Raw genomic sequence first — 144,179 nt, 5'->3', positions numbered from 1 at the left:
TCTATAGATAAAGAAGAGTACAATGATAATGCCGACAACAAGTCTCGGCTATATCTCAAACCGAATACACAAAGTACAAAAGATACATGACCCCGGGATGAAGTGGGGCTCACCAAGTCAGTTGGGAAGAAGGTGTACTGCTATCACTGATCAGTATCTCCTGTTGTGGAACCACCTGATATTATCATAATATCAATGAAAGCCTTAATCAACATCAAACCTCAATTTAGGATCAAGACAGTGTTCAAATTAATTTCCATATCTCATATTTGGAGATTTTTAGTATCGATATACCATTGTCCACAATACCATTATTCACAATACCATTATTCACAAAACCAGTATCACCGTACTCTTACACTCTAAATGTTCCGGAATTCTTAGCAACTTCAATCTATTTTAGAAATATAACAAATTGAACCAAAATTAGGAAGATGATCATGGTTCTAGCTCACTTGAGCATTTTATCAAACACTAGGTGTGCATAAGGCTTCAAAGTCCTTTTTATGAAGGATTCCATCATCCCACAACCCAATCTTTACCATTTTTAGCTCAACAATCTTCCTACACCCTTTGATAACACATGCATGTAAAATAAATAACTCGTATGCCCAAATATTATCTTGCTAATTATCCATTTCTACACAAAATTCGGAATTGAGGGTTAGGATGTAGAATCTTACCTCTAGGATGAAGACCTAGTGAGTTTCCATCCTTAATCTTCCAAAACTTGAGCAAGAATTGAAGAATACCTTCTCACTCTAGGGCACTCTTTTTCACTCTAAAGTGTCAGATTATTGCTCAAAAATGGCCCAAAGAGTGTATTTAACGAAATAGAGTTGGATTTTAAAAACCCAAAAATGGAGCTCCGGAACGGTTCTGCGGTCGCATATATGGATATACGGACCGCATATCGGTCGCATAATTGCTGACAAAAATGATCAAAAATCTGTCTGTGTATGCGGTCACTATGCGGTCCGCATAACTGTTATGCGGTCGCATAATGCACCGCATAATAGTTATACGGTCGCATAGTCAACTGCATAGCTGCTGCCAGATTTGGCGTACACCTGCTCACTTCTGCGGCCATTATGTGGCCCGCAGAGTGATTATGCGGTCGCATAATGGACCGCATAAATTTGCTTTTTTGCCAAAATGTTTTCTTTACTTTCCGGTTCATTGTTCATCCTAAAAGGTCCGAGCCGCGGCACGTAAGCCTAGTCCGGTACCATGAAATATTATTTTCTTTGCAATTTTTACCGGGCTTTACACTGAAGTACTTCAAAATTTTACGGGGTGTTACATTCTCCCCCGCTTAGGATCATTCGTCCTTGAATGAGGGTAAAAATCTGTCATTAGCATCTTATGCAACTTAGTTTGTTTTATACCACAAACTAGCAGCCCCAAATTTGACTAACTCCCTAAATTTTCAAACAATTTCGCCAGAGTTTCTTTTGTAATTAGGCCTATCCACCTTTCAGAGAGTGCCAGAAACACATCCTAATAGCATATACATAATCCAACGACGTAACATAATATGAAACAACACCAACTGTGGCCTCATAAGCAATATATATCCAGAAAGGAACACCCTTAATGCCAATTGTTCATATGATATAAAATTCATAAAAAGTAAGTTTTATAATTTTCCTAGATCACAACTTTAAATACATGGTCATTCAAACAAATAAGGATACTTTTTCTTCATTTCTTCCTCGGCCTCCCAAGTAGTCTCTTCAACCTGCTGGTTTCGCCACAACACTTTCACAGAGGTAATTTCTTTATTTCTCAATTTTCAGACGTGGCGATCAATAATAGAGACCGAAATCTCTTCGTAAGTCAATTTCACATTTACCTCAATAGTCTCAACCGGAACAATGAGTGTCGGATCTCCAACTACTTTCTTCGACATAGACACATGAAATACCAGGTGTACTAATGACATCTCAGGTGGTAGCTCTAGCTTGTACACCACCTCACCGATCCTCTAAATGATTTTTTACGGTCCGACATACCTCGTACCCAGTTTCCCTTTCTTACCAAATCCTATTACACCCATCATGGGGGAAACTTTCAAGAATGCCCAATCATCTTCTTTGAACTCCAAATCCCTACGACGAACATCCGAATAGGATTTCTGATGACTCTGAGCAGTCTTCAACCGCTCCTTAATGATTTTAACTTTTTCCATAGCCCGATGAACGAGGTCTGGCCCTATCAACTCAGTTTCCCCGATTTCGAACCACCCAATGGGAGATCTACATCTCCTACCATATAAAGCCTCGAACGGTGCCATCTGAATACTAGCATGATAGATGTTGTTGTATGCAAATTCTATGAGTGGTAAATGATCATCCCAGCTACCTTTGAAGTCTTGAACACAAGCACGCAACATATCCTCAAGAGTCTGAATAGTCCGTTGTGCCTGCCCATCAGTCTGCGGGTGAAAGGCTGTACTAAGATTCACCTGAGTACCCAAACCTTGCTGAAATTTCTTCTAAAAGTTAGCAGTGAATTGTGCTCCCCGATCAGAAATGATGGAAACTGGGGTGCCATGCAACCTGACTATTTCTTTGATATACAACTGAGCATACTGCTCCACTATGTCGGTAGACTTAACCGGCAAAAAGTGTGCTGATTTCATGAGTCGATCCACAATCACCCAAATCGAGTCAAACTTACGTGGGGTGCGTGGTAATCCAACCACAAAATCCATATCATTTCCCACTTCCACATTGGAATTTCTATGTTCTGTGCCAACCCACTAGGCCTTTGGTGTTCGGCCTTCACTTGCTGACAATTCAGACATCTTGGCACAAAGTCCGCCACATTCCTCTTCATATTATTCCACCAATAGACTTCCTAAAGATCATGATACATTTTTTTAGAACCTGGGTGCACAGAATATCTAGAAGTGTGAGCTTCAGTCAAAATTCTTTCACGGAGACTATCGACATTTAGAACACATAGTCGCCCTTGGTACCTTAGTGTACCATCATCCATGCCAAGAGAAAAGGCCATGGTCTTATGTTTATGAATTCCCTCTTTCAATTGCACCAACAATGGATCGTTGTATTGCTTCTCTTTGACTTCCACTAGAAGGGATGATTCAGCCCTATTTTGCACAATTACCCCTCCTTCACTAGAGTCCGCAAGACGAACTCCCAAACTAGCCAATCGGTGAACTTCCTTGGCCAATGGCCTTTGATATGCCTCCAAGTGTGCTAAGCTACCCATAGATTTTCGGCTAAGAGCATCTGCCATAACATTAGCCTTCCCCGGATGGTATAAAATATCAATGTCATAATCCTTGAGTAATTCAAGCCATCTTCTCTGCCTTAGATTCAATTTCTTATGTTTGAAAATATATTGAAGGCTCTTATGGTCCGTGAATATATCCACATGGACCCCATATAAATAATGATGCCAAATTTTTAAAGCAAATACCATTGCTGCAAGTTCTAAATCATGTGTTGGATAGTTCTTTTCATGATTCTTTAGTTGCCTAGAAGCATAAGCTATCACTTTCCCCTGTTGCATTAATACACACCCAAGCCCGATTCTTGAAGCATCATAATATACCACAAATCCATCTATACCCTCTGGTAGAGTCAACACCGGTGCCGTAGTCAATCTTGCTTTCAATTCCTGGTAACTCTTTTCACAAGCATCTGACCATTGGAACTTAATTGCCTTTTGCGTTAATTTAGTCAATGGAGAGGCAAGAGTAGAAAACCCCTCCACGAACTTTCTGTAATACCCAGCTAAGCCTAAGAAACTGCGAATCTCTGTTGGAGTTGTAGGCCTCGACCAATTCTTCACAGCTGCAATTTTCTGAGGATCAACCTTAATTCCCTCACTAGAGACTACCTGACCCAAGAATATAATCGATTCAAGCCAAAATTCACGCTTTGAAAACTTTGCATATAACTGGTGCTACTGCAGGGTTTGCAAAACTACCCTGAGATGATCGGCATGGTCTTCTCGACTTTGTGAATATACAAGTATATCATTAATAAACAATATCACAAAAGAGTCGAGGAATGGCTTAAAAACTCAATTCATAAGATCCATGAAGGCTGCTGGGGCATTTGTTAGCCCAAAAGACATCACCAGAAATTCAAAATGCCCATACCCGATCCTAAAAGCTATTTTCGGAATATCCCGCTCCCTGATCTTCAATTGGTGATACCCGGATCGTAAATCAATTTTAGAGAAGTACCTAGCACCTTGCAATTGGTCAAACAAGTCATCTATCCTTGGCAGTGGGTACTTATTTTTGACTATTACCTTATTAAGCTGCCGATAGTTAATACACATTCTCAGTGACCCATTTTTCTTTCTTACAAAAAGGATCGGTGTGCCCCAAGGCGACACACTCGGCCGGATGAAACCCTTTTCTAACAAATCTCTCAATTGTTCCTTTAGCTCTTTCAATTCTGCAGGTGCCATTCTGTAGGGTGGAATAGATATAGGATGCGTGTCTGGCATCACATCAGTCCCAAAATCAATCTCCCTGTCTGGTGGGATCCCAGGGAGTTCATCCGGAAAGACTCCCGGAAATTCATTCACAACAGGCACGGACTCAAGTGTAGGTGCCTCAGCATCGGTGTCCGTAACCCGGACCAAATGGTAAATACATCCCTTGTTGATCATCTTTGAGGCCTTAAGGTAAGAAATAAACCTACCCTTCGGCACTACATCATCACCCTTCCACTCAATAACTGGCTCATTTGGAAATTCGAACCTAACAGTTCTGGTTCGGTAATCAAGCTTGGCAAAACATGAATAAAGCCAATCTATCCCTATTATTACATCAAAATCGGCCATTCTCAATTCAATAAGATCGGCCGCGGTATCCCTATAAACCTGCGCGGCCAAAATAGACTCACCAACCGGAGTAGATACAGAGAACGGCTCATAAAGCTGTTCTGGTTCTATCCCAAATTCCATAGCAACATAAGGTGTGACATATGACAAAGTGGAACCGGGATCAATAAGAGCATATACATCATGAGATTGGACAGTCAATATACCTGTGACAACATCTGGAGAAGCCTCTGAATTCTGGCAACCCCTCATAGCATAAAAACGGTCGGGATCCTCCCAAACTCTGTGCTCCACCCCTAGCTGCACCATGCCCTGCGGGTGTTGGAGTGCTTCGAGCTGGAGGAGGTGCTACGGATGTAGTAGCTGCAGAATTGGCTGGTTGTGCCATGCCCCTGCCCGCACCCTGGCGGGACGAACGACAATCCCTCGGAATGTGACCCCTCAATCTGCATCCGTAGCATATGGGTAAGTCTATGTAGTATATTCCTAGGTGCATCTTTCCACACCTAGGGCATGGGGGCTTCCTCTGCTGCTGGAATCTACCACCATGATGACCCTGCTGATTGGATCCCCTGTTGCCCTGACTGGGCCTGAAATGGCTCCATTGCTGCTGCTGACTAGGCCCTGATGGCGGTGCACTAGCCGAAGACTGAGTAAAGGATTGTGATGGCCCTGGCGACCCTCCTCTGAATGTTGACTTGCCACCACCTGAAGAATCACTTACTACCCTCTCCTTAATTTGCTAGTCTCTGTGGCTTGAGCGAATGCCACCATCTTTCCATAGTTCATATCATAATTCAAGGCTAATGTAGCGGCCTCATTAATTACCAAGGTACTAAGTCCCTGTACAAATCGGCGAACTCTAGCCTCCATAGTGGGTAGCATATAAATAGCATATTTAGACAGGTACGCGAATCTCATATGGTAATCCCACACACTCAGGCTACCTTGCCTCAAGTTCTCAAACTCAGTAGCACGGGCTACCTTAGTCTCAGCAGGCAAGAAATGATCAATGAAGGCATCGACAACTCACCCCACCTCGCCGGAGAGCTCCCTTCTTCATGGGACTCCTCCCATAGTTCAAACCAAGAATATGCCACCTCTTTGAGGCGGTAGGAGGCCAATTCCACTGCCTCTGTTTCAGTAGCACGCATAACTCTGAGAGTCTTGTGCATCTCATCAATGAAATCCTGGGGATCTTCCTCTGGGTTAGTATCTGTGAACACTGGAGGATCTAACTGGAGAAACCTGTTCACCCTGAAACTAGTAGAATCTCCTGGCTGACTGGAAGAAGTGGGTGCAATATCAGAAACACCATAATCAGAAGCTGGAACTGGAGGTGGAATTGGTATATTAGTTGGAGGGACTGTTTCCCCCTTAGTAGGTGTAGGGACAGGTGCGGTCTGATCAGTTGTAGTAGAGTCAGGCAGTGTAGTAACTGGAGGAATATTCTCACTCCTCGGGTGCTCACCCGCATCGTCAATTATAGGATCAACTGTCACTCCTGGGGTGACATTGGCTCTTTGGCCAGTTCTTGCCTTCTTCTTAGGTGCCATGTACTGAATATTAGAGCAACGTAGGAGTTAAAGGAGGAACAATCTTACAACCAATTTTATCACAGGATCAAGAACATGAAAGAAGGGTATTATTCCTAAATTCCCATGTAGCATCCTAATTATAGATGTGGTCGACAACATACCGATAATAAGGACTCTACTAGACACGGCTCCGAGACATCCTAGGACACTTTAAAACCTTAGGCTCTGATACTAAGTTTGTCACGCCCCAAAATCGAGGAGCGCGACTGGCGCTCAACCGAGTGAACCCGACCGAGCAAGCCTGTTAGATTTCATTCTATCCAAACTCATCCACAAATAGAGATAATCCATATTTTCATTAATTAGACAAAAATGTGTTCATGTCTACAATACCAATTCATTTCCAATAGTTTCATCATTTTTAAAGTCTCAAATGGACTAGTAATACAACCACAACATAACATAGTTTGTCTTTCCCCAGCACCAATACACAACCCACACTATGTCTACGGAGCCTCTATAGACAAAGAAGAGTACAATGATAATGCTGGCAACAAGGCCCCAGCTATACCTCAAATCGAATACACATAGTACAAAAGATACATGACCCCGGGATGAAGTGGGGCTCACCAAGTTAGCTGGGAAGAAGGTGTACTGCTATCACTGATCAGTATCTCCTGCTATGGAACTACCTGCATCTATTTAAAGATGCAGCGCCCCAGAAAAATGGACGTTAGTACTGTCGAATAGCACTAGTATGTATAACTAAACACCCTCTCAATAGAATGACAAATAATACAAATAAGATTATCATAATATCAATGAAAGCCTTAATCAACATCAAACCTCAATTTAGGATAAAGACAATGTTCAAATTAATTTCCATATCTCACATTGGGAGATTTTTAGTATCGATATACCATTGTCCACAATACCATTATTCACAAAACCAGTACCACCGTACTCTTAGCACGGAGTTTGATCATGACCCAATCGGTTAGGCTATCTCATCAGAGACATTAATCGCAATTTCTCTCAATATCAATACCACCGTCTTTAACACGGAGTCCGATCACGACCCGATCGGCTAGGCTATCCATTAGGGACATCGACCACAATCACAATTTCAATTATAATTTCCAGCACAATCACTACCATGTGTGCGGCATGGTGTCCAATCACGACCCGACTAGCTAGACTGTCTTATTTGAGACATCAACCTTTTTATATCAATCATCACATTTCATATTACTTTCACATCTTTTCATTTCATTGGCACTAATGGCCATAATTATAAGATCATTCTTGGCACGTTGGCCATATTTAGTATTTCATGCTCATCTTATCAATTTCAAATATCATTATCATCATCAACAACAAATACAATTCAAATCAGGGTGTGTAGTACACATGTGAGCAATTTAGAGTCTAAGGCGCATAGAGATATTTCACAAAATTTGGCATAATAGCCTTCATTTGAACTTGACTTAAAGTAGAAACATTATTAATGCACACAACCCATATTTTAACACATCCTCAATTGGTAACATAACATGAATAAAGCATTTGGGATGCTTGTTGAACATATATCTTTCAATCCAATCTTACTCGGAATAGCCAGTTTCATAATGAATCACTCGGGACTTACATAATTTACATGAATACCGTGGGATTCAATTCTAAGAGAAGAGTTTATCCAACATACCTCACTTGAGCGTCCTTGCACTCTAAATGTTCCAGAATTCTTAGCAACTTCAATCTATTTTAGAAATATAACAAATTGAACCAAAATTAGGAAGATGATCATGGTTCTAGCTCACTTGATCATTTTATCAAACACTAGGTGTGCATAAGGTTTCAAGGTCCTTTTTATGAAGGATTCAATCATCCCACAACCCAATCTTTACCATTTTTAGCTCAACAATCTTCCTACACCCTTTGATAACACATACATGTAAAATAAACAACCCGCATGCCCAAATATTATCTTGCTAATTATCCATTCCTACACAAAATTCGGAATTGAGGGTTAGGATGTAGAATCTTACCTCTAGGATGAAGACCTAGTGAGTTTCCCTCCTTAATCTTCCAAAACTTGAGCAAGAATTGAAGAACAATTATTAAAGAACGCCTTCTCACTATAGGGCACTCTCTCTTACTCTAAAGTGTCACATTATTGCTCAAAAATGGCCCAAAGAGTGTATTTAGCGAAATAGGGTCGGATTTTAAAAACCCAAAAATGGAGCTCCGGAACGGTTCTGCGGTCGCATATGCGACTGCATAATGGATATGCGGACAACATATCGATCGCATAACTGTTATGCAGTCACTATACGGTCCGCATAACTGTTATGCAGTCGCATAATGCACCGCATAACAGTTATGCGGTCGCATAGTCGACCGCATAGCTGCTGCCAGATTTGGTGCACTCCTGCTCACTTCTGCGGCCATTATGCGGCCCGCAGAGTGATTATGCATTCGCATAATGGACCGTATAAATGTGCTTTTCCGCCAAAAATTTTCCTTTACTTTCCGGTACATTGTTCAACCCAAAAAGTCCGAGCCGCGGCACGCAAACCAAGTCCGGCACCATGAAATATTATTTTCTTTGCAAATTTTACCAGGCTTTACACTTAAGTACTTCAAAACTTTCTGGGGTGTTATATGCACGGACACCTCACATGCCAATAATATCAGTATATGGATACGCACGGATAACTCACATGCCAATAACATAAATCGGCTGGCATGGTCACAGGCCTCCAGTCCCAACATATCATACAGGAGCAATTAAACAAGTACACATGTATATGATAATGAAATAAGATTCTCATGCTCCTGGACTGGTATAAATAACACGCCATAGCGTAAGAATGTGCAAAGTCTGCTATCACACTTCAACTCGGCAAGTTAACACAGAAATAGTAACTACCCCATTTATTTAGGGGAATTAGCCTCTTTGTAACCTCAAATGTATCCTAGGTAGTTCTCAACAAAGGTACGAACACGAGAAATGTTATAACTTTACGCTTAATAGTCAACTCTAGGCATATCATAGCCTAAGCATTCTTTTGAGTATGAATACTTGCCCCGATGCTCGCACATTGGCTCAAACCTCACATATATGCACACTTATAGCGCATAACCATCACAAATAATTAGCGCAACTAGTGCCTCCATTGAATTAAAATAAAATACCCACCTCAAATAGGCTGCAACCCGAAACAATATACTTCTGAGAACTCCCAGTCTCCAAATTCATCAAACACATGAATCACTGTAACTGATCCCAACTCCAGCACTAGAATGACTAACACATCTTCCATTCACGATCTTCCCATAAGGAATACTTTCATAATTCTTCCATGCCACATAGCAATAATTTGAATATCAGCAGTCTATCAACCAGGTGAGTACTGCAATACCAATGAACATCCGTAAGTCAAAACACAATGTGCCTTTTGAAATGCGCACTCTTCTCAGGGATTATCGAGCAATTATAACATTCATCTAAATATCTAAAACTGATCATTCTGTCCAATATTCATGATCTTCCTTTCAAGAATGAACTGCCACCTTGTACATGTAAATCTAAATCCGGCACAACATATCACATCTATCATGTGAAAGGCATGAGAATCTCATTATAAACTCTGCGTCACCGGTAATTGCAATAAGAAAGGAAAACAACAACTATCAGCGGAACACCATAATAATGATATAGAAGAGTGAACAGAAACACAACCTAAGTCCGATAATCACAGATAAAGAAAGGACAACTAGCAAATCAACAATACGATAACTTTCACACCGGGTTTTTGTCAATAAACTTCACGAGATACCAAACCTCGGATAAATCACAACTCACGGGCCTCAATACCTGACCCCTATCACTTGGCATCCTATGCCCTCATTACACCTCCTAACCACATTGCACTTCTGCCAGAGCAGAATCACGTATGTACTTCGTGTATAACCTCAGCAGTATCTTCCATCAGAACACCAAATCGGCAATGAATATGTCCTTTAGACTTTGTTAGAAATGGTCGAACACTAAAAAATAGGTGGAAAACCAGCTTAAGCTGGTTGTATTTTTAAGTTCGTTCAATTCACACAGGTAGGGTGATTGACGTGCGTGCTTCGCAAGTTTTTTACTTTCTTCACATAACAAAACAAAGGCATGATAGTATTGTACTCAACTGCTCCTGCCGCATGGATCTTATACATCCTATAATCTATAATATGTTCATTCATATCAATATACCTGCTAAAAAAACCAATAAATTTTAAACCCCTCTCACAATCATCAAACTTGCAACACCAAATTCCTCTCCGCCCTCTGCTCGACAACGCAATTCCCATGCTCACAACGAGTTAGAGAAACACCCCCGTCTTTCTCTTAAAACTCACCTCAGTCTCGTAAATGTCCTTCCCAAATCCTAGCATAAGGTGTATGTTCTGTCAAATCCATTTCTGACTTCACCACGATCGAATAGGTGAAAGGGTTCTACAAAGTTTGTTTTTTCATACAGGCAGCGTGGTTATAGTACTCATATTGTGCCAGCCATGCAATTTATACTGCATTGGTAGAATTGCTATACACTCTATCAAAAGAGGCTCGATAAGCCTTTGTACTCTACAAAAATAAAACAAAAAACAGAAATTTTCTACCCGTGTATATCGAGAAGCCATGGACCACCCTGCTCAAATTTTCGACATTCCCCAGCGACTTGCTGAAATTAACGTTGAAATACAAAATATATAAAATTTTCTTTGAAAGACTCGAATAATGTTAAATGGTTTCTTGAGGCATCTTCGCTCCTTGAACCCGGCTGCTATTGAAGTCTGAATAGAAGCAAGCCATCAAAGACTCCGGGAACTAGAAGAAAGACTCCAGGGACTACGCCAGGAGTAGCAAGCACTAATCGTGGAGGCAATCTTCATTGGTGCCTGAGAAAACTAAAAGAGTCTGTCGACTCTTTTTAGTTTTAGAAGGTTTCAATAAGTGACTTGAGACATTTGTTTTCATGTCCGGTGTTCTTTTTTTTCTCGTGTAGATCTACTCTGGTGCCTACTAGAGATAGACTCCTATCTATGCTAACTATCTTTGTTTGGTTTTATTTGTTATGTTTGCATGTATAGTATGGTAAAACCTAAAGTGTAAAATGTTTACCGCATAATGCTATGCTAATAGAATAATTAAAAAAGACTTATTCCCTAAATGACTACTCTAACTTTGTCCAAACTATTGGAAAACGAATGGGATCCACAATGCCATCATTGTATGGCTGATAGTTATACAGTAAATGATGCCTTCCTCTTCAGCGCCACGCATAACTGGCTCGCGTAAAGGCAGACGAAAGAAAGCCTGAACGAAAGAAAGATGACTAGGAGTGCCAAACCACTCTAGTATCTTCACCCTTGCACCCCCTATGCTACTATACTTGGACTAGGGCCCTCCTTCCCTTATGCTTTTATACACATGGAAGTACCTTTTCTTATCAATTCTCCATCATAAAAAAATAGTCAAATTTGGTGACTACTATTTTAGTGTTCACCCTCTCATCCCAAACTAACCCTTTTTCCACGGAAGCCCTCCCCTCACTTTATTGTTCTTCATGAGTGGGAAGAAAGCAAAATCTTTATCATCCAATACCAATCCGGGAATACTAGGCTAAGCATGTAGCCTAGCCGTTTCACTCGTCAAAACCTGTCTTAGTTGAATGGTACTAACTAAGAATGCTATTGGATGAGGAAATTATTAATCTGGAAGACCTGGAAAGAAGAAACTACTTTAGGCGGGTCCTTCTATTATCTCCTTCACGCTACCGAATCTGAACTAATGAGTGTCTATAGCAGCATTGAGTGATCCCCTTCTCCGACACTGATACCCTAGGGATTGTATATTGTACCAACTCCCCTCTGCTACCTCGCTCTACAACCAGATACTTTTCTTGGCACTTGTTAAATTACTCGGAACCCTAAGAAAGGATCGGTTGTCTCTCGCTTTACTTTACTGGTAAAGCATTTCTTGCTAGATCGGATTGAGAGTGACATCTTCCGCTGACTAAGGTGTTCCATTTATACGTTTGCAACATCTGAAAGGAAAGTCGTCTCTCTTCCATTCGGAGCAAGCGTCGTAATCGTACCGCTATAAAACAATCCATAGGAAGCAGAGCAACCTCTACATATTGCCCATTTGCCATCCTTGGTGAGTCCGTTTTTCTGTGCTACGTTATTCTTAGATCCAGCAAAATCATTGGTATTGGTTTTAGAGTCCACTGGCTATCTAGAAAGTCGATTGTCCACTTGAATGTTTACACAAGAATCTCCAATCCAATCCTCTTTTGTGAATCCGGGGCAATACAAGTGGCATACGCTATTTCTTATAAGCAGGCTTTCTAGAATAAATTGGAGGACTACCGATTGATTGACCCCGGAAGTAAAAAATGACGGTTCAACGAGGTCTTATTCGCCCTTGGCTGACCTGTATACTTTTGTCATATTGGGTATAAAGGACACTGGGAGCTGCATTGGGTATCTCAGAGGACTTGAGCTAAGGGATTGTTTCCTGAACGTCCCATACTTTACCTATCATTCGGTAAAGTGCCCTCTTCCATTTCGTAGGTAAGAGGAATCTACCCAGAATGCATGAACCAATGCCCTTTTCTTTTGTACTAATCAACTATATGAAATATAGAAAAAAAGGTCTTCAATCTTCACACTTATGCGTGTTTGGAATATTTTGAGGTCAGCTTTGAGTGGTTGATTTTTTCCAACTTCCATATAAATTTCGGAGAGAGAGAGATCGAAGGTCTTGTCGTGCATCTTGGAGCGAATAATTGCTTAAAATAAAGGCCGTTAAGTTCACATTGACATATAATAATACGGATTAGCTAGCCCAGTGAGAAAGGCCCAGACCCTGCCAACCAAGTATCAAAAAGAAAGAGAGAAAAATCGGATATGAATAAGGGATAGGCAAGTCCCATTCAATAGATTCCTAATTCAACAGGGGAATCAAACATTTAACTATTTACGATGTCTCCCACGGGGACGGAAATCAAAATTTGGCAGGATTCGCTCTATTAAAGACAGTTCCATTTGATCTTATCCGATCTAAGGTTTACCGTCTCTCCGGCCCCGTTTTGGTGTACTATTGGAGAGCTCACTGGGCCCGCCGCTTTCTCAATCAAAAATGGAAACTAGCCTACTGAACGATTACATCAATCACTTACATCATTTCTCAAGTTCAGAAATCTCACATTTAGAATATAAGCATGAAGTCATCGTTCCGTCATCCAACATGCTTCTATATATGTGATTTCATACCTTACTACTCCCCTCCATCACCCTTCTAAGCTCATTTCCCTATGCCTTTAGTCTGCTTTGAATTATCCTTTCACTCTTTGAAGGTGAGCAAAGTACTTCGAGGGATTATATGGAAGGAACCTCTGCTAAGAATGGAATGCATTGACTTGGGGCACTTCTTCTCCTTATTTAGCTTTCAGGTGGGAGAGGACTTCCATAAAGTCATTTATGTTAACCCCTGCTTTGTGGTACTATCTCAGTCTAAGGCTTTGGGAGCCTACATTTGTGGGAGTTGAGGCCACATTCACTACCATCGCAGTCTGGGTTCAACTAGGAGGTCTTCCCATTTAATTATATTACATACATGATCACATTGAATAGTCTAGGAAATGAAAGGAATGGAATCTTCGTGTGGACAAAGAGAGAAAAGAGAGGGCTAGGCCAACATTATGGATAGTGTAGCGTAAGGACGGGATAGAAAAGAGAAATGCTCAATTAAGCGCTCAAGAGAAGGTTGTAGAGCGTTGAGCAGGGCAAGTCAGTGCCCCGAAGTACACAAAATACCGGTTGGTATTGATAATGCAGTGCTTGTAATGCTGAGATTGGTGTTATTCATATATATCTTGAGGTATTTTATTGGGTTGTGGATGAGTTATTAGGAGTTGTTTTGGTGTTACTCTGGCAGGTGGATATGCTCGTTTACAGAGGAGACTTTGCCGAAATTTCTGAAAAATTTAGGAGTTAGTAAAATTTGGAGGATTGAGATTTGCAAAGGAAGAGATAAGTTATGTTACGTGTCTGAGGGCGAATGAACCTAAGCCAGGGGAGAAAGTAACACCCCAGGAAAAAAAAATTTGAAGTACTTCAACACTATCAAGAAAATTGATGTGTGCATAGGCAGGAGTTGCTATAGCCAGTTGAGACTAATACTGCATTGTTGTGAAAATCATGCTATAGCCAGTTGAGACTAATACCGTGCGTTGTTGTGAAAATCAGACCTTTTGAAATGTTTGGAGTGTAAGGAATTGATCTTAAAGTTTTCAAGTATGGATAAAAGAAATAATCTCAATTGAGATGGTGTTTGTTAAATTGCGGGAATGTAGAATCACCCACAAGTATGTGTGCAAGAATATACTCAGTAATTTAAAGTCCTCAGAAAGATTCTTAGCACGTTCGAGGTTGAACGTTTGTTTAAGAGGTGGAAAATGTAACGATCTCACTTGTCGTTTTAAGAAATTACGCCTCGTTCAGTGACTTAAGGTCTCGAGAAGCTTCACAATATGTATTGTGACCCACGTGTATGGTCGAGTTTGGTTTTCGGAAGATTCGGAATTTAATTTAAAGAAAAATTCTCATTTCGAAGCTTAAATGGAAAGAGTTGACTGGGGAGTTGACTTTTGAGCAAACGACCCCGGAATAGAATTTCGATGATGGCAATAGCTTCGTATGATGATTTCAAACTTAGGCATATGTTCGGGTTTGGATTTGAATGTGCGCATATGTTCGGGTTTGGATTTGAAAGTCCGTAGGACAATTCGACACATTTTGGCGAAAGTTGAAAAAAAAAAGATTTTGGAAAAAGTCCGACCGAAGGGTGAATTTTTGATAACGAGGTTGGATTTTGATTTCGAAAATGGGAATAGCTCCATTATATCAATTATGACTTGTGTGCAAAATATGAAGTCATTCCGGATTGATTTGATACATTTCGGCGCAAAATATAGAAGTTGGAGGATTTGAAAAACTTATAATTCGATTCGATGCACGATTCATAATTTCGTTGTTGTTTGATATGGTTTGAAGTCTCGACTAAGTTCGTATTGTATTTTGGGACATGTTGGTATAATTGGTTGAGGTCCCGGGGGCCTCGGGTGGATTTCAGAAGGTTAACGGAGCAATTCGGACTTGGAAGAAGCTGCTGGAAAATGGCAGAAGCTGTTGGAATCGCACCCGTGGAATTTGGGCGCAGGTGCGACCATCGCAGAAGCGAGAAGAAGCTCGCAGAAGCGAAATTGGCTGGGCTGTACTGAGGCCGCAGGTGCAAAGAATTTCCCGCACCTGCGTGAGCGCAGAAGCGGAAGCTCTTCCGCAGGTGCAAGGGCAGCGCTAGTAGACGTCGCAGAAGCGAGAATTGGCTCGCGAAAGCGAGCTAGGTGCGAAAATATGTCCGCAGGTGCGGAATCTGGGCAGAACATTTAGGGCCAAAAATGGTCATTTCGCCATTTTTCATTTTGGAATTTTTGGAACTCGGATTTGGGCGATTTTGGAGGGTTGTTTCACAAGCTTGGTTGGGGTAAGTGTTCTATATCCTAAAGTGTTTATATTTCATGAATCCATGATTATATTCATCATTTAATTCGGATTTAAATGGAAGAAATCAAGATTTTTGTAAAATATTCCAAAAACGAAAATTTAACATTTGGAAGTCGAGTTTTTATTGGAATTCAATAAAATTGGTATGGTTGAACTCGTATCGGAATGAGTGTTGGGATTTCATAAAAATTATGTCGGTTTCCGAGAGGCGAGTCCCCCGTTGACTTTTGTTGAATTTTTGGAATAAATTTTTAAGTCGACATATTATTATCCGGAATTATTTCCGATGAATTCTAATGAAGTTATACAGTTAATTTGGATAGATTTGAGCTGTCCGGAGGCCAATTCAAGCAAGAAGGCTATTTTGGAATATCGGCCTAACTTCAAAAAGGTAAGTGTCTTGCTTAACCTTGAGTGGGGGAATTACCCCTTAGGCATTGAGTCTTATGTGCCATTTGTGAAATGTGAAAAGCCGTGTGCGCTAGGTGACGAGTATGTACTCAGGCTTGTACGTGCAAAATTCATTGAATTAAAGTCTTAGGCATTATTGCGTAGTAAATTGGGAAATTGTGGAAATATTTTAAATCATCTGTTTGCCATGCCTAAATCCTTATTGTTGAATTTGTTTTTATATGATAATTTGATGTGATTGTTACTTGAAATATTTATGAAATTTCGTGAGTATTGTTGGTTTAATATTTCTTGGAAATAAATTCCAATATGAATCTTCTTATGTAAATAATTAATTTAAGCAAGCTTAAGAATAAGTGTTAATATAATTATCTAAATTTGCATTAATGAAGTTTTTGCTTTATGCTGAGTAATTTCTATCTCTATTGATTGTTTTTGGGTGTTATATACATTGTGTGGAGCCTTGGGCTATTTGTTGTGAAATTAATTGATTTTGTTATATCTTTGGATTTTGGTTGTGGCCATTGGGCAAATTGTGATATGAATTGATTTTATTATATTGTCGTGTTAATTTTCCGTATAAATTGTTGTGTTGTGTGAGTTACTATATTGGAGAGATAAGGGTGGCATTTCACTTTTGATATTATGTGGGTATAAGGGTGGCATTTCACTGTTGTTGTATTTGTTGGAATATTGTCTGGGCGGAGCGATAAGGGTGGCAATAGAAGCGATAAGGGTGGCTATTGATATTGTCTGGGCAGAGCGATAAGGGTGACTATAGGAGTGATAAGGGCGGCAATAGGAGCGATAAGGGTGGCTATTGTCAGGGGCGATATGTGTTGATGTGGGGTTGTGGTGTTGATAATTTTTAGGTGATGTTGTGATTTTATTGTGTTTATTTATATACCTTGTGCAACTTGTCTTATTATTGGTAAATTGATAGCAATCTGATGCATGTTGAAATTGAGAGCCTGTGGCTATTGCCGGGCGGATTAAAAAAGGAAATGTGGGCACGGCACGCCGTGACTAAATAATGATAATTGGCACGTGAATTGTCCGTGCAGTTGTGATATGAAATGAGGGCATGAGGTGCCCGGAAAATATGATGATTTAATTATGGGTACGAGGTGTCGTGAAAATATGAAAATGGGATGAGACCCGTGTTTACGAAAATTATGAAAATGGCCTGAGACCCGTATTTTTATGATTATGAAATGAGGTGTCACATGGTGACTTTTTAATTGAAAGAATTATATTCAAAATATTTATTTGGAAGGATTTTTACTTAGAAAGTATTATATGAAAGAATTTTATTTGAAAGATATTTATTTGAGGAAATTATATTTGAAAAGATTTATTGAAAGAATTATATTTGAAAAATAATTATTTGAGAAAATTATATTTGAAAGAGAGTTATCTGGAAGAATTATATGTGAAAGACATTTATTTGAAGGACTTGATTTAATTGGGTGTACTTGTGTTTATTAATTGTTGAATGATATTAGTGGTATTCTAGTTGTCTGTTGTACATATCACTGGTTGTTCCATGTTGTCCTATTATTATTTGTTTCCTATTATTTTATATATTATATTGCATAGGTTATTAGACTAGTGAATGTCTTGACTGTACCTCGTCTCTACTCCATTGAGGTTAGTCTTGATACTTAATGGGTACCGACCGTGGCGTACTCATACTACACTTCTGTACATTTTTGTGCAAAGCCAGGTATTGAAGATAACGGACTTGAGCAGAGTTAAAGAGGGATCGTAAGGATTCAAGGTGGAGCTGCTTGGTCGTCGCAGTCCCTTGGAGTCTTTTCATTTCATTGTACTGTTAACTTGTAATCAAACAATATTGTATATTCATTCCTCGTGATCATTCTATGTATTCAGTTAGAGTTCGTGACTCAGTACTACCAGTCTTGAGAGGTTGTACATTCATATATTGTAATTATTTCCGTTGTTAGGTTTTTTTTTTTTAAAAAAAATGGCTCCAAATATGTAATGGAAATCGGCTTACCTTGTCTTAGAGACTAGGTGCCATCACGACTCCTGTGGTGAGATTTTGGGTCGTGACAGTAAAGGATGTTCCTGATGTATTTCCAGTGGATCTTCTGGGTATGCCACCCGACATGGATATTGATTTTGGCATTGATTTGTTACCAAGCACTCAGGCCATTTCTATTCCACCATATCGTATGGCCCCACAGAATTGAAAGAATTAAAAGAGCAATTACAAGAGCTGCTTGATAAGGGTTTTGTTCGGCCCAGTGTATCGCCTTGGGGTGCTCCCGTCTTATTTGTGAAGAAGAAGGATGGTTCTATGCGGATGTATATTGATTACCGCCAGTTGAACAAGGTTGCAGTGAAGAACAAGTATCCATTGCCACATATTGATGACCTATTTGATCAGTTTTAGGGTGCCAGAGTGTTCTGTAAGATCGACTTGCGTTCAGGCTATCATCTGTTGAAGATTCGGGAGCCATATATCCCGAAGACTACTTCCAGGACTTGGTATGATCATTATGAGTTCCTTGTAATGTCATTTGGGCTGACCAACACCCCAGCAACATTTATGCACTTAATGAATAATGTCAGCCCTATCTTGATTCTTTCGTCATTGTGTTTATTGATGATATTCTGGTGTATTCCCGGAGTCAGGAAGATCATGAGCAACACCTGAGGACTGTGCTTCAGACTTTGAGAGAAAAGAAGTTGTATGCAAAATTTTCAAAGTGTGAATTCTGGCTTGATTCAGTGGGATTTTTGGGTCATATAGTTTCATGCGAAGGAATCGAGGTAGATCCGAAGAATATTGAAGCAGTGCAGAGTTGGTCCAGACCGACCTCAGCTATGGAGATCCAGAGTTTCCTTGGTTTGGTGGGGTATTATCGCCGATTTGTAGAGGGTTTCTCTTCTATTGCCACAACTATGACCAAATTGACTCAGAAGGGTGCTCCATTCAGGTGGACCGAGGAATGTGAGGAGAGCTTTCAAAAGCTCAAGACAGCTTTGACTACAGCCCCAGTATTGGTGTTGCTCACAGCTTCAGGGTCTTATACTGTGTATTGTGATGCGTCGTGTATTGGTCTCGGCGCAGTGTTGATGCAAGACGGTAGGGTGATTGCCTATGCGTCCAGACAGTTAAAGGTAAATGAGAAGAATTATCCGGTCTACGACCTCGAGTTAGCAGCTATTGTTCATGCCTTGAAGATCTGGCGGCATTATTTGTACGATGTCCATTGTGAGGTTTATACCGATCACCAGAGTCTACAACATCTGTTTAAATAGAAGGATCTTAATTTGCGGCATCGGAGGTGGTTGGAGTTGCTTAAGGATTATAACATCACCATTCTTTATCACCCCGGGAAGGCCAATGTGGTGGCCGATGCCTTAAGTCGTAAGGCGGAGAGTTTGGGCAGCTTATTATATTTAGCGGTAGCAGAGAGGCCTTTAGCCTTGGATGTTCAGGCCTTGGCCAACCAGTTTGTTAGATTGGATGTTTCCGAGCCGAGTCGAGTTTTGGCTTGTGTGATTTCTCAGTCTTCTCTGTATGATCGTATCAGGGAGCGTCAGTATGATGACCCCCATATGTTTGTCCTTAGGGACACAGTTCAACACAGTGATGCCAAAGAAGTCACTATTGGAGATGACATTGTATTATGGATGTAGGGCAGGCTATGTGTGCCCAATATAGATGGTTTGTGGGAGTTGATTCTCCAGGACGCTCACAATTTGCGCTACTTCATTCATCTAGGTGCCGCGAAGATGTATTAGGACTTGAGATAGCACTATTGGTGGAGGCGAATGAAAAACGACATAATGGAGTATGTCGCTCGGTGCCTAAATTGTCAGCAGGTGAAGTATGAGCATCAGCAATCGGGTGGATGCTTCAGAAGTTAGAGATTCTAGAATGGAAATGGGAGTGGATTACTATGGATTTTGTTGTTGGGCTCCCACGGACTCAGAGGAAGTTCGATGCAGTTTGAGTGATTGTGGATAGATTGACCAAGTCAGCTCATTTCATTCCTGTTGTTACTACTTACTCTTTAGAGCAACTGGCTCAGGTTTACATTCGTAAGATTGTCAGGCTTCATGGCATATCGGTATCTATCATCTCTGACCGGGGTACGCAGTTTACATCATGGTTCTGGAGAGCCGTACAGAGAGAGTTGGGTACTCGGGTAGAGTTGAGTACAACATTTCACCCTCAGACGGATGGACAGTCTGAGTGCACTATTTAGATATTAGAGTCTATGATTCGTGTGTGTGTGTGATAGATTTTGGGGGTGCTTGGGATCAGTTATTACCACATGCGGAGTTTGCTTACAATAACAGTTACTAGTCGAGCATTCAAATGGTGCAGTATGAGGCCTTATATGGTAGGCGGTGCCGGTCTCCAGTGGGTTGGGTCGAACCGGGCGAGGCTAGACTATTGGGTACAGACCTGGTTCGGGATGCTTTGGAAAAGGTTAAGTTGATTCAGGATCGACTTCGTACAACCCAATCTAGACAGAAGAGTTATGCAGATCGGAAGGTTCGTGATGTTACATTCATGGTTTGTGAGCGGTTTTTGCTCCGGGTTTCACCTATGAAGGGTGTTATGAGGTTCGGAAAGAAGGGTAAGTTGAGCCGGAGGTATATTGGACCTTTTGAGATTCTTGAGAGAGTTGGAGAGGTGGCTTATAGACTTGCACTACCAGTGAAGGGGTTATCCGGCCGAGGAGGCGACTTGGGAGACCGAGCATGATATGCGCAGCTGTTATCCTCATCTTTTCACCACTCCAGGTATAATTCTAAACCCGTTCGAGGATGAACATTTGTTTAAGAGGGGGAGGATGTAACGATCCGGCCAGTCCTTTTAAAAGTTGTAGCCCCGTTTCCCTATTTACTGCTCATTCTGTACTTTATAACTGTTATGTGACTTGCCGGGGTAGTCAGTTCGGGTCCGGAGAGATTTCGGAATGAATTGAGATACTTAGTCTTAAGGTTGAAAGCTTAAGTTGAAAAAGGTTGACTGGATGTTGACTTTTGTGAAAACGACCCCAGAATAGAATTTTGATGATTCCAATAGCTCCGTATGGTGATTTTGGGCTAAGGAACTTATTCGGAAAATTATTTGGAGGTCCGTAGTTAAATTTGGCTTGAAATGGCTAAAATAGAAATTTAAGTTTGGAAGTTTGACCGGGGAGTAGACATTTGATATCGGGGTCGAAATCCAATTCTGGAAATTTAAATAGGTCTGTTATGTCATTTATGACTTGTGTGCAAAATTTGAGGTCAATCGGACTTGATTTAATACGTTTCGGCACGAGTTTTGTAAATTTGAAAATTGAAAACTCATAAGTGTGATTCGAAGTGCAATTTGTAATTTCGATATTGTTTGATGTAATTTGAAACTCCGAGTAGCTCCATGTTATATTACTGGACTTGTTCGTATATTCTGACGGGGTCCCAAGTACCCCGAGTGCAATCCGAATCGAAATCGGATCAATTTTTGGACTTAGGAAAATTCTAAAATTTGCAGCTTATGGTGCCATCGCATCTGCGGAGGAACTAACCGCATATGCAGACTCGTACAAGAGAGATGTGGCTCACAGAAGTGGACAAAGGGAAGCCCAGTTGGAGTCGCAGAAGCAGAAAGAGCTCCGCAGAAGCGAAGCCGCTTCTGCTATGGAACAAACCGCAGAAGTGAAGGTTGCGCAAAAGCGGGAGGCGAGGTCACACCTGCGGTTGCGCAGAAGTGAACCATTGTCCGCAGGTGCGAAGGAAGCTGTCCAGTGCCGCTTCGAAGAAGCGGAAATATAGTGGCAAATGCGACTCCGCAGAAGCGATCTACGGACACGCTCCCTAACTGTAGCAACCAAAGAAGGTGCATGTCTGGCCAAATCACTGAATCTAACGGCATACTCTGACGCTGAGATAGTGCCCTGGCACAGCTGCTTAAACTCCGTGCGCCATGCATCTCGAAGGGATTGAGTTACAAACTCTCTCAAGAACATCTTTGAAAACTGAACCCATGTAAGTGAAGCTGACTCGGCCGGGCTACCCAACTCACATGCCCGCCACCATTGATAAGCTGCTCCCCTGAGCTGGAACGTAGTAAAAGAAACCCCGCTCGTCTCCACAATACCCATAGTATGGAGAATGCGGTGACACTATTCCAAAAAACTCTGGGCATCATTTGTTGCCAATCCATTGAAGGTAGGAGGGTGGTACTTCTTGTACCTCTCAAGTCTAAGTTACTCTTCCGTTGATGTTGCTTCCCTAACCATGGGCTGAACTGGGACCACAGGCTGTGTCGCCATGACACCTGGAACCTGACCAACATGAACTCACTGCTCTAGAGTGTGGGCGGCGGGAGTCTGAGCTCCTCCCCCGATCTGTGAAATAGATGGTGCAACCGGAATCAACCCCGCCTGAGCCAATGTACCAAACATGCCCAGGTACTGTGCTAAGGTCTCCTGAAGTCCGGGGGTAACAACAGGAGCCTCCAGTACCTGCCCCTCAACTGGAACTACTGGCGGCTCCTCAACTGCTACTCTGGTAGGTGCCCTAGCTGTGGTACGTGCTCCTCGTCGGCCTCTGCCTTTGCCCCTAGTGACATCTGCTCCGGGGGTAACGTCATCAGCAACTGCAACTCATGTCCTCACCATCTGTGAGAGAATGGAATGATAAAAGTTCAACTTCGAGACCAATGAACTCGCACGATAGGAATGAAGGATGTGAAACAGTCCTAATAGTTTTGTAGCCTCTAGAAGATAAGTACAGACGTCTCCGTACCAATCCTCAAGACTCTACTAAACTCGCTTATGACTCATAGCACCTATGAACATAGAGCTCTGATACCACTTGTCACGACCCAATTTTCCCTCTGTTGGGTATCGTGATGGCACCTAGTCTTAGGGACTAGGTAAGCCTAACATTTACTGAATAACAATAATAATAAATAACATTTAACAACTTTTGAAATAAAAATCTCTATAAAATTTCAATTCCCAAAACCGGTAGTACAAGTCATAAGCTCTACAGAGATTGCTACAAATTTCTAAATACAACTGTTCGAAAATAGGTAAAACAGTGTGAATACAAAATAGGAAGGTGACTCCGAAGCCTGCAAACGCAGCAACAGATTTACCTTTTGTCTCCACGGCAACAATCCGCACAGCTAGCTAATGATCAACTAACTTCGAAATACCTGGATCTGCACAAAAATGTGCAGAAGTGTAGTATGAGTATACCATGGCGATACCCAGCAAGTATCAAGACTAACCTCAGTGGAGTAGTGACGAGGAACTGTCAAGACACCTACTGGACTAAATGACCTGAACAAGTATAAGTATAGAAACAACATAGTATGATATCTACATAAAGACTACACGAAGTGGCAATTAATATGGTAATTGCAATAAAGAAGGAAAACAACAACTATCAGGGGAACACCATAATAATGTCATAGAAGAAAGAACGGAAACACAGCCTAAGTCCGATAATCACAGATAAAGAAAGGACAAGTAACAACTCAACAATACGACAACTTTCACACCGGTTTTAGTCAATAAACTCCATGAGGCACCGAACCACGGACAAATCACAACTCACGGGTCTCAATACCTGAACCCTAACACATGGCATCCTGTGCCCTCTTTATACCTCATAACCGCACTGACAACTCGCGTGCCAAATAGAGCCATTCTCACATAGAAGGAAAGTAAGCAAGGGTATGCATTTATACTCAACAATATCAAGAAAACCTCTTATCCGATAAGAGTGCTTAACTACCTGTATGTTTGTGCAAGTGTTCTAACATAGTTCATACTAGCTAGTGAGCATAAGGAAAAGAACGGACATCACGTAGAATGTTTTCTCAAACCTTTCACAAGATAAAGCTCACACAGGTAAGTGTACCACTACACAAATATCATCAACAAGAATGACCCCAGGCCATCACAAATCATCACAAATCAATCCCTCATATAGCCCACCTTGTCTCGCCACGTGTGCAATAGTAAAGTAAATGCCCGCCTTGTCTTGCCACACGTGCATAATAATGTTTCCACATTATCTCGCCACATGAGCAACCCACATATATATATATATCCCGCCTTGTCACACTGCATGTGCAAATATCAATAGTAACAATAGCACGGCAGAAACCTCGTGCAACCCCATAACAAAGAGATGTCAACAAAGGGCACTCCCAAGATACCGTCTCGTAGTCCTAAAAGTAAATGCTCAACAGGGGATCTCCCGAGGTACCGCCTTGTAGTCCCAAAAGTAAATATGCAAGACAGGAGGATCTCCCGAGGTACCACCTCGTAGTCCCAAAGTAAATATGCAAGACCAACAAGTACAACCGCAACAATAACACAATACAAAGGTACGACAAATAAATCAACTCAGAAATTCCAGAACTCAAATGAACGGAGGAATTAATTCACGAGGAGTGGCCACAATAGAGAATGCTAGTCATAATAAGAACATCTCAACAAGAAAGGAAATATTATGTAACAACGGTCCACAATGTACAGTTCGACAACGAGGGAGCTAACACAAGACGAATAATTCCAAATAAGGACAAGTCAACTAAAATATAGGATATCTAACTTCTTTTAAGGTTGGCAATTAAGAAAGAGATACAACAAATTCAATTAGGGATAGTCAGCAAAAAGATAATCATAGCCTCAATTAAGGATGAACAATTACAAAAGAGATAATTATAACTTCAAATAAAGATAAGCAGTTAGGGGAAAGATAATATGGAAATAGAAGAGATAGCAATTTCAGTTAAGGCACAAATGACTCAAATAAGCATCAAGGGCGGATCATGAAGCATTTATTTCTAATTAAAGCAGATAGAGGTGAAACTAGTAATTAAGAGACATATTTATAACATAACAACAGCATAATCAGTGAATACAAGGACCTAAGAACCCTAAAAGACCAACTTTCCATAAATAAGTCCGAGCACGTACTCGTCACCTCGCGTACACAGACTACAATTAGCATAGAAGACTCAAATCCTAAGGGGTAGTTCCCCCACATGAAGTTAGGCAAGATACTTACCTCAAAGATGATAGATTGATACTCTAAAATGAACTTCTCGGGTGAAATGACCTTCGGGCAGCTCAAATCTAACCAAAATAACTTCAAAGCACAAATAAAACTCATAAGAAACTATTCCGGATCATAAAGCTCAATCTTTATCAAAATTTAAAAATTGACCCCCGGGCCCGCACATCGGAACCATACAAATTTCACAAAACTCGAACACCCATTCCGATACGAGTTCTACCATACTAAAATTATCAAATTCCGATACCATTTCGTCTCTCAAATCATGATTTATCATTTTTGGAATTTTTCTTCACAAACCTCCATTTTCCTCAACTCAAAACACAATCTAAATGATAAAAATAAAGATAAAATCATTGAATATATTAAATTCTAGGTGAAGAACACTTATCCAATCGTTTTTCTTGAAAAACCCACAAGGAAGCTCCCAAAATCGAAGTCTAAAACTCAGAATATGAAGAAAATGGCCAAACCCTCGACTTAAATGATTCTGCCAGGATTTCTGCATCTGTGGACAAGGAGGCGCACCTACGCACACGCATTTGCGAGAAAGTGTACAAATTTGTGAACTTAGCTAGTAAGGCCTGGAACCACATCTGCGGATTTACAGCCGCACCAGCGGCACCGCAGAAGCGCAAAGGGGGAAACGCAAAAGCGAACTTCTTCGCAGGTGCGACCGCTGGACCACAAAAGCAACTTTGCACCTGCGTGCCGGCCTCCACAGAAGAGAGCGAGCCTCCAGGCCACCATGACCGCAGAAGTGACCAGGCTCACACAGAAGCGGAGCCGCACCTCCGCTCCAAAGCGTCGTAGGTGCAAAAACACCAGAACTAGACCTATTCAAAACCATGAAAAACATCTGAAACTCGTCCGAAACACACTCGGGCCCCCGGGACCCCGTCCAAGCATACCAACAAGTTCCATACCCTAATACGGACTCGCTCGAGGTCTCAAATCACATCAAATAATGTTGAAACTATGAATCACCCTCCAATCCAAACTTAATGAACTTGAAACATTAAATTTCTACAACCGATGCCGAAACCTATCAAATCGCGTCCGATTGACTCCATATTTTACACACAAGTCATATTCAACATTACGAACCTACTCCAACTTCCGGAATCATATTCCGACCCCGATATCAAAAATTCCACTGCCGATCAAAATCTCCAAAAATTTAACTTTCGCCATTTCAAGCCTAAATGAGCTACAGACCTCCAAAACACAATACGGACATGCTCCTAAGTCCAAAATCACCCAACGGAGCTAACGGAACCGACGAAACTCCACTCCGGAGTCATCTTCAAACAGTTCCAACCACGGTCAAAATCTTAAGGCTTAAGCTTCCGTTTTAGGGACTAAGTGTCCCAAATCACACCGAATCATTCGGTAATTGAATTCAACCACGCACGTAAGTCAATACACATAATACGAAGCTTCTCGGGGCCTTATGTTGTCGAATGAGACTTAAAATGTCAAAACGACTGGCCGGGTCATTACACACAACCCAAAATCCAACTAGCCGTGATGACACCTAACCTCACCCTCTAGGTAAGCCAAATAACAACAATCTGATTCAATTAATATTTAACTGACTCTAATACACTCCCCAAGGACTAGTAGTAGAAATCATGAGCTTCGAAGATTAGAATTTATAAAACTGGTGTGAAATAAAAAAATATGTCATTTGTTTGAAATATACATGAACAGATGTTAAAATTCTAAAGCTACCTAGAACAAGAGGTAGTTGTGACTGGATCACAGGTACATCTTCAATGCTAGCTCCCGCCATGTACAGCAACATCAACATCCAAAATCTGCACGCAAGGTGCAGAAGTGTAGTATGAGTACAACCGACCACATGTACTCGATAAGTAACAAACCTAACCTTAGGTTGACAGTAGTGACTAGCTTATACTAAGGTCAGAGTCCACAGCAATATCCAATAACATCTCATAACAATATAATTTTAAGCAGCACTAATAATAACTCAACGATAAAATGCTCAGCTCGTATACTGTTGATACCTAATTTTGCCCTCATAGTTTTGCAAATAAACGCATATGCTTTCAAAAAATTAACTTGCATCATTATTTAATTTACAAGATTTATGCAAGCGTCTTCTATAATTTTCCATAATTTTTAGAGCTTTTAAATTGATTTTTGTATTTAAATTGCTTGAATAATTATTAATTATTCCTTCAAATTATTTTGTGACGACTCAATTACCTAAATCCTTATTTTGCATCTATAATATTTGCTTCAGGTATTTTACTCTATTTTTTATAATTACATTAGTATTTTCAGGCTATTTGCACAATCTCGCAATAATAACCTATATTTTACAATTGTATTGCATTTTCATTTTATTCAGGGTAAAAATAATATCTTACATTTTTATAATCTTATACTATTGTTTTAAGGTATTAATTTGCATAAACAATATTTTTATAATTTATTTAACTATTTTATTAAAATATTTTTTTCCTTAATTTCTTATTTAAAGGCTGGCCCAAATTTTGAGCCAATTTTCAGACCAAACAATCCCAAAATATCTGGCCCAACCCCCCAAAGCCCAATCCAAATGACCCCTGTAATTAACCCGGTCGATACCCGTTCCAAACGACCCGTGCCGCTTATACCTTAATCTCGACCGTTGATCTTTCAAGATCAACGGTCTACAATCACCCCCACCCTTTTAATTAACCTAGACCTGAAACCCTAACCCATTCCCCTCTAACCCACTGCCCCTAAACGCTCTTAACCTCCTCTTCTTTCTTCTGAAGAACCCTAGCCGCTTCCCCTTAATTTTGTCTCCTAATCCCACTGATAATGGGATTCGACCATTATTTTCTTACCATGTTTGAAGCCCTTTGGTACTGGTCGTTCGTTTGTGGTGTTACTTAGGTGCTTGCCTAAGTTTGGCAAGCAAGATCTCCTGAGATCGAACCAAAGTGGTTTGAACCTTTGCTTCTGATCATTATTTCGTCTATATACATTCAATACCACGCTATGTGAGTCCAATTTCAGTGAGATCTCTGTTGATTTGTGCTTTCCCTCTTGAACTAAGGTTTACTCATTTTCTCTCCTAAATTGATCTGAATCGATTTTGCATGCTTTCTTTCCTTATTTTAGGTTTTATTTACTTTGTTTTCTTGTTTATTCGTCTAATTTTTCTACTATATAAACCCCTCCCCATTCCCCTTTGAGACAGACTTGAATCGATATACTTTCACTAAAAATTGGAGCTTGTTCTGTGATTCCCTCATTCTCTTATTCTGTACTTCATTTTGGCCGGCTGAAAGCCAAGGCCACTGAGATTCTGTTATTCGAACTTTCTTTTGGTGCGAGCATTGCCCGGAGTTCTTTTGAAGCTCTTGGGAACTTTGACGCAATGAGATTCTGGGTTCTTGTGGAATTTTTGCTCTTTACTGTTGTTTGTTTAACTGGTAAGTTACTTGACTTTTGCAATTTCATCCCTATGTGTCTCTCATTTGCATGTGTTCTTACTTCTAAAATCCATGGCTTAATGTTTTTCTGAGTTACTTTTATACACCACTCTCTTAACTTTACATGCGTTTTAAGTCTCTTTAGCATTTAACTACTCCTAATGCTGCTACTTCTAAGATTATCTATGTCCAAATTGGATAATCTGAACCTTCCTAAGCTCGTTTAGCTAGTGTATTGAAGCCTGGATGTTCATGAATATGCTTACCTGCTTTGTCCTGAATCTCTGTAATGAATGTTTCACACTTGCGCTACAACTTCCCGTGTTAATTATGACATGTTCCCCTGCTATTGTGTCACTCAACATGCTCACTCGATCCCATACCCCTTTAGTGATTGCTTGTGAATTTAGAACAGTTACCTCCGCCTGTTATCCCTACCATGTTTGAATTGTTGTTTCATGATATTAGGATGAATCCTTGGCATAACTTAGATCTTCTTTAGTTAATTAGTCTATTGTGTCTATCCCAAAATCCCTACATGTGCTATTTCGTATGAACTTGCTATCTCACACTGCTCTGAATCTCTGCAATATTTGTCTTGCATGTGTAATGTGTTTCAATTTGTATTAAGACCATTCTCTATGATCTTGCTTCTGTGTTAATATGTTTCCAAGCATGTCTATGGTTCATCTGATATCCTGTTCTTTCAGTGATTATTTGGCTTGTCACAATGTGCATCCCCCATCATGTCTAAATACTAATTAGCATGACACTAGGATGTATGTTTAGCATAATCTCTTAGGTTTTAACTTGTTTGTATTATGCATCTGTGACTGCAAACTTGTTTCTCCCCTAACCCTTCCCACATGTGGTTTTGTCATAATGTGTTCTCCCTATCATGTCTCAATGCAATCCTGTTTCCCGATGAGATTTAATATGTCTATCTTATGATACTAGGATGCATACTTAGCTTAATTCGGACCTTTTAGGTCTCAACTAGTTTAGTATCATGCATATGTACATGATAATCTCTGTATACCCATGCAAACCTATTTCTTCCTCAACTCTTTCAAAATGTGGTTGTCTATGTGATACTTTGCTATGTATGGAAATCCTGCTGAACCTACTGGCCTTCTTGATGAGTTGCTCTGTATGCTCAACTTGGCTATGTCTACTTTAGGTTATAAGTGTACCCCCAGTTCTGTCCCTTAGCCATTGTCCTTTCTCCTCATTTGCTACTTATGCTATGCTGAACTTCTTATTCTTAGCTGGCTGAAAGCCAAGGCTACCTAGGCTTTACTGCTGACCTCCTAGTGTGAGAACTGCTCGGGTTCCATTTGAGACCCTTGTGAACTCTAACACACTAGGATTTGGGTCTTTAGTCACTCCCTGAAACTTAAACTACCCCACGCAACCCTTTCTTCCTATTATCTACTGAATATCTAAGTCGTTTGGTTTAAATGATGCAATGCTTTGCAGTATGGTTCTATGAATTGACTTTGGGCTCCTCTATGGATTCTGGGTTGTGTTGATGAATACGACTCCATGTTAGAAGTCTGGGTATGCTGTGTGAGAATTGCTGAAGGCCTAGACAGTGCTGGGTATTTCATTTGGGCCTGCTGTGGGCCTATTGTTATTATTTGTATAACATTTGTATCTTACTTATTAATGTGCCTGTAATAACTTTGTATAAACGATTGGGGTGTTAGTGAAGTGGGAATGGGTAGATTTATAATATTTGCATACCAAATAGGTAGATAATATGCCTATAGGACTCAATGATTTACTTGTTATATATATGCTATTCCATCACTATGTGAACTATAGAAATCATGCCATTAGGGGAAGCACACACACTGTCTGCTAGCAAACATGAATTCAAAGTGCTGTAATTATGCTTACTGCTACGTGTTACTAGAAAACCTGCCTATAGGAATAAATGTCATTGATTTCAATTCATTTCAGCATATTCATTAGAAATCATGCATATAGGATTTTGATCACCTTATTTTCTATTATCTCGTACTATTCACTAGAAACCATGCCTATAGGAGTTTAATCATTCCATTTATCACTGCATCACACTGTTCACCTTGAAAACATGTCTATAGGGTTGAGTGTAATGATAAAATCACCTCCAAGTGCAAAACATTAGAGATCCTGTCTATATGACAACACTGTTTTGTCTTAATAAGAGTCAATGTTGCACCTCTCAATGTGGTTTATTATGCACTTCTGGGATCTCCCCAATGGTCCTTTCATTATTCCTTACTGCACGAGTCACCTAGACACAACAGGCTTAATAACCGAAAATCTACAATTTCATTAATCAGCATGCAAATCCTGTCTATGAGCAACACTTAGCCTTTGAAACTGTTTGCAAGCCCTGATGCCTTGTCATGTAGAAATCATGTCCATAGGGATTTAAGTTTCTTAATCCTAAATTGTTTAACATGAAGTTTGTCTTGCGTGCATTTGTTGCTTAAGTGTGGAGGCAAACTTGAGCCCTTAACTGCCATATTTGAAGTCCAATATGTGTTTTGTTTGTCGCCTAGTTTTGCATTTTTGAGCAGCCTATATAAGGTCTAGAACTACCTAAATAGAGGTCCAAAGCCTCCTGGACCATAGTTATGGGACGGATAGTGCACGCATAGGGTACGACTTAGAATTGAATTAGAACGCTTTTAGGTAACCACTTTAACATAGTAATTGGGTAGTAGGAGATGATAGTCTGTGCCCGCTGGATAATATGAGTAACACCTTATCTCAAAGGAGTTACGAAATATTATTTATATTGCACGGGGTGACCCTTAAGGCTAAAAAACTTAGGACCCCCCCCCCCCTTTTTTTTTCTTTCTTTTCTATTAGAATAGAAAAATTGATGCACCTCCCTATTCAAGATCTCTTTGTAATAAAATTCCTAGGTTTTGTACTCTCTTTGCTTACTTGATCACATAGACTAATCCATATAACTGGACCCATAGTTATGGACCTCGAGGAGTGCCTAACACCTTCTCTTTGAGGTAACTTGAGCCCTTACCCAATCTTTGGTCGCGTTGACTAGTTAAAACAGAGTTATTTGCAAATAGGTGCCCTAACACACCTTAAAACTTGTTAGGTGGCGACTCTCCTATTTTAATACCTCCTTAAAAGAGTTGTCACATGTCGAAGCCCGATTTCATGAGAAAAAAGGGGCGCGACAGCATGGCGACTCTGCTGGAGACTTACACTTAGGCTCTTACCATAGCAAATTTGGCTTATATGGATTAGTCTTCTTTGATATAAACGCGCTTCTCTTTTCCATTTTTATTTTATACTACATGCACATCCCTATCCCATTTTCCTTTTATTTGTTTAAATTCGTTGTAATTTGCACATCCCTTCCCTGCTCCACCTTCCTTTGCTTAAATTGGTTATAACATGCATTTCCTTTTCCTATTCACCTTTATTTACTCTAAACTGCTCTTCATTTGTTTAAAGATTGCTGCATCATGTCTCTCCCGTCCCTACTCCCTTGTTTGCTTTATTACATTCTAGCATATATTCCACGGACTTACTTCTTCCTTTGTCTTTCTTTTATGTTTTTCATGTTTTACCTTAATACTGTATTTACCGCTTTTTACATATTTATCATGCAAATACTTGGAAATGTGTTATTATCTTTGCATAAAGCATGCTCCACATCATACTCCGCTCGTGCCAATTTTCAACATAGCAGTACTTGATGAGTGTCCGCGCTCTTCCAAAATTACCCTTTTAAATCAGAAAGGCTTATTTGCGGTAGACTAGTCGATCAGCGGTACAGCCAACGGTTCCATGCCTTTCCCTCTCAAGTTTTCCACTTGGGAGTACCAGTCTAGGCTATTCTAGAAACCTCACTCTAACATTAAATGTACATGCATCATGTTAAACCTAGTACGGGTTAGAACGTTGCTAACATGATAGCCTGCTAAGATAAGCCTTGTCCAAAGTCCGACGGGATTTCCACAATCCCAATGGACACCATCACGTTATGTGCATTACTTGGAGAAAATAGGCCAATATGTTGATCATTAGTGTGTAAATAGTCGAATCTAGATGAGGAAAGGGCTAACTCTATTTGTTTGCAGAAAATAAAGCACGATGTCCCCAGGTTCGGCATATTCCAAAACATCCCACCTTTGCTGCTTGATTGGTGGAAGAACCTTTCACCTAGTGACAAGAATCACGTGAAAAGGGTCCTTGGTAATTTACTTTCCTTATTGGACATTTGGCCAAATAGGGAATTGATTGAGGCAGCCACTGTGTTTTGGGATGAGAAAAGAGCTGTCTTCTGCTTCGGTAACATAGAAATAACTCCTCTCTTAGAGGAAATAAGAGGTTTCGCTAAGATGCCATGGGATAGCCCAGGGTTATTAGTGCCAGAGAATCGCACCCCTCACGGTTTTCTGAAAATACTAGGTTTCAAGAAAAATGATGAGTTGCTTTGTTTGAAGAAGTCATGCATCCCATTTGAATTCCTTTACGAACTTTATGGGCATAGCAAGTCATATCGCCTTAATCATGATGAACTTGCCATCACTTCCTTAGGTTGGACGCACCGCCGAGTTTTTGTGTTCATTGTCTGTCTCTTGGGATCACTGATATTTTCAATGAAAGGGGGACGGATCCACACTTGCTTAGCCATGGTCGCTAGGACTCTAATGGAAGGAATCGAGGGAGAAACTTACACTATCATCCCCATGATCTTGGCTGAAATGTATCGCACTTTAGATCGATGCAAGCAGGAGTATGGACACTTCGAGGGTTGTAATTTGTTGCTGTAGGTTTGGTTATTAGAACCTTTCCAAAGAGGTGAATATCGCCAAGAGCTTCCGCGATGACCATTGAATGACTACATAGCTTACCATCATCCAAAGAGAATGACATTTATCCCAGATAGGTTTGCGCAACCTGGAAGTGTTGTGAGCTGGGTGCATTTCTTCAGTAATCTGACTGACGAAAAGGTACATTGGATATTTGAATGGTTCCCTAGAATTGAGTTCATCATCAGATCAAGAGAAACTACTCATCTAGTGTTGATCGGGTTAAGAAAGATCTATCATTATTCTCCTATAAGGGTAATGAGGCAATCGGGAAGAAAACAAGTTATACCTCGGGTTTCCAACATGGTCCAATACAAAGCAGATTTTAAAGGGAACATCATTCCGTTCAAGTTCGAGGCACGGCATATGTGGAATCAAAATGTCATTGTGGAGAAAGATACCATCGAGCCAGACAGGTATCATGCCGGCCATGTGCACTTCTACCCATCATGGTTGGTAGATGATATAGCGTGGGATGTCAAGCCAGGAATTAATCTGAAAAATAGGGTTATAGATGACGCTGCTAAAGCACAAGTCAAGTATAGAATGCTGTGCAAGAGGGTTTTCGAGTATGAAGCTAGGCATTTGGAACAACATAAAGTGGATATGGAAGCAATCAACAAATGGAAGGAAACCACCACTAAATCAACATAAATATTAGAATATTTGGAGCAAGGGTTGATGGAGCTTGAGGGAAAGATGAGAAAGAGGCTTTCAGATTGTCAGAATACGGATGGCAATAAAGGGGGGCATCTAGCAAAGGCTTTCTTGTTGTTGGATATGCGCGAACTGGGGAATCTGATTGATGGAGTCAAGAGAGCCAAGCACAGGGAAGGTCCTTCTGGGACCAAGCAGATTAGAAAATGATGTTCTTTACTGCTTTTTAGCTTAGTTTTAGATTTCGAATGTAATAAGGCAAATGCCATTAGTAACTTTCTTATTAGTGTCGTTTTAGTAAGGATTTGATTTATTTTCGCATTAATGAAATGACACAATTATTGGCATCAATTTTCTCCAAGTCTATGTGTCACTTAGGCCTACCTCGGGCACAACGAGGTCCCCCAAATTAGGACGTGATTCTGTTACATGATTTTGCATAGCATGTTCAATATTGCAAGTATTCTTTCAATATCCCTTACTGACTTGGTTACCTTTTGTTTTTCTTTCTTTTGATTATTCCCATTCCCCAAGGTTGGTTCGTGCATACTGGCATCATCCACATATCATACTAGATCCAGAGGTCCTCCACCTCCTCCTCCACAAAGTGATCGTAAAGGCAATAGCAAAGGGAAAGTAAAAATGGATGATTTAAGCGGTATCAGAAAGGACAATGCAGAGAACGTTGAAACTTCGGACGGTCGGAGTACTCTAGCACAGAATGAATTGGTCCTACGTCTGGAACAGAAAATATTGGAGCCACAAGGGGAACTTGAGCAGGTCCGGAACTTGGCAAACCTTTCCCTCACCCTAAATATCCCTGATATCAACCAACAAAACATAAACGTCCATAACCCGACACCTCCCCAAAACACGCAGAATCAAAACCCACCACTAAATCCTCCCGCACCACATCAATACGCCACACCTCCTCAGAAACACAACCCTCCACCGGTACCTACTCCTCAACAACACCATCACCATCCAACTCAATATCCACAAATAACCACATACCACACCCCTCAGAATGCACCACAACTTACTCCTGACCCACAAAACTCAACCAATGACCACCATTACGCCCAGATTCTCGGAGTCCATCAAAGCAATCCCATATATGTGGAAAATTTACCCCATACCCCACAACAAACCCTATATATACCCGAATCCACCGAGAAGGACCTGTTCATCAAGAACATGGCAGAAGAACTCAAGAAGCTTACTGGCAGAGTTCAAAGTGTCGAAGGTGGAAAAGGCATTGAGGGTTTGAATTATGAGGATTTGTGTATTCAGCCAGATGTAGAACTGCCAGAGGGTTACGAACCTCCTAATTTTGAAATGTTCGACGAAACTGGTGATCCAAAGTTGCATTTGAGAATGTATTGTGACAAACTTGTAGGGGCTGGCAAGGATGAACAAATCCGTATGAAGCTGTTCATGAGGAGCCTCACCGGAGACGCCTTGTCTTGGTACATCAGTCAGAACCCAAAGAAGTGGGTTAATTGGGTGAGCATGGCGTCAGATTTCTTGGATCGATTCAGGTTCAACACTGAAAATGCACCAGACATTTTCTACATTCAAAATCTCAAGAAGAAACCAACAGAAACCTTCCGCGAGTATGCTACTCAGTGGAGGTCTGAAGCCGCAAAAGTAAGGACGGCACTTGAAGAAGAACATATGAATAAGTTCTTCATCAGAGCTCAAGACCCGCAATACTATGAAAGGTTGATGGTTATTGAAAACCATAAGTTCTCTGACATCATCAAGCTGGGTGAGAGAATAGAAGAAGGGATCAAAAGTGGAATGGTAACAAATTTCGAAGCACTCCAGGCCACAAATAAAGCTTTGCAGTCGGGAGGTATCTCTAAGAAGAAAGAAGTGGGTGTAGTAATTGTATCCCAAGGTCCGAAGTCTCCTCTCACATACCAAATACCTCCACCCACATATCAGCCTTCACCTCCCAGATACCAACAACCTGCCGCCACTCACCATACTTATAACACCTAACCAGCATACTACCACTCACCACCAGCCCGCCAAAATTACCAAAAACCAAGACCAAATTTTGACCGCAAACCACCCAGATAATACACTCCAATTGCTGAACCCATAGACCAACTATACGAGAGGCTAAAGGCTGCCGGTTATGTCACTCCCATTCCCGCTGTTGCTATGGAAAACTCTTCCTAGTGGATTAACCCAAATAAGACATGTGCCTATCACTCAGGCATGAAGGGTCATACTATTGATGAGTGTCGTACTTTGAAGGATAAGATTCAGATATTAATTAACACCAAAGTCATACAGGAAAAGGAGGCTGCACCCAATGTCCGTAACAATCCTCTCCCGGATCACAGGGGTGAAGGGGTAAACGTGATAGAGACCGATGAAGAATGGGACTTGAAAGGGTCAATTGGACTAATTCGAGAAGGGGATAATCCTAAAACATCTCCAGTCACTCTCACACCTATCGTGGTACAAACTCAGGCACCAATTGAAGTTGAGGTAGCCGCACCAACTCCGTTTGAGGTTGAAGTAACAACACCCTTCACAGTGATGGTAGCACGTACATCGTATTATAAGTCTAATGCTATACCATGGGATTATGTTGTGGAAGCAATAAGGAAAGGAAAAGCAAAAATGGAAGAAACAGGTGCAGTGCAAGGCATGACTAGAACCGGTAGGGTCTATACACCTGAGCATTTGGGAGGAACGAGCAAAAAAGCTACATCTAAGTCGCCTGTCATTGAAACTGGCACGGATGACCTTTAGAGAAAGGTGCAAGCAAGAGAATATTCTGTGGTTGATCATCTGAACAAAACCCCTGCTCAAATATCCATTTTATCACTGCTGCAAAACTCCGAGGCATATAGGAATGCCCTGATGAAGGTGTTTAATGAAGCCTATGTACCCAATAACATCACCAGTGGAGAAATGACCAACATGGTAGGGCAAGTGTTGGAAAGCCACAAGATCACTTTTCATGAAAATGAGCTGCCACCAGAAGGACGAAGTCACAACAGGGCACTGCATATCACAATGCAGTTTGTGGACAAATTCATTACCAGAGTCTTGATAGATGGAGGTTCGAGTCTCAACATATGTCCACTAACTATTTTGAAAAGATTGGGTAAAGGCCTACACGAGATACGAGCAGAAAGTATGAATGTGAAAGCATTTGATGGGTCTCAAAGGGCCATAATTGGGGAGACCAACCTCAGCCTACAGATGGGCCCAACTTGGTTTGATGTTGAGTTTCAAATGTTGGACATATCTGCTACCTACAACCTATTGTTGGGATGACCTTGGATACATGCCGCTAGGGCCGTAGCTTCTACTCTACATCAGGCCGTGAAGTTTGAGTGGAACCATCAGGAAGTGATCATCCATGGAGACGGAAGTAATCCCATTTATACTAATCAGACTGTTCCGGTCGTCGAGAATAAAAGGAAGTTGGGTGGAGAAACATACCATCGCATCGAGCGCGTCAACACAATTGAAAAAAACAAATGGTGGAGCGATAAGATAGAAAGCATACTGTCATGGACAGGGTATGAACCCGTCAAGGGTCTCGGCAAGAATCTCCAGGGGATCACCAAAACAATACAGCTAAAGCGTCATGGCACAACTTTTGGGCTCGGGTATGAATACACTTGGCAAGAGTGTCAGAATTGGTCGTCACCATGGCGTGGTCCTTATTACCCTCTAGAATAACCAGTACCACATTTGCACCAGTCATTTTATCAAGTTGACATGATGTGGGGGTTCGATGAAGATGAAGTTTTAGCTGGAAAAAGGAATTTGTTTCTAGTTGATGAAGATATGGATTGCAGTGCGATAGTTGAGGAGGAGGAGGAGGAGGAAGACCTTATTATTCAAACCATGGAGAAGGGAGCTGTTCTCAAAAACTGGACTGCTGCACCATCAATGGCTCGTCGAGTTCCTGGGTAGCCTGGCAATTAGCATCATTTATTTTTGAAAGCAATTTTATGAGCATCTAAGACATTTTCAGTATTTTGTTTTAAGCATATTTTGTTTGAAATAATTGCTCGAGTCATCAAGCCATACTTGTTTGACGTTTTCAAGATTTATCTAATGCATTGTTATTTTTAGTATTTATTATTATTCTTTACATTTTTTCTCTACAGCATTATTATTACCTATCCCGACGAACCTGCGACTATGACATGTAATGAGACAACACAATGTAAGAATAGTGATTCAGAGGATCTGGAAGAGGATGTAATACCTAAGGAAATTGTCAGAGAAGTGGAAAATTTTGAAAACAAGCCTAAGTCTAATTTGGATGAGACTAAAACAGTTAATTTGGGAGACTCCGAAACAGTCAAGGAACCGCGTGTAAGCATTCATCTATCGCCGTCAGAGAAGGAAGAATACATCTAGTTCCTGAATGAGTATGAAGACATCTTTGCATGGTATTACGATGATATGACTGGTCTGAGCACATCCATAGTGGCTCACAAGTTACCCACTGATCCCATGTGTCCACCAGTGAAATAAAAGCTCAGAAAATTCAAGCAGATATGCGTTTGAAAATAAAAGAGGAAGTCACCAAGCAAATCAAAACCAAGGTTCTCAGAGTGGTTGAATATCCGACCTGGTTGGCTAAAATTGTGTCGGTTCCAAAGAAAGATGGGAAGGTCAGAGTGTGTATCGACTATCAGGATTTAAACAGAGCAAGTCCCAAAGATGATTTCCCTTTGCCCAATATACACATACTGATTGACGACTGTGCCAAGCATGGACTTCAATCCTTTGTGGACTGCTTCACGGGATATCATTAGATCTGGATGGATGAAGAGGATGCCTAAAAGACATCCTTTATTACACCATGGGGAGTATATTGTTAAAAAATGATGTCGTTTGGCCTAAAGAATGCTGGAGCAACTTATATGAGGGCCATGACAACCATTTTCCACGACATGATACACAAGGAGATAGAGGTGTACGTGGATGACATCATCATCAAATCTAAAAAGGGCCAGATCACAGAGCGGATTTGAGGAATTGTTTGATCGACTTTGAAGGTACAACCTGAAACTGAAACCCACAAAGTGTGCCTTCGGAGTCCCTGCTGGAAAATTGCTAGGGTTCATCGTCAGCTGCCGAGTAATTGAGCTAGACCCGTCAAAGGTCAAGGCTATACAAGATTTGTCACTTCCGAAGAAAAAGAAAGATGTGATGAGTTTCTTAGGGCGTCTCAATTACATCAGTTGTTTCATAGCACAATCAACTGTGATCTGTGAACCGATTTTCAAAATGTTGAAGAAAGATGCTGCAACAAGTTGGACTGAAGAGTGCCAGAAAGCCTTTGACAAGATCAAGGAATATTTATCCAAACCACCTGTTTTGGTCCCACCGGAACCTGGGAGACCTCTGTTACTCTATTTATCTGTACTAGATGGGCTTTCGGCTGTGTCTTGGGACAACACGATGAGACGGGAAGAAAGGAGCAGGCCATATATTATTTGAGTAAAAAATTCACACCCTATGAAGCACGATACTCTTTGCTGGAGCGCACCTGCTACGCTTTGACATGGATAGCTCAAAAGTTGAGGCACTACTTTTGTGCCTACACCACATATCTCATATCAAGGATGTATCTGCTAAAATACATCTTCAAGAAACCCATGCCTACGGGAAAGTTAGCAAAATGGCAGATACTACTGAGTGAGTTCGACATCATCTATGTAACTCAGAAGGCGGTCAAAGGGCAAGCATTGGCAGATCATCTGGCAGAAAATCTTGTAGACGGAGAGTACGAACCACTAAAAATGTATTTTCCTGACGAAGAGGTATCATTCGTAGGAGGAGATATCACCGAAGCCTATGATGGTTGGAGAATGTTCTTCGATGGAGCTGCAAACTTCAAAGGAGTGGGTATTGGAGCAGTCTTAGTGTCAGAAATGGGTCAACACTATCCAGTATCCGCAAAACTCAGGTTTCCATGTACTAACAACATGGCAGAATATGAGGCCTACATCTTAGGACTCAAGTTAGCCATCGACATAAATGTTCAGGAATTAATGGTAATTGGAGATTCAGACCTTCTAGTACATCAGGTTCTAGGAGAATGGGCCACGATGAACACTAAGATATTACCATATTTGTACTGTGTACAAGAGTTGATGAAGAGATTCACAAAAATAGAGTTCAAACATGTTCCGAGAATCCAGAATGAGTTCGTAGATGCATTGGCCACTTTATCTTCCATGATATAACACCCAGACAAGAATTTCATCGATCCTATCCCAGTAGGGATTCATAATCAGCTAGCTTATTGTGCTCATGTTGAAGAGGAAATGGATGGAAATCCATGGTTCCACGACATCAAAGAATATTTGGAAAAAAGAGAGTACCCGAAGCACGCAAATCATACTTAGAAACGCACACTCCGGAGATTATCCAACCATTTCTTCCAAAGCAGAGGAATTCTATACAGAAGGACTCCAGATATGGGATTATTACGGTGTGTCGATGCCAAGGAAACATCCAAATTGCTCGAAGAGATACATGCCAGAACTTGCGGACCGCACATGAATGGCTTTGTCTTAGCTAAGAAGATATTAAGAGCAGGATATTTTTGGATGACTATGGAAACAGACTGCATCAGGTATGTCCAAAAGTGTCATCAATGCCAAGTACATGCTGATATGATATGAGTGCCACCCAATGAACTCAATGCAACAAGTGCACCCTTGGCCTTTCTCCTCTTGGGGGATGGATGTCATCGGTCCAATCGAACCCGCCGCTTCAAATGGGCACAGGTTCATTCTAGTGGCCATAGACTATTTCAAAAAATGGGTTGAAACCACGTCTTACAAGGCTGTAACTAAGAAGGTCATCGCAGAGTTCATTAGGGATCATATTGTTTGTCGGTTTGGGGTGCCGAAATCAATCATCACCGACAACGCCACCAACCTTAACAGTGATTTGATGAGATCCATGTGTGAAACCTTCAAGATAAAGCATAAGAATTCCACAGCATGCAGGCCGCAAATGAATGGAGCTGTAGAAGCCGCCAATAAGAACATCAAGAAGATATTGAGGAAGATGGTAGATAATTACAAACAGTGGCACGAGAAGCTGCCATTTGCTTTGCTCGGATATCGTACCACGGTTCGCACATCAATTGGGGCAACTCCTTATATGTTGGTTTATGGTACTGAAGCGGTTATCCCTACTGAAGTAGAAATCCCTTCTCTGAGAATCATGCAAGAAGCCGAGCTCAGCAACGCAGAATGCGTACAGAGCCGATATGAGCAACTGGCCCTCATTGATGGAAAAAGAATGAGTGCAGTATGTCATGGTCAACTCTACCAAAACAGAATGGCCAGAGCTTTCAATAAAAGGGTCAGGCCTAGACAATTCACACCGGGGCAGTTGGTGCTAAAGCGGATCTTCCCACATCAAGATGAAGCAAAAGGGAAATTTTCACCAAATTGGCAAGGGCCCTTCATGGTTCATCGAGTACTAACAGGAGGGGCACTTATACTTGCAGAAATGGACGGAGAAATTTGGCCAAACCTATCAACTCAGATGCAGTCAAGAGATACTATGTTTAGGATTGTTTACATTTCTTCATCTGATGTAACTAAACTACGCTTGACCTGATTTCCATTTAAGAGAGGATACGTAGGCAGCCATATGGGTTTGGTCACATCTTAATAAAATCTTCATTTTGCCATGATTAGAAAACTGGGGTAGAATTTTGAGGAGGACCCTCAAAATTCTAAAGCAAGCTCAGCCGACATCGTCATACACGGAACAGCCAAAGTACTGCATTTAAACTGGGGCAGAATTTTGAGGGGAACCCTCAAAATTCTAAAGCAAGGAGGTCGCAATGTCTCTAAAATTTGTCACAATCACCGGTTCATCTAAATTATTTGAAATCACATACTACTACATTTCAAATAACTATATTTATCAAATGCATGCATATTTTTCGAAAACTTTATTTCTATGACAGCCAGATGCTACCCAGGGTAACTCAAATAGGACCTCAAGACAGGAGCAAAGGCAAAACAGAAGACAAAAGCGCAAACCAACCTTCCCCCACAAAACTCACAATTTTTCTTTGGATGCAGGCACGATAAGACAACAATACCCGCAGATGCATCGAATCACTACCTTCATGACGACAAGTTACCAAACGAAAACACTTCCAACTAAGAAATACTTTACTTTCTCACTGTCACTCATCGTTTTTCTTGCATAAGGCTAAACACTGCCTTTCCCTACATGAGACTAATCACTGTCTCCTATTTGCATGAGGCTAAGCGTTGCCTCCCTAATTGCATAAGGCTAAGCATTGCCTTTCCTTGCATGAGACTAAGCAGTGTCTCCTATTTGCATTAGGCTAAGTATTGCCTCCTTAACTGTATAATGCTAAGCATTGCCTTTTCCGCATGAGACTAAGCATTGTCTCCTATTTGCATGAGGCTAAGCATTGCCTCCTTAATTGCATAAGGCTAAGCATTGCCTTTCCTTGCATGAGACTAAGCAGTGTCTCCTATTTGCATGAGGCTAAGCATTGCCTCCTTAACTGCATAAGGCTAAGCACTGCCTTTCTTTGCATGAGACTAAGCATCGTCTCCTATTTGCATGAGGCTAAGCACTGCCTCCTTAACTGCATAAGGCTAAGCACTGCCTTTCTTTGCATGAGACTAAGCATTGTCTCCTATTTGCATGAGGCTAAGCCCTGCCTCCCTATTTGCATGAGGCTAAGCCCTGCCTCCCTATTTGCATGAGGCTAAGCCCCGCCTCCTTAATTGTATACGGCTAAGCACTGCCTTTCCTGCATGAAGCTAAGCATCGCTTCCCTTACTTGCATAAGACTAAGCATTGTCTCTTCTTCCTGCATGAGGCTAAGCATTGCCTCCCTAATTTCACAAGGCTAAGCACTGCCTTTTCCTCGTGATTAAATGCTATCTCCATTACTCCATCTAAGACCTAGCATTATCCTCTACTCATCCAGGGCTAAGCATTGCCCTCATCTTACCCAAGACTAAGCCTTGTCTTGTCTCATCTTCGCATATGGCCAAATATCATATTTTGCATTTCATGGGCTAAAATATCGCCATTTTGTCCAAAGGCGTCATGGTCTGAAGGAATCATCCTCATAGCCGGAAGACACCATTCCATGGCCCAAGGATCTCTTAAAAGTGCACATCATTATTCAAAGGCGTCATGGTTCGGAGGCACCATTCTCATGGACCGAGGACATCATTTCATGGCCTATAAATCCCTTATCACATGATTCATGGACCAGGAAGTCATGGTCTAAGGACACCATCCTCACCGTCCAAAGACAACCCTCATGGTCCGAAGGGAATCTGCATCATGTTTAAATTCTCACAATAATCCATATATACTTACATGCATTGTGTTTTAATTTTTGCAGGTAATCCAGGAAGTAACCGTTCTCCTAACGGGAGCAATCTTCGCTCCGGTTTCCATTCAATGCTCACATACTGCAATTATTTCAAACATAACCGACCACCATCAATTACCCGTCTTTTACTCTACGACCGTTCAGATATTTGCTCGGTGATACATTCATAACGTTTCAAATTTGCATTCATGACTTTGCATAAATTCATCCAATATTATCCTACCCAAAGGAACCCTTTCCGAAACATAAGACCATTCCTATAACAACTCCATCGGTTTCATTTACCGTTGGATCCAAAACTACACACGACCTGATTCCCGTAACACCAGGGATATGTAGGCAACTCAGGAACTAGGGTTCAGCCCTAAAATTTCAAATCACATCATCCTTCATTCAATTCGGCCAAAATTGATCATCATTTTCTTTACCCGACAACTCTTTCATCATTCCCGGGTAAGGAGGGGCAGGTGTTGATACCCAATTTTGCCCTCATATTTTTTCAAATAAACGTATATACTTTCAAAACATTAACTTGCATAATTATTTAATTTACAAGATTTATGCAAGCATCTTCTATAATTTTTCATAATTTTTAGAGCTTTTAAATTGATTTTTGTATTTAAATTGCTTGAATAATTATAAATTATTCCTTCAAATTATTTTGTGATGACTCAAATACCTAAATCTTTATTTTGCATCTATAATATTTGCTTCGGGTATTTACTCTACTTTGTATAATTACATTAGTATTTTCAGGCTATTTGTACAATCTCGCAATAATAGCCTATATTTTACAATTGCATTGCATTTGTCATTTTATTCAGGGTAAAAATAATATCTTAATTTTTATAATTTTATACTATTTTTTAAGGTATTAATTTGCATAAACAACATTTTTATAATTTATTTAACTATTTTATTAAAATATTGTTTTCCTTAATTTCTTATTTAAAGGCTGGCCCAAATTTTGAGCCAATTTTCAAACCAAACAAGCCCCAAATCTCTGGCCCAACCCCCCAAAGCCCAATCCAAACGACCCTTGTAATTAACCCGGTCGATACCCGTTCCAAACGACCCGCCCTGCTTATCCCTTAATCTCGACCGTTAATCTGTCAAGATCAACGGTCTACAATCACCCCCACCATTTTAATTACCCTAGACCTGAAACCCTAACCCATTCCCATCTAACCCACCGCTCCTAAACGCTCTTAACCTCCCCTTCTTTCTTCTGAAGAACCCTAGCCGCCTCCCCTTAATTTCCTTTCCTAATCCCACTGATAATGGGATTCGACCCTTATTTCTTACCATGTTTGAAGCCCTTTGGTACTGGTCGTCCATTTGTGGTGTTACTTAGGTGCTTGCCTAAGTTTGGCAAGCAAGATCTCCTGAGATCGAACCAAAGTGGTTTGAACCTTTGATTCTGATCATTATTTCGTCTATATACATTCAATACCACGCTATGTGAGTCCAATTTTATTGAGATCTCTGTTAATTTGTGCTTTCCCTCTTGAACTAAGGTTTACCCATTTTCTCTCCTAAATTGATATGAATCGATTTTGCATGCTTTCTTTCCTTATTTTAGGTTTTATTTTCTTTGTTTCCTTGTTTATTCGTCTAATTTTGCTACTATATAAACCCCTCCCCATTCCCATTTGAGACAGATTTAAATCGATATACTTTCACTAAAAATTGGAGCTTTGTTCTGTGATTCCCTCATTCTCTTGTTCTGTACTTCATTTTGGCCGGCTGAAAGCCAAGGCCACTGAGATTCTGTTATTCGAACTTTCTCTTGATGCGAGCATTGCCCGGAGTGCTTTTGAAGCTCTTGGGATCTTTGACGCATTGAGATTCTGGGTTCTTGTGGAATTTTTGCTCTTTACTGTTATTTGTTTAACCGGTAAGTTACTTGACTTTTGCAATTTCATCCCTATGTGTCTCTGATTTGCATGTGTTCTTACTTCTGGAATCCATGGCTTAATGTGTTTCTGGGTTACTTTTATGTACCACTCTGTTAACTTTACACGCGTTTTAAGTCTCTTTAGCATTTAACTACTCCTAATGCTGCTAGTTCTGAGATTATCCATGTGCGACTTGGATAATCTGAACCTTCCTAAGCTCGTTTAGCTACTGTATTGACGCCTGAATGTTCATGAATATGCTTACCTGCTTTGTCCTGAATCTCTATAATGAATGCTTCACACTTGTGCTAGAACTTCCTGTCTTAATTATGACATGTTCCCTTGCTATTGTGTCACTCAGCATGCTCACTCGATCGCATACCCTTTTAGTGATTGCTTGTGATTTTAGAACAGTTACCTTAGCATGTTATCCCTACCATGTTTGAATTGTTGTTTCATGATATTAGGATGAATCCTTTGCATAACTTAGATCTTCTTTAGTTAATTAGTCTATTGTGTGAATCCCAGAATCCCTACATATGCTATTTGATATAGACTTGCTATCTCACACTGCTCTGAATCTCTGCAATATTTGTCTTGCATGTGCAATGTGTTTCAATTTGCATTAAGACCATTCTCTATAATCTTACTTCTGTGCTAATATGTTCCCCAATATGCCTATGGTTCATCGGATATCCTGTTCTTTCAGTGATTATTTGGGATGTCACAATGTGCATCCCCTATCATGTCTAAATACTAATTAGCATGACACTAGGATGTATGTTTAGCATAATCTCTTAGGTTTTAGCTTGCTTGTATTGTGCATCTGTGACTGCAAACTTGTTTCTCCCCTAACCCTTCCCACATGTGGTTTTGTCATAATGTGTGCTCCCTATCATGTCTCAATGCAGTCCTGTTTCCTGATGAGAGTTAATATGTCTATCTTATGATATAGGATGCATACTTAGCTTAATTTGGACCTTTTAGGTCTCAACTGGTTTAGTATCATGAATCTATACATGATAATCTCTGTATACCCATGCAAACCTGTTTCTTCCCCAACTCTTTCAAAATGTGGATGTCTATGTGATACTTTGCTATGTATGGAAATCCTGCTGAACCTACTGGCCTTCTTGATGAGTTGCTTTGTATGTTCAACTTGGCTATGTCTACTTTAGGTTATAAGTGTACCCCTAGTTCTGTCCATCAGCCATTGTCCTTTCTCCTCATTTGCTACTTATGCTATTCTGAACTTCTTATTCTTAGCCGGCTGAAAGCCAATGCTACCTAGGCTTTACTACTGACCTCCTAGTGTGAGCACTACTCGAAGTCCATTTGAGACCCTTGTGAACTCTGACACACTAGGATTTGGGTCTTCCCTGAAACTTGAACTACCCCACGCAACCCTTTCTTCCTATTATCTGCTGAATATCTAAGTTGTTTGGTTTAAATGATGCAATGCTTGGAAATATGGTTATATGAATTGACTTTGGGCTCCTCTATGGATTCTGGGGTTGTGTTGATGAATACGGCTCCTTGTTAGAAGTTTGGGTATGCTGTGTGAGAATTGCTGAAGGCCCAGACAGTGCTGGGTATTTCATTTGGGCTTGCTGTGGGCCTATTGTCATTATTTGTATAACATTTGTATCTTAGTCATTAATGGGCCTGTAATAACTTTGACAATTGGGGTGTTAGTGAAGTGGGGAATGGGTAGATTTCTAATATTTGCATACCAAATGGGTAGATAATATGCCTATAGGACTCAATGATTTACTTGTTATATATATGCTATTCCATCACTTTGTGCACTATAGAAATCATGCCATTAGGGGAAACACACACACACACACACGGTCTGCTAGCAAACATGAATTCAAAGTGCTGCAATTATGCTTACTGCTACGTGTTACTAGAAATCCTGCCTATAGGAATAAATGTCATTGATTTCAATTCATTTCATCATATTCATTAGAAATCATGCCTATAGGATTTTGATCATCTCATTTGCTATTATCTCGTACTGTTCACTAGAAATCATGCCTATAGGAGTTTAATCATCTCATTCATTACTGCATCGCACTGTTCACCTAGAAAACATGTCTATAGGGTTGAGTGTAATGATAAAATCAGCTCCAAGTGCTAAACATTAGAGATCATGTCTATAGGACAACACTGTTTCGTCTTAATAAGAGTCAATGATGCACCTCTCAATATGGTTTATTATGCACTTTTGGGATCTCCCCAATGGTCCTTTCATTTTTCCTTACTGCACGAGTCACCTAGACATAGCAGGCTTAATAACCGGAAATCTACAACTTCATTAATCAGCATGCAAATCGTATAATCCTATCAATAAGCAACGCTTGGCCTTCGAAACTATAACACCCCGGAAAATTTCAAAGTACTTAAGCGCTATTTAGAAAGTTGATGTGCGCTAATTATATTATTTTATGTGTAGACAAGGACTATTATATGAATAATATCAATTGATCATTATAATATATGTATGATGTGCATTAAGAATGGTTTATGGTCTAAGAAAAGCCCCAAGGCTAAGTCAAGTTGAAAATTTTATGATGGAATAAAGTTTCAAGTGAGTTCCCACAAGATCCTACTTCAAACGCATGATGCTACCAAACTAAAACTACTTAGTGGATTCTCTACCTATCAAATTAAATCTCTTTGAGTCTAGTTTCCAACGCTTCAAACCATTCGTCATTTGGACACTTCTACAAGAAGTTATGACCAAATTACCAAAGGCTGAAAAAATGAGATTCTGCGACAATTCTGCGATCGTGAAAGTGCTTCTGCGACCGCAAACTGGTCGCAAAATGGACCAGAATAGCTAAGTTCTGGGCACTGATTTTTTTGACCATTTTATGACCTGCATACCCATTCTGCGGTTCATTATGCGACCGCAGACCTGCTTTCGGAGGGTTAGTTTTTCTATTTTCATAACCCGACCCCATTTTGATAAATAGGCTTTGGGGTTTATTTTGAGGCAATTATCTGAGGTTTTTTAGAGAGAAGTGAGAGTTTTCTTGAGAGAGGAAGTAGATGAAGTGTTTTGTTCATCAAGATCTTGTCCAAACTTTGAAATCCAACAAGGAAATCTCACAAGTTCTTCATCTAAGAGGTAAGGCTCCATACCCTAGTTTTCAATTTCGAATTTGGGTAGAAGATGGTTGATTAGGAGTATGATTCATGGTTATGAGAGTACATGTATGTACCAATAAGATTTGTGAAAAGATTGTTGGGCTAAAATAAGTAAAGATTGGGTTGAGGAGTGAAGGAAATCTTGTAGAAGAACCTTGTAGCCAAATTTGCACACCTAGTGTTTGATAAAAGGCTCAAATGAGCTAAGACCATGAATATCTTTCTAATTATGGTTTAGTTTTGTTATGTATCAAAAGAGATTGGGATTGCTAGAATTTTTGGAACGTTGTAGTAATTTAAGGAAACCTCAAAGCGAGGTATGTTGGCTAAACTTCCTTCTTAGAATTGAATTCAATGATGTTCCCATAAGTTTCAAGTATGGATGTCTCAAGTTCCTTATTCTATGTTTCGGGTTGTTCCCAATAAATTTGAATGTCCCAAATAAGCAAAGTGTCGAGACTTATGTATTCAAAACATATTCTGAATGTTCCTATCACATTATGTTATCTTTTGGGAATGTGTTCAAGAATGATATGTGTGTTAAAATGCTATGTCTTTGAGTGGTGTTTCAAAGGAAGGTTATGATGTCAAATTGTGTGAGAAAACTCAATATGCTTAAGACTCTTAATTGCTCATATGTGTACCTAAAGTATTGATTGGAAATGTCTTATTGTTGATAACCTATAAAGATGGTTGGAAGTGAAATAAGTGAATTGGGGATATAGAGTGTGGCCAACGTGCCAAGAGTGAAAGTTATACTTGTGGCCAATGTTGCCCATGAAATGAGATGATGTGAGAAAGATTATGAAATGAGCTTTGATTCAACTATTCAAAAATTGACTTTGAAAATAGAATTGCCTAAAAGCTTATGAACCCAAGTGATGCCCATATGTGGTTGTTTTAGCTAATGCTATGTTTAGTGAGCATTTTCAATGTATTTTGCATACTTACATATTCGTGAGTGGAAATTGTGTATTGTCATTTTAGGGAAAAAGTAATTCAAGAAAAATTCCATTGTGTTTAAAGTCTTCATTACTATTGAACCTAAAGTTATGATTTCTGGGATATTGTATATGTTGATATTTAGGATTATGATCCATGAAAGGAAAGATATGAAAGTGTGGAATATGAAATACGTCCATTATGCCATGAAAGAAGAATCATATGTATGGCCAAGAGAGCCAATGAAATAATATTGTTGTAAGTGGTTGAAAGTACGGATTACGTGATATAGGGTGTGAAAGGTTATGAGATGTACGTATTTGTACTTTTGTTTCCAATGTGTTATAAGCCCCTGCGTTCTTGCGAGTAAAGACTATGATGTTCCTAAATGTTCTAAATGCTCTTAATGTTCTATGATCACCCATGGCAAGTACAAGTAAGTGATAGTATGAACATGAAATGTGATCGTTGCCTAAATGAGAATTTTGAAGTGTTGTATGTCCCAATGGTTTCAACTATAGTTGTATGATTCTGAAATAATATATGCAAATGACTTTGATTGTTAATTCCCCAAGAGTCATGAACCTAGATAATGACCTCAAGAGGTCAAGGGAGTGAATAATGAGATGGAAGGGAGATGTCGTTTGTTAAATGACGATGAAACTTAAGAAAAGGAATTGGGCCCATGTGCCATTGAAATAGACATATTGATTTAACATGCATGCGCTAATGTAATGAGTTATGTTTCTCCATGATGAGCATGAACATGAAGTATTCCAATGATATGAGTAATTACGACGTTAAATGTAATGACAAACTATGTTGCTTTGAGTTTATATATGGTATTGTGATTGGGATTACACCTCCACCTGCATATATTGGGGTGAGGCGGTAGGACCGCTTTGTGTAGGGATTGTGGTATTGTGGAATACACCTCCACCCGCATATATTGGGGTGAGGCGGCATGACCGCTTTGTGTAGGGATTGTGGTATTGTGATACACCTCCACCTACGTATATTGGGGTGAGGCGATAGGACCACTTTTTGTAGGGATTGTGGTATTGTGGAATACACCTCCACCCACATATATTGGGGGTGAGGCGGCATGACCACTTTGTGTTGGGATTGTGGTATTGTGATACACCTCCATCCGCATATATTAGGGTGAGGAGGCATGACCGCTTTGTGTTGGGATTGTGGTATTGTGATACACCTCCATCCGCATATATTGGGGTAAGGCAGCAGGGCCGCTTTGTATTCGGATTGTGGTATTGTGATACACCTCCATCAGCATATATTGAGGTGAGGTGGCAGGGTCGCTTTGTGTAGAGGTTGTGGTATCATGATACACCTCCACCCACATATGTTGGGGGTGAGGCGGCATGGCCGCTTTGTGTGAGGGTGGTTATAAAGGATCCCCAAATTAATATCGATAAATTTGAATGGAAGCTCTTAATAAATTTGCTTGACGTTAACGGCTATCTAAGCCCATTTATTGTTACCATAATTTATCATATTCATTTTGTATTTCCAAGCCCTTGAATAGGTGTATTTGTATTGTGTAAGTGAACGTTGTGAACGGTCTATGAGACGCATAGGTGTATACTATGATATGTGAACACTAAGGACGATCTACAAAATGTATATGTGTGAATTAAGGGAGGAAGGTGACACTTTCGTTGGCATTGTTTGTACATGTTGTTACAGTTACATTATTTTATATATTCCAAGTATAGTTCATATGGCACAGTTGATCCTAAAAGAAGGTTAGAATGATGCAAGTATAATAAGACTTGAAATGTGATTTTATTGGATGTTTCGTAGTTTCTTAATGTACTTTATTTGCCTCTTATTTGAGTTACCATATTTTCATATGTTGTTTTGACTGCCTTACATACGAGTACTATTCCACATGTACTCACGTCCCTTTTTCCGGGGGCGCTGCATCTTTTAATGATGCAGGTATACTTTTACAGGATGATATGGATCTTTGATAGGGATCTTCTTCACTACTCAGCTTATGGTGAGCCCGTTATAGTTCTAGTAGGTGTTTGGGTCTAGTTCGTTTTATGTATATAGGTATCCATTGTCGTAGAAGCTCCATGTACACTGTGGGTCATGTAATTAAAGATTTGAGTTTTGTCATTTACACTGTGGCGACTCTCCTCTTTTAATACCTCCTTAAAAGAGTTGTCACATGTCGAAGCCCTATTTCGCGAGAAAAAAGGGGCGCGACATATACAATTCCAGAAAATAAACATTTTCTTTTCAAGTATAACAGAAAAACTCAAATCCTTTGCCGAAAATCACTGAAAATATGAGTAAATCTGAAATTTGTGATTTTTTTCAACAAAAAAAAAACTTTAACAACAGATAAGAAATTCCATTATCAGATGGCATGAGGAAAAATACTTCTCTATGCCTACATATCAAGTATGCACATCTAATGCAATGCAATATAATGATGAACTTATGTACTCCCACTCTCAGAGTACTCAATCTCACTGTCTTGCATTTCCACTCATCACGCTCAGTATTCAGAACACTGAGTCACTCGCCATTTTACAAGGCAGATCCAACCCAAATATAATTATATAATAACTGACATTCAGTCATTCAGTACTGTATAGGGCCAATCCAGCCCAGAGAAGATCTATCCCTCAATATAAATAATTAGGCAAGATCCATACCCAGGGAAAATCCATCCCAAAAATATAAATGATTCGGCAAGATCCAAGCCCAGGGAAAATCCATCCAAAAAATATAAATGATTCGGGCAAGATCCATGCTCCATCCCAAAAATATAAATGATTCGGGCAAGATCCATACCTAGAGAAGATCCATCCCTCAATATAAAATCAATCGCGCTCACTGTGTGGGGTGCAGACTCCGGAGGGGCTCCTTCAGCCCAAGCGCTATAATAAGCCAGATCCAGGCATAAATAAAGAAAAATATGTTGCGGCGTGCAGCCCGATCCCATAAATATCACTCACAATCCGGCCCTCGGACTCAATTAGTCAATAATCTCTCCAGTCTCTCGGGCTCAGAATGTCATACAAATTGGCCCGACATGATGATATGATGTATCAATGAATGGCAACAGAGACTAAGATATGATATGCAAATGATAGATGTGACTGAGTACAAAATTGTAAATTTAAGCATAATTCAATAGCAATAAGACCTCTATGGGTCCCAAAAATATCGGCACGTAGCCTAAACATGATCTTTAACATGAGTCTCAGATCAATTCCTCTAACATGTGGAGGATATGTGGATAATGACATGATTATTTGATTATGCAACTCCACAGAATCAATTAAGTCATAATTTCTATGGTGCACGCCCACATGCCCGTCACCTAACATATGCGTCACCTCCAAACAAATCATATAACACGTATTTTTAGGGTTTATAACCTCAGCTCCAAGTTTAGAAATGTTACTTACCTCGAACAAGCCGAATCCAATGCCGAGCAAGATAATCAATACTCCAAAAATTCCATTCCGAGCGTATCAACCTCCAAACGCCTTCCTATCTCCTCAATTCAAGCCAAACGATTCGTATCTATTCAAACAATGTGCAAATTAATCACAATTTACTCCAATGCTTATAATTTAACAATTTACAAAAAATTTCAATTCCGCTCGAAAAATTGACAGTGGGGCCCACGTCTCAGAACTCTATGAAACTCACAAAATCCAAACTCATTCAATTACGAGTCCAACCATACTAATTTTACTCAAATCAGACTCCGAATCGATGTTCAAAACTCGAAAATTCATTTTATGGAATTTTAGAAAATTCTCCGATTTCTCTTGAAAAAGAAATAATATAGCGCTGAAAAGGAAGCTTAATTCATGAAATATAATCACAAGGGAGTCAAGAATACTTACCCCAAGTTGTGTGGTAAAATTCCTCTCCAAGGTCGCCCAAATCGAGCTCCAAAATTAGAAAAATGGGTAAAATGTTGAACCCTCGAACATAAGGAATTCTGCCCAGCGTTTCTGCATTTGCGGACAGTAGGTTGCATCTACGACCATCGCTTCTATGGAAAACGTTGCGCTACTGCGAACACCACTGAAGGCCCGCCCTTTCTCTTCTGCGACCAAAAGCACTGCATCTGGGGCTCCTGCTCAGCAGTGCCCAGTCCGCTACTGCGATGGACTGCTTGCTTCAAAGGAGTATCTTCTGTGACCAAGCTTCCGCATAAGCGGTTGCATCAGCAAATCCCAAATTCCACCAGCTTCAACAAGGTTCCAATCAATCCGAACCCCGTCTGAAACTCACCTAAGCCACTTGGTGTTGATACCCAATTTTGCCCTCATATTTTTTTAATAGTATATATACTTTCAAAATATCATTTTGCATCATTACATAATTTAAAAAATTTATACAAGTATTTTCTATAATATTTATAATTTTTAAAGCTTTAGAATTGATTTTCTTGCATTTTAATTACTTGAATATACATTAATTACCCCTTAAATTATTTTGTGATGACTTAATCATCCAAATTTATCATTTACACCCACATATATGTTTTACAACATTTTTACTTCATTGCATATGATTACATTTGCATTTTTACCTATTTACATAATTTTTGCAAGAATAACCTACATTCTATACATAATTATATTTATTATATTATTTATGTTAGAATAATATTTTATATTTTTATAATGTTAAGCTATTATTTTCCAGCATTTTACTGCATAAATAGTATTTTATTTTTTATTAATCACTTTTATAAATTATTATTTCATAAATTTCGTATATTTAATTTTTATAGCCCAATGATGGGCTAATTTTCGGACCAAACAGACCCAAATCCCTGGCCCAATCCCTTTAGCCCAAACCAAACGACCCTTTTAATCCAATCCGGTCACGACTCGTTGAACCGACCCGCCCCGCTCGAGTTTTAATCTTGGCCGTTGATCTCTCAAGATCAAAGGCCCACAACTACCCTACCATTTTTAATAACCCAACCCCAAACCCTAATCCCCATTCTCCAATAGACTGCCGCCCCCGTTTCCCTCGTCTCTCTTCCTCCCTCCTTCAGAAACCCTAGCCGCCTTCACCAACCTTCTCTGAATCCGATTAATTCAGGGATTCTTGTCATGATTCACTTACCTTTTATGGATTATCTCATTGTTCTTTACAAGATTATGGTATTACATAGTACTTGCCCCATATTTGGCAAGCACCAATCTTCCGAATCAAGAGAAATCAGACTCACTCCTCAAGATTCAGACAATTTTTCATCTATATACACTCGTGGCAAGATTATATGGGTCTTATTTACCAAGATTCTTCGGCAATCTGAGATTCTGGGCAGAACTAGGGTTCGCCTGATTTTTCTCCTAATTTGGTTCTAAATCGATTCTGCATGCTTTTCTTTCCTTATTTGTGTTTGATTGATTATATTTCTTTTTTTGTTTGTTCAATTTCCATTACTATATAAACCCATCCCCTAACTCCCCCAGGAGATGGAGAAAAATCGCAAAAGAAAACTACTACTGCTCTCTTATTCTTTCTTGTCCTATACTATTCTGAGGCTCAATCTTTTGGCTGGATGAAAGCCAAGGCCACTGTAATTCAATTCTTGAACCTTTCTCAGTGTGAACACAGCCCGGGGTTCGTTCGAAACCCTTCGGAACTCTGACGCACTGAGATTCTTGGGTTCTACTACTCGTTTTGCTATTGACATTGAAGTGTTGCTGAAATTACTCCCCTTGTTTACTTGTTCGTCTGTAACTGGTAATGTAGCTACGACTCTTGCAATTTCATTTTTTGTTTCTTCTCGTTTAAATTCCTGGTTTGCATATCTATGTCTCTGAGAATTTTTATGAACCAATATGCCATTATATGCTTTGAAACTCTTCTTGAGGCTCTATACCTTCTAGTAGCCTAACTTGCATATTTGTTGCCTTGATTCTGCCTTCTTAAGCCTACTTGCTAATGTATGTGCTCGAATGCTCACTACTGTTGCCTATTCTGAGTGTGGTTCCTTGCCTTGTTCTGTACTCTTGTTATGATTCAAGTCATGCCCAGAACCTGTTCTAAGTCTTGAGTCATTCATGCGTGACTTGATACTTTTCTAAGAATTAACTCCTGATCATGTTATTAGTCCAGGCATACTTTCCCTGCTACTTGTGAACTAATTCTCGTTCCCTTCCTTGTCCTGTACCTTTGTGATGAATCCATGCATATGTTTCAGACCTTGTTAAGTCATTCTTGTCCAACCTGCTAAGTTTTGATGTTGTACTGATTAGCTAGGGCCTGCTTTCATGTCATTTAAGCTCTAATGTATGCTTTGACTTATGCAATCCTATTTGAGACCTTAGGGAAAACCTCATGTCTAGCTTTTTCCCTCATATGTGATTAAGCCTAGTGCAGGCTAGTCCTGTTAACCTATATTTGACATATCCTTGCCCATTGTGAGGTAAAACTTCGTGTATGATTGATAATTTTAAAGTCTTCATGCCCAGTTGATTGGATTATTACAGACTATGTTCATTAGCCTGTTTTTATCATATTTTCACTAGACCCTCATGCTAGAAATCTTACTTGTTTCCGTCTGTGATTTTGCAAGATTCCTCTGTCAAGATTGTGTTTAAGTTAACCTTAGATCATATTATATCCTAAAACTTTATTTGGGGTTGTCTGTTGGTTTTGTGATGTTCCATCTTGTCTTCTGAACTTCTAGCATCTTATGTGTATAACTCTGTGTGATCTCATCTACCTGCTCTGGTTTAAACTACAGTTAGTTGCAGTCCTAAGAATTAAGTGTGTGGACTTCGAGTGGTTTGATTAATTTATGAACAACTTGTTACCTATGTGGTTAAGTCTAGCATTGCTGGGTGAATTGATTCCCCCTTTCAGACTTGGTATGGGTTTGGGTTCGAGTCATGCAGCTGATACACTCTAATGTCCTGGGGTGTACCTACACCTGGGTTTACTATTTTTTGTGTGAAGAAGGAGATCACTGAAGACCTTGAAGTTGTTGGGTTATTCCTCTTTGGACCTGCTCTGCTTATTGGGCTTGTACTCATTCAGCTTGTAATATTCGAGCATGTACTCTTCATTTTAGGCCTATAATAATTTGTAAACAAATAATTGGGGCGTTATTGGAACTGGAGAATGGGTGTGCTTTATTATTACATAAGGGGTAGAGAACATGCTTATAGGGTCTACGTGCTTTATTTGCTACCTTGTTTAACTTGCTCTACTTCTGCATGCTACTAGAAATCATGTCTATAAGAATCGCACACACCTCACCTAATTTGTCTAATACTCCCACACTATCTCAAACCTGTTAGTAATTGCTATACTTGATTTCCATATTATTACTATGCGTTTAGACAGCATGCCTATAGGATGTATAACACATGCTTTGTCAACCAAGAAACCATGCCTATAGGACTTCAAATAATCAATTGGTCTATTGCTTCTATTACTTTTAGGGTACTGCCCATCTAGATATCATGACTATAGGACCCTAATCTTTTAATCAACTACTTTTGTTGTTTTCATTACACTGCCCTGCCTAGATGACATGCCTATAGGAGTAAAGTGTTGTAAAATCAATTTCAGTTATCAACTACTAGAAATCCTGCATATAGGATGTCGTCACCTACCTAAGAAGTATGTCTATAAAATCAACACTGGTAATTCGGAATTCTGAGATCGTTTCATTGTCTTATTGCGCAAACAATTAGAAATCATGCCTATAGTACTTGCAACGCCTTTAATCGGCAAGTTCGTTAGTTTAAAGTTGCGATGCTGCCTATCCAATGCTGGAAATCAGAATCACATAGAAACTATGCCTATAGGACTCAATAGCTCTAATGCGTTTGAAATTGTCTACTGCCTAATTGCCCGCGTGCTTTAATTGTACTCATGTGTAGTCCTATATGTTTTTGAATGTGCGCTAGTTTTATCATTTTGAGCATCCTAAGTGAAGTCTAGAACCACCCAAATAGAGGTCCAAAGCCTCCTGGAACATAGGTATGGGATGGGTAGTGCACGCATAGGGTACGACTTAGAATTGAATTAGAACGCCTTTAGGTAAACAACTTTAACATAGTAATCGGGTAGCAGGAGATGATAGTCTGTGCCTGCTGAATAATATGAGCAACCCCTATCTCAAAGGAGTTGCGAAGTATTATTTATGTTGCACGGGGTGATCCTTTAAGCTACAAAACTTAGGACCCCCCTTCTTTTCTTTATGTATTTGTTATTTACACTTAGACATTTAACATAGATCAATGTAATTGTATCTTTGTAATCATTAAGATTTGTGCTGATTCTCACGTGTTCTAATAAGACTCTTCGGCTTGTAAATTTCCCTTTATTTATTTGATCACCTAGCCTAATTACGTAATCCACATAATTTAAAGTTCGGCCGGGACCCACAGTTTTGGACCTCGAAGAGTGCCTAACACCTTCTCTTTGAGGTAATTTGAGCCCTTACCCGATCTTTGATGACATAGACTAGTCAAACAGAGTTATTTGCAAATAGGTGCCCTAACGCACCTCAAAATCGTTAGGTGGCGACTCTTCTCTTTTAATACCCATTTAAGAGAGTTTTCACACGTCGAAACCCACTTTCCCGAGAAAACAGTGCGCGACAGCATGGAGACTCTGCTGGGGATATACTTAGGCTTTTACCATAATGAACTTGACTTATGTGGATTACTTTCTTTGTCTTAAACTGCTATTACATGCACATCCCTTCCCTTATTCTCCTTTATTTGCTATGACATGTATGATCTCTCTCCATCTCCTTCATCTTGTCTAAGACTGCTATATTATGATTCTCCCATCCCTATTTCCCTACCTGCTTCATTATGTTCTCGCACATTTTCATGTCTAAGACTGACTTCTCTCTTTTGTCTTTATTTTCTTTTCTCCTCATGTTCATTTTACTATTCTATTTACTGCTTTTACGTACTTTTATCATGCAAATACTTGGCAACGTATTATTATTTTTGCATAAAACATGCTCCGCAACATACTCCACTCGTGCCAATTATCAACATAGTGGCGCTTGATGAGTGTCTGCGCTTTCCTGAAATCACCCTTTTAAATCGGAAAGGCTTATTTGCGGTAGACTAGTCGATCAGCGGTGCAGTCGACGGTCCCGTGCCTTTTGTCACGACCCAATTTTCCTTTTGTTGGGTATCGTGATGGCACCTAGTCTTAGGGACTAGGTAAGCCTAACAATAATTAAAACAAAAATATTATTTAAATAGAATCTCATAAAAATTCCCAAAACCGGTGGTACAAGTCATAAGCTCTACAAAGTGTTTGCTAGAAAACTTCTAAATACAATTGTCCAGAATTAAGGATAAACAGTGCAAAACAGAAACTGGAAGGTGACTCCGAAGCCTGCGAACACAGCAGCAGGTTTACCTTGAGTCTCCACAGCAACAGTCCACACAGCTAGCTAACGAACAAGTACCTGGATCTGCAAAAAAAAATTTGCAGGAGAGTAGCATGAGCACACCACAGCGGTGCCCAGTAAGTATCAAGACTAACCTCGGTGGAGTAGTGACAAGGAACAGTCAAGACACCTACTGGTCTAATAAACTGGACAGCTATAAGCACATGAATAACAGAAGTATGATGTATACATAAAGACTATGCAATATCGCTCACAATACAGTAATGGCATTAAAGCAAGAAAACAACAAGTATCAGCGGAATATCATGGAAATGACACAGACAAAGTAAATGGAACACAATCTAAATCCGGAATCACGAATATAGCAAGGACAAGTAATAACTCGGTAATTACACCGCTTTTACATCAGGTTTTAGTCAACAACTCCACGAGGTACCAAACCTCGGACAATTCACAACTCACGGGTCTCAATACCTGAACCCTAACACTTGGCATCCTATGCCCTCATAACACCTCATGACCACACTGACGACTCACGTGCCAATAGAGCCATTCTCACATAGAAGACAAGTAAACAAGGGTGAGCATCTATGCTCAACAATATCAAGAACACTTCTTATCCGATAAGAGCGCTTTACTACGTGTATGCTTGTGCAAGTGTCCTACCATAGTCCATATCAGCAAAGAAGCATAAGGAAAAAGAACGGACAGCACGTAGAATATTTTCTCACAGCTTTCACAAGATAAAGCTCACACAGGTATGTATGCCACTTCACAAATATCAACAACAAGAATGCCCCCAGGCTACAAATCATCACAAATCAATCCCTGACACAGCCCACCTTGTCTCGCCACGTGTGCAATAGTAACATAAATGCTCGCCTTGTCTCGCCACACGCGCACAATAATATTCTCATCTTGTCTCGCGACATGCGTAACCCACACACATATATATATATATATCCCACCTTGTCACGCCGCATGTGCAAATATCAATAGTAACAACAACACGGCAGAAACCTCGTGCAACCCCATAACAACAACCGCACGGCAGAAACCTCGTGCATCACAATAATAACAACCGCACGGCAGAAACCTCGTGCATCACCACAACAAATACAACAACAACAATGGCAATAATACAAAGTACGACAAGTAAATCAACTCAAGAACTTTTACATCACAGGAAAATATGGGACCAAATCACAAGGAACAACCACAGTAAAGAAAGATAGGCGTAAAGAGAACAACTCAACAAAGGGAAACTAAGGTGTATCAACGATCCCACATATACATTTCAACAACAGGGAAACTAACACGAGTCAAATAATTCCATATAAAATAAGTCGACTAAGATATAGGATATCTAAAACTTCTTTTAAGGTTGAGGAATTTCTAAGGATTTTCAACAATTTAATTAAGGATAAGTAGCGGAAAGATAATCATAACCTCAATTTCATACTGAACAAATTATAAGATGATACAATAATAATTTCAAATAAGGATAAGCAGTTATGAAAAGATAGCATGACAATAAGGGAGGTAAAATCTTTAGTTAAGTCAAATAAGTGTCAAATAGGCAATAAGAGCGAATCCTGAAAGCAATAAATTTTAATTAAAGCATGTAGAGGCGAAACTAGTAATTAGGAAATTAATCATATCAAGAACAACTTCATACTCAGTGAATATAAGGACCATATAAGAAATACTCAAATCCGACCACAAATTCCCTTTCAAAACTCGAAATCTTTATTGAAGAAGTTCTTCCAATTTTTCCTAATTTCAACCCCAAAAATCCGAAACTAAATGGAGAAAACAACTATGGATTAACGCAATACAACCAAAAACAAGTTAGGAATCATTACCCCAAAGCTTCCTCTGAAAATCCCTTGAAAAATCGCCAAATTTCGAGCTCTCAAGTCCAAAAATAAAGAATGAAACCAAACCCTCAAATTTCTCTTTTCTGCCCAGGCGTGACCGCACCTGCGCATAATTAGCCACATCTGCGCGACTGCAGGTGCGCACATCCAAATCGCACCTGCGCTTTCCTCTCGCTTCTGTGCACCAAAATCCGTTTCTGCGGAGCCGCTGATGCGCACAATTTCTCCGCCCATGCGGAGACTGTCAAGTCCAGCACTTCTCGCACATGCGCCTCAATCTTCGCATCTGCGGGCATCACAGATGAGGAATTTTCCTCGCACCTGCGACCCCTGGAACACCTCCACTTTTCCGCTTCTGCGCTTGCGTCTCCGTACGTGCACTCTCGCACCTGCGGTCTCTTCACTGCTGGTGCGAAAATACCAGAAGCCTGAAGACTTAGCAGTAACACAAATCAAACTTTTAGTCTGTTAAGCACCCGAAACTCACCCAAGGCCCCCGAGACCTCAACCAAACATACCAACCTATCCTAAAACACCATACGAACTTAGTCGAGCCCTCAAATCACATCAACTAACGTTGAAACTACGCATCGCACCATGAATCAAACTTATAAATTTCAAATTTTTCAACTTCTAAAACCCATGCCGAAACCTATCAAATCAACACGGAATGACGTCAAATTTTGCAGGCAAGTCCCAAATAACATAACGGAGTTGTTCCAACTCTCGGAATCGCATTCTGACCCCGATATCAAAAAGTCCACTTCCGGTCCAAATCTCCAAAAATTTGACTTTCGCCATTTCAAGCCTAAATCAGCTACAGACCTCGAATTTACAGTCCGGACACGCTTCTAAGTCCAAAATCACCCAACGGAGCTAATGGAATCGACGGAACTCCATTTCGGAGTCGTCTTCACATAGTTCCGACTACGGTCAAAATCCTAAGACTTAAGCTTCCATTTTAGAGACTAAGTGTTCCAAATCACTCCGAAACAATCGGTAACCGAATTCAACCACGCACGCAAGTCAATACACATAATATGAAGCTGCTCAGGGCCTTATGCCGCCGAACGAGACTTAAATTCTCAAAACGACTGGCTATGTCGTTACATTCTTCCCTTCTTAAACAAACGTTCATCCTCGAACGTGCTAAGAATCACCTCGAAGTCTTGAAATCACTTAAAGTATATACCCAACACACACCCGTGGGTGACCCCACGTCACCCCAAATCCGCATAAGCCTGACGACACCATCTCAACTATAATTTATCCTTTCTGCCAACACCGATAAGCTTTAGAGTCAAAACAATTCTCACCTTTCATTTATCTTCAAAAGACCCGATTCTAAATCCATAACCGGTATCAGTCTCAACTAGCTGTAACAACTCATGCCTACATCCACAAGGTACGACCACACAACAAGACACACTGCATATAGGCCCATATCCGTTAGCAACCCGTTTCAAACCTCCGCAACGCTGACAATGATGCAAGAAACACGAAGACCTCATAACTATACACCCGAATCAATAAGTCACCACTAACACCACCGGGCACACACTCCGCAAGCCAAAACTCAAGAAGCACATAACGAAATTGACTAAATATGTAAAGAGAAACACATAAGATAAATATCAAACAAGCCCGACAGGAACAACTTCCTAACAATACCCTACTACGAATCAATTCAAAAGGAAAAATCAAAGTACATGAACAAATCATGAGGATCTCATCCTGGTATCACCCTCCACCGTGGCACGCAGCCCGGCTCAAACATATCAAATCACATAGAGTTGCGAGGGTCTCACCCTCAACTCTGAATCACAAGTCGAATACACATCATACCAATGAAAATCTTCCACTAACTCAATTCTGCCAAAAAAACAATCTCAACACTTGCTAAACTCTCACCCTGGTAGAGTATCAAATCATAAATTATAACCAATTTACTCAGGAATCACATCAAACCTGCCATAATGGAAAATATGAATTCACTTCTAGTCTCGTAAATGATGAATAGAAACAAACGATAAACACGGGCTACCACTCATGGAGTCTCCCAATAGGGGTAAACACCTAAACATAATACTAAGTCATAAACTCACCCATAGATGGGACAACAAGTAGGGGAACTCGCCCCGATAAGCAGGACCGAATAAAAATACGAATGGTGCCTCTCTGTATCAAATCAAAAGCATACTTGTATGACATCATCTGGCGCATTTGCCTCTAGCCTACTATGCGAAACACATCAACGGGCCGGGCCTTCCCCTTTTGGGCGCCCTCTACTCACCTGAATACTCTACTGTGACATGCATATCTAGAGTCTTGGACAATCTCTCACCCTGTGGAAGGTATCTTCACACTCGAAGCAACCTCTCTGCTGATGTGGCTGTGGGAACTGTGCAGTACGGGTACTCTGAAACCCATGAGCAACTAAAACACTATGCAAAGCCTGAAGTACAAACTGAACTAGCTGACCCACAAAATCTCTACCATGTCGTACCCTGCCTCTAAAATAAGGACCAGTAGATCTCTCCGGTCTACGAGGCCTCCTTACCTCCCTTTCCTCTCTCTCCTGATCTCGCATGTACTCTCTCTCGTGGCCTCGCCTATCTTCTCTCTCTTGGTCCCACATGCCCTCTACTCGGCGGGCGATCCCTACCACCTGCTAAAATGAAACATCTGACTCTAACTCACGATCCATGCTGAACCGAATATCATGTCTGAGTCCCTCAATGAATCTACGGACACGCTCTTTAACTGTGGCGACCAAAGCAGGTGCATGCCTGGACAAATCACTTAATCTCACGACGTACTCTGACACTGACATAGTGCCCTGGCGCAGCTGCTCAAACTCCGCGCGCCATGCATCTTGAAGGGACTGAGGTACAAACTCTCTAAGGAACATCTCTGAATACCGAACCCATGTAAGTGAAGCTAACTCGGCCGGGCTACCCAACATATGCCCGCCACCACTGGTACGCCGCTCCCCTGAGCTGGAATGTAGTAAAAGCAACCCTGCTCGTCTCCACAATACGCATAGTATGGAGAATGCGGTGACACTCCTACAGAAAACCATGTGCACTCTCTGAAGTCAAACCACTAAATGTAGGAGGGTCATATTTCTTGAACCTTGCAAGTCTAAGCTGCTCTTCCTCAGGTGCTGCTACTCTGACCATGGGCTGAACTGGGACTACAGGATGTGTCACCATGATGCCTGGAACCTGACCAATATGAAATCGCTGCTCTTGGGTGTGGGCAGCGAGAGTCTGGGTTCCTCCCCCGATCTGTGAAGTAGCTGGTGCAACCGGAATCAACCCCGCCTGAGCCAATGTACCAAACATGCTCAGGAACTGTGCTAATGTCTCCTGAAGTCCGGGGGGAATAACAGGCGCCTCCGGTACTTGATCCCTAACTGGAACTACTGGCGGCTTCTCAGCTGCTACTCTAGTAGGTGCTCTGGCTGCGACACTTACTCCTCGTCGGCCTTTGCCTCTGCCTCTAGCGATACTTGCTCCAGGAGCAGTGTCGTCTATAACTGTAGTTCGTGTCCTCACTATCTATGAGAGAATGGAATGATAAAAGTTCAAACTCCAAGATCAATAAGCTCGCACGATAGGAATGAAAGAAATGAGATTGTCCTAAAAGATTCGTAGCCTCTCGATGATAAGTACAGACGTCTCCGTACCGATCCGCAAGACTCTACCAAACTCGCTTCTGACTCATAGTACCTATGAACCTAGAGCTTTGATACCAATTTGTCACGACCCAATTTTTCCTCCATTGGGTATCGTGATGGCACCTAGTCTTAGGGACTAGGTAAGCCTAACAATAATTAAAACAACAACAGTACTTAAATAGAATCTCTTAAAAATTCCCAAAACCGGTGGTACAAGTCATAAGCTCTACAGAGTGTTTGCTAGAAAACTTCTAAATACAATTGTCCAGAAGTAAGGATAAACAGTGCAAAACGAAAACTGGAAGGTGACTCTGAAGCCTGCGAACGCAGCAGTAGGTTTACCTTGAGTCTCCACAACAATAGTCCACACAGCTAGCTAACGAACAAGTACCTGGATCTGCACAAAAAAATGTGCAGAAGAGTAACATGAGCACACCACAGCGGTGCCCAGTAAGTATCAAGACTAACCTCGGTGGAGTAGTGACAGGGAACAGTCAAGACACCTACTGGTCTAATAAACTGAACAGATATAAGCACATGAATAATAGAAGTATGATGTATACATAAAGACTATGCAATATGGCTCACAATACAGTAATGGCATTAAAGCTAGAAAACAAAAGTATTAGCGGAATATTATAGAAATGACGCAGACAAAGTAAATGGAACACAACCTAAATCCGGAATCACGAATACAGCAAGGACAAGTGATAACTCTGTAATTACAACCTCTTTTACATCAGGTTTTAGTCAACAACTCCACGAGGTACCTAACATTGGACGATTCACAACTCACGGGTCTCAATACCTGAACCCTAACACTTGGCATTCTATGCCCTCATAACACCTCATGACCACACTGATGACTCGCGTGCCAATAGAGCCATTCTCACATAGAAGACAAGTAAACAAGGGTGACCAACTATGCTCAACAATATCAAGAACACTTCTTATCTGATAAGAGTGCTTAACTACGTGTATGCTTGTTCAAGTGTCCTACCATAGTCCATATCAGCGAATAAGCATAAGGAAAACGAACGGACAGCACGTAGAATATTTTCTCACAGCTTTCACAAGATAAAGCTCACACAGGTATGTATACTACTTCACAAATATCAACAACAAGAATGCCTCCATGCCACAAATCAATCCCTGACACAGCCCACCTTGTCTCACCACGTGTGCAATAGTAACATAAATGCCCGCCTTGTCTCGCCACACGTGCATAATAATGTTCCCACCTTGGCTCGCCACATGCGCAACCCACACATATATATATCTCACCTTGTCACGCAGCATGTGCAAATATCAATAGTAACAATAGCACGGCAGAAAATGCGTGCAATCCCATAACAACAACCGCACGGTAGAAACCTCGTGCATCACAATAATAACAACCGCACGGCAGAAACCTCGTGTATCACCACAACAAATACAACAACAACAATGGCAATAATACAAAGTACGACAAGTAAATCAACTCAAGAACTTTTACAACACAGGAAAATGTGGGACCAAATCACAAGGAACAACCACAGTAAAGAATGATAGGCGTAAAGAGAACAACTCAATAAAAGGAAACTAAGGTGTATCAATGATCCCACAATATATATTTCAACAACAGGGAAACTAAAACGAGTCAAATAATTCCATATAAAACAAGTCGACTAAGATATAGGATATCTAAAACTTCTTTTAAGGTTGAGGAATTTCTAAGGATTTTCAACAATTTAATTAAGGATAAGTAGCGGAAAGATAATCATAACCTGAATTTCAGACTGGACAAATTATTAAGATGATACAATAATAATTTCAAATAAGGATAAGCAGTTATGAAAAGATAGCATGACAATAGAGGAGGTAAAATCTTCAGTTAAGTATAATAGGCAATAATAGCGAATCCTGAAAGCAATAAATTTTAATTAAAGCATGTAGAGGCGAAACTAGTAATTAGGAACTTAATCATATCAAGAACAACTTCATACTCAGTGAATATAAGGACCTAAGGATCCTAAAAGGCCAACTTTCCACAAATAAGTCCATGCACGCACTCGTCACCTCGTGCACACGGGCTACAATCAACATAGAAGACTCAAATCCTAAGGGGGAAATCCCCCACACAAGGTTAGGCAAGATACTTACCTTGAACCAAGCTCAAACAGTCCATAAGAATGCCCTTTCCTCAATTATCTGACTCTGAATGGTCAAAATGTAACCAAATACATTTGCATATCATGAATACAATGATAATAGACTCATCTAATTAATGAAATCAATATTTTAACAAAACTTCCGAAATTTTCCCTAAAAAGTCGACCCGGGCCCATGTCTCGAAATCGGGTAAAAATCACAAAATATGAATACCCATTCACTCACGAGTCCAACCATATAAGAAATACTCAAATCCGACCACAAATTCCCTTTCAAAACTCGAAATCTTTATTGAAGAAGTTCTTCCAATTTTTCCCAATTTCAACCCCAAAAATCTGAAACTAAATGGAGAAAACAACTATAGATTAATGCAATACAACCAAAAATGATTTAGGAATCATTACCCCAAAGCTTCCTCTGAACATCCCTTGAAAAATCACCAAATTTCGAGCTCTCAAGTCCAAAAACGAAGAATGAAACCAAACCCTCGAATTTCTCTTTTCTGCCCAGGCGTGACCGCACCTGCGCATAATTAGCCGCATCTGCGCGACCGCAGGTGCGCACGTCCAAACTGCGCCTGCGCTTTCCTCTCACTTCTGCGCGCCAAAATCCGCTTCTGCGGAGCCGCTGATGCGCACAATTTCTCCGCACCTGCGGAGACTGTCAAGTCCAGCACTCCTCGCACCTGTGACCCCTGGCACTCCTCCACTTTTCCACTTATGCGGTTGCCTCTCTGCACATGCGCTCTTGCACCTGCGGTCTCTTCACCGCAGGTGCAAAAATACCAGAAGCTTGAAGACTTAACAGTAACACAAATCAAACTTTTAGTCTGTTAAGCACCCAAAACTCACCCAAGGCCCCCGGGATCTCAACCAAACAAACCAACTAATCCTAAAACACCATACGAACTTAGTCGAGCCCTCAAATCACATCAACTTACGTTGAAACTATGCATCGCACCATGAATCAAACTTATAAATTTCAAATCTTTCAACTTCTAAAACCCATGTCGAAACCTATCAAATCAACCCAGAATGATGTCAAATTTTGCAGGCAAATCCCAAATAACATAACGGAGCTGTTCCAACTCTCCGAATCGCATTCCGACCCCGATATCAAAAAGTCCACTTCCGGTCCGAATCTCCAAAAATTCGACTTTCGCCATTTCAAGCCTAAATCAGCTACAGACCTCGGATTTACAGTCCGGACACACTCCTAAGTCCAAAATCACCCAACGGAGCTAATGGAACCGACATAACTCCATTCCAAAGTCGTCTTCACATAGTTCCGACTATGGTCAAAATCCTAAGACTTAAGCTTCCGTTTTAGGGACTAAGTGTCCCAAATCACTCCGAATCACTCGCTAATTGAATTCAACCACGCACGCAAGTCAATACACATAATATGAAGCTGCTCAGGGCCTTATGCCGCCGAACGAGACTTAAATTCTCAAAACGACCGGCCGGGTCGTTACACCTTTCCCTCTCAAGTTGTCCACTTGTGAGTACCAGTCTAGACACTTCTAGAAACCCTACTCCAATTTGAAATGTACATGCATCATACTAAACCTAGTACGGGTTGAAGCATTGTTAATGTAACAACCCGCTAATATGAGCCTTGTCCAATGTCCGACGGGATTTCCACAGTCCCAATGGACACTATCATATTATGTGCATTACTTTGAGAAAATTTGCCAACGTGTTTATCATTATTGCGTAAGTAGTCAAATCTGGAGGGGGAAAGGGCTAACCTTTGTTTGTTTGTAGAAAATGAAGCACGAAATCCCCAGGTTCGGTATGGTCCAGAATATCCCGCCTTTGCTACTTGACTGGTAGAAAGACCTTGCGCTTTGTGACAAGAATCATGTAAGGAGAGTACTTGGTGACCTGCCATCTTTGTTGAATACTCAACCAAATAGGGAGCTGATCGAGGCCACCACTATGTTCTGGGACGAGAAAAGAGTTGTTTTTCGATTTGGAAATATAGAAATGAATCATCTCCTAGAAGAAATAGGAGGTTTCGCCAAGTTGCCATGGGATAGTCCAGGATTACTGGTACCAGAGAATCGTACTCCCCGTGGTTTTCTGAAAATGTTGGGTTTTAAGAAGAATGACGAAATGCTCTGTCTAAAGAAATTATACATCCCTTTTGAGTTTCTCTACGAGTGATATGGGCATAGCAAGTCATATTGTCTTCACCATGATGAACTAGCCATTACTTCTTTAGGATGGGTGCACCACCGAGTTTATGTGTTCATTGTCTGCTTCTTGGGGTTGTTGATAATTCCAATGAAAGGAGGAAGGATCCATACTCACTTAGTCATGATCGCCAGGACCTTAATGGATGGAATCGAAGGACAAACTTATGCTATCATCCCAATGATCTTAGTTATAATGTACCACGCTCTAGTTCGGTGCAAGCAGGGATTCAGACACTTTGAGGGTTGTAATCTATTGCTACAAGTCTGGCTGCTGGAACACTTTCAGATAGGCGAGTATCGTCAACAACTTCTACAAAGGCCACTAAATGACTACATAGCCAACCATCACCCAAAGAAAATGACATTTGTTCCAGACAGGTTTGCAAAGCCTGGAAATGCTGAAAGTTGGGTGCGTTTCTTCAGCAATCTGAAAGACGAGCAGGTGCGTTGGATGTTCGAATGGTTTCCTAGTAATGAGTTCATCATCAGATCGAAGGGGACTACTCACTTGGTGCTGATTGGGCTGTGAGGTATCCACCCTTACGCTCCTATAAGGGTAATGGGAGAAGCTGGAAGAAAACAAGTCATACCTCGGGTTTACAATATGGTCCAGTACAAGGAAAATTTCAAGGGAGATGTCATTCTGTTCAAGTTCAAAGCGCAACACATGTGGAATTAAAAGATCGTTGTGGAACGGGAAACTATTGAGCCAGATAGGTATCACGACGGTCATATATACTACAATCTGTCATGGCTAGAAGACGATGTAGCAGGGGACATCAAGCCGGGAGTCAATCTGACGGATAGGGTCATAGATAAAGTGGCTGAGGCATAGGTTAAGTACAAGAGGCTACGCAAAAGGGTGTTCGAGTCCGATGCTAAACATCTGGAGCAACACAAAGTAAACATGGAAGCAATAAGGGAATGGAAAGAGATTGCCACTAAGTCAACAGAAAGATTGGAATGCCTGGAACAAGGACTGATGGATCTAGAAGGGAAGATGAGAAAGAGACTCTCGGATTGTCAATGCATGGACGACGATGAAGGAGGAAATCTGGCAAAAGCTTACTTACTGTTGGATATGCGCGATCTGGGAAATTTGATTGATGGGGTCAAAAGAGCCAAGCATGGAGAAGGTCCTTCATGGACCCAGTAGATTAGGAGATGATGTCCTTTACTGCTTTCTAGATTAGATTGAATTTCAATGTAATAAGGCTAAGTACCATTAGTAACTTTATTATATTATTGTTGATTTAGTGAAAGTTTGTTTTGGCTCATTTTCGCATTAATGAAATGAAGCAAATGTTGGCACCAATTTTCTCCAAGTCTATGTGTCGCTTAGGCCTACCTCAGGCACAATGGGGTGCCCAAATTAGGACTTGAATTATTGCATGACTTTGCGAAATATGTTTAAATATTGCGAACACTCTTTTATTTCACCTAACTGACTTGGTTATCTTTTGCTTTTTTTCTTTCTTTTTGATTACTCCCATTCCCGAAGGTTGATTCGTGCATACTGGCATCATCAGCATACCACACTAGCTCCAGAGGCCCTCCACATCCTCCTCCACCGAGCGACCAGAAAAGCAAAAACAAGGGTAAAGGGAAAATGGATGATTTAAGTGGTATCCGGAAAAACAACGCTGTTGTGGCGGAAAATGTTGAAACTTCAGATGGTAGAAGTACTTTGGGGAAGAATGAGTTGGTCTTATGTTTGGAGCAGAAAATCTTGGAACTACAGGGCGAGCTTGAGCAGGTCCAAAATTTGGCAAACCTCTCCCTTACTCTCAATGTTCCCGACATCAAACAGCAAAACCCGACTACCCAGAACCAAACACCACCACAAAATGCACAAAATCAAAATCCACCGCCCATAATTCCAAATCCTCCCGCACAACACCAGTATCATAATCCCGCACCTCCCCAGAACCTTAACCCACCACCAGTGCAAACCCCTTAATAAAATCACCAACATTTAGTTCAATACCCGCAAACCATCACTTATCACACTCTCCAAAATGCACCACAGCCTACTCCTGATCCCCAAAACTCGACCAACGGCCACCCGTATACCCAAGTTTCAGGAACTCATCAAAGCAATCCGATATATGTGGAAACCTTACCCCACACCCTACAGAAAACCCTATACATACCTAAACCAACTGAGAAGGACCTGCTCATTAGAACATGGAAGAGGAAGTCAATAAGCTCATAGGGAGAGTCCAGAGTGTTGAAGGTGGGAAAGGCATTGAAGGTCTAAACTATGAGGACATGTGTATTCAGCCGGATGTGGAATTATCGGAGGGTTACAAACCTCCCAAGTTCGAAATGTTCGATGGTACTGGTGATCTGAAGGTACATCTGAGAACATACTGCAACAAGCTTGTAAGAGTGAGTAAAAATGAACAAATCCACATGAAACTGTTCATGCGAAGCCTTACCGGAAATGCTTTGTCTTGGTATATCAATCAAAACCCAAAGAAGTGGGTTAATTAGGTGAGTATGGCATCAGATTTCATGGATAGGTTCAGGTTCAAGACAGAAATGCGCCAGGCATTTTCTACATTCAAAACCTCAAGAAGAAGCCGACAGAAACCTTCTGCGAGTATGCTACTCGTTGGAGATCAGAGGCCGCAAATGTAAGGCCAGCACTCGAAGAAGAACAAATGAACAAGTTCTTTGTTAGAGCACAAGATCTACAATATTATGAACTATTGATGGTCATCAAAAATCACAAGTTCTCAGACATCATCAAGTTAGGGGAAAGAATAGAAGAAGGAATCAAGAGCGGGATGGTAACTAATTTTGATGCGCTGCAAGCCAAAGAAGAAAGAAGTGAGTGTCGTGATGGTAGCCCAAGGCCCTAAGTCTCCCCTCACATACCAAACACCTCCACCCACATATCAACCTTCACCATCAAAATACCAATACCCTGCCACCACCTACCATACCGATAACACTCAACATGCATATTACCATTCACCTCCACTCGCCCGCCAAAACTACCCAAAGTCACGTCCAAATTTTGACCACAGACCACCTAGACAATACACCCCAATTGTTGAACCCATAGCCCAACTGTATGAGAGACTGAAGGCTGCTGGTTACGTCACCCTTATTCCTATTATTGTTGTGGAAAATCCCTCCTAATGGATCAACGCCCAACAAAATATGTGCTTATCATTCAGGCATGAAGGGTCATACCATTGAGGAGTGTCGCGCGTTGAAATACAAGATTCATACGCTGATCGACACTAAGGTTATACAAGCAAAGGAAGTTGCACCAAATATTCGCAATAACCCTCTCTCAAATCACATAGGTGAGGGAGTGAACGTGATAGAAACTGATAAGGAGTGGGATCAAGAAATGTCCATTGGACGTATTCGAGAGGGAGATGCTCCTAAAGCATCTCCGGTCACCCTCATGCCAGTTTTGGTACAAACCCAAGCCCCATTTGAAGTTGAGGTAGCTACACCCTTCACTGTAATGGTAGCTCCCACACCATCTTACAAGTCTGATGCCATCCCTTGGGATTATGTTGCAGAAGCAAGGAGAAAGGGATGACTAGGACTGGAAGAATTTACACACCTGAGAACTTGGGAGGAATGAGAAAGGAAGCTGCACCTAAGCCGCCTGTTGTTGAGACTGGCATGGACAATCTCTGGAGGAAGATACAAGCAAGGGAGTACTCTGTTGATGAGCACCTGAACAAGACTCCTGCTCAGATATCCATCTTATCACTGTTGCAAAACTCAGACGCACACAAGAATGATTTGATAAAGGTGATAAGTGAAGCTTATGTACCCGCCAACATCACTAGTTGAGAGATGGCTAACATGGTCGGATTGGTACTGGAGAGCCACAAAATCACTTTCCATGAAGATGAGTTACCACCAGAAGGACTGAGTCACAACAGGGCGTTGCACATCACAGTGCAATTTGAGGATAAGTTCATCACCAGGGTCTTAATAGATGGAGGTTCGAGTCTGAACATATGCCCACTGACCACTCTAAAGAGATTGAGTAAAGGCATGCGTGAGATACGAATGGGAAGCATGAATGTGAAGGCATTCGATGGATCTCAGAGAGCCACTATCGGAGAAATCAACCTCGATCTACAGATGGGTCCAACTTGGTTTGATGTGAAGTTCCAAGTGCTAGATATATCTGCTACTTACAATCTATTGTTGGGACGGCCATGGATACATGCAGCCGGGGCAGTAGCCTCGACTCTGCACTAGGCTGTGAAGTTCGAGTGGAATCATCAGGAGGTGATCATTCATGGAGATGGAAGCAACCCCATCTACACCAATCAGACCGCTTCAGTCATCGAGAACAGGAGAAAGTTGGGTAGAGAAACATATCACCACATTGAACGAGTGGACGCAATTGAAAAGGATCGATGGTGGAGCAAGAAGATAGAAAGTATATTATTGTGGACAGGATATGAACCAAGCAAGGGTCTTGGTAAAAAGCTTCATGGGATTACCAAACCCGTACAACCACAGTATCATGGCACGACCTTTGGACTCGGATATGAATATACATGGCAAGAATATCAGGATTGGACACCACCGTGGCGTGCCCCTTATTATCTGCTGGAACAACCTGTACCACCTTTGCACCAGACATTCCATCAGGCTGACATGATATGGGGATCTGAGGAAGATGAGGTTTTGGCTGGCATGAGGAAGTTGTTTCTAGATGAAGAAGACATGGGCTGCAGTGCAATTGTTGAGGAGGAGGAGGAAGACCTTACTATTCATACAATGGAAGAGGGAGCTGCTCTCAAAAACTGGACCGCTGCACCCTCCTGGGCTCGCCGAGTTCCTAGGTAGCCTGGCAAATTAGCATGAATTATTTTCAAATAGTTTTGAGCATTTAATACATTTTCAGTATTTTGTTTTGAAATAATTACTCGAGACATCGAGTCTTATTTGTTGACATTTAAAGTTTTAATGCATTACTGCTTTCCATATTTATTATTATCTTTCTACATTCTTTTTAGCATAATTATTACATATCCCAATGAGCCTACAACTGTGATATGTAATGAGACAATGCAGCATAAGGATAGTGATTCGGAAGATCTGGAAGATGATATAATACCTGAGGAAATTGTCAAAGAAGTAGAGAACTTTGAAAACACACCGAAGTCTAATCTGGAAGAAACTGAGGCCGTTAACTTAGGGGATTCTGAAACAGTCAAGGAAACTCGTATAAGCATTCATCTATCACAGTCAGAGAAAGAAGGGTATATCAGGTTCCTAAAGGAGTATGAGGATATCTTTGCATAGTGCTATGATGATATGACTTATTTGAGCACATCCATAGTAGCTCATAAGCTACCCATCAATCCCATGTGTCCACCGGTAAAGCAGAAGCTCAGAAAGTTCAAGTCAGATATGAGTTTGGAGATAAAAGAGGAGGTCACCAAGAAAATCAAAGCCAAGGTTCTCCGAGTGGTCGAATACCCAACATGGTTAGCCAACATTGTGCTAGTTCCAAAGAAGGATGGGAAGGTTAGATTATGTGTCGATTACCGAGATCTGAACAAAGCAAGTCCTAAGGATGATTTCCCGCTGCCTAACATACACATACTGATTGACAACTACGCCAAGCATGAACTCCAATCCTTTGTGGATTGCTTCACAAGATACCACTAGATTTGGATGGATGATGAGGATGCCAAAAAGACCATCTTTATCACACCATGGGGAATATATTGCTATAAAATGATGTCATTCGGTTTGAAGAATGCTGGGGCCACCTACATGAGGGCCATGATGACTATCTTCCACGACATGATACACAAGGAAATAGAGGTGTACGTGGATGATGTTATCATCAAATCTAAAAGGAGTTTGGATCACATAGAAGACCTTAAGAAATTTTTTTATCTGCTTGGAAAATACAACTTGAAGTTGAACCCTGCAAAATGTGCCTATGGAGTCCCTGCTGGAAAGTTGTTAGGCTTCATCGTGAGTCACCGAGGTATCGAGTTAGACCCGTCAAAAATCAAAGCTATCCAGGACTTGCCACCGCCAAAGAACAAAAAAGATGTGATGAGTTTTCTATGGCACCTCAATTATATCAGCCATTTTATAGCACAATCAACAGTGATATGTGCGCCAATCTTCATAATGCTGAGGAAAGATGCTGCAACAAGATGGACTGAAGAATGCCAGAATGCCTTCGACAAAATCAAAAAGTATTTATCCAACCCCGTGTTGGTCCAGCCAGAACCAGGGAAACCCTTGCTGCTTTATCTGTCTGTGTTGGATGGGGCCTTTGGTTGTGTTCTAGGACAACATGATGAAACTGGGAGGAAGGAGAAGGCGATATATTACCTGAGAAAGAAGTTCACGCCTTACGAAGTTCGGTATTCTTTATTGGAACGCACCTACTGTACTCTGACATGGACAGCCCAGAAGTTGAGACATTATTTCTGTGCGTACACTACATATCTCATATCAACGATGGATCCGCTAAAATACATCTTTCAGAAACCCATGCCTACGGGTAAGTTAGCAAAGTGGAAGATATTACTGAGTGAGTTCGACATCGTCTATGTAACTCAGAAGGCAGTCAAAGGGCAAGCATTGGTGGATCACTTGGCAGAAAATCCCGTGGAAGGAGAATACAAACCATTGAAAACGTATTTTCTCGACGAGGAGGTATCATTTGTAGGAGAAGATATTACCGAGGCATACGATGGTTGGAGGATGTTCTTCGACAGAGCAGCAAACTTCAAAGGAGAGGGTATCAGAGTTGTCTTAGTATCAGAAACCGGTCAACACTATCCAGTATCGGCAAACTCAGGTTTCCGTGCACCAACAATATGGCGGAATATGAGGCCTGCATCCTGCGACTCAGGTTGGTCATTGATATAAACGTTCAGGAGTTGCTGGTAATCAGAGATTCCGATCTATTGGTGCACCAGATTCTAGGAGAATGGTCTATGAAGAACACCAAAATATTGCCATACTTGCACTGTGTACAAGAGCTGATCAAGAGATTCGCAAAGATAGAGTTCAAGCATGTTCCAAGGATTCAGAATGAGTTTGCAAATGCATTAGCCACTTTATCTTCCATGATAAAACACCTAGACAATAATTTCATCGATCATATCCCAATAGGATTTCATAAGCAGCCAGCTTATTGTGCGCACGTTGAAGAAGAAATTGACGGAAATCTGTGGTTCCACGACATCATAAAATACTTAGAAAAGGGAGAATATTCAGAGCACGCTACACACACTTAGAAGCACACGCTTCGAAGATTGGCTAACTATTTCTTTCGAAGTGGAGGAATTTTGTATAGAAGGACTCCTGATTTGGGATTGTTGCGATACGTCGATGTGAAGGAGGCGTCAAGATTGCTCGAGGAAATACATGACGGAACTTGCGGACCCCACATGAATGGTTTTGTTCTGGACAAAAAGATATTAATAGCAGGATATTTCTGGATGACTATGGAAACAGACTGCATCAAATATGTTCAAAAGTGTCACCAATGCCATATACATGCTGATATGATACGAGTGGGGCCCAACGAACTCAATGCAACAAGTTTGCTCTGGCCCTTCTCTTCTTGGGGTATGGATGTTATCGGACCAATTGAACATGCTGCTTCAAACGGACATAGGTTCATTCTGGTGGCTATAGACTACTTCACAAAATGGGTTGAAGTTGCATCCTATAAGGCTGTAACTAAGAAGGTCGTAGCAGATTTTGTTCGGTACCGCATCGTTTGTCGATTTGGATTACCTAAGTCAATCATTACTGACAATGCTGCCAATCTCAACAGTAACATGATGAAAGCTATGTGTGAAACATTCAAGATCAAGCATCGGAACTCTACAGCATACAAGCCACAGATGAATGGAGCCGTAGAAGACACCAACAAGAACATCAAAATGATATTGAGGAAAATGGTAGACAATTACAAATAATGGCATGCGAAGCTACCGTTTGCTTTGCTCGAGTATCGCATCATAGTTCGTACATCCACTGGGGCAACCCCCTATATACTGGTTTATGGTACTGAAGTCGTCATTCCCGCCGAAGTAGAAATCCCTTCCTTAAGAATCATGCAGGAAGCCGAACTTAGCGACGCAGAATGGGTACGGAGCCGGTATGAACAACTAGCTCTCATTGATGGAAAAAGAATGAACGCAGTATGTCACGGTCAACTCTACCAGAACAGAATGCAAGGGCTTTCAATAAAAAAGTCAGGTCAAGGAAATTCACACTGGGCAATTGGTGTTGAAACAGATCTTCCCACATCAGGATGAAGCAAAGGGGAAATTCTCACCCTAACTGGTAAGGCCCTTACATAGTTCACCGAGTATTAACAGGAGGGGCACTTATACTTGCAGAAATGGATGGAAAGATTTGGCCAAAACCTATCAATTCAGACGCAGTCAAGAGATACTATGTTTAAGATTATGTACGCATTTTCTCTTTGATGTAACTGAACTACGCTTGACCTGATTCCCATTTAAGAGGGGATACGTAGGCAGCCCTCCCTGTGGGTTTGGTCACATCATATTAAAATCTTCATTCCCCCTATGGTTAGAAACTGGGGCAGGATATCGAGTTTGCCCGACCTCATCATGTTTGGAATTGCCAAGGAATGTATCGCAGGAAGTATGCACTTAAACTGGGGCAGAATTTTGAGGAGGATCCTCAAAATTCCGAGTCAAAGAGGTTGCAATGTCTCAAAAGCGTGTCACAGTCATCAATTCAATAAATTATTTGCTCTCGTGCATTATCACATATTTCAAACAACTACATTTTTATAAATAATTTATCAAACGCATATTTTTCAAAAATTTTGTTTTTATAGCAGCCAGACGTTACTCGGGGTGACTCAAGCAAGGACTTCAGACGAAAGCAAAGGCGAAGCAAGGAATCAAGAGCACGAACCAACCTTTCCCCCGCAAAACTCACAATTTTTCTTTGGATGCAGACACAATGAACATAACAGGAACGTCCGCAAATACATACACACAGCAAGATCACTATCTTCACACCGACAAAGGTCACCAAACGCAAACACATCAAGCTAAGAAATGCTTTATTCTCTCGCATTCGGTCATTGTTTTTCTTGCATAGGGCTAAGCATTGCCCTCATCATTACATAAGGCTAAGCACTGCCTTCTTTTGTATGAGACTAAACATTGTCTCTACTCATTGCATAAGGCTAAGCATTGCCTTTCATTGCATGACGCTAAGCACTGCCTCTACATTACATAAGGCTAAGCACTGCCTTTCTTTGCATGAGACTAAACACTGTCTCCATTTCTCGCATGAGGCTAAGCATTGCCTCCATTATTGCATAAGGCTAATCGTTGCCTTTTGTTGCATGAGACTAAGCATTTCTTCACATTGCATAAGGCTAAGCATTGCCTTTCCTTGCACGAGACTAAGCACTATCTCCATTCCTTGCACGAGGCTAAGCATTTCCTCCATTATTGCATAAGGCTAAGCACTGCCTTTCCTTGCATGAGACTAAGCATTGTCTCCATTCCTAGCACGAGGCTAAGCATTGCCTCCATTGTCCCATAAGGCTAGGAATTGCCTTTCCTTCCATGAGACTAAACATTGTCTCCGCTCTTTGCATCGAGCTAAGCACGGCCCTCATCTCATACAAAACTAAACCTTGTCTCATCTTATTATCGCATATGACTAAGCATTATCTGTTTCCTCTATCAAATGATCGATATCGCCGCATCTTTGCATCTCATGGGCTGAAACATTGACACATTATCCGAATGCGTCATAGTCTGAGGACATCATCCTCATAGCCCGAAGACATCATGCCATGGCCTGAGGATCTCTCAAAATTGCATATCATTATTCAAAGGCGTCATAGTCCGGAGGCACCATCCTCATGGCCCGAGGACACCATTCCATGGCCTGCGAATCCCTTATCATATGCTTCATGGTCCAGGACGTCATGGTCTAAGGACATCATCATCATCGTCCGAAAGACAACTCTCATGGTCAGAAGGGAATCTGCATCATGTTTAAGTTTATGCAGTAACCCCATATATTCACGTGCATCGTGTTTTGGGTTTTGCGGGTAACTCAGGAGGTAACCGTTCTACAAACAGGAGCCAATTTCGCTCTGGTTTCCATTCACAACATTCACATCCTTTGACTACATCAAACGTAACCGATGATCAATAATTGATTTCCTTTTGTTCTATAACTGTTCAAATATTTGCCTCATACACCCGTAACGTTCAAATTTGCATTCATAGCGCCACCAGAAATTATCCGGTATTCACGACACTATCACATCCAAAAGATCTTTTGAAACACACGACCAATCTTATAATAACTCCATCGGTTTCGTTCGGCGTTGGATCCAGAACTACACACGACCTGATTCCCGTAACACTAGGGATATGTAGGTAACTCAAGAACCAGGGTTCGACCCCATTTTTTAAAAATACATCATTCCTCACTCACTTCACACAAAATTGGTCATCATTTTCTTTACCCGATAACTTTTTCATCATTCTCGGCTAAAGAGAGGCAGCTGTTGATACATAATTTTTTTCTCATATTCTTTTCAATAGTATATATACTTTCAAAATATAATTTTGCATCATTACTTAATTTACAAGGGTTATACAAGTATTTTCTATAATTTGTATAATTTTTAAAACTTTAAAATTGATTTTCATGCATTTTAATTACTTGAATATGCATTAATTACCCCTTAAATTATTTTGTGATGACTTAATCATCCAAATTTATCATTTACACCCACATATATGTTTTACAACATTTTTACTTCATTGCATATGATTACATTTGCATTTTTAACTATTTACACAATTTTTGCAAGAATAGCCTACATTCTATACATAATTATATTTATTATTTTATTTATGTTAGAATAACATTTTATATTTTTATAATGTTAAGCTATAATTTTCCAACATTTTACTGCATAAATACTATTTTTATTTTTTATTAATCACTTTTATAAACTATTGATTCATAAATTTCGTATATTTAATTTTTATAGCCCAATGAAGGGCTAATTTTTGGACCAAACAGACCCAAATCCCTGGCCAAATCTCTTTAGCCCAAACCAAACGACCCTTTTGATCCAGCCCGGTCGCGACCCATTGAACCAACCCGCCCCGCTCGAGTTTTAATCTTGGCCGTTGATCTCTCAAGATCAACGGCCCACAACTACCCTACCATTTTTAATAACCCAACCCCAAACCCTAATCTCCATTCTCCTACAGACCGCCGCCCCCGTTTCCCTCGTCTCTCCTCCTCCCTCCTTCAAAAACCCTAGCCGCCTTCACCAACTTTCTCCGAATCCGATTAATTCATGGATTCCTACCATGATTCACTTACCTTTTATGGATTATCTCGTTGTTCTTTACAAGATTATGGTATTACATAGTACTTTCCTCATTTTTGGCAAGCGCCAATCTTTCGAATCAAGAGAAATCAGACTCACTCCTCAGGATTCAGATGATTTTTCGTCTATATACACTCATGGCAAGATTATATGGGTCTGATTTACTAAGAATCTTCGGCCAATCTGAGATTCTGGGCAGAACTAGGGTTCGCCTAATTTTTCTCCTAATTTGGTTCTAAATCGATTCTACATGTTTTTCTTTCCTTATTTATGTTTGATTGATTATATTTTCTTGTTTGCTTGTTCAATTTCCATTACTATATAAACCCATCCCCCAACTCCCCTAGGAGATGGAGAAAAATCCCAAAAGAAAACTATTACTGTTCTCTTATTCTTTCTTGTCCTATACTATTTTGAGGCTCAATCTTTTGGCCGGCTGAAAGCCAAGGCCACCGGAATTCAATTCTCGAACCTTTCTCAGTGTGAGCATTGCCCGGGGTTCGTTTGAAACCCTTGGGAACTCTGACGCACTGAGATTCTTGGGTTCTACTGCTCGTTTTGCTATTGATATTGAAGTGTTGCTGAAATTACTCCCCTTATTTACTTGTTCGTCTGTAACTGGTAAAGTAGCTACGACTCTTGCAATTTTATTTTTTGTTTCTTCTCGTTTAAATTCCTGCTCTGCATATCTATGTCTCTGAGAATTTGTACGAACCAATATGTCATTATATGCTTTGAAACTCTTCTTGAGGCTCTATACCTTCTAGTATCCTAACTTGCATATTTGTTGCCTTGATTCTTCCTTCTTAAGCCTACTTGCTAATGTATGTTCTCGAATGCTCATTACTGTTCCCTATTCTGAGTGTGGTTTCTTGCCTTGTTCTGTAATCTTGTGATGAGTCGAGTCATGCCCAAAACCTGTTCTAAATCTTGAGTCATTCATGCGCGACTTGATACTTTTCTAAGAATTAACTCCTGATCATGTTATTAGCCCAGGCATGCTTTCCCTGCTACTTGTGAACTAATGCCTGCTCCCTGCCTTGTCATGAACCTTTGTGATGAATCCATGTATATGTTTCAGACCTTGTTAAGTCATTCATGTCCAACCTGCTAAGTTTTAATGTTGTATTGATTAGCTAGGGCATGCTTTCATGTCATTAAGTTCTAATGTATGCTCTGACTTATGCAATCCTATTTGAGACCTTAGGGAAAACCTCATGTCTAGTCTCTTCCCTCATATATGATTAAGCCTAGTGCAGGCTAGTCTTGTTAACCTATATTTGACATATCCTTGCCCATTGTGAGTCCTGGTGCTATTTAAACCTTCGTGTATGATTGATAATTTTAAAGTCTTCATGCCCAGTTGATTGGATTATTACAGACTATGTTCATTAGCCTGTTTTTATCATATTTTCACTAGACCCTCATGCTAGAAATCTTACTTGTTTCCGTCTGTGATTTTGCAAGATTCCTCTGTCAAGATTGTGTTTAAGTTAACCTTAGATCATATTATATCCTAAAACTTTATTTGGGGTTGTCTGTTGGTTTTGTGATGTTCCATCTTGTCTTCTGAACTTCTAGCATCTTATGTGTATAACTCTGTGTGATCTCATCTACCTGCTCTGGTTTAAACTAAAGTTAGTTGCAGTCCTAAGAATTAAGTGTGTGGACTTCGAGTGGTTTGATTAATTTATGAACAACTTGTTACCTATGTGGTTAAGTCTAGCATTGCTGGGTAAATTGATTCCCCCTTTCAGACTTGGTATGGGTTTGGGTTCGAGTCATGCAGCTGATACACTCTAATGTCCTGGGGTGTACCTACACCTGGGTTTACTATTTTTTGTGTGAAGAAGGAGATCACTGAAGACCTTGAAGTTGTTGGGTTATTCCTCTTTGGACCTGCTCTGCTTATTGGGCTTGTACTCATTCAGCTTGTAATATTCGAGCATGTACTCTTCATTTTAGGCCTATAATAATTTGTAAACAAATAATTGGGGCGTTAGTGGAACTGGGGAAGGGGTGTGATTTATTCTTACATAAGGGGTAGAGAACATGCCTATAGGGTCTACGTGCTTTATTTGCTACCTTGTTTAACTTGCTCTACTTCTGCACGCTAGTAGAAATCATGTCTATAAGAATCGCACACACCTCACCTAATTTTGTCTAATACTCGCACACTATCTCAAACCTGTTAGTCATTGCTATACTTGATTTCCATATTATTACTATGCGTTTAGACAGCATGCCTATAGGATGTATAACACATGTTTTGTCAACCTAGAAATCATGCTTATAGGACTTCAAATAATTAATTGGTCTATTGCTTCTATTACTTTTAGGGTACTGCCCATCTAGATATCATGACTATAGGACCCTAATCTTTTAATCAACTACTTCTATTGTTTTCATTACACTGCCCCGCCTAGATGACATGCCTATATGAGTAAAGTGTTGTAAAATCAATTTCAGTTATCAACTACTAGAAATCCTGCCTATAGGATGTCATCACTTGCCTAAGAAGTATGTCTATAAAATCAGCACTGATAATTTGGAATTCTGAGATCATTTCACTATCTTATTGCGCAAACAATTAGAAATCGTGCCTATAGGACTTGCAATGCCTTTAATCTACAAGTTCGTTAGTTTAAAGCTTCACTGCTGCCTATCCAGTGCTGGAAATCAGAATCACATAGAAACTATGCCTATAGGACTTAATAGCTCTAATGCATTTGAAATTGTCTACTGCCTAATTGCCCGCGTGCATTTGTTGTTTATGTGTGGAGGTTAACTTGAGCCTTTAATTATACTTATGTGTAGTCCTACATTTTTTTGAATGTGTGTTAGTTTTATCATTTTGAGCATCCTAAGTGAAGTCTAGAACCACCCAAATAGAGGTCCAAAGCCTCATGGACCATAGGTATGGGACGGGTAGTGCACGAATAGGGTACGCCCTAGAATTGAATTAGAGCTCCTTTAAATAAACAACTTTAACATAGTAATCGGGTAGAAGGAGATGATAATCTGTACCCGCTGAATAATATGAGCAACCCCTATCTCAAAGGAGTTGCGAAGTATTATTTATGTTGCACGGGGTGATCCTTTAGGCTAAAAAACTTAGGACCCCCCCCCCCTTCTTTTCTTTATGTATTTGTTATTTACACTTAGTCATCTAACATAGATCAATGTAATTGTATCCTTGTAATCATTAAGATTTTTGCCGATTCTCACGTGTTCTAATAAGACTCTTCGGCTTCTAAATTTCCCTTTATTTATTTGGTCACCTAGCCTAATTACGTAATCCACATAATTTAAAGTACGGCCGGGACCCACACTTATGGACCTCGAAGAGTGCCTAACACCTTCTCTTTGAGGTAATTTGAACCCTTACCCGATCTTTGGTGGCACAGACTAGTCAAAAAGAGTTATTTGCAAATAGGTGCCCAAACGCACCTCAAAATCATTAGGTGGCGACTCTTCTCTTTTAATACCCATTTAAAAGAGTTGTCACACGTCGAAAACCGCTTTTGCAAGAAAACAGGGCGCAACACTCGGGACCTCATCCGAATATACCAATAAGTCCCATAACATATCACGTACTTACTCGAGGTCTCGAATTACATCGAACAACATCGAAATTACAAATTGCGCATCGAATCGAACTTATAAATTTTCCAAATTCTATATCTTGTGCCGAAACGCGTCAAATCAATCCGGAATGACTTCAAATTTTGCACACGAGTCATAAATGACATAATGGAGCTGTTCCAAATTTTCGGAATCCGATTCCGACCCCGATATCAATAAAGTCAATTTCCCGGTCAAACTTCCAAACCTTCAATTTCTTACTTTCGCCATTTCAAGCCATATTCAACTACGGACTTCAAAATAAATATCCAGACATACTCCTAAGTCCGAAATCACCATACGGAGCTATTGGAACCATCAAAACTCCATTCCGAGATCAAATACTAAAAAGTCAAACTTGGTCAACTCATCGAATTTAAAGCTTCAAACATGAAATTCATTCTTCCAAACTAATTCCAAAACACCTGAAAAACCAAAACCGACTATTCACACACGTCATAATACATCATATGAAGCTATGCAAGACTTCAAACAGTTGAAAGGAGCGTAAATGTTCGTAACGACAAGTCGGGTCGTTACATACTCCCCCACTTAAATATATGTTCGTCCTCGAACATGCCAAGAGTGGTTCCTAAACCTTCAAATCACTATTCCACCTTACCGCGCATATACCCGGGGGTGATACCACATCACCCTTTTCCATATAGGCCTGACAATATAACATAATTGAAAATCATTAATTTAACTTTAGCCCATAAACCTTGGACCCCAATTTCTAACATCTAAAATTCTTTTCAAGACCTGAATCTCACATCTACACACTGTATAAATCTGAACAATCTGTATTAAGCCTTAACTGTAATCCCAGATGTAATCACATTACATACTACACAACTCGCATACTCGCAGCACCATTTTCGATCACAGTAACTACTCAAAACCAACCTGGTATTAGTATTAAACCCCATATCAAACAAAACCTCGTTCCCAAAACCTTCGTACACTGCCGATAATGAAAGAAACACGCTGAATCTAAGCCGACTTTCGATATTATCCTCCCAAATATACAGTAATAAAACTTGATAGTACCCATTCTAGGTCCAATGACCTTATATTATCAAACACAACTATTCCACAGACATGCCACACCAATATAACGCAAGCCACAAACTGCACAATCCGTGCACCCAAAAATAGGAAATGTCTCGAAGAAGAGAACCGTTTCGCAAGTTCAACAAGCACCACTACAACCGCAATGCTATGAGCTCATCATACATAGTAGCACCAAGACACACGAATCTAATAACGGTAACCGGCTCTCATAGAGATCACATTAACATCAACCGTACGGACAACTTACGTGCTATAATATCAATATCTGGACCCGCACGGACAACTCACGTGCCAATAACATAAATGTATGTATTCGCACGGATAACTCACGTGTTAATAATATAAATTGCCTGGCATGGTCACAGGCCTCCAGTCCAAGCATATCATACTGGGGCAATCAAACAAGTACACATGCATATGATAATTAAAATAAGATTCTTATGCTCCTGGACTGGTATAAATAACACGCCATAGAGTAGGCATGTGCAAAGTGTTCTATCACAATAATTCATGCAACTAGTGCCTCCACCGAGTTTAAATAAAATACTCACCTCAGACAGGCCGCAACCCCAAAACAATATGCTTCTAGGAACTCCCAGTCCCCAAATTCATAGAACATATGAATCACCGTAACGGATCCCAATTCCAGCACTCGAATGTCTAAGACATCTCTCATGCATGATCATTCCATAAGGGATACATCCCTAATTCTTCTGTGCCACAAAGAAAAAATTTGAATATCAGTAGTCTATCAACCAGGTGAGTACCGTAATACTAACGAAACATCCATAAGTTACAATACAGTGTGCCTTCTGAGGTAATACCACTAGTGCCAATACCTAAAATCGTCTGTACTCCATAAACTCATGACCTTCCTTTGAAGCGGAATCGTGTACTTGCACATGCAAATCCCAAATCTCACAACACGCACCGCCTCTATTAGGCCATCCTATGAAAATACGAAAACCTCATTAACACTCTGAGTCACCAGCAGAATACATACCTGGTTGTTTAGAAACCTTCCATTTGCTCTCATCCAGGTGGAAATCACTATACATAACATGTTCCTTACGCCCGTGGAAAATATCCGTCTTAAACCTTGGTAGAAACCATCGGGAACTATTCGAAATCCATTTGCACATAACCAAGCTATTAGAACTGAATTCCTCTAACTCGACCAAGCCATGAAGGTCACAAAACCAAAGAATATTGCCAACAAAACCTCTGTAGAGCCTCACCACATCATAAGTACCCAAAGAACCGATCATATCCATTAACATGTTGATCCAACTTACTACCAAGCTATCATGTTTCTTCGATTCCTTTCCGAATTACCCTCAAGTAGACACTCTTCCTTGACATACACCACGATCCTTACCCAAAGCTCACTACTAGAAATCCCAACATAAACCACACTACCATAAGGCCCATAAGCTGTTGTGTTCCTTCTTAAGCACCACAACCGAGACATCCACTCTGAAAGGACCTTATGTGAATTGAAAATTATTCTTTTTACCTTTCTTATACTGAAATATAGAATCCATAGTCATACAGAATTACCGCAAGTCCCAGCACCATCCAGTGTAAATAACCGATTCTGGCGATATACAAATTCAGAAAAAAATTTCAATTGACACATATACATTTTGAATCCATTAGAACCCTTTCGAAAGTCATCCACTCTGCTCAAATCTAAATTGCACCGTCCAAACGGCCTAAAATACGCGTGCCCCATTAGCACAATAACACTTAAAGAAGTAACCCTGCCTTACCACCACCGATCAAGTTCATACTCCGTGGGCACTACATCCTTCACAATAAACAACTCACTCATCCCATGATTTTCATATACTCATAAAGCGCAATATAACCCGTATTCAGGAATTTCCTTACTCGAGTCATTCTCGATCTCAACCTCTGCAAGTCATAACTAATCCACAAGTATGCCTCGGACCAAAACCAATACAACACATAATTGTGCAATCAAATCGTAGATAGCTAACTCCCCCACTTGACTCAAAGCCATAAATCAAAACACTCAATAACTCACAATACCCCTACTCTATTACTGTCATAATATCGTAGTGAGATTCAACTAAATTCTTCACAAGCTCATGCAACGCAACCCGTATAGTACCTCAATTCATCTTCTAAGCCCGTCTTCATTCTCATGATGGTCAGGTCGACTTCCTTGACCATTTCAAATTCAAATCTCAACATATAAAACCTGCTGGTAGAAAAGAAATTCTCCACACAATATTGTAAGGATCACACATCCGTAAATTACCCCGCAGGATATAACCCACCTGCTTAGCCTCAAATTGGCATCTTTCTCTACCCTTTCGCAGCCACCTTTACTACGCAATCATTTAATCTTTCTGAGTCTGAACTCATTAATAAGACATGAGAATTTAATTTGTCCCACGATTTAACAATGTGAAAGATCCTTCAACATACTCATAACTCCAGACTTATACATCAAATCAATACGGAAATCAAGCACCAATGGCCCTTTTTACATCTCGAGAAACTCTTCTCGTCACATTCAAACCATCTGAACGCATCCCGCAGTCACATCATACTCATCATTTAGACATTCCACCGCTCATCGAGCCACAATTTCCACTCATAAGGACACTACCGGACATATGAGTCTAAATGTACAAGTTCTCATAACTGAAACTATCGAGTCTAAGCTACGGTCTAAACCTGGCCTTAAGTCCTCCAGACTGGCCCATCACCAAAACTCAAAAAACATATCTCGTACCTCGTTCATAGAATCACAAGTTGTCGATGCACAGCTGATACCGAACGTTCACATACGCGTACGAGTGAGTGGGATTGTCACGACCCAAATACCTAACCAGTCGTGATGGCACCTATCGTGGAACTAGGCAAGCCGACATACTCAATATGCTTTCAATATATAACAGAAGTGAGCTAAAGCAATTAAACTAACTGAAGGTTTACATAATAACGGGGTAAAAACCCAAAACACAAGTGCAGAATGATAGCCCGACATCGGGGTGTCACTAAGTCATGAGCATCTAACAACCTATCTAGAAATAGAGTCTACTAAAGTCTGTGCCAAATGCCAATACAAGAGAGAAAATATAATAAGAAAGGAGAAACAAGGACTGCGGACGCCGGCAGCTACCTCGTAAGTCTCCGATAATTAGCTCGCGCACGAATTCAGCGACCGCCAGAACCGTACACACCTGGATCTGCGCATGAAGTGCAGGGTGTAGCATGAGTACAACTAACTCAGCAAGTAACAGAATTAAATAAGGAACTGAGAAGCAGTGACGAGCTATAAAAATACAGATCATTTAAAAAGTTTTCAGTAAAGAGTGAACATGCTTTCAAATCTGGTGGTATAAGTCAAATCAGTTCAAGCTCAAGTAAAACAGATATGAATCTTCCAGAAATTTCACAACAACAATAGATAACAACTAAGTGCAACAATAAATAAAAGCAAGTACAGCCTTTCAAGGCAGCAGTCACTCAACACATCTCAACAACTCATACTCTCGGCTCTCTACCCTCAATACACACTCTCAATAGGCACCTGCGCTCACTGGGGGTGTATAAACTCCAGAGGGGCTCCTTCAACCCAAGCGCTATATTGCTGGGGCGTGCAGCCCGATCCAATATTATTGTGGCATGCAACCCAATCCAATAATGTTGCGGCGTGCAACCCAATCAAATATTGTTGCGACGTGCAACCCGATCCAATATTGTTGCAGCGTGCAACCCGATCCAAATATATATATATATATATATATATATATATATATATATAGCCCGAAGGCTTGTTGCGGCATGCAACCTGATCCATATACCTCACAGCTTGTAGTTCGGCACTCAGGCCCTATCTCAGTCAGTAACCTCTCCAACCCCTCGTGCTCACAGAATATCATAATAATTAGCCCAGACCGAGAATACAACAAGTATCAACAAGAAATGAGAGGGAACGGAGATATAACACACAAGTAAGACTGTGACTGGGTACAAGACAGCAATTAGCAGTCAAATCAACAAGTATACAACCGTTGCAGGTCCTAACAGTGATATCATATGGCCTAAGCATGGTTTCTAACATGAAAGGCAGTCAATTGCTCAAAGACAAGGAAAAACAAGTAATAACAATGGCTATTCGACTTTACAGTCTCACGGGACGGACCAAGTCACAATCTCTCACGGTGAACGCTCACATGCCCGTCACCTAGCATGTACGTCACCTCCAAATATTCACATCATACTAATTCTCGGGGTTTCATACCCTCAAAACCAGATTTAAGACTGTTACTTACCCCAACCGCGCAGAAATCCTACTCTGAAATGCCTTTGCCTCTCGAATCGGCCTCCAAATGCCCTGAATCTAGCCACAAACAGTACGAGATAATCAGTATTGGCTAAAAGGATCAATTCCACAAGAAAACTACTAAAATATAGTCCAAAATCCGAAATCGGCTCAACCCGGCCCCCCGAGCCCATGTCTCAAAATACGACGAATATCACAAAACCTGAAAGCCCATTCACTCACAAGTCTAACCATACCAAATTTATCAAAATCCGACCTCAAATGCCCCTCCAAAATTCACTCTCCAATTCCCAAGCCCTAATCTCCCAAATCTCACCTCAAACACTCACCAACTAGGTGTAAATATCAGTGGGAAAACACCATTATTGAAGATAAATAGGCACAAGGAACTTACCTCAGTGATTACTCCGAAATCTCTCTCAAAATCCCCAAAATCTGAGCTCCAAAATGATGAAAATGGTGAAAAATCTCGAAGTCTTCTATTTATAGGTTATGCCCAGGCTTCTCGCACCTGCGGCTCAATTTTCGTGCTGCATATGCAGGCAAAGCCTCGCTTCTACGGAAAATCACTAAAACACTGCCTCCACTCCTGCGATCAAGTGACTGCATCTGTGCTCTTCGCGGGTGCAGGAACTACATCGCACATGCGGTTCAAACACGCACTTGCGCCCCTAAATCCACTTCTGCGACCATCGCAGGTGCGAGAATTCCATCACACCTGCGTCCTCTGCCCAAATCCTCCTTAGCCGCATCTACGGCTCCTCCTTCGCTTCTGCGGGCTCGTGCCTGCGGTTCCCACTCCGCAGGTGCGGTTAGTCGAACCTTCGAATCCCTCAAAACAATATCAAAACGCCAAATTACACCCGGATTCAAGCCTAAAAAACTTCTAAACTTCCGAATTCCACAACGATGCCGAAACCTACCAAACCACGTCCGATTTACCTCAAATTTTACACACAAGTCAAAAATGACACCACGAACCTATTCCAACTTCCGGAAATCCAATCCGACCCCGATATCAAAATTTCCACTGCCGGCCAAAATTGCCAAAATTCCAACTTTCGCCAATTCAAGCCTATTTCTACTATGGACCTCCAAATCACATTCTGAATGTGCTCCTAAGTCCAAAATCACCTAACGGAGCTAACAGAACCATAAAAATTTAAATCCGAGGTCGTTTTCCCACAAGTCGACATCCAGTCGACTTTTCCAACTTAAGCTTCCAGTTTAGAGACTAAGTGTATCAATTCTCTCCAAAACCACTCCAGACCTGAACCAACCAACCCGTTAAGACATAATATAGCTGTAAAGCACAAAAGAAGTAGAAATGGGGGAAACGGGAAATGACCAGCCGGGTCATTACATCCTCCCCCTCTTAAATAAATGTTCGTCCTCGAATAGGTCTAGAAACATACCTGGAGTCTCAAATAGGTGTAGATATCTGCCACGCATCTCCCACTCGGTCTACCAAGTGGCCTCCTCTACAGGCTGACCTCTCCACTGCACCTTCACTGAAGCTATATCCTTTGACCTCAACTTCCGAACCTGCCGCTCCAAAATGGCCACCGGCTCCACATCATAAGTCATATCACCATCCAACTAAACCGTGCTGAAATCCAAAACATGGGACGGATCGCCGATATACTTCTGGAGCATAGAAACATGAAATACTGGATGCACACTTGACAAGCTAGGTGGAAAGGCAAGCTTGTAAGCCACCTCTTCGATCCTCTGAAGTACCTCAAAAGGCCCAATGAACCGAGGGCTACACTTGCCCCTCTTCCCAAACCTCATAACACCCTTCATGGATAATACCTTCAGCAGAACCATCTCCTCACGGACCTTCCTGTCAGCATAGCTCTTTTTCCTAGACTGCGCTGTGCGAAGGCGCTCCTGAATCAATTTCACCTTGTCTAAGGCATCCTGGACCAAGTATGTACCCAAGAGCCTAGCCTCACCCGGCTCAAACCATCCCACCGGAGATCAATACCGCCTCCCATATAAAGCCTCATACGGAGCCATCTGAATGCTCGGGTGATAATTGTTGTTATATGCAAACTCCGCGAGCGACAGAAACTGGTCCCATGAACCTCCAAAATCGATGACACAAGCACGTAACAAGTCCTCCAATATCTGGATAGTGCGCTCGGACTATCCGTCCGTCTGAGGGTGAAAGGTTGTGCTCAACTCAACTTGAGTACCCAACTCTCGCTGCACGGCCCTCCAAAACTGCGATGTAAATTGTGTGCCTCTATCTGAAATGATGGAAACTGGGACACCATGAAGGCGAACAATCTCTCGGATGTAAATCTCAGCCAACCGCTCTGAAGAATAAGTCGTACCAACTAGAATGAAGCGCGCGGACTTGGTCAGCCGATCCACAATCACCTAAATAGCATCGAACTTCCTCGAAATCCGTGGGAGCCCAACTACGAAATCTATGGTGATCCGCTCCCACTTCCACTTTGGGATCTCTAACCCCTGAAGCAAGCCACCCGGTCTCTGATGCTCATACTTAACCTGCTGACAGTTGAGACACCGAGCCATAAACTCAACTATATCCTTCATCATCCTCCTCCACCAATAGTGCTGTTTCAAATCCTGGTACATCTTCTCGGCACCCGGATGAATGAAATACCGCGAGTTGTGGGCCTCCTCAAGAATCAACTCCCGAAGCCCATCCACATTGGGCACACATATCCGGCCCTGCATCCTCAACATGCCATCATCACCAATAGTCACATATCTAGCATCACCTCGCCGAACCCTATCCTGGAGGACAATCAGATGGGGATCACAGATATATCCGTCAACGCAGATGCGATCAAGAGATACTACATTTGACATGCCTCTGTTGGGGTATTTTTATACTTAGCATTCTCAGGTTGGGATGACGAAAGGCTATCATTCTCGCTACCCAAACACTGGTCAACCTTAGTTAGCCCTTTGAAGCCTTGTTTATACTTCTTTGTTTTCCCCTCTTTTGGAACCAATGTACTTAATAAAAAAAAATGAAAATTAATGAAAAACAAACTGAAAAAAAAAAGAAAAAGAAAAAGAAATCATCATCAAAACAAGCTCATGTTCCGACCTGATTCCGAAAGGATACGTAGGCAGCCTCACTCTAGGTTTTGGTCACACCAAAATAAAAATTCACATGACCCAATATTCAAATAAACTGTGGCATGATTTTATTTTATTTTCGTTGGTTGTTCCATCAAAATGGTTCCAAAAGTTGTAATTCAGTTGAATAGTTCTTTTTACCTTTCCCTGCTAAGACCTTCTAATCAACTTTCGAAAATGCTAAGTCAGTATACTACGGGTAATGCCTCAGCCATTGAAGAGAGAAAAAATAAATGAGAGAGTCTTATTAGTGAAAACCTTCACTAGCACTATAAGGCAATGGTGAGTTGAGAGAAAGGCAAATGAGAGAGGTCAATTGGTGAAAACCCACAAAGGGCATCATTGATCGATTTAAGGCATCGTACATCCCGACACAAGCAAGGTTAAGACAAAGAACTCAGTTTTAAAGTTAAGTTTACAACAGATTTAGAGAATTAGACGGTTCAAACGGATCGGGCATCCAGTCCAAAGTGCATGTCATGTTCATTAAAGTCAACATATTTCCTCCAGATAAGTCCTTTCTTATTTTTTCCTCTGAAAGGGACACTTCTTGATTAAGTTGTAATACGTATTAGTTCAACCTCTTGTTTTCTTTCGCATTACTTTTTTGAGTCCTTTTCAGTCTAATTTTGTCAAAGCAATGCAAAGAAAAGGCTGCAAAATTGGTTACAGTTTCCCCGTTATATAAGCAAAGATTGCTGGGCATAAACCGTATGGGCAAAGGCATAAAGCCATCTGTGATTTTTCCTGACGAACAAAAGTCTTGAAGGACTGAACAATGTTTCAAGGGTCAACAAAAGTTACTCAGTTAAAAGTTGTTTTGGGAGCAAGGTTGTTTGCACCATGAACACAAATGGTGATAGGCGCAAAATGGTTCGGTTTTGATGTTGAGAAAGAAGATCTCCAGAAAGAAAAGACAGAATCTCCCGGCAATTTGTACAATCATCGCGGAGTCAGTTTTTCTAACAAGTGTAATGGACGCAAGGTCAAGTCGCCCAAGAAATCAAGGCCACAAACTGACCACCATTTTAAAACTAACGAATCTTTCTTTGTTCATGTCACGACCCAAAATCTTACCCGTCGTGATGGCGCCTATCTCGATACTAGGCAAGCCGATAACCTCAATAAAATCACATTTCCTTAGAGTTTGAAAAATATAATAATTTGAGTTTAATAAAAGGCCTCGTAATTTCATATACAAACACTCCCAAAACCTGGTGTTATTGAGTACACGAGCATCTAATATGAGTGCAAGTCTAGAAAATACGGTTTATAATAGTCTGAGACCAAATACAGTAAACAATGAGGTAGGGAAGGAGAGACAAGGTCTGCGAAACACGACAGCTACCTCTGAATCTCCGAAAAAATCAACTGCGAAATAATCAACACTCGCTATGTCCGGGAACACCTGGATCTGTACATGAAGTGCAGGGTGTAGTATGAGTACAACCAACTCAGTAAGTAACAATAATAAATAAAGAATTGAAGATAGTGACGAGCTACACAGTTATAGTTCACTTTCAGTAATTCTAGCAAGAATAGACATGCTTTCAAATCCAACAGTTTAAGTCAAATCAATTTTTATACAGTTCAAGTTCATGTAATCCGGATATAAAATCTTTCAGAGAATTTCACAACAATGATAGATAGAAACGAAGTGCAACAACAAATGAAAAGCAAGTTCAGCCTCTGGGAAACAGTCACTCAACTCATCACAACAGCTCAACCACTCGGCTCTCAGCACTTAGCACTCACACTCCATGGGTACCCGCACTTACTGGGGGTGTACAGACTCCGGAGGGGCTCCTACAGCCCAAGCGCTATAATTTGCATGGACAACTCACGTGCCATAGTATAAATATCTGGATCCGCATGGACAACTCACATGCTGCACGGATAACTCACGTGCTGTAGTATAATATAAGGATCCACACGAATAACTCACGTGTTGCACGGACAACTCACGTGCTATAGTATAATATAAGGATCCGCACGGACAACTCATGTGCTATAGTATAATATCTCATAATCAGGCCCTCGGCCTCACTCAGTCATAAAACTCTCTAGTCTCTCGGGCTCTCAATAGTAATGATACTCATCCCAAATAACAATAATATGTGCTTCAATAATGAAAAATAGAGACTGATATAAAATAAACAAGTAAACTTTGACTGAGTACAAAAAAATAATTTAGCAGATAATTCAACATGTACAAGACCTTTGTGGTCTTTACAGCACCAACGCATAGCCTAAGCATGCTTCACTGTCAAATTTTATAGCAAAGAAAGGGCACATAGCTAACGACAAGCTTATTCAAATTTCTAGTTTCACAGAATAGACCAAGTCCCAATTACCACGGTGCATGCCCACACGCCCGTCACCTAGCACGTGCGTCACCTCCAAAATACTCACATAATATAATAATTTGGGGTTTCATACCCTCGGGACCATATTTAAAATTGTTACTTACCTCAAAATGTGAAATTCTTTACTCTGCTACGCCTTTGCCTCGCAAATCGGCCTCCGAATGCCTCAAATCTAGTAACAATTAATTTGTTTCAATCAATAAAATTTATTGAAATTAATGCCATATGAAAATGCCATTTTTCCATAAAAATCCAAAACTTAACTCAAAAATCGCCCGTGGGGCTCACATCTCGGAACCCGACAAAAGTTACAAAATATGAACGCTCATTCAACCACGAGTCCAACCATACAAATTTTACTCAAATCTGACATCAACTCGACCCTCAAATTTCCAAATTAAACCAAGAGGGTTTTCACAATTTTCCAAATTAATTCACCAATTAAATATTAAAACAACCACAGATTCGGGTAATTTAACCAATATTGAGTCAAGAACACTTACCCCGTTGTTTCCCTTGAAAAACTCCCGAAAATCGCCTCTTTCCGAGCTCCAATCCGTTAAAAATGGAAAATGGGACAAAGTTCCATTTTCAGAACTTAAACTCACTGCCCAAGCTTTTACTTTTCGCGATCGCCAAGTACAAAATTTTCCAGCCCCAAAAATACCCTTCGCGATCGCGGAAAACCAATCGCGATCGCGAAGAACAAACTCTTCAACTTTTTGAGATAGCCTCTAGTATAATGGTCATAACGTTTTGTACATACCTCTAAATGACAAATGGTTTACCTTTCCTAAACCTAGACATCAAAGGCTACAACTTTCATTTTTGGATCATCTCCAAATTCCTTATAGATTGTGAGATATAAACTTCCAAAGTCGGGTCAGTGTAGTAGAGATTTTGTTCTACGCGATCGCGAATGAGCTTCCACGATCGCGATTCACAAGGCCCCAAACTGTTGTTTGCTCTTCGCGAATGCGACCAAATGTTCGCGATCGCGATGCACACCTCTGTAGGCAGAAACCCCCAATTAAAAATGGCCTAGAAATGGTCCGAAACCACCCCGAAACTCACCCGAGCCCCTCGGGACCTCAACCAAAATACCAACAAGTCCTAAAACATCATACGAACTTAGTCAAAGCCTCAAATCACATCAAACAACGCTAAAACCACAAATCATGCCCTAATTCAAGCTTAATGAAACTAAGAAATTCCAACTTCTACATTCGATACCGAAACCTATCGAATCAAGTCCGATTGACCTCAAATTTTGCACACAAGTATAAAACGAAGCTATTCCAATTTCCAGAATCGGATTCTGACCCCGATATCAAAAAGTCAACTCTCCGGTCAAAGTTCCCAAAAATTCATCTTTCGCCATTTCAAGCCTAATTCCACTACAGACCTCCAAATAATTTTTCGGACACGCTCCTAAGTCCAAAATCACCATACGGAGCTATTGGAATCATCAAAATTCAAATCCGAGGTCGTTTACACATAAGTCCACATCCGGTCAACTTTTCTAACTTAAAATTTTCAATTATGAGACTAAGTGTCTCATTTCACTCTGAATTCCCTACGGACTCAAACCACCTAACCCGGCAAGTCTTAAAACGACTATAAAGCATAAATTGAGCAGTAAATGGGGGAACGGGACTGTAATACTCAGAACGACCGTCCAGGTCGTTACATTCTCCCCCAGGAACATAACAATTTTAGGAAACAGCTCGTGAAAAGACGAAAACCACCAAGTGAAGTTCTCAAATCCTTGATTTTCTTCCAATATACATGTAATCATGTTATTTTTAGTTTCATTATAGGGAATCAATACCCTATCTTCAACACAGGGTACTGCATCCCCTGGTTGCATTACTTTCTGCCAAAATAGGGTACGACATTCCCTAGTAGCATCCTAGAGTGCCACAAGCCTCATCTTATTGCCAACACAAGATACTACATCCCCTGGCTGCATTCCTTTCTGCCAACATAGGGTACGACATTCCCTAGTAGCATCCCAGAGAACCAAGAGCCTAACCTTATTGCCAACACATGGTACTACATCCCCTGGTTGCATTACTTTTTGTCAAAATAGGGTGCGACATTCCCTAGTAGCATCCTAGAGTGCCACAAGCCTTATCTTATTGCCAACACAGGATACTACATCCCCTGATTGCATTTCTTGTTGCAAACATAGGGTATGACATTTCATAGTAGCATCCCAGAGTGCTAAGAGCCTTACCTTATTGCCAACACAGGGTACTATATCCCCTGGTTGCATTTCTTGTTGTAAACATAAGGTACGACATTCCCTATTAGCATCCTAGAGTGCCAATGTGATGACCCAAAGGTCATTTTTAAATTTAATAATTAATTATGTGTTCTAACACCTCGAAAAGTATTATTTATCATCCTCGATTTGCGTGCACTGTCCGTATAATTTTTCGAAAAGTTTTTATATGAAAAATTGATTAAAATGTGAAATAGAGCCTTAAAACTCAACTGAGTTGAATTTGGTCAACATTTTGAGCAAAGGGATCCGGATCAGTGTTTTGATAGTTCCGGTAGGTCCGTTTCATGAATTGAGACTTGGGCGTATGCCCAGAATTTAATTTGGAGGTCTCTAGCTCAAGTTATGACCATTTAACGGAAACTAGAAATTTAAAGGCTAAAGATTTCCATGTTTGACCATGGAGTTGACTTTTTGATATCTGGGCCGGAATCTAATTTTGCAAATTGGAATAGCTCCATTATATCATTTATGACTTGTGTGCCAAATTTGAAGTCATTCCGGATTCATTTAACATGTTTCGGCACAAGATTTGGAAATTGAAAAGTTTGAAAACGTAAAAGTTTGAATCGAGGTGTGAATTGTAATTTCAGCATTGTTTGACGTGATATAAGACCCCGAGTAAATCCGTATTATGTTATGGGACTTGTTGGTATATTCGGATGGAGTCTCAAGCACCCCGAGTGTGATTCGAATCGAAATCGGAACAAAAATTGGACTTAAGCAAAATATGAAAGTTTGCTGCTTCTGGTGCCTTCGCTTCTGCGAAGTCTTGGCCGCATAAGCGAGCTCTCAGAAGCGGATGGGCTGTCGCAGAAGCGCGACCGCAGAGGCGACCCACGCATCACAGAAGCAGGAAAGGGGAAAGGGGCATCCTTGTGCAGAAGCGGACTCCTCTTCGCAGAAGCAAGTCCACAGATGCGGAAATTGGTCCGCATATGCGAAAAAGCCCATTTCTACTCATTTTTGAGTTTGAGTCTCGAATTTTGGCGATTCCAAAGGGGGTGTTCACGACTTTGAATTGGGTAAGTGTTCTATAACCAAAAGTAATTATATTTCATAAATCCATGTCTATATTCATCATTTATTTCGGATTTAGATGGAAGAAATTGGAATTTTTGTAAAACTTTCAAAAGACAAAAAATTAAGATTTGAAGGTCCATTTGACATCGGAATTTGGTAATTTTTGTATGGTTGGACTCGTCTCGAAACGGGTGTTCGAATTTTGTAGGTTTTATCGAGATTCGAAATGTGGGCCCCACTGATGATTTTTGAGATGAATTTCGGATTTTAATTTGGAAAATTAGTAAATTCATATGGAATTAATTCCTACCATTTGTATTGAGTACACTGAATTGTTTATGACTAGATTTGAGAATTTCGGACACGAATTTGAGAGGCAAAGGTTTATTGGATTCTTGAACTTGGTTTCAAAGCGAGGTAAGTGTCGTGGTTAACCTTGACATGAGGGAATAGAACTCCTGAATTATTTGCTATGTGCATTTCATGTACAACGATGTGTAGGCAAGGTGACGAGTGCCTATACTTTGTCAATTTAATTATTTTCTTAATTATTTAAATATCTTAAATTGTTTTAAGACACGAATTAATTGTTATTGTCACGACCCGAAATTTCCCACCTGCGGGACCGTGATAGCGCCTAACATTTCACTTACTAGGCAAGCCAACGTTAGAGAATCAATTACCAATTCCTTATTTACGTTCAGTAATTAGCAATAATTCACTATGATGAAATATAACAAGTGTGGAATATCATAAATCTGTATTAACTACTACCACCCGGATCTGGAGTCACAATTCATGAGCATTCTAGAACTTACTACAAGTAATAGTCTGAAAGAAATACAACTGTCTGAATGAAAAAAAAACAGTAGGACATAAAAAGATAGACGGGGACTTCAAGGTCTGTGCACGCCGACAGATCTACCTTAAGTCTCCGGACAGTGGACCAATAACAAATCTCGATCAACCTGAGCTGGTATCAAAATCTGCACAGAAAGTTCAGATTACACCATCAGTACAACCGACCCCATGTACTGGTAAGTGTCGAGCCTAACCTCGATGAAGTAGTGACGAGGCTAAGGCAAGGCACCTACAATCAACTTGTACAATTTAACAGTGTATACGCAAATAACAGGAATGAAGAACTAAACAGGAAATGTCGGGAGGGGAGACATACTGAGGGGAATACAAGATAAAGAACTACAACAGAATGATCACCGGAGCAGTCAATATACCATGGATCAACAGGAATAGTGAATACAGTAAAGAAGAATGCACGGTATCACCCTTCGTGCTCTTACTCTCAATCTCACCATAAAATTAATAGAAACGGCACGACATCATCTTTCGTGCTTTTACTCTCATATCATGGAACGACATCACCCTTCGTGCATTAACACACACAATATGGCACGTCATCATCCTTCATGCATTAACACTCACAATATGGCATAGCATCACCCTTCGTGCATTAACACTCACAATATGGCACGACATCACCCTTCGTGCATTAATACTCATAATACGGCACGACATCACCCTTCGTGCATTAACACTCACAATATGGCACGGCATCACCCTTCGTGCATTAACACTCTCCATTACCATAATGTAATGCATAAATAACAACAGGGAGATAGAATAAAAAGTACAGACCTTACTTCAACATTTGGTTCCATAATATCAATCTTAACTTTGAAATAAAAACTCAATTATCACTAGAAACTTCTGTAAACATGATAAGAACGATAATTTGGACAACACTAGTATAACACGTAGCAATTTGGCATAGGAATGAGACAATATCAGAAAAATAGAGAAACATGGAAAAACAGGTAAATTGGCGGCGCATAAGTACTCGTCACCTCAAATATACACTGTTCACATGAATTTCACTTAGCAAATAATCTAAGGTTGCTAATTCCCTCAAGTCAGGGTTAGAAACAACACTTACCTCGCTCCGAGGGCCACTTAATTCTCAATCACAACTTTTTCTTTGGAATTCACCTCCAAACCACTCGTATCTATTAAAAAATGACTCAATAATATCAAATATTGCTAAAGGAATCAATTATATTGCATAAATTAAATTTCCCAAATTTTCCTCCAAAAAGTCGAAAAATCGACCCCGGGCCCGCTCGGTCAAAACCCGAGGTTCGGACCAAAATCCTTTTACACATTCACCCCCGAGCCCGAATATGTAATTAGTTTTGTAATCCGACCTCAAATCGAGGTCTAAATCCCCGAATTTTCGAAATTCCTAGTTTCTACCCTAACCCCTAATTCTACCATGAAAACTCTAGATTTTCGCTTGATAATTCAAAGAAAGTAATAGGTAATTGAAAGAAAATGGTTTAGAATCACTTACCAACACTTTGGGGAAGAAAATAATTCTTGAAAATCGCCTCTACCCGTTTGGTTCTTGAAAAATGTTGAAGAAATGGCTTAAACTCGTGTTTGATTCTGTTTTATGCACTGGGCGACAGTGTGCATCGCGTTCGCAAGGCCACTGTCGTGTTCGCGAAGGGTACTGACTGCCAAGCCTTCGCGTTCGCGATGGTTACTCCCCCCTGGCCTTCGCGTTCGCGAGAAGTTGCTCGCGTTCGCGATGAAGGAACGACCAAAACCTCCCCCAGGTCCCCACATGCTTCGCCTTCGGGTTGAGCCAGGCGCGTTCGCGAAGGGTAAATCCCCCATCACTTCGCGTTCGCGACCAGGCCTTCGCGTTCGCGAAGAAGAAGTCTCAGCCTCATCAGGTTACTCTTCGCGTTAGCGAGAGGACCTTCTCGAACGCGAAGAACGATATGACTGACACCAGAATCTGCAGAAAATTAGATTTTTCCCAAGTCCAAAGCATCCCGTGGCCTATCCGAAACTCACCCGAGCCCTCGAGGCTCCAAACCAAACATGCGCACAAGTCTAAAAATATCATACGGACCTGCTCGCGTGATCAAATCGCCAAAATGACTCCTAGAACTCTAAATTTAGCATCAATTCAAATGAAATTCTCAAGAACACTTTAAAATTTCTATTTTCTCAACTGGACGTCCGAATCACATCAAATCAACTCCGTTTCTCACCAAGTTTCACGGATAAGTCTTAAATATCATAATGAACCTGTACCGGGCTCCGGAACCAAAATACGGACCCGATACTAACATTGCCAAATATCAATCAATTCTTAAAAACAAATAATTTCCAAACTTTTAATTTTTATCAAAAATTCATAATTCAAGCTAGGGACCTCCAATTCCGGGCATACGCCCAGGTTCCATAATTCGATACGGACCTACCCGGACCGTCAAAGCATGGATCCGGGTCCATTTACCAAAAATGTTGACAAAAGTCAACTAAAATTAACTTTTAAGGCAAAAATTCTTATTTTCATTAGTTTTCAACATAAAAGCTTTCCAGAAACCTGTCCGGACTGCGCATGCAAATCGAGGAGGGTAAAAAGAGATTTTTAAGGCTTAAGAGCGCAGATTCGAGTTCTAAAACATAAGATGACCTATTGGGTTATCACAGTTATAATAATTATTTCTCTCCTATTCCTTGTCAAATATTAATTCTTGAATTCCTGTAATAATTGTCACATTCTTATTTGATTTATGTGTCTTAATTACTACTTGACATTTAGCATGTTAAATATTACACTGCCTATTTTCTCCCTGATTTCCACAATTAATTGCTACTTGTCATATTTTGTTTCATAAATGAATTATAATTATAGTATGCCTTGATGCTTAATAGTTTCTCATTGAATATGGTATTTATTGGAGTATTTTTATTACATCTAAGAGTTGTGTAAAATATATGGGGGATGGGGTTGCACGCCGCAACGGAAATGAAAATAAATATATTGGGGGATTGGGTTGCACGCCGCAACAGAATTGTTCAAATATTTATATTGAGGGATTGGGTTGCACGCCGCAACAGATTTATTTAAAGTTTATATTGTTGGAGCGGGTTGCACACCGCAACAGAAATTTATTGAGGAATTATATTGTTGGGGCGGATTGCACGCCACAACAAAATTAATTGAAATAAATATATTGGAGGATCGGGTTGCACGCCACAACGAAAACTGATTGAAATAATAATTGGTTATGATTGCCGAGTTGGCTTCAATTGTTGAAAAGAGATACCTATTTTATTTCTATTATTGTTGTTATTATTATTATTGCATACAGATTAATGTAAGTGACCTACCTTAGCCTCGTCACTACTTTGTCGAGGTTCGGCTTGGCACTTACCAGTACATGGGGTCGGTTGTACTGATACTACACTCTGCACTTCTTGTGCAGATTTCGGAGTTGGTCCCAGCGGCGTACCATAGACTTGCTCGGATTTCAGTTACCTAGAGGAGACTTGAGGTATAACTGCACAGCGTCCACAGTTCTGAAGTCCCCGTCTACTTTATTTTAGCTATGTGTTTGCTTTCAGAGAGTTTTATTTTATTCAGACCCTAATTTATATCATTCGAGAAGCTCGCACTTGTGACTCCAGTTCTGGGATTGTATTTACATATCGCGATTATTATGGATTGTTTCAGACATTATTTTCGCATTTGTTTCCTTGGTAATAATTAGTTTAAAATTTTGTTAAAATGGCTAATTATATTCTAACGTTGGCTTGCCTAGCAAGTGAAATATTAGGTGCCATCACGGTTCCGAAGGTAAAAATTTCGGGTTGTGAAAGCCAAGAGTCTCACCTTATTTCCAATACAGGGTACTACATCCCCTGGTTGCATTTCTTGTTGCAAACATAGGGTACGACATTCCCTAGTAGCATCCCAGAGTGCCAAGAGTCTCACCTTATTGCCAACACAGGGTACTACATCCCCTGGTTGCATTTCTTGTTGCAAACATAGGGTATGACATTCCCTAGTAGCACCCCAGAGTGCCTCGAGCCTCATCTTATTTCCAACACAGGGTACTACATCCCCTGGTTGCATTTCTTGTTGCAAACATAGGGTACGACAATCCCTAGTAGAATCTTAGAGTGCCAAGAGCCTCACGTATTGCCAACACAGGGTACTACATCCCCAAGTTACATTTTTTATTGCCAACATAGGGTACGGCATTCCCTAGTAGCATCTCATAGCGCCACGAGCCTCATTTTATTGCCAACTAGGGTACGACATTCCCTAGTAGCATCCCAGAGTGCCATGAGCCTCATCTTATTGACAACACAGGGTACTACATCCCCTAGCTGCATTACTTTCTACCAACATAGGGTACGACATTCCCTAGTAGCATCCTGGAATTCCACGAGCCTCATTTTTATTACCAACATATGGTACGACATTCCCTAGTAGCATCTCAGAACGCCATGAGCCTCATCTTACTGCCAACACAGGGTACTACATCCCCTGGCTGCATTACTCTCTGCCAACATAGGGTCCGACAATTCCCTAGTAGCATCCTAGAGTGCCAAGAGCCTCACCTTATTGCCAATACAGGGTACTACATCCCTTGTCTGTATTACTTTCTGCCAACATAAGGTACGACATTCCCTAGTAGTAACTCAGAGTGCCACGAGCCTCATCTTTTTGTCAACACATGGTACTACATCTCTTGGTTGCCTTCCTTCTTGTTAACATAGGGTACGACATTCCCTATTATTTAAAAAAAAGAAGAAGAAACTCGTGTATTTTTCAATTCTTTAGTCTGCAATAGCAAAGATAGTTTAATGTATTTTCAATAACTCACAAAAATTTTCTAGTGCAAACTGGGGCAGAAAAATTTTGTTCGCTTTGTTTGTTTCTGATGGCTTGCAGGTTTTTCTGCAAAGTACAGATTGGATGTGCAAAAATAAGATTCAAGCTCTCGCCATAGAAAGTGGAACGTCTGATCTCAAATACCAGCCGCAACCAGCTTTGACAAAATATATGCATGCAGAGACATAGAGTCTCAAAATCCTTCCTCTTATCATCTGATCAAGGAACAAGCTGTGAGAATATTTCATAGTCTGTTGCATCGAGAGGATCAAGTTACAGTCTAAAGTCAATGGGGGAAGCAAGTCAAGAATCAAGACAAGACTTCAAATGGCATTAAGATAGGAATTTTGTAACTCTTAGATTTCAAGAGTATGTAATCTTCTTTTCATTTTGATGTAATAGTAGGAACCACGGATCAGAACCTCGACAGAACTTCAATGGACTCTCCATCTAAGCATACTCCATCACTCTTTTTCCTCTTGAACTACACGTGACCTGATTCCCTTATGACCCGAGATATGTAGGCTGCCTAAAACCAAGGCTCGGTCACATCGTTTTCTTTTATCTTTTTTTTCCTTTTTAAACAATAATGAGGTCAAAAATTAGTAACCTTGTTCATTTTCTTTGCCTGAAAACTCTTTATATTTCCAAGCAAAGAGAGACATGCTGTGAACAACTAATTTTTGACTCCACCCAAATTCTATACTATTTTAGTGTAAATATTTCTTTTAGATTTAATCTTAATATTTAAACTTTTATCTTACTCTTAATAAGTTTTATATTTAAAAGAAAGCACAAAAATACTCATATTCTTAGAGTAGTAATTTTATTTATATATATATATATATATATATATATATATATATATATATATATATATATATATATATATATATATATATATATATATATATATATATATATATATATATATATATATATATATATATATATATATATATATATATATATATATATATATATAATTTTAATAAGTAAGCTATAGAATCTTTCTTAGTATCGTTTAAAGTACATGCAAATATAGAGTTCTCCTATATTGTAAGAAATGTTAGTTAATCTTATTATCTTCATAATTAAATTTATCTTTTAAAATAAAATACAAAAAAAGATAAAAAGAAGAAGAAAACAAAATGAACGAAACTTGCGTAAACAATTAATAAAGTTTGGTAAAACAAAAAAAATGTCTGATTCTCACCAAAACAAAGATGAACGACCCCAATCCCCTAACTTTCCTATTTTTTTTTGCTAAACTCCCCTCTCCCTCACGTCTCCTCTCCCCACAATCCTAACTCCCTCACGTCCTTTTTCCCGCTTCCCCCACTCATCTCACTACTTCCTCACATTAATTATACAATACTGTAACGACCCGGTCGGTCGTTTCGGGAGTTATAGCCCCGTTTCTCCCATTTCTATTTTTTTTTATAATTTTAAGCTATATTATGATATACCGGGTTAGTTGGTTCGGGTCCGGAGTGGTTTCGGAGTGGAATGAGACACTTAGTCTCTAAAGTAGAAGCTTAAGTTGAAAAGTCAATCGTATTTTGACCTATGTGTAAATGATCTCGGAATCTAATTCTGATGGTTCCATTAGCTTCGTTAGTTAATTTTGGACTTAGGAGCGCGTCCGGAATGTGATTTGGAGGTGCGGGGTAGAATTAGGCTTGAATTGTCGAAATTGAAAATTTGGCAAATTTTTGGTAGGCAGTGGAAAAATTGATATCGGGGTCGGAATGCAATTTCGGAAGTTGGAGTAGGTTCGTAGTGTCATTTGTGACGTGTGTATAACATTTGAGGCCATTCGGACGTGGTTTGGTTGGTTTCGGCATCGGATGTCGAATTTGAAAGTTTAGAAGTTCTTAGGATTGAATCCGAGAGTAATTTGGTAATTTGATGTTGTTTTGAGTGATTCAAAGGTTCGATTAAGTTTGTATGTTGATATATGACTTGTTGGTATTTTTGGTCGAAGTCCCAAGGGCCTCGGGGTAATTTCGCGTGATTAACGGAGCACGTTTGGATATTGGAGGATTGCTGAAGTTGGAACTCAGCTGTCATAATAGCACATGCGAATGTCTCATCGTAGGTGCGAGAAAGCAAAAGCGAGCGGGATGTCACAGATGCGAGGTTAGAGGAGCTGGGCAGAAGGCACAGGTGCGATGAAGTTCCCGCACCTGTGAGGCCGTAGAAGCGCACAAGAGGTCGCAGGTGCGGACAATGTCGAGGTAGGCTGGGTCCGCAGGTGCGTAGGATAGGTCGCATCTGCGAGTCCGCAGATGCGGATAGGTAACGTAGAAGCGGAAGTGAGGAAGTTAGGCAGTGGCCGCAGGTGCGAGGTATTTTCCGCACCTGCGTGGTCGCAGATGCGGAAATAGAGCGCAGGTGCGGAGTCTGGGCATTTAAGTGACTTACGCAGGTGCGATTATTTGGACTGCAAGTGCGGTGGCGCAGAAGCGAGAAATTGTCCGCAGGAGCGAGAAGCCTGGGCAGAAACCATAAATAGAACCCTTCGCGAATTTAATTCATTTCCACCATTTTCAAGTCGGGTTTTGGAGCTTTTGGAGTGATTTTTGAAGGGTGATTCAAGGGCTATCAGTGAGGTAAGTTGCTTGAGCCCTAATACTCGTATGTATGATGATTTTTCGTTGTTTAATCATGTAATTAGTGAAAATGAGGGGTTAGGGCTTGCGATTTTGGAGAGTTTAATTTAAGGATTTGAGGGATCAAACGATGTCGGATTTTGATAAATTTTGTATGTATGGACTCGTGAGTAAATGAGCTTCCTAGTTTTGTAAATTTTGTCAGATTTTGAGACGTGGGCCCGGGGGTCGGGTTGAGCCAATTTCGGGTTTAGGGCTAATTTGATAGTTTTTCTTGTGTAATTCATTCCATTAGCGTATACTGATGGTATTGTACTGATTGTGAATAGATTCAGAATATTTGGAGGCCGAATCGAGGGGTAAGAGCATTCCGGAGTATGATTTTTACGCTGTTAAGGTAAGTAACATTTTTAAATCTGGTCTTGAGTATATGAAACCCGGAGTTTGGTATAATATGACTGTTTGGAGGTGGCACCCATGCTAGGTAACGGGCGTGTGGCTGTACACCGTGGGGGATTGAGACTTTGTCCGTCCCGGGAGACTGTGAAGTCTAATAGCCTTTATTTGTGTTTATATGCATTCTTAGTTTTATTAGAACTTGACTGCCTTTCATGTTAGAAGTCATTCTTAGGCTATATTCCGTTCATGGTAGTTATACTCAGTCATAGTGATTCTTGTACATGTTTACCTCAGTCTCTTTTATTTGTTTTTCCCTGATGATATACTGTAACACTTTGATTTGGGTTGCTTTTTCTTTCTTTATTGAGAGCTATGAGACTAGAGAGGTTCATGACTGAGTAAGGCCGAAGGCCTGGTTGTGAGGTATTGTTCTATGGCACGTGAGTTGTCCGTACGGATCCTTATATTTATACTATGGCACGTGAGTTGTCCGTGCATCACGTGAGTTATTTGTGCGGATCCAGATATGATATTTTAGCATGTGAGTTATCTGTGCAACACGTGAGTTATCCGTGCTTATAGCGCTTGGGCTGTTGGAGCACCTCATGAGTCTAAACACCCCCAGTGAGCACAGGTACCTATTGAGAGTGTGTATTGAGGGCTGAGAGCCGAGAGTGTGAGGTTGAGATGGGTTGAGTGACTGCTGCCTTGAGAGGCTGTACCTGCTTTATTTATTGTTGCACTTGGTTGTTATCTGTTGTTGTTGTAAAATTTATGAAAGATTCTTATCTGTCTTACATGAGCGCGAACTGTTTTGACTTATACCACAGGATTTGAAAGCACGCTCACTCTTTGCTGAAAACTTTTAAAATGAATTGTACTGTATAGCTCGTCATTTTTTCTCAGTTCCTTATTTATTTCTGTTACTTGCTGAGTTGGTTGTACTCATGCTGCACTCTGCACTTCATGTGCAGATCCAGGTGTATTTGATTACGGAGGTCGTTGAGTTCGGGAGGATCGAGTACCGGAGACTACGAGGTAGCTGCCAGCGTCCGCAGGGCCTTGTCTCTCCTTCTATATATTTCTTTCTGTCTTGAATTGATACTTAGACACTGGTTATATTAGTTTGGTTATCTAGATGCTCATGACTTAGTGACACCCCGATGTCGGGCTTATTTGGCCTTTACCTCGTATTTGTGAAAAACTCCGGATATTTTAAATGTCTTAATTCACTTATGTTAAATTTTGAAAGAGTCTTGGAAATGTCGGCTTGCCTAGTACCACGATAGGCGCCATCACGACAGGGTTAGTTTGGGTCGTGACAAACACCCACTCATCTCACTACTTCCTCACATCAATTATACAACACACATACATCTATATATAATTAACACACTTCACAAATAAAAGGGGGAAGAAGAAGAAAAAACGATTCTTGAATTAAGAGTTTAGAAAATATTTGACTTCTTCATCTTCTTTAAAGAAGCTTAAAAATATGGAGTTCAAAGAGTGAAGATACGAGTAGATGTTTGGTTACTACTTGGTTCCGGTTATGCTCGGTGATTTTGGTTCTAGTCACATACATCCTATTTCCTTTTGTTGCTTGTCATTTTCACTTGGAATTTTCGAAGCTAAAGTTTGTACCAGTTTTTATTCTTATTAAAGAAGCCTCACTCTACAGGTTTTCTTCTAATGTTTTGCTTAATATATTTTAATGTATTTGTTGGAATGTAAACTGTAGATAACTATTTAAGAAGAATTAAGATCTATTATGAAGTTGTTGTGTTGCACTAACTTATATTTCATTTATTATCTGAGTATTTGAGTTTTATCTCTTAATCCCTGTTGTGTGTTTAAAAATATTATTTTTCTAAATCTTTAGCATTTCCTATTCACTGTTGCGAGGCTAAAATATTCTTTTCCTAGTTTTCGTTTGGGTGTTAAAATGAAGTTATTGCTAAATAAGTAAGAGTATTTAGTCCATAAAATTATGTATGATATTGTGTTATTCATTAATAAATAGTTTCTGAGGCATAAAATCAAGTTAATCATGAGTTCTTTAATGACCATTAATTTACGGCAGTATCACCTTTCAAAAAGATAGTTTCACTTCCCTTCAAAAATTTATGTAAGATCCTTGTATCATGTTTTGGATTTAGATTTTATTTGAATCTTGATTTATGTGTTGTTTGGAATATTTTTTTTTATTTTGTAACTTACGAGAGAAGTGGGTTTCCATTGATTATTTTTTTTCTTCTTCTTAGTTTTATGTTGATCTTTCTTTTAATGTGATTAATAGTGAATATCTTTATTTGGTTTGATTTGTGATTTGATTTATTAGTTTTAATATTCTTTTATTTTAGCATGTTTGGATTTTGATTTGGAGTTGCTAGATATGCATTCTGTAGTTAGTTTGTTGATAATGATGCTGATAGAGTGGGTTTATGGGAGAATACAATTCATTGAGCCTAGACACATTTCATATATATATAATTATAATTATAAATGAGAGATAAGGGTTGCGAATTAATTCAAAACCCGTTATAAAAAACAAAATAATTGTGAGGGAGCAAAATGAGCCATGAACTAATTCAAGACTTGTTCCAATAAGTAAAAGAAAAATAAATAATAATAATGTACAAATATATATCTCGAATCTAAAAGAAACAAAAGTAATTGAAATATTCTAAAATGCTAGAAAAACTTTAGGTGTACTTTAAATATTAGCCCATATGTTAATACCCGAACCTTGGATTGATATGCTTAAGTAATAAATGGATCATGTACGCATAACTGCATCTCGATACCTTTAAATTTAAAATAATTATATTTTAACCATGTGTACATTCCGTACCTTAGTTTAACATCTACTTTCAAAGAAATACCTTGTATGCGTACCGCATCTAGGTCAAAACAATTAATAAAAAATATAAAAATTTAGTGAAGTGGTAATAGACAAGTGATAACTAATAAAATACAAGAATAGCCAAGAATTGATTTAAGCCGAACATGAGTCAATAAAGCGACCGTGCTAGAACCACGGGACTCGAGGGATGCCTCACACCTTCTCCTCGGTCAACAGAATTCCTTACTCGGTCTTCTATTTTCGTAGACCATAAATAAGGAGTCAAACCTTCTGTTTGATAAGGGATTGAAATAAAAGATGACTTGGAGCACCAAAACTCAATTCCAAGTGGTGACTCCAAATAATAAATAACCCATTTTCAAAACGTCACTTTAATTAGAAATAACTCTTCTAACTCAACCTCATAATAGGGCTGCGTGAAGAAAAAAAAAGGTGTGACACTGGGTAATAATCATGCTACCTTACTGAAGGCGCTCAAACTGCATGTTGTACTCCTCTCTCAAAGTAAAAGGAATGAACTTCTCCAAAAATAGCTGCGAAAACTGATCCCAAGTGAATGGCGATAAACCACCTTTTTACCTCGCACAAAATCCTGCCACCACCTCTTGGCAGAACCGGTCATCTGAAGTACAGTAAAGTCGACTCCATTGAACTCCACAATACCCGTATTGCGTAGCACCTTGTGGAAACGGTCAATGAAATCATGTGGGTCCTCAGAAGGTGTGCCATCGAAGTGAATAGAAAATAACTTTGTGAACTTGTCCAATCTCGTCAATCCCTCAAAAGACATCACGGGCATCTCGTTGGTCTGTGTAGAAACAATAGACTGAGCCAGTCCAACTGGTGGAACTATCGGAGTCTGATATCCGTGAGCCATTTGCTCCAGTGTATGAGTAGCGGGAGTCTATGATCCTCCCCCAGGTCGAGAGACGACTGGTTCCACCAGAAATGCACTAGTCTGGGCCACGCTCTCCATAAGGCCCATCAAGCGGACTAGAGTGTTCTGAAGTACCGGGATAGCAATAAACCTCTTCGGACCTGAGCCAGTCCTACTGGCACGACCTGAACAGGAACCTCCTCCTCCTCTGGCTCGATCTGAGGCTCCGGAATAAGTGCTCCTTCACGTGCTCTATGCTGAGCTCTGCCTCTGGCTCGACCTTGGCCTCAGCCTCTACCCCTAGTAGTGACAACAACCTGGGGCTCCGACTCCTGACCCATCATGGATGTTGTGTGTGTCCTCACCATCTGTGCGAGAACAAGAATGGAGTGATTCAAACTTTAGTGATAGAATAAAATCGCACGATAAAGAAGAAAGAAGTGATTTTTTTCTAAAACCTTATAGCCTCTAGAAGAAAAGTACAGACGTCTCCGTACTGATCCTCCAGACTATACTAAGCTTGGTCATGACTCGTGAGACCTAAGCAACTTAATGCTCTAACACCAACTTATCACGACCCGAAATCCCACCGTCGGGACCGTGATGGCGCCTAACATTTCACTTGCTAGGCAAGCCAACGTTAGTTAGATTACTTAATCAGTTTTTAATAATTCGAATCAAATTATTAATATAAATAGAGTACAATGGTCTGAATTAGATATAATAAGTAACATGTGGCGTAACTAAACATATCCTAGAAATCTGGTGTCACAAATACAGAGCGACTAGAGTACTACTGATAATGTCTGAACAAAGATACAACTGTTTGAAACTAAACAAATAGTAAACTGATAAAGAAGGGGACTTCAGGTCTGCAGATGTCGTGCAGCTATACCTCAAGTCTCTGATGCAGCTGAATCCGAACAAAGACAACATTAAATGCCTCTGGGACCAATACCAGTATCTGCACAAGAAGTGTAGAAGTGTATTATGAGTACAAGAGACACAATGTACTCCATAAGTGTCGAGCCTAACCCCGATGAGGTAGTGACGGGGCTATGACAAGACATCTACGTAAATCCTATACGAGTATATATATAAAACAACAAAATAACAAGTAGAACCATTAAAGTATTAACTGGGAGGGGACATGTAGAAAGGGGAGTACCAAAGAACAGCAAGTACAAAATCACCGAATAACCTTTCTGCGAAGGAAATAATAATAATTCAACCAAGTAATTCATCAATCTGATATCCAAGTAAAGCAAATAAATCAACAATGGAACGGCATCACCCTTCGTGCTTTTACTCTCAACCTCACATGATGTGATAATTGATAATAAGCAATTGAATCCATGACATCACCCTTCGTGCTTTAAACCTCACAAACTCTCAATAAATAAAAGTGCATGCAAATAAGACACGACAACACCCTTCGTACTTTTCACTCTTCCTCACCAAGCTACGACATTAATTCAAAATAGCAAAACAAGGTGGGAAGCTATATCACTTCAATCTTAATGTAATGATAATTCATCTCAACTTTCAAAATTCTAACAACTCCAAAATAATCAATAGATATGAAAGAGAACAATTAAAGAAGTAATAATCTAACTACGGTATGAGAAACATAGCCATGGAAACAACATAATATAATAAAACAATTACCACCCGCATGGTTTAACCCAATAACAACGTATATATACTCGTCACCTTATATATACGCCATCCTCGCACATAATTCATATAACAAATAGACCAACAAGTCTTAATCCCTCAAATCAAAGTAAACCACGACACTTACCTCACTCCGCAACCAAATCAATGCTCAACTGCAGCTTTTTCTTTAGAATTAGCTTCCATACCAATCAAATCTAGCCAAATATAGTTCAAATACTTCAAAATAGACCTTAGAAACTACCCACGAGTTGAAAAAGATTTAATCTTTGATGAATTGGGAAAAAGTCAACCCGAGCTCGCTTGGTCAAAACCTGAGATTCAGACCAAAATTGAATTACCCATTCACTCCTGAGACCCGTTATGTATTTTATTTCGAAATCCGACATCAATTTGAGGTCTAAATATCAATTTCTCAAAATCCTCAATTTCTACTTAAATTCCTAATTTCTACCATGAAAATCAAAGATTTGATGTTGAAAACACATGAAAAGAAATGGGTAATTGGGATGTCGTGATGGCAACTAGTCTTTAAGACTAGGTAAGCCTATCAATGCAGAATAACTTAATATAAACTAAAATTTAATCCTTAACAGTCGAATAAAAAAGAGCTGCAAATTTAACAATTACAACTCCCAGAACCCGGTAGAAATAAGTCACAAGCTTCTAGGATTTTATTCTAAGTGTCTCTATACATCGGAATCTAAAGGAAATAAGGAAAACAACATAATAAGGATAGAAGGGGACTCTGAGGTCTACAGACGCTGGCAGATATACCTTGAAGTCTCCGCGTACGGCTAGTTCACTGATGCCTGGTCTGATAGGAAGTACCTGAATCTGCACAAAAAGATGTGCAGAAGCGTAGTATGAGTACACCACGGCGGTACCCAGTAAGTGACAAGCCTAACTTTGGTAGAGTAATAACGAGGTCAGGTCAGGCCTTACTGGAAAATAATAATTGCATGGTAAAATAATTAACAATATAATAAAATAAAATGACAATAGAAATGGATCAAGTAGCATGTCAGCATATAATTACACAAAATAATGGCAAATAATATCTCATGGAATCAAAACAGAATTTCTTTCAACTTTAAGAAAATCACAACAAATAATCAAAGGCAACTGCGGCCATAAATCAATTTATTTCCTTATCTTACCGCGGGAGCCTTCACAATTTATTTTAAAGAAAATATTTTTTTCGAAATAGCATCCCGCGTTTTAGCCATCCTTATCACACCGCATGACTTCTAGTAGTTCCCCCTACTAGCCACGCATATCAAGCTACCCTTATCTCACCGCATGCGTTTCAATACCCAGACCTTATGCCACTATATGCGTATCAACATCACAATATATCACAATTTGCACCTCAAGTGCTCAAATAATTTAACTTGCCAAAATACTTCAACAACAATATTTTTTTACAATAAAGAGCTCATGGCTCATGCCAACATAAATCACCAATAATATTTTTAAACAATAAAGAGCTCACGGCTCCATCACAATGAGTACGAAAATCTTATAAAAATATTCAGGAATAAATAATTCAGCAAAATAATATTTTAAAATCTTTAATACGTTGCTTCAATACCAAATTTAAAAATGTCAACTTCAAATAATGCACAGAATAAAAGAAACCAAGTTTTAACTAAACAGGTAAAACAATTAGCAGGAAAAGGTCAAGTAACTTTAAAATATAAATATTAAATCAATGATGAAGAATATATCAGAATAAAATAGTTTAATTAATGCGCAATAGTGATCTACACAATTTAAAAATATAATCTTTCACATTTAGCCCGTATACACACTCGTCACCTCATTTACACGACTTTCAACACATTTCAATAATCACATTAATATCAATTCTAGGGGAAATTTCCTCCACACAAGGTTAGACAAGTCACTTACCTCGACTTGCTCCAATTTAACCAAGTAGTATGCTTTTTCCTCGATTTTTCGATTCCGATCGACTCGTATCTAGTCATAAACAATTCGATACCGTCAACAAAAATTATAGGAATAAATTTCATAAGAAAATACTTTCAATAAAATTCGAAATTAGCTCAAATATCGCCCGTGGGGCCCACATCTCGGAATCCGGCGAAACTCATAAAATCTGACAACCCATTTAATTACGAGTCAACCATACCAGTTTCACTCAAATCCGACTCTGAATAGATACTGAAATCTCCAAAAATCATTTCTATGAGATTTCAAAAATTTCTCGAATTTCAATCTCAAAACACTAATTAAATGGTGAAAACAATGATATATTTGTGTATATAGACCAAATCCGAGTTAGAATCACTTACCCCAATGTCTTTCCTTGAAAATCTATCAAACATTGCCTCTGCTCAAGCTCCAGTTTGTTAAAAATGTCGAATGGGACGAATGCCCTCTTTTATAATCTGCCCAGGCAGCCTTCAGAACTGGGCCTCGATCGTGGCGCCGATCATGGCCCTCGAGCCTAAGCCTCGATCGTCGCTTCGATCACAGGCTCGAGCCTGGACCTCGGTCATGGCCTCGATTATGGCATCGAGCCTGGTCCTTCGATCATGGCCTCGATCCTGGCATCAAGCCTGGGCCTTCGATCATAGCCTCAATCATGGCATCGAGCCTGGGCCTTCGACCATGGTATCGATCATAGCATCAATCCTGAGCCTCGTCTATGGCTTTGACCCTGGCCGTCGACCCTGGGCTCTATATATGGGCTCGATCTTGGGCTCGATCATAGCCCAGAATATCCAGCAGAAGAGAAAAATTGCGGTAGCTTTTTAAGTCCAATGTTTTATCCGTCAACCATCCGAAACTCACCCGAGGCTCTCGGGACCTCAGCCAAATATACCAATAAGTCCTAAAACATCATACGAACTTAGTCGATGCTAATCATATCAAACAACACTAAAAACAAGAATCATACCCCAATTCAAGCTTAATGAAACTAAGAAATTTCAACTTCTACATTCGATGCTGAAACCTATAAAATCAAGTTTGATTGACCACAAATTTGCATACAAGTCATAAATGACATAACGGAGCTATGAAAATTTTTGGAACTGGATTCTGACCCCGATATCAAAAAGTCAACTACCCGGTCAAACTTCCAAACTTAAATTTCTATTTTAGCCATTTCAAGCCTAATTTCACTACCGACTTCCAAATAAAATTCCGATCACGCTCCTAAGTCCAAAATCACTATACAGAACTGTTGGAATCGTCAAAATTCTATTTCGGGGTCATTTGCACATAATTCGACATCCGGTCACTATTTGACTTAAGCTTTTAAAACCTTTAATTTTTTTATCAAAATTCCATATCTCGGGCTAGGGACCTCGGAATTTGATTCCGGGCATACGCCCAAGTCCCAAATCACAATACGGACCTATTGAAACTGTCAAAACCCTGATCTGAGTCTGTTTGCTCAAAATGTTGACCAAAGATAACTCAGTTGAGTTTTAAAGTTCTAATTCACATTTTAATCCATTTTTCACATAAAAGCTTTCCAGAAAATTTTACGGACTGTGCACGCAAGTCGAGTAATGATAAATAAGTGCTTTTCGAGGTCTTAGAACACATAATTAATTATTAACTTTAAAGATGATATTTTGGGTCATTATATTCTCCACCTCTAAAACAAACGTTTGTCCTCGAACGGAGGTAGAAAAAGTACCTGAGCTGGTAAATAACTGTGGATAATAGCTGCGCATATCACGCTCGGTCTCCCAAGTCTCCTCCTTGACCGGATGACCCCTCCACCGAACCTTCATGGAAGCAATGTTCTTTGACCTCAGCTTTCGAACCTGCCTATCTAAAATAGCCACTGGTTCCTCAACATAAGATAGATCCTTGTCCAACTGAACCGAACTAAAGTCTAGCACATGAGACAGATCGCCGTGATATTTTCGAAGCATAGAAACATGGAATACCGGATGAACTACAGAGAGACTAGGTGGTAGTGCAAGTCTGTAAGCCACCTCTCCAACTCTCTCAAGAATCTCAAAAGGTCCAATATACGTAGGGCTCAACTTGCCCTTCTTCTCGAACCTCATCATCCCCTTCATAGGCGAAACCCAGAGCAGGACCCGCTCACCAACCATGAATGCAACATCACGAACCTTCCGATCCGTATAACGCTTCTGTCTAGATTGGGCTGTACGAAGTGGATCCTGAATAAACTTAACCTTTTCCAGGGCATCCTGAACCAAGTCTGCACCCAATAGCCTAGCCTCGCCCGGTTCGAACCAACCCACTGGAGACCGGCACCGCCTACCATACAAGGCTTCATACGGAGCCATCTGAATGCTCGACTAATAACTGTTGTTGTAAGTAAACTCCGCAAGTGGTAAGAACGGATCCCAAGCACCCCCAAAATCTATCACACATGCACGAAGCATATCCTCCAGTATCTGAATAGTGCGTTTGGACTGTCCGTCTGTCTGAGGGTGAAATGTTGTACTCAACTCCACACGAGTACCCAACTCTCGCTGTACAGTCCTCCAAAACCGTGAGGTAAACTGTGTACCCTGGTCAGATATGATAGATTCCGGTACGCCATGAAGTCTTCAAATCTCGCGAATATAGATTCGAGCCAACTGCTCGGAAGAGTAGGTAGTCATCATAAAAACGAAATGAGCTGACTTGATCAACCTATCCACAATCACCCAAACTGCATCAAACTTCCGCTGAGTTCGTGGAAGTCCAACAATGAAATCCATAGTGATCCGCTCCCATTTCCATTCTGGAATCTCTTACTTCTGAAGCAAGCCACCCGGTCGTTGATGCTCATATTTCACTTGTTGGCAATTTAGGCATCGAGCTACATATTCCACTATGTCTTTCTTCATCCGCCTCCACCAATAGTGCTGTCTCAGGTCGTGATACATCTTTGTATCACCCGGATGAATGGAGTACCGCAAACTTTGAGCCTCTTGGAGAATCAACTCACGCAAACCATCTACATTAGGCACACATAGCTTGCCCTGCATCCGTAATACACTGTCATCTCTAATAATGACTTCTTTGGTGTCACCGTGCTGAATTGTATCCTTAAGGACAAGAAGATGGGGGTCATCGTACTGACGCTCCCTGATATGATCATAAAGAGAAGACTGAGAAACCACACAAGCCAAAACTCGGCTCGGCTCGAAAACATCCAATCTAACAAACTGGTTGGCCAAGGCCTGAACATCCAAGGCTAAAGGCCTCTCTGCTACCGGTAAATATGCTAAGCTGCCCAAAACTCTCCGCCTTACGACTCAAGGCATCGACCACTCCATTGGCCTTCCCAGGATGATAGAGAATGGTGATATCATAATCCTTAAGCAAATCCAACCATCTCCGCTGCCGCAAATTAAGATCCTTCTGTTTATGCAGATGTTGTAGACTCTAGTGATCGGTGTAGACCTCACAATGGACACCGTACAAATAATGCCGCCAAATCTTCGAGGCATAAACAATAGCTGCTAACTCATAGTCATGGACCGGATAATTTTTCTCATGTACCTTTAACTGTCTGGACGCGTAGGCAATCACCTTACCATCTTGCATCAACACTGCACTGAGACCAATACGCGACCTGTCACAATACACAGTATAAGAACCTGAACCTGTAGGTAATACCAATATTGGGGCTGTAGTCAAAGCTATCTTGAGCATTTGGAAGCTCTCCTCACATTCCTCGGTCCACCTGAACGGAGCACCCTTCTGGGTCAATTTGGTCATAGATGCAGCAATAAAAGAGAAACCCTTTACAAATCGGCGATAATACCCTGCCAAAAGGAAACTCCGGATTTTCGTAACTAAGGACGGTCTGGACCAATTCTGCACTGCTTCAATCTTCTTTGGATCTACCTTGATTCCCTCGCACGAAACTATATGACCCAAACCTCCTACTAAATCAAGCCAGATTTCACACTTTGAAAATTTTACATATAACTTCTTTTCTCTCAAAGTCTGAAGCACAGTCCTCAGGTGCTGCTCATGATCTTCCCGACTCCGAGAATACACCAGAATGTCATCAATAAATACAATGACGAAAGAATCAAGATAGGGCTGAAATACACTATTCATTAAGTGCATAAATGATGCTGGGGCGTTGGTTAGCCCAAATGACATTACAAGGAACTCATAATGACCATACCGAGTCCTAAAAGAAGTCTTCGGGATATCTGGCTCCCGAATCTTAAACTGATGATAGCTTAAACGCAAGTCGATCATAGAAATTACTCTGGCGCTCTGAAGCTGATCAAATAGGTCATCAATACGTGGCAATGGATACTTGTTCTTCACTGTAACCTTGTTCAGCTGGCGGTAATCAATACACATCTGCATAGAACCATCTTTCTTCTTCACAAATAAGACATGAGCACCCCAAGGTGATACACTGGGCCGAATGAAGCCCTTATCAAGCAATTCATGTAACTGTTCTTTTAATTCTTTCAACTCTATTGGGGCCATGCGATATGGTGGAATAGAAATGGGCTGAGTGCCCAATAACAAATCAATGCCAAAGTCAATATCCCTGTCGGGTGGCATACCCGGAAGATCCACTAGAAATACATCAGGAAAATCTCTTACTACAGGAACTAACTCCACAGTAGGAGTATCAACACTAACATCTCTCACATAGGCCAGATACGCATCACTCCCCTTCTCAATCATTCGTTGAGCTTTAAGAAATAAAACAACCCTGCTAGGAACATGATCCGAGGTACCTCTCCACTCTAACCACGGTAGACCTGGCATAGCCAATGTCACCATCTTGGTGGAGCAATCAAGAATAGCGTGATAGGGCGACAACCAGTCGATGCCCAAAATAATATCGAAATCCACCATACTGAGCAATAATAAATTAGCTCTGGTCTCAAAACCACTGATAACAATTAAACACGACCAATACACGTGGTCTACAATAACAGATTCACCCACGGGTGTAGATACGTAAACAGAAAAACCCAAAGAATCACGTGATACGCCAAAATACGGGGCAAAATAAGATGACACATAAGAATAAGTGGAGCCTGAATCAAATAAGATTGATGCATCTCTATGACAGACCCGAATAATACCTGTGATAACAGAATTGGATGCAACAGCCTCTATCCTAGCAGGAAGGGCATAATATTTGGCCTAGCCTCCCCCTCTAGGGCGACCTCTACCTGCCCGACCTCCACCTTTAGATGGGTGTGCGGGTGGAGTGGCAACTGGTGTAGTAATCATGGCCTAAGAAGCCTGAGGCCCCTGTGGAATAGGTGGGGCCTGAGAAATCTATGGAGGTGCACCCCTCCTAAATCTGGGGGAATCTCTCATAATATGACGAGTGTCACCACACTCAAAACAAGCCCCTCGGAGGACGTGGCTGCTGGGACTGGCTCGGGCCTGATCGACTAGACTTCCCGCTGAAAGCACCCCTTACAGGAGGTACAGTAGACACTGGCGATGCATAATATGGAACCTGAGGTCTGGGAGTAGCCGGAATAAAACTTGAAGCTGGAAGTGCTGAATGAATAGGACGGCTCACATAACCTCTACCATGACAGGCTGCAACTAGGGCATGGGAATTATTATATGTGCCAGAATCTTGAGGTCTCTTAGCTTCCCTCTCTTCCCTCTCCCGGATCCACATACCTTCCAATCTCCTAGCAATTGACACCACCTGTTGGTATGTGATGTCTATCTCTAGCTCTCGGGCCATACTGTATGTGATATTAGGGTGGAGACCCTCAATAAATCTGCGAACCCGCTCTCGAACAGTAGTAACCAAGGATGGTGCATGCCTCGCCAAATCACTGAATCGGACCACATACTCTGACACGGTCATAGAACCCTAGCGCAGCTACTCAAACTCTGTGCGACATGCATCTCTAAGACTCTGAGGAACATACTCCCTTAAGAACATATCTGAAAATTGAGTCCAAGTGAGTGAAGATGCCTCAGCGGGACTATCCAACCCATATGCCCGCCACCACTAGTAGGCTGATCCTCTAAACTAGAATACCGTGAAAGAAACCCCACTAGAATCCACAATACCCATAGTATGAAGGATACAGTGACATTCCTCCAGAAAACCCCGAGCATCCTCTGAAGCTAAGTCACTGAAAGTGGGAGGGTGGTACTTTTTGTACCTCTCGAGCCTCAGCTTCTCCCCCTCTGAAACTGCTGTCCTAATCTCAGGCCGAACTGGGACAACTGGCTGCACTGGTATAACCTTTGGGGCATGGTCAACTTGGGCCCGTGGTTCTGGAGTACGGGCGGTGGGAGTCTGTGCTCCTTCCCCGGCTTGAGATGCGGCAAGAGCAAATGGAATTAACCCTGCCTGAGCTAAAGTGCCAAACATGCTCAAAAATTGGGCAAGGATCTCCTGAAGTGCAGGAGTAGTAACAAGCGTCTCAGATGCCTGCTCTCCAACTGGAGCTACTGGTGGCTCTAGTTCAGTAGCTCGTGCAGGTGCTCTGGCTGCACCACGTGATCTTCCTTGGCCTTTGGCTCGGCCTCTGCCCTGACCCCGGCCTCTTGCTGCTCCAACAGGGGGCGCAGATGTCTGATCATCGGATCCAATTGTGCGTGTCCTCACCATTTGTGAGAGAATAGAAAGGCAATGATTTAAAATTTTGAAGTCAACAATTACGCACGATAAGGAATCAAAGAAGTGAATATGTCCTAACAATTCTATAGCCTCTCGAAGATAAGTACAGACGTCTCCGTACCGATCCGCAAGACTCTACTAAACCTGCTTGTGACTCATAATACCTATGAACCTAGAGCTCTGATACCAACTTCTCACGACCCCAAATTCCCTCTGTAGGATATCATGATGGCACCTTTTCTCTAAGACTAGGTAAGCCTATCAATGCGGAATAAAAATAGAAATCTGAAACTTCAAATAATTGCAACTCCCAAAACCTAGTAGAAATAAGTCACAAGCTTCTAGGAATTTTATCCTCAATGTCGCTATATATATCAAGGTCTAAATAAAATATAAGGAAGCAACATAAAATGATTGAAGGGGACTCCGGAGTCTGCGGACGCTGGCAGTATACCTCGAAGTCTCCGTGTGCAGGTAACTTACTGACGTCTGGGCTGGTAAAATATACATGGATCTGCACAAAAAGATGTGCAGAAGCATAGTATGAGTACACCACAGCGGTACCCAGTAAGTACCAAGCCTAACCTCGGTAGAGTAGTGACGAGGTCAGGTCAGGCCCTGCTGGAAAATAAATAATGGCATGGTAAAATATTTAACAATATAATAAAATAAAATAACAATGGAAATGGATCAAGTAGCATGTCACTATTTAATTACACAAAATAATGGCAAATAATATCTCGTGGAATCAAAACAGAATTCCTTTCAACTTTAAGAAAATCACAACAAATAATCAAAGGCAACTGCGGCCATAAATCAATATCAACAAGGGCACTCCCGAGGTACCGCCTCGTAGTCCCAAATCATAAATAAATTCACAATATCTCATTTCCTCATCTCACCGTTGGAGCCTTCACAATTTATTTTAAAGAAAATATTTTTCCCGAAATAGCATTCCGAGTTTAACCATCCTTATCACACCGCATGACTTCTAGTAGTTCCCCCTACTAGCCACGCATATCAAGCCACCCTTATCTCACCGCATGCATTTCAATACCCAGACCTTATACCACCGCATGCGTATCAACATTACAATATATTACAATTTACACCTCAAGTGCTCAAATAATTTAACTTACCAAAATACTTCAACAACAATATTTTTTCCACAATAAAGAGCTCACGACTCATGCCAACATAAATCATCAATGATATTTTTTTCACAATAAAGAGCTCACGGCTGCATCACAATTAGTATGAAAATCTTACAAAAATATTCAGCAATAAATAATTCAGCAAAATAATATTTTAAAATCTGTAATGCGTTCCTTTAATACCAAATTTAAAAATGTCAAATACTTCATATTAATAATATTTAATTTAAAGAAAATCAACTTCAAATAATGCACATAATAAAAGAAACCAAGTTTCAACTAAACAGGTAAACAATTAGCAGGAAAAAGGTCAAGTAACTTTAATTAATGTGTAATAATGATCTATACAATTTAAAAATATAATCTTTCACATTTAGCCCGTGTACACACTCATCACCTCGTATACACGACTTTCAACACATTACAATTTATCACTTCAATACCAATCCTAGGGGAGATTTCCCCACACAAGGTTAGACAAGTCACTTACCTCGAGTTGCTCCAATATAACCAAGTAGTATGATTTTTCCTCGATTTTCCAACTTCGATCGACTCGAATCTAGTCATGATTAATTCGATGCAGTCAACAAAAATTATAGGAATCAATTTCATAATAAAATACATTTTTCAATAAAATCCGAAATTAGCTCAAAAATCGCCTGTGGGGCCCACATCTCGAAATCCGGCAAAACTCACAAAATCCGACAACGCATTCAATTACGAGTCCAACCATACCTGTTTCACTCAAATATGACTCCGAATCGATACCGAAATCTCGAAAATTCGTTTCTATGAGATTTCAAAAATTTCTCAAATTTCAATCTCAAAACACTAATTAAATGGTGAAAACAATGATATATTTGTGTATATAGACCAAATCCGAGTTAGAATCACTTACCCCAATGTCTTTCCTTGAAAATCTATCAAACATTGCCTCTGCTCAAGCTCCGATTTGTTAAAAATGGCGAATGGGACGAATGCCCTCTTTTATAAATCTGCCCATGCAGCCTTCGGAACTGGGCCTCGATCGTGGTGTCAATCATGGCCCTCGAGCCTAGGCCTCGATCATAGGCTCGAGCCTGGACCTTGGTCATGGCCTCGATTATGGAATCAAGCCTGGGCCTTCGATCATGGCATCGAGCCCGGGCCTTCGATCATGGCATCGATCCTGAGCCTCGTCTCAGGCTTTGACCCTAGGCTCGATATATGGGCTCAATCTTGGGCTCGATCACATCCCAGAATATCCAACAGAAGAGAAAAATTGCAGCAGCCTTTTAAGTCCAATTTTTTATCCGTCAACCATCCAAAACTCACCCGAGGCCTTCAGGGCCTCAACCAAATATACCAACAAGTCCCAAAACATCATACGAACATATTTGAAACCTCAAATCACATAAAACGACGCTAAAATCACAAATCATACTCCAATTCAAGCTTAATGAAACTTAGAATTTCCAACTTCTACATTAGATGTCGAAACCTATCAAATCAAGTCCGATTGACCACAAATTTGAACACAAGTCATATATGACATAACGCAGCTATGAAACTATTTAGAACTGGATTCCGACCCCGATATCAAAAAGTCAACTCCCCGGTCAAACTTCCAAACTTAAATTCCTATTTTAGCCATTTCAAGCCTAATTTCACTACGAACTTCCAAATAAAATTTCGATCACGCTACTAAGTCCAACATCACCATACGGAGCTGTTGGAATCATCAAAATACTATTCTGGGGTCGTTTGCACATGATTCAACATCCGGTCACTATTTGACTTAAGCTTTTAAAACCTTTAATGTTTCATCAAAATTTCATATCGCGGGCTAGAGACCTCGGAATTTGATTCCGGGCATACCCCCAGGTCCCAAATCACGATACAGACCTACCGAAACTATCAAAACACTGATCTGAGTCCGTTTGCTCAAAATGTTGACCAAAGTCAACTCAGTTGAGTTTTAAAGCTCTAATTCACATTTTAATCCATTTTTCACATAAAAGCTTTTCGGAAAATTTTACGGACTGCGCACGCAAGTCGAGTAATGATAAATAGTGCTTTTCGAGGTCTTAGAACACAAAATTAATTATTAACTTTAAAGATGATATTTTGGGTCATCACAAGACTTCTCTCACGAACGTGAAGACGAAAACGAGAGTTGGACACCAAAAATTCTTCAACTTTTCTCCAAATCCAAAATTGATCCCAAGCAACCCCAAAATCCATCACACACGCATGAAGCATATCCTCAAATATCTGAATAGTGCGCTTGAACTGTCCGTCTGTGTGAGGGTGAAATGTTGCACTCAACTCCGCATGAGTACCCAACTCACGTTGTACGGCTCTCCCGAACCGTGACATAAATTGTGTACCACGGTCATAGATGATGGATATTGTTACGCCATGAAGCCTGACAATCTCGCGGATGAAAATTTGAGCCAGCTGCTCCGAAGAATTGGTAGTAACCACAGGAATTAAATGAGCTAACTTGGTCAATCTATCCACAATTACCCAAACCAAATCAAACTTCCTCTGAGTCCGTGGGAGTCAAACAACAAAATCCATAGTGATCTGCTCCCATTTCCATTCTGGAATCTCTAACTTCTGAAGCAATCCACCCGGTCGCTCATGCTCATATTTCACCTGTTGACAATTTAGGCACCGAGAAACATACTCCACTATGTGTTTCTTCATCCGCCTCCACCAATAGTGTTATCTCAAGTCCTGATACATCTTCGCGGTACCTGGATGAATGGAGTACCGCGAACTGTGATCCTCCTAGAGAATCAACTTATGCAAACCATCTATATTAGGCACACATAGCTTACCCTGCATCCGTAATACACTGTCATCTCTAATAATGACTTCCTTGGTGTCACCGTGCTGAATTGTATCCTTAAGGACAAGAAGATGGGGGTCATCGTACTGACGCTCCCTGATACGATCATAAAGAGAAGACTGAGAAACCACACAAGCCAAAACTCGGCTCGGCTCAGAAACATCCAACCTAACAAACTGGTTGGCCAATGCCTGAACATAAAGGGCTAAAGGCCTCTCTGCTACCGAAGTGATAGAGAATGGTGATATCATAATCCTTAAGCAACTCCAACCACCTCTGCTGCCACCAATTAAGATCCTTCTATTTAAATAGATGTTTTAGACTCTGGTGATCAGTATAAACCTCACAATGGACACCGTACAAATAATGTTGCCAAATCGTCATGTCATGAACAATTGCTTCTAGCTCAAGGTCGTGGACCGGATAATTCTTCTCATGTACCTTTAACTATCTGGACACATAGGCAATCACCCTATCGTCTTGCATCAACACTACGCCGAGACCAATTCGCGACGCATCACAATACACAGTATAAAACCATGAACCTGTATGCAATACCAATACTACCGTTGTAGTCAAAGCTGTCTTGAGCTTTTGAAAGCTCTCCTCACAGTCCTCGATCCCACCTGAATGGAGCACCCTTCTGGGTCAATTTGGTCATAGGTGCAGTAATAGAAGAAAAACCCTCTACAAATCTGTGATAATACCTTGCCAAGCCAAGAAAACTCCGGATCTCAGTAGCTGATGACGGTCTGGGCCAACTCTGCATTATTTCAATTTTCTACGGATCTACCTGGATCCCCTTGTTCGTTACCACATTACCCAAAAATCCTACTGAATCAAGCCAGATTTCACACTTTAAAATTTTTGCATAAAACTTCTTTTCTCTCAAAGTCTAAAGCACAGTCCTCAAGTGTTGTTCATGATCCCCCCGGCTCCGGGAATACACTAGAATGTCATCAATAAACACAATGATGAATGTTGTCAAGATAGGGCCGAAATACACTGTTCATTAAGTGCATAAATGCAGCTGGGGTGTTGGTCAACCCAAATGACATTACAAGGAACTCATAATAACCATACCGAGTCCTGAAGGCAGTCTTCGGGATATATGGCTCCCGAATCTTCAACTGATGATAGCCTGAACGTAAGTTGATCTTAGAGAACACTCTGGCACCCTGAAGCTGATCAAATAGGTCATCAATATGTGGCAATGGATACCTATTCTTTATTGTAACCTTGTTCAACTGGCGGTAATCAATACACATCCGCATTGAAACATCCTTCTTCTTCACAAATAAGACAGGAGCACCCCAAGGCGATACACTGGGCCAAACAAAACCCTTATCAAGTAGCTCATATAACTCCTCCTTTAATTCCTTCTATTCTGCTGGGGCCATACGATATGCTGGAATAGAAATGGGCTGAGTACCTGGTAACAAATCAATGTCAAAGTCAATATCCCCGTCGGGTGGCATACCCGGAAGATCCGATGGAAATACATCAGGAAAATCCCTTACTACAGGAACTGACTCCACGGTAGGAGTATCAATACTAACATCTCTCAATGTAGATGGTTTGTGTGAGTTGATTCTCCAGGAGGCTCACAGTTTGCGGTACTCCATTCATCCGGGTGCTGCAAAGATGTATCAGGACTTGAGACAACACTATTGGTAGAGGCGGATGAAGAAACACATAGTGGAGTATGTAGCTCGGTGCCTAAATTGTCAACAGGTGAAATATGAGCATCAGCAACCTGGTGGATTGTTTCAGATGTTAGATATTCCACAATGGAAATGGGAGCGGATCACTATGGATTTCGCTGTTGGGATCCCATGGACTCAGAGGAAGTTCGATGAAGTTTGGGTAATTATGGATAGATTGACAAGGTCAGCTCATTTCATTCCTGTGTTTACTACTTACTCTTCGGAGCAGCTGGCTCAGGTTTACATTCGCAAGATTGTCAGGCTTCATGGCATACCGGTATCTATCATCTCTATCTAGGGTACGCAGTTCACATCACGGTTCTGGAGGGCCGTACAGCGAGAGTTGGGTACTCGAATAGAGTTGAGTGCAGCATTTCACCCTCAGACGGACGGGTAGCCCAAGCACACTATTCAGATACTGGTGGACATGCTTCATGCATGTGTGATAGATTTTGGGGGTGCTTGGGATCAACTTTTGCCACTTATGGAGTTTTCTTACAATAACAATTATCAGTCGAGCATTCAGATGGCGCCATATGAGGCCTTATATGGTAGGCGGTTCCGGTCTCTATTAGGTTGGTTCGAACCGGGTTAGGCTAGACTATTGGGTACAGACCTGGTTCAGGATGCTTTGGAAAAAGGTTAAATTGATTCAGGATCGACTTCGTACAGCTCAATCTAGAGAGAAGAGTTATGCGGATCAGAAGGTTCGTGATGTTGCATTCATGGTTGGTAAGCAGGTCTTGCTCCGAGTTTCGCCCATGAAAGGTGTTATGAGATTCGGGAAGAAGTGCAAGTTGAGCCCTAGGTATATCAGACCTTTTAAAGATTTTTGAAAGAATTGGAGAGGTGTCTTACAGACTTGCACTACCACCTAGTCCCTCTGCAGTTCATCAAGTCGGTAGAAGAGGCAATTTGGGATACTAAGCATGATATGCGTAGCCGCTATCCTCATCTTTTCACCACTCCAGGTATAATTCTAAACTCGTTCGAGGACGAACATTTGTTTAAGAGGGGAAGGATGTAACGACTCGGCTGGTCGTTTTGAAAGTTGTAGCCTCATTCCCCCATTTACTACTCATTCTGTACTTTATAGTTGTATTGTGACTTGCTGGGGTAGTCCGTTCAAGTCCGGAGAGATTTCGGAATGAATTAAGACACTTAGTCTCAAGGTTGAAAACTTAAGTTGAAAAGGTTGACCGTATGTGTAAACGACTCCGAAATAGAGTTTTAATGATTCCAATAGCTCCGTATGGTCATTTTGGACTTAGGAGCGTGTCCGAAAAATTATTTGGAAGTCCGTAGCTAAATTAGGCTTGAAATGGATAAAAATAGAAATTTAAGTTTGGAAGTTTGACCGGGGAGTTGACTTTTTGATATCGGAGTCAGAATCCAGTTCTGAAAATTTTCATAGCTCTGTTATGTCATTTGTGACTTGTGTGCAAAATTTAAGGTCAATCGGACTTGATTTGATAGGTTTCGGCATCGAATGTAGAAGTTGGAAATTCTTAAGTACCTTAAGCTTGAATTGGGGAATGATTCATGGTTTTAGCATTGTTTGATGTGATTTGAGGTTTCGACTAAGTTCGTATGCTGTTGTAGGACTTGTTAATGTATTTGGTTGATGTCCCGGGGGCCTCAGGTGAGTTTTGGAAGGTTAATGGATCAATTTTGGATTTAAACAGCTGCTGGAATTTTTTGATGCCTGTATCTGTTTCCTTCATGGCGTTTGCGAGGGGAGTCTCGCATTCGCGAAGAGGAAATTCGGACTGGCCATTTTGTGCTTGGCGTTCGCGACCGAGGGCACGCTTTCACGAAGGATCGAGGGGCAAGGCTGCGCATTCGCGATCGAGACCTCACGTTCGCAAAAGGGAAAACTGGCCTGGGGGAAAATTGGTCTTCGCGTTCGCGAGACCGGGCTCGCGTTCGCGAACGAGGAAATCTGGGCAGCACAAAAATGTGCTTCAAGAATGCGAGGGAGCTGTCGCGTTCACGAAGAAGGAATGTCTGGAAAGAGAGTTTTAGTTCTGAATATGGGACTTCGTCCCATTTTCCATTTTTCCCGATTTGGAGCTCAGGGAGAGGCAATGTTCGGGAGATTTTTCAAGGAAAATATCGGGGTAAGTGTTATTAACTCATTTTTTATCAAAGTACCCGAATCTATGGTAGTTTTTAACATTTAATTGGTGGATTAAGTTGGAAAAATATTGAAAATACCTAAGTTTAGATTGAAGATTTGAGGGTCGAATTGATGTCGAAATTTAGTGATTTTGACATGGATGGACTCATGGTTGAATGGACGTTCATATTTTGTAACTTTTGTTGGGTTACGAGACGTGGGCCCCACTGGCGATTTTTAAGTTAAATTTCAGATTTTGTTGGAAAATTAGTATTTTCATATGGAATTAATTTCCAATAATTTGTATTGAATAAATCGATTTAATTGACTAGATACGAGGATTTCGGAGCTCCTTATTGTGGAAAATATTGTTGTTGTTGATTTATTTTGGCAAGTTGAAATATTTGGGCACTTGAGGTGCAAATTGTGATATATTGTGATATTGATACGCATGCGGTAGTATAAGGTCTGGCTGTTGAAGCGCATGCGGTGAGATAAAGGTGTCTTGATACGCGTGGCTAGTAGGGAAACTACTAGAAGTCATGCGGTGTCTTGTCACGACCCCAAATTCCCTCTATAGGATGTCGTGATGGAACCTAGTCTCTAAGATTAGGTAAGCCTATCAATGCGGGATAACTGAATATAACCTAAAATTTAATCCTTAATAGTTGAATAAATAAGAACTGCAAATTTAACAATTACAACTCCCAAAACCCGGTAGGAATAAGTCACAAGCTTCTAAGATTTTATTCTAAGTGTCTTTATACATTGGGGTCTAAAGAGAATAAGGAAAACAACATAATAAGGATAGAAGGGGACTCCGAAGTCTGCGGACGCTGGCAAATATACCTTGAAGACTCCGCGTACGGCTAGTTCACTGATGCCTGGTCTGATAGGAAGTACATAGATCTGTACAAAAAGATGTGCAGAAGCGTAGTATGAGTACACCATAACGGTACCCAGTAAGTGCCAAGCTTAACCTCGGTAGAGTAGTGACGAGGTGAGGTCAGTCCCTACTTGAATAATAAAAGACAAGATGGAAAGTTTAACAATATAATAATAAAAAAGGCAATGAGAATAAATCAAGTAAGTAATATGTCACAATTTAACTACACAGAATAAGGGTAAACAATACCTCGCGGAAGGAAAACATAAGTTTACAACTTTAATAAAATCACCAAAATAACCAAAGGCAAATGCAGCTATAAAGAAATATCAACAAGGGCACTCCCGAGGTACCGCCTCGTAGTCCCAAATCATAAATAAATTCACAATATCTCATTTCCTTATATCACCGCGAGAGCCTTCACATTTAATTTTAAAGAAAATATTTTTTCCGAAATAGCATAACGCATTTTAGCCACCCTTATCACACCGCATGACTTCTAGTAGTTCCCCTAATAGCCACGCGTATCAAGCCACCCTTATCTCACCGCATGCGTTTCAACACCCAGATCTTATACCACCGCATGCGTATCAATATCACAATATATCACAATTTGCACCTCAAGTGCCCAATATTTCAATTTTTTCACCAAAAAAATCAACAACAATATTTTTCAATAATAAAGAGCTTATGGCTCAATCACAATGAGTACAAAATCTCACAAAATATTCAGGAATAAATAACTCAGCAAAAATAATATTTCACAAATTAAACATCTTGCCTTAATATCAAATTTTTAAATGTAAAATACTTCATCTTAATAATATTTAAATTAAGAAATCCAACCTTCAAATAATGCACAGCACAAAAAAAAACAGAGTTTCAACTATATAGGTAAAACACTTACCAGGAACAGGTCAAGCAAATTTAAAATACGAAAATATATTAATGATCATGAATATAACAGAATAAAATAATTTAATTAATATGCAACAGTGATCCACACAATTTAAAGATACAAATCTTCCACATTTAGCCCGTGTACACACTCGTCACCTTGTGTACACGACTTTCAACACATCAAACTTTTCATATTAATACCTATCCTAAGGGGAATTCCTCCCTCCCCCCTCCCCACACAAGGTTAGACAAGTCACTCACCTCAAACCACGCTCAATCAGTCAAGTAGTATGCCTTTTCCTTGATTTTTCAATCTGTTCGGCTTGAATCTAGTCATAATTAATTCGATTCAATCAATACAAATTATAGGAATGATTTTCATATGAAAATATAAATTTTCTAACAAAATCTGAAACTTGTCCCAAAAATCGCCCATGGGCCCACATCTCGAAACCCAAAATAAGTTATATAATGTGAACGCCCATTCAACCACGAGTCCAACCATATAATTTTTACTAAAATCCGACATCAACGCGACCCTCAAATCTTCAATTTAAACCAAGAGGGTTTTCTAAATCTTCCAACTTAAATCCTCAATTAAATGTTAAAAACAACCATGGATTCGGGTAATTTGACCAACACTGAGTTAAGAACACTTGTCCCGTTATTTTCCTTGAAAATCTCTTGAACATCGCGTCTTTCCGAGCTTCAATTTGTCAAAAATAGAAAATGGGACGAAGTCCCATTTTCAGAACTTAAAGTTTCTGCCCAGAGATTTCTTCTTTGCGAACTCGACCCTTTCCTCGCGTTAGCGAAGCACAAAATATGCTGCCCAAAATTTCTCTTCGTGAACACGAGGGTCCTCTCACGAACGCGATGGCCACGGGTCCCATGCCTTCATGAACGCGACGCCTCACTCGCGAACGTGTAGGCTAACACGTGAAGTCCACCCCAGCCCTCACTCTTCTTCGCGAACGAGTGGCCTCTTTCGCGTTCGCGATGCACACTGGTCCTCACCCTTTGCGAACGCGAAGAACAAACTCTCACCTTCCCCAGTTCTCCTTCGCGAACGCGAGACCTCTCTCGCGAACGCGAAAGAGGAAACCAGAGTGGAACACCAGAAATTCTTCAGCTGTTCTCCAAGTCCAAATTTCCGTTAACCTTCCAAAATGCAGCCGAGGCCCCCGGGACTTCAACCAAATATACCAACAAGTCCTACAACAGCATACAAACTTAGTAGAATCCTCAAATCACATCAAACAACTCTAAAACCATGAATCATACCCCAATTCAAGCTTAAGGAACTTAAGAATTTCCAATTTCTACATTCGATGCCGAAACCTATCAAATCAAGTCCGATTGACCTCAAATTTTGTACACAAGTCATAAATGACATAAAAGAGCTATGAAAATTTTTGGAACTGGATTACGACTCCGATATCAAAAGGTCAACTCCCCGTTCAAACTTCCAAACTTAAATTTTTTTTTAGCCATTTCAAGCCTAATTTAGCTACGGACTTCCAAATAATTTTACGGACACGCTCCTAAGTCCAAAATTACCATACGGAGCTAGTGGAATCATTAAAACTCTATTCCGGGATCATTTATACATAAGACAATATCTGGTCAACCTTTTCAACTTAAGTTTTCAACCTTGAGACTAAATGTCTCAATTCATTCTGAAATCTCTCTGACTCAAACTGACTACCTCGGCAAGTTATAATATAGCTATAAAGTACAGAATGAGCAGTAAATGGGGGAATGGGGCTACAACTCTCAAAACGATCGGCCCGGTCGTTACATGATCTGGAGTTTTCTTGGCTTGGCGGGGTATTATCGCCAAATTGTAGAGGGTTTCTCTTCTATTGTTGCACCTATGACCAAATTGACCCAGAAGGGTGCTCCGTTCAGGTGGACCAAGAAATGTGAGGAGAGCTTTCAAAAGCTCAAGACAACTTTGACTATAGCCCCAGTATTGGTGTTGCCTATAGGTACATGGTCTTATACTGTGTATTATGATGCGTCGTGCATTGGTCTCGGTGTAGTGTTGATGCAAGACGGTAGGGTGATTGCCTATGCATCCAAACAATTAAAGGTACATGAGAAGAATTATCCGGTCCACGACATTGAGCTAGCAACTATTGTTTATGCCTTGAAGATTTGACGGCATTATTTGTGTGGTGTCCATTGTGAGGTTTATAATGATCACCAGAGTCTAAAACATCTGTTTAAATAGAAAGGATCTTAATTTGCGGCAGCGCTAGTGGTTGGAGTTGCTTAAGGATTATGATATCACCATTCTCTATCACCCCAGGAAGGCCAATGTGGTGGTTGATTCCTTGAGTCGTAAGGCGGAAAGTTTGGGCAGCTTAGCATACTTACCGATAGCAGAGAGAACTTTAACCTTGGATATTTAGGACTTAGGCAACCAGTTTGTTAGGTTGGATGTTTCCGAGCCGAGCCGAGTATTGGCTTGTGTGGTTTCTCAGTCTTCTCTTTATGATCGTATCAGAGAGCGTCGGTATGATGGCCCCTATTTGCTTGTCCTTAAGGACACAGTTCAGCACGTCGATGCCAAAGAAGTCACTATTGGAGATGACGGTGTATTACATATACAAGGCAGGCTATGTGTGCCTAATGTAGATGGTTTGCGTGAGTTGATTCTCCAGGAGGCTCACAGTTCGCGGTACTCCATTCATCCAGGTGCCGCGAAGGAATATCAGGACTTGAGACAACACTATTGGTTGAGGCGGATGAAGAAAGACATAGTGGAATATGTAGTTCGGTGCCTAAATTGTAAGCATGTGAAGTATGAGCATCGACGACCGGGTGGATTGCTTCAGTAATTAGAGATTCCAGAATGGGAATGGGAGCAGATCAATATGGATTTTGTTGTTGGACTTCCACAGACTCAGAGGAATTTCGATGCGGTTTGGGTGACTGTGGATAGATTGACCAAGTCAGCTCATTTCATTCCTATGGTTACCACCTACTCTTCGGAGCAGCTGGCTCAGATTTACATCCGCGATATTGTCAGGCTTCATGGCATACCGGTATCCATCATCTCTAACCGAGGTACGCAATTTACGTCACGGTTCTGGAGAGCCGTATAGTGTGAGTTGGGTACTCATGTGAAGTTGAGTACAACATTTCACGCTCACACAGACGGGCAGTCCGAGCACACTATTTAGATATTGGAGGATATGCTCTGTGCATGTTTGATGGATTTTGGGGGTGCTTGGGATCAATTTTGGACTTGGAGAACAACTGGAGAATTTTTGGTGTCCAGCTCTGGTTTCCTTCTTTGCGTTCGCGAGAGAGGTCTCGCGTTCATGAAAGGGAACTGGGGCAGGCGAGATTTTGTTCTTCGCATTCGTGAAGTAAGGGATGCATTCGCGAAGGGTGAGGGCCAGTGTGCATCGCGAACACGAGAGAGACCATGCGTTCGTGAAGAAGAGTGAGGGTTGGGGTGGACTTCATGCGTTAGCCTACGCCTTCGCGCATGAGGCGTCGCGTTCGCGAAGGCATGAGACCCATGGTCATCACGTTCGCAAAGAGGAAAGCTTGGGCAGCACATTTTGTTCTTCGCAAACGCGAGGCAAGGGTCGCATTCCCGAAGAAGAAATCCCTGGGCAGAAACTTTAAGTTCTGAAAATGGGACGAACCTATTTTTGACAAATTGAAGCTCCGAAAGACGCGATGTTCAAGAGATTTTCAAGGAAAACAACGGGACAAGTGTTCTTAACTCAATATTGGTCAAATTACCTGAATCCATGGTTGTTTTTAATATTTAATTGAGGATTTAAGTTGGAAGATTTAGAAAACCCTCTTGGTTTAAATTGAAGATTTGAGGGTCGAGTTGATGTCGTATTTTAGTAAAAGTTGTATGGTTGGACTCGTGGTTAAATGGGCGTTCGTATTTTATAACTTTTGTCGGGTTCCGAGATGTGGGCCCCACGAGCGATTTATGGGATAAATTTCGGATTTTATTAGAAAATTTATATGAAAATTATTCCTATAATTTGTATTGATTGAATCGAATTAATTATGACTAGATTCGAGCCGATCGGAGTCGGAAAATCGAGGAAAAGGCATACTACTTGACTGATTGAGCGTGGTTTGAGGTAAGTGACTTGTCTAACCTTGGGTGGGGGGAGGGGGGGATTTCCCTTAGGATAGGTATTGATATAAAAATTTTGATGTATTGAAAATCGTGTACACAAGGTGACGAGTGTGTACACGGGCTAAATGTGGAAGATTGTGTCTTTAAATTGTGTGGATCATTGTTGCATATTAATTAAATTATTTTATTCTGTTATATTCATGATCATTAATATATTTTCGTATTTTAAATTTGTGTAACCTGTTCCTGCTAAGTGTTTTACCTGTTTAGTTGAAACTCTGTTTCTTTTGTTCTGTACATTATTTGAAGGTTGGATTTCCTAATTTAAATATTATTAAAATAAAGTATTTTACGTTTAAAATTTTGATATTAAGGTAAGGTGTTTAATTTGTGAAATATTATTTTTGCTGAGTTATTCATTCCTGAATATTTTGTGAGATTTTGTACTCATTGTGATTGAGCCGTGAGCTCCTTATTGTGGAAAATATTCTTGTTGTTGATTTATTTTGGCAAGTTGAAATATTTGGGCACTTGAGGTGCAAATTATGATATATTGTGATATTGATACGCATGCGGTAGTATAAGGCCTGGGTGTTGAATCACATGCGGTGAGATAAGGGTGGCCTGATATGCGTGGCTAGTAGGAGAACTACTAGAAGTGATGCGGTGTGATACGGGTGGCTAAAACGCGGGATACTGTTTCGGAAAAAATATTTTCTTTAAAATTAAATGTGAAGGCTCCCGCGGTGATATAAGAAAATGAGATATTGTGAATTTATTTATGATTTAGGACTACAAGGCGGTACCTCGGGAGTGCTCTTGTTGATATTTCTTTATGACTGCATTTGCCTTTGGTTATTTTGGTGATTTCCTTAAAGTTGTAAATTTCTGTTTTCCTTCTGCGAGGTATTGTTTGCCCTTATTTTATGTAGTTAAATTGCGACATACTACTTACTTGATTTATTCTCATTGTCATTTTTATTATTATTATATTGTTAAACTTTTCACCCTGTCTTTTATTATTCCAGTAGGGCCTGACCTGACCTCGTCACTACTCTACCGAGGTTAGGCTTGGCACTTATTGGGTACCGTTGTGGTGTACTCATCCTACGCTTCTGCACATCCTTTTGTGCAGATCCATGCACTTCCTATCTGACCAGGCATCAATGAACTAGCCGTACGCAGAGACTTCAAGGTATATCTGCCAGCATCCGCAGACCTCGAAGTCCCCTTCTATCCTTATTATATTATTTTCCTTTTTCTCTTTAGACCCTAATGTATAGAGACACTTAGAATAAAATCTTAGAAACTTCTGACTTATTCCTACCGGGTTCTGGGAGTTATAATTTTAAATTTACAGTTCTTATTTATTCGACTGTTAAGGATTAAATTTCAGTTTATATTTAGTTATTCCACATTAATAGGCTTACCTAGTCTTAGAGACTAGGTGCCATAACGACATCCTACGGAGGGAATTTGGAGTCGTGGCAAAAATAAATAAATTGAAGTTCCTTACCAATGAATTTGGGAAGAAAAATCTCTTGGAAAGTCGCCTCTAGAGTGCCTAGGGTTGAGAAATGGTGTAAAATGAGCTAAGTCCCGATTTTTCAATCTTTTACCCACCTACAGGTGTCGCAATTGCGAGCTCTTTTTCGCAATTACAAACATCACAAATGCAAAACAAAGGTCGCAAATTCAAACCTTATATCAGAAGCTCAAATGTCGCAAATGCGACAAAATATTAGCAAATGTGAACTGCCCACCTTCGCAAAAGCGGCCAACTTCTTCGCAATTGCGAAGATACCCCAATTTAGCATTGCATTGCAATTGCGATGCCAGAGTTGCAAATGCGGATACAGCATCCATCACAAATGTGACCCCTTCGTCGAAAATGCGAAGTCCCAGCCCCCAACCCATGCTCGCGAATGCCAACTATTGTTTGCAAAAGCAAGGCTCGCAAATGCGAGCCAGACCTCGCAAATGCGAAATCTGCAGACAAACACTAGAAATAGCAGTGTACCAGCATTCCTCAAACTATCCAATCTCACCCGAAACGCGTCTGAAACTCACCCTAGCCCCTCGGGTTCCAAACTAAACATGCATACAAGTGTAATAACAACATACGAACTTGCTCGCGCGAACAAAATACCAAAATAATATCTAAAACTATAAATTGAACATCAAAACGAATGAAATTTTAAAGGAAAAGTCAAGAACATCTAAAATCACAACTAAGCGTCCGATTCCTATCAAACCAACTCCGTTTTGTACCAAATTTTGCAGACAAGTTTCAAATAATAAAATGGACCAAAATCCGAATCTGATATCTATAAAGTCATCCTACGGTCAAATCTAGAATATTTTTAAACTTTCAAATTGTTAACTTTCGAAAAAATAAGTCAAATCAACCTAGGAACCTCCGATTTCAATTTCGAGAATACCGGAATCGTCAAAACACCGATCAGGGATCATTTACCCAAAATGTTGACCGTGGTCAACTCTATCCTTATTTTTAGTCAAAATTTCTATTTTCATCAAAATTTCATATAAAAACTTTTTGAAAAGCAACACGGACCACGCACGCTCACAAAAAAATATCAAATAAAGCTACCGGAGATTTCAAAATACGGAAAAAAGGCTAGTACTCAAAATGACCTATGGGGTCGTCAGAAGTACACTCTTTATAAAATTATCTCTTTATAGTAGCCAAAAAAAACTCCAATATTACCAATAATAAGTCTAAAGATTTTGACTAAATATTTTCAAAATTTAATGCACCACTTATAATTAGAAATATTATGCTAGTACATAATTTCATAATTAAAGATTTTATTTAAATCCATTAAAAATATGCTTTCTCTCGTATTTAATTAGTGAAATATGCATATCTTTTGAGATTTTAAATTTGAATAGTTTTTTTATACGTAACATTAAAAACAAAATAAATTGATTTTTGGTTAATTTTTATCCAAAACACTCAAAAAATATTCAAACATCAAATGTTGTTGTAGGTGTATAGCAACCATTGTATGAAAAAAAAAATATTGAAACAAACAATGTTTTTATTGAGAAATTTGATTGTATCGTACTTTTATTCTATATCTGTACATCTTATTCACACATAAACTCATTAAAATAAAAATAATTAACTGCACGTTAAGAAATAACTTAAATGTTCATTCGAAATTACTAGTGATAATATAAATAGAACCAGTCATTCATCAAGAGTCATTTAAAGTTAGAGAAATTCTATTGTCGTTATATTATACATATATTATATATCCATCGATTATTTTTAATTTAAGCAATTAAGTGATTGGCTATTTAAGTTAATTCTTCTTTTATTAATATATAATTAATACATGTCTCTTAGTGCATCCATCTTTATTTGGATAGACAAGAGTGTTTTAAAATTGATATGCAAGACATGTTGGTAACTCGTTATTTTTCATTAGTTATTTAACATATCGGGATTATAAACTTTACTTTGCAACGAACTTATAAAAGAAAATCCCTTTATGAAACAAACCATTGGCAATTTATTATGCAAGACATGTTGGTAACTCTTTATTGTTTACCATATCGGAATTATGAACTTTACTTAACGGAATTATAAAAGAAAATATGTTGATGAAACAAACCTTTGGCAATTTATTTACTTTCTCTACTTTCTGGATCTTTGTTTTCTATAAAAGTAAGAGATCCACTTGATTCTCTTATATCTGCCGAAATTTACAGAGGATACTGTAAATAGTCAAATAGATTATGTTTAAAGTAAAGAATTAATTTACCTATATATATAAAAAGCATAAGAAGGCAAAAAATATTAATCATCCATTTGACCATACCACTTTAAGTTTGTCATGGTGAGTTAACATGGGTTTCATTGTTTATTTTTATTTTTCTATCAAGTTATTATTGTAACAATACTTTTCTGAAAATTTTCTTATATTAATCATAAATCCACAAAAGAAAGAAAAATGATTGATTCTAGCTATTTCTTTTTGTGCATAAACATTTTTGCAGGACAGAGTTTCCAACTTTCTAGTTTTTGTTACTTCATTTATTCTTCACCAAGGTCTAGCTGCTATTTTTGATGTCACAACTTATGGTGCTATCGGAGATGGAGTAACTGATGATTCTCAAGTAAAATATTTTTTTTATAATTAGTTTTCACATCTTATCAAGAAAAAAAATTCAATGAATAGAAGAAATTAAAACAATTTGATTAATTGTGTATTGTTCTTGTATTATGATTAATCTCCATTTTGAAGGCTTTTCAACAAGCTTGGCTAGATGTATGCTATGATTGTGAAAATCCAACATTCTTGTTGAGCCCTATATTATTTCAAGGCCCTTGCAATTCTACCACTATTAATATACAGGTAAAATGCTACACTTTGCAAGTTTGTTTTATATTCGTCATCTCTGATTAACTCCAAATAAAATATGCACGATGTATTCTTTAATTAGGAGTTATATAGCCCAGAAATATTTGTTAGAATTTAAATTTCACTTACTAATTAAATATATGTTTCATTTGATTTGTTTTACTATGAAATGTTTTAAAAGATTATAGATAAAATTCTGGGAAAATCTCTTGTTTGAGAAATGTCTTTGGACACTTTTTGAGAAATAGCAACTATCTAACGTGTCTTTCTTCTCATGAATTTATTTTTTAAGTGTGTGTGTAAGAAAAAACAAAAAGGGATAAAGGGGTTTCCTTAAAATAATTAGCGGATTCTATAAAGATAATTTCCAGGTTATTGGAGAGAGATTAATTTCGAAACTAAATATTATAATGTTGTTTTGAGTTTTACCAGGTTTTAGGGAATATCACGGCACCCCAAAATTTAAGAGAATGGGTAGGGTGTGAAAATGATAGTTGGCTTTATTTCACTGGGATATCTGGTCTCATCATCAATGGCACTGGTCAAATTAATGGTCAAGGCGCTGCCTGGTGGAACATTTCTGGTCCCGCTCAAAAGGTATGTTTAGAGCTCGCACTCGAAATATTAAGAGGTTACAATTTAATCTAAAACATTAAGAGTTTGAATTCTTTATGTCTCTCGATTTTTGATGTTGAATTGCATTTTTTACTTATCTTGTTAATTAATTATTCGAAGAAAAAGAGAGTTTTAAAAAATTATGAGTCAATAATATTAAGGAATTTGACGAAGTCTTTTTTCTCTTTTTTTTGCTAGGTCAATGGGACTTGCCACAAGCCAACGGTAAGACAATTTGTATTTTTTTAAGTGTTAAGGTTATACTGTGGTTATGATGGTCGCTGAATTGATTAAACCCTTTTGTAATTATTGATTATGGAGTGTTCACTTAATATAGCTAAGTTCTAGTAAATATTTCTGTAATGAACCTAATTCTTAACGTTTCATTCAATATTTTTATGTTATTTTTTCGTAGATAATATTTCAGTATTTAAAATACTGGAGAAATATAATTTTTTTGTTTAAGATGGTATTTTAAGTTAAATAATTATTTTCATTGATAGATATCCAAACTGGTTTTGCAAGTACGAAATTCATGTCTAGGCAAACACAACTTTTAAATATATATTTTTCAACTTTAGTTTCTGTTTCAAACACTCTTTTTATCTTTATAAACTTCAAACAAAAATAATATCCAAACGCCTACTAATTGTTTTTATTTTGCAGACTATGCACTTTAATTTTTGTAATGATCTTGAATTGAGTGGACTGAACCTTGTTAATAGTTCAAGAAACCATATAAGCATTACTTTTAGCACAGGGGTAAATATCTCCAATATCACTAAAACTGCACCTGAAGATAGCCCCAACACTGATGGTATTGATCTCTCTATGTCTACCACTCAAGTTCAAATTCTGAATTCCACTTTTCAAACAGGTAACTACAATTTTAATGTACTATTAGAAATGTCTTAAGGTTGTAAATTTTTTAATTCTTTCGATAAGATTTAAGTTGATTAATTAATTTTCGTAAAAAAAAAATATTGATACAAATAGGTGATGATTGCATTTCCATCAATACGGGATGTTCTGATATAAATATTACTGGTATTTCATGTGGACCAGGACATGGTATAAGGTAAAAGTTGACCGAAATTTCTCTTTTTGTTTTTGTTTTGTTTTTGACGGAATAGATTGGGATCCTCTGAATTAGGCGATTTTTATTCAGTATAATTTTTTTTTAATGAAATCCTTCTTGCACTCCTTTTTTGTTTTGGCAGTGTAGGAAGCCTAGGAATTAATGAGACTTTTGCTGCTGTGGAGAATATAAATGTAACAAATTGTACCTTCCAAGGAACACAAAATGGTGTAAGAATCAAAACATGGCAGGTAAATAGAAGGTTCTTATTTTTTATTTATTTATTTGTGGATGATTTGAAAAATGTCTTCTGATTCCTTTTCAGGGTGGTATGGGCTATGCCAGATTTATAAATTTTGAGAATATCAACCTCACAAATGTTCGTAATCCCATCATTATCGACCAATTCTATTGCAATGGTGCTCATAATTGTGGAATTGAGGTAAACATAAAGAAATTTAAAAACCCTCGATTCTAAATAAAAGGGAACTTATTATATTTTCAAATGATAATTAATCCATATTATTTTTTTGTGCAGCCAAATGCAGTCCAAGTGAGTAATGTAACATACAAGGATATATTTGGGACAACACCAAGCAAAATAGCTATAAATCTGAATTGCAGTGACAACTGCACAGCTTGCACCAACTTAGTGTTTGAGCAAATTAATATAACCTCAGTTTTGCCTGAAAAACAAACTCTTGTATCTTGTAATAATGCTCATGGACAAGCCAATTCAACTTTACCCCCAATAACATGCTTGTTAACATAATTAAAAAGAAAATTTCCCATTTATTTATATAACAATTGGAGGATCACCACTTTTTGTTTAGCAGTATAGTATTTGGAGTTGGACGCATGTTCATGAGTTTAAGCTAATATAAGTTCTGTTTTACTTGAATTATCTACTAACTTTGAGTCATTGTATTGGTGCTTGCTATTACATGAAAATCACTTGGAATAGATATTTTAGTCATATCGTTTTACTTTATTTCGAGATTGACCAAAATCAAGTTTGCTGTGGAATTCAAGACCTAATATACCATCAAACTTGGGTACCAAAAATGTCATATTGAGCTCCTATGTTGTTGTTGAACGTGCTAACAAAATCCAATATTGGATACCCCTACATATTAGGTGTAGCGATACCCTTATTCAAATCAATAAAATTTGTGCATACATGGCAATTGTAATTCACCACCACATTTGCTAGCCAATCATAGTAGCACACCTCTCCGATGAATTCGTTGTCAATAAGCTTTAATGGTGCGGGTCATTTTGGAAAAAACCTTCTATGTGTATCATGTTAAGGATCCAGATATTGCTCCAGTCCTGTCGTGGTGAATTACATTCCCTGCATGGCATGTTAGGCGTGTACCATGTAGCAAAGCACATTAAGATATTCTGTCAAGTATGACATTGGTGTGATAGGCGCATTCAAGCAATATTTTAACATTGTTGTCCTTGTTTATATGGTATTGGTGTTAGACAGGGTCATCGGAAACAATCTCTTTACCTTTACAAGATAGGAGTAAGGTCTGTGTAAATATTATTTTCCCCAGACTTCAGTTGTGAGATTACACTAGGTTTGTTGTTGTTGTGTTAAAGAGGCAATGATATAGGATAATTTAGAACTTCACGGGAGTAGTACAACAAATCCAACAAACCTAGTGTAATCTCACAACTGAAGTGTGGGAAAAATAATATTTACACAGACCTTACCCCTATCTTGTAAAGGTAGAGAGATTATTTCCGATGACCCTGTCTAACACCAATACCATATAAACAAGGACAACAATGTTAAAATATTGCTTGAATGCGCCTATCACACCAATGTCATACTTGACAGAATATCTTAATGTGCTTTGCTACATGGTACACGCCTAACATGCCATGCAGGGAATGTAATTCACCACGACAGGACTGGAGCAATATCTGGATCCTTAACATGATACACATAATTTAGAACTTCACAGGCAAGTTACTGATCGCTCAACTAAAGGATGTCGTGTCACGATCCAAATTTTCCTCCGTAGGATATCGTGACGGCACTTAGTCTTTAAGACTAGGTAAGTCTAACACTTATTGAATTAATAGAAGAATTTAACCAACAATTGATAAATAAGAAATAGAAACCTTATTACACAACTTACAATTCCCAAAACCGGTAGTACAAGTCATAAGCTCCACTCAGTTTACTAGAAAAATCCCTAAATAAAACTATTTGGAATTGAAGTTAAACAGTATAAATACAGAATCCGAGGGTGACTCCGAGGCATGCGAATGCGACAACAGGTTTACATTGAGTCTCCACAGCTCGACCAACCAGCTAATAATCAACAACAACCGTGGCACCTCGATCTGCACAAAAATATGCAGAAGCGTAGTATAGGTACACCACAGCGGTACCTAGTAAGTATCAAGACTAACCTCGGTGAAGTAGTGACGAGGGACAATCAATACACCTACAAGACTAAACAACCTGCACAAGTGTGAATGTGAACTAACAGAGGAAACAATATTAATATAAAGCTAAGCAGGGTAAGGAACACAGATTAATACTTGCAATGATATACTAATAACAACAATATTTAATAGGAAGCAGTCAAGTAATAATGTTGTATAGTAAACTGAACACAATCTAAGTCAGTGAAACTAAATAAAACAAAAACCAGCAACAACTCAATAAGAACAACCGCTCTTACACCAGATTTGTTCAAGCATTTTCACGAGGTACCGAACCTCATAATTACGACTCACGAGTCCCAATTCTTTAACCCTAATCACTTGGCACCTTGTGCTCACATTTCAATCCATAACCGCACGGATGACTCACGTGCCAAGAGGACAACTCTCACACAGAAGGCAAGTAGACAAGAGTACATGTGATGGTCAATAACATCAGGACTTATCTCCTTAAACCGCTATGGTTGATTCATCCACGTGTATGCTTGTGCAAGTATTGTACCATAATTCAAGTCCACAATTAAGAGTGGAGATAAGGAATCGCACATAAGAAATGATCACCAATAAATATACAGTGTAAATAAGACAACAATGAAGTGGACGTAACGACAAACACAACAAGCTTAGCTACATAGAACTAAGCAAAAGAGCAACACGAAGTAAAACAATTAGTAGTATGCTAAATAAAACAACAATCAAAGACAAGTGCACAAATAAAAGGGAAATGACAACAGAGTCATCCCGAGATACCGCCTTGTAGTCTCAAATCATAAAATGAATCA

At 40.1% G+C, this 144,179-nt stretch overlaps 1 protein-coding gene across 1 annotated transcript; it reads left to right on the top strand.

The window, feature by feature from the left end:
• Positions 1–76,006: 76,006 nt before the first annotated feature.
• LOC107761023 (putative polygalacturonase At3g15720) lies at positions 76,007–141,703 on the top strand. The gene is made up of 10 exons (XM_075245799.1): positions 76,007–76,075; positions 138,874–138,993; positions 139,122–139,232; positions 139,671–139,835; positions 140,052–140,078; positions 140,520–140,730; positions 140,850–140,931; positions 141,074–141,182; positions 141,257–141,373; positions 141,470–141,703. The coding sequence occupies exons 1-10, from the start codon at positions 76,007–76,009 to the stop codon at positions 141,701–141,703; spliced, it is 1,245 nt and encodes a 414-aa protein (XP_075101900.1).
• The last annotated feature ends 2,476 nt before the right edge of the window (positions 141,704–144,179 follow it).

The sequence above is a fragment of the Nicotiana tabacum genome, chromosome 23 (genome assembly GCF_000715075.1).
Source record: "Nicotiana tabacum cultivar K326 chromosome 23, ASM71507v2, whole genome shotgun sequence".
NCBI classification, from domain to species: Eukaryota; Viridiplantae; Streptophyta; class Magnoliopsida; order Solanales; family Solanaceae; genus Nicotiana; species Nicotiana tabacum.
Note: the sequence above shows the minus strand (reverse complement) of the source record. Positions and strands in the feature narration are given on the sequence as shown.

Excerpts from the sequence above, each read along its gene's own strand:
- LOC107761023 (XM_075245799.1), top strand. The coding sequence starts at position 76,007 with ATGGCGGAATATGAGGCCTGCATCCTGCGACTCAGGTTGGTCATTGAT. Across the intron at positions 139,836-140,051 it reads TTTCTGGTCCCGCTCAAAAG|GTCAATGGGACTTGCCACAA; the intron begins GTATGTTTAGAG and ends TTTTTTTGCTAG. Across the intron at positions 140,731-140,849 it reads GAATTCCACTTTTCAAACAG|GTGATGATTGCATTTCCATC; the intron begins GTAACTACAATT and ends TGATACAAATAG.